Source organism: Sinohyriopsis cumingii, chromosome 9 (genome assembly GCF_028554795.1).
Source record: "Sinohyriopsis cumingii isolate HCF-2022 chromosome 9, ASM2855479v2, whole genome shotgun sequence".
Lineage (NCBI taxonomy): Eukaryota > Metazoa > Mollusca > Bivalvia > Unionida > Unionidae > Sinohyriopsis > Sinohyriopsis cumingii.
In genome coordinates, this window is record NC_142969.1 from 71,566,204 (window position 1) to 71,688,443 (window position 122,240).

The 122,240-nt window shown below is 34.5% G+C and overlaps 1 protein-coding gene across 4 annotated transcripts; it reads left to right on the forward strand.

Moving 5' to 3' along the window:
* The first annotated feature begins 8,447 nt into the window (after window positions 1-8,447).
* On the forward strand, window positions 8,448-113,857 carry LOC149792003 (uncharacterized). 4 transcript variants are annotated; one of them, XM_089970497.1, is made up of 24 exons: window positions 8,448-8,506; window positions 19,430-19,641; window positions 24,913-25,032; window positions 36,316-36,428; window positions 38,433-38,539; window positions 40,915-41,058; window positions 42,387-42,471; window positions 49,153-49,403; window positions 51,611-51,842; window positions 53,854-54,111; window positions 59,488-63,999; window positions 65,620-65,757; window positions 67,621-67,662; window positions 69,018-69,089; window positions 73,082-73,129; window positions 74,600-74,718; window positions 79,265-79,403; window positions 86,689-86,762; window positions 93,316-93,506; window positions 96,333-96,453; window positions 100,199-100,318; window positions 100,953-101,112; window positions 105,363-105,532; window positions 106,933-113,857. In XM_089970497.1, exons 2-24 carry the CDS (start codon window positions 19,458-19,460, stop codon window positions 106,982-106,984), a joined length of 7,452 nt encoding a protein of 2,483 aa, XP_089826623.1. In that variant the 5' UTR covers window positions 8,448-8,506; window positions 19,430-19,457; the 3' UTR covers window positions 106,985-113,857. The 4 variants fall into 4 exon arrangements, with proteins under 4 accessions (XP_089826623.1, XP_089826625.1, XP_089826626.1 ...); XM_089970498.1 differs by lacking the exon at window positions 8,448-8,506 and adding an exon at window positions 8,520-8,646; XM_089970499.1 differs by lacking the exon at window positions 67,621-67,662.
* The last annotated feature ends 8,383 nt before the right edge of the window (window positions 113,858-122,240 follow it).

Consider the following 122,240-nt stretch of genomic DNA (forward strand, 5'->3'; position numbering starts at 1 on the left):
CGAAGCCCATTGGGAAGTGGCTTTGGTAGAAATGATTCACCCTACACAAATCCAAAACATCACCGAAAAGCAAAACACTTTTGAGGTCGAAATCCTGAACCAACAATTACAAGAAGTCATGAATGACATCGGGTTTTCAGGGGACACAAGACCATCCAACAATTCACCCTTCAATACCTACACCTTGAAAATTCCGGCAGGGTTTTATTTTAGTGGTCAACATTTGGTGGACACCATTACTTCCAGGTTCGAGTTAGCCTTTGGCAAAGCCCTGAACAGAGTCAAAAAAAGTGTCACCCTGGAGTACCATCGTCGCTTACTGATGAAATTTCAGGATACCCAAACGTTGTCCATCAGTTTTAATCGTGACTTGTTTGATATTTTAGGTGGAGACACAAAAATGGCTCCAAATTTTAAACCGAAGATCAACAGCAATACGGAATTTTACAAGTTTTTTCGATTCCCTGTAGAACTGAACCAAGGACTGAATTTGATGTTCGTGTACTCCGATGTGGTGGAGTATAACGTGGTGGGACACACCTCTGTGCCGTTACTGCGTGTCATTCCTTTCAAAGTGGATAGTACCACAACCAGTGACCAGGAAGGTGGAAACACTTACCACGTCCACCGGGAATTTGTACATCCTCATTATTTGCCTGTCAGCAAGTCGTATTTGGACACGGTCAACATTGCTATAAAAGGAGATTTGGGACAAAATATTCCATTCACCAAAGGAAAAGTCACGGTGAAACTCCATTTTCGAAAACGGTTCTCTCACGACTCGTAAGTCATGTATCCAGTGTATCGAGGGGTTGCTCGACATCGAGGACACGGTTTAGGAGATATGTTAAAATCGGCCTTTCGTTCGGTGGCCCCAATGTTGAAACCGATGGTGACACGCGGATTGCACGCCTTGAAAGATGCGGCACTGACGCAAGGCAAAGAATTTCTCCAAAATGTCATCATCGACAAACAAAACCCTAAAGAAGCCTTCATGAGGGCAGGCAAAAATGTCTTGCTGCAAACAGGCAAAGACCTTTTGGGCCGACGCGAAACACCTATAAATGCCCTGCACGCTACCGAGTCAGGCATTCAGCAAGGACAAGGCAGAAAGAGACGACGAAGAAAACCCCCTTTCACCAGACTTCAATCTAGAAAGGCAAAGAAAAGAAGAACCGTTCGAGACTTAAACGTTTTCGATTATTGAGACACAGCAACAAAAAAAAATGATGCACCGAGAGTCTTGCGCCTGTTCCAAGACGGAACTGGATCTGTTTGCCATGCCACCCACCATGATGACCATGCAAGAATCCCAATGGGTGGAATTTCATCCCGTCTCCTCATTGACCGATTCCGCTCCCATCGAGTTTGAAATCAATGGACAGCCCGAAGATTACATCGATTTGAATAGCAGTTACTTGTACTTGAAAGTCAAAGTTCAAGATAAGGATGGAAATACTATAGACACTGAGCCAGTAGCTCCCGTCAACAATTTCATGCATTCCTTGTTTAGCGGAGTGGACTTGTACTTGAATAACAAACTAGTCAGTAGCAGCATGGATACTTACCCTTATCGAGCGTACCTGGAAAATCACTTGACGTACGGAATAGACGTCAAGAACACTCATCTCAATGCCTGTGTGGTATGGGAAGCTGACGATGCAGGCGAATTTGAAACATTCTAAACTGATACAGCCAAAGACCACAATGCGGGATTTGTAGAACGAAGAGACAGAATCAAAGACGGACACAGTTTAGAACTGATGGATCGTTTGCATTTGGACATGTGGTTGCAAGAAAAATATTTACTGAACGGGGTGGATGTCCGCCTGAGACTGAATCGGAGCAGTGCCGCTTTCCATTTAATAGCTGATAGTGACGATAATTACAAAACCAAAATCCAAGAAGCCAGACTCTACGTACACCGTGTGGAAGTGTTACCTAAAGTGGGAAACGACATCAGTCAGACGTTGAGCAGAACGACCGCCAAGTATCCGATCCGACGCGTAGAAGTGAAAACCTTCACCATTCCTAGGGGACAGCGATCCATGATTGAAGATCATCTGTTCCAAGGACAGTTACCCAAACGTTTGATTGTTGGTATGGTCGAGAATACAGCCTTCAACGGAGCTATCGCTAAAAATCCTTTCTACTTTCAACACTTTGACGTGTCCAAGATCGAAGTCAGTCGCGATGGCAAGACCTTGTGTACCCGACCTTTGGAACCTAACTTTGACAAGAAGAATTACTTGAGGTCGTACTTGTCGCTGTACGAAGCCACGGGACAGTTAGGAACCAACACCAGTCACGGCATTACGTACGAGGATTATGCAGGAGGCTACGCTTTGTGGGCTTTCGATTTCACTCCAGACCAAGGCAGCGACGAGGGACATTTCCACCCTATAAAATCTGGCCAGATTCGTGTGGAACTTCAGTTTGCAAAGCCACTGGACGAGACAGTGAACGTCATCCTGTATGCAGAATTCGATAATACCATAGAAATCAACAGTTTGAGAGAAGTCATTCTAGATTACTAGAAGCTATGGAAGACTGTTATCCCTCTTTACCTAGTGGAGAAGCTTTGAAGATGGAATGTGAGGAGACCGTGGAAGGAGAATCCCAACACAAAGACGAAAAGGACATCGTGATCAAGTCGAGATGTCCAGAGCAAGAACAGCAATTGGTCTCCTACTGTGCTACATACCTGGCAGACACAATTACGACATGGATGAAGCATGATTACTATGGATGTCAAAACATCAGTCAAGAAGAAAAATTCAACGAATATCTGGACGAAGCTTGGAGTCTGTTTAAAAAAGACGTGTTACGTTGGTGGTATAAAGACTTGCGTGAACATTTCTGTCCTCCATTAACGACTCGAGTTATCCATTACATCAAAACCCTCTTTGACAAATTCAAAGAGAAAGTCGAGATCGAAATTGATCACTTATTATCAGCAAAAGAACATTTAGTGACTTATTTTGATCGTGATTTTTCTAGAAACGATGAGAAAGTAAATCGTTGATTTTGTGACTAGTATGCTTATTTTGTTGTCTTAAGCTAGGAAACGTAGTGTCCATCCATGACTCAATGACTTGCAACAGTGGAAATCACAATTTCATTCACAACGTTGCCAACCCTGTTTACAGTAGAGTGTAAATTGAAAAAAATGTTTGATGTTATATTGTTGGATTATTGTTAAAAAATGTTAGAGTTGTTGGTTAGTGTTAAGTGATTTTTTAATAAAAAATGATGTGTTTTGAAAAAAATGCCTTTGTGATTTGTTTGGCTATAAGAATGTTTGATTCATGCTCTTTGACTTCTTACTATCCCTCTCATGACACTCATTGAACATTGCGGCTCGAAAACCGTGGAGGGATGTTTTCCTTCACGTCCGCGCTTTGACTTTAAGAACCGGGTTGTTTCCAGTCTAACCATCCATTGTCGACTCATCCTCCTACGAAGATGTGCTCCAAACTAGCTAAGTTAAACGAAGCCTACGTGAATTTGCATAGGGTCAGACGCAGTCTGATACCGAAGCCAGAAGAGATAGAGAATGTGAGAATGCTAAAAGTCAATGAAGACTTGATAGAAGAACTCTTCAGAGAAGAAGTGAACAGGGAGAAAGAAGAATGGACAGAGAAGTACAGACTTCAGAGACAGCAGCAACAACAACAACAACAGCAGCAGCAACAGCAGCAGGAACCTGAACCTGAGAGAGGCTTTGTCGATTGTCGTATCGACACCAAAGAGTTCTTCTTCTCTTTCCGAAGAAGCAGACCTATCGCCAGAAAGTCTATCCTCAGAGGACATCGCATTCTTAGAAACTAAAAGATTGCCATAGCAAACAAAAAAAAAACAGCCCTTTTCAGGGCTACCCCAATACTCTAGAAAATAAATAACAATCAATTTGCCAATGTGTGTAGGTAGAGTAGTGTGAATATAAACACTAACTCTTTTTTATAGTGTGAGGGTATGTGTTTGTGTGTTTGTGTTTGTAACATCTCACGTACGTTGGTGTGGATAGTAGATTAAGATCATGTTTTTTTGGCTGTTTGAGGTGTGGAGAGAGTAGATTTGGGGGGGGGGTTTGATTGGATTTCTTTGCGTATGTGAATAGTATATTGGAGTGATTAATGAAAAATTTTTTTAGAATAGGAATGGGTAGTATAAAAAAGTGAGTGAGTGTTTCTTTTAGGTCCGCGCGTTGTTTTTTGGTCATGATCTAGGTAAGATCAATTTTATGTTTTTTAGGGGGATGTTTTCCTTCACGTCCGCAGTTTTAGTATAAATTGAAACTCGTTCGGCAGTCCAGCTACCCTTGTTGATTGATCAACACCAGAATGAACACGAGACTGGCGAAACTGTTGGAACTTCATGTGCATCTGGAATATGCCAGGCGCCTGTTGAACGAACTGGCCGCGGAGGCCATTGTGGAAGAAGGAAGGATGAGAGAGGAGGAGGAAAGAAGAAATAAAGAAGAGGAGGAGAGAAGATACAAAGAAATAAAGAAGAGGAGGAGAGAAGATACAAAGAAGAGGAGGAAAGAAGATACAAAGAAGAGGAGAGAAGTTACAAAGAAGAAGAGGAGAGAAGATACAAAGAAGAGGAGGAGGAAAAGGAGAAAAGAAGAAGAAATTTCAGAATCCCAGAAACCGAAAACTGGGATTCTGAAGCCACATATCCTGCCTCTGCTCTCTCCCCCAAAAAAGTAAAAAGCAACTGGGGAACAAGATGTGTATGTGGCGCCAGGCCTGGAAGGTGCCACCATTAACCAGGTGTCCATGAAGTTCCAAAAAAAACAGCCCTTTTCAGGGCTACCCAATACTCTAGAAAAGAAATAACCATCAATTTGCCAATGTGTGTGTGTGTGTGTGTGTGTGTGTGTGTGTGTAGGTAGAGTAGTGTGAATATAAACACTGACTCTTTTTTCATAGTGCGAGTGTATGTGTTTGTGTGTTTGTGTTTGTACCTGCTCACGTAAGTTTGTGTGAATGGTAGATTATGGGTTTCTTTATTGTTTCTTAGCGTATGTGAAGAGTATAGTTTGGGTTTTGTAACCGCTCACGTACGATTGTGTGGATAGTAGATTATGGATTTTGTTTATTGTTTCTTAGCGTATGTGGAGAGTATAGTTTGGGTTTTGTAACCGCTCACGTACGATTGTGTGGATAGTAGATTATGGATTTTGTTTATTGTTTCTTAGCGTATGTGGAGAGCATAGTTTGGGTTTTGTAACCGCTCACGTACGATTGTGTGGATAGTAGATTATGGATTTTGTTTATTGTTTCTTAGCGTATGTGGAGAGTATAGTTTGGGTTTTGTAACCGCTCACGTACGATTGTGTGGATAGTAGATTATGGATTTTGTTTTAATGATTTGCGTGTGTAAATAGTAGATTTGGGGTTTGTTTATTGTTGCTTCACTTATGTGGATAGTATATTATATGAAATGAGAAAAGTAGGGGATGTTTTCCTTCACGTTCGCGCGTTGTTTGGTCATGACCTAGGTAAGATCAATTTTATGTCTTGGGGGATGTTTTCCTTCACGTCCGCGCTTTTCGTATAAGAACCCACATTATTCGTCGTTCAAACCATTCTACAAAGAGGATGGCTTCGAACCACATTGACAAAATGCAAAAGTTACAAGACGTTTTAGACAATTTAGGAATAATGGAGCAGATGTTAGTGAGACTCAATGAAGACCACTATTCCTATAGTCCCCATCGACTAAAGATGGAAATTAATAACTTAAGAAAAGTAAAGGACATAATAAGTGGTGTCATGAAAGAGATAAAGGAGGAGAAGGAGGATGAAGACGAAAGGATAAGAATACGAAAATGGAATGAAAAAATTGAAAAAGAAGAAGAAAATGAGAAGAGGAAGAAAGAAGAGGAGGAAGAGAAGAAGAAAGAAGAGGAGGAGAAAAAAAAGAAGAAAAAGAGTGTAGGAGAGAAAATAAGAAGTTGGTGGAGAAAAAGAAGAAATTAGAAGCAGAAGAAGAAGAAAAACCAAAGGCCCTTTTCAGGGCCACCCATATTTCTCGAAAAGAGAATGACTTTTCAATTGCCTACCCCTTTTTTAAATTTAAATTTAAATTTAAATTTAAAAAAAATTTAAAAAAAAAAATCCCATGTTCAATTCCCCTTGTCCCTAAAGTAGTTTTTTTTTTCTAACATGTTCAATTCCCCTTTGTCCCTAGACAAACCCAAACTCTATTCCCATGTTCAATTCCCCTTGTCCCTAGACAGACCCAAACTCTATTCCCCATGTTCAATTGCCTTTGTCCCTAGAATCGATATTTTTTTTTCCATTGTTCGAATGCCTTTGTCGCTAATCTCAATATTTCCTTTTTTTTCCTTTCTCCAATGTTAAATTCCATTGTCGCTAATCTTACCCAGGGTTTTTGCCCATGTTAAATTTCCATTGTCGCTAATCTTACCCAGGGTGGTTAATGTTAAATTTCCATTGTCGCTAATCTTACCCAGGGGGTGTTTTTAATGCTAATTCCCATTGTCGCTAATCTCACCCCTTATACTACTAATGATGCTATAAATAGCTATAATCAAGGAAAAGACCAACGATAAAATGGATGTGATTAAAAGTAACGCTAAAATTACGAAATTGTCCCAGAATTTAACTGAGACTAAATATATCATTGAACATTAGGTTACATTGGTTTAGTCTAAATGGATAAACCTAGTAACTATTTATAGTCTCAGCTTGTGTGACGATCCTATTAAAAAAAAACAACTAGCATCTAATTACAGCTACAACCTGTGAAAATTCCTATAAAAAATCCCAAGTCTATATTTATAGCCTCAAAATTTCTAGCTTCAATAACGTTACTATACTAGACACTAGGGGAAAAATGGCAGCTGTGTTGCAAGTGGCTGACATGAATACGGTCTACTGTAGGTAGGTGAAATGAATTGTTAGGGACAAATACAGTTTTACAGGGACAAACAAAGACCAACACACACACACACACACACACCAAACGTTATGTGTTAGCTTAGAATGTAGACGAAGAAGATGAAATCTCACAAAATAGACTATCCCTAACACCACAAAAAATACTATCCATCACATTAACTATACCACCCCATAACTACACTATCCCAAAAGTCTTGTGTTTTATCTCAGAATGTAAACACAGAAGATGAAATCTTGCAGAAAAGGCTATCCCGTACATCACAAAAATATTATCCATCACTCCAACATGCTATCCAACATATACTCAGTATCCAAAATGTGACGTGTTCGCTCAGAATGTAAACGAAAAAGATGAAATCTCACAAAATAGACTATCCCTTCCACCACAAAAAGTGCCATTCATCACATTAACTATACCATTTAATACCCCCCTAAACACACTATCCCAAAAGTCTTGTTTTTATCTCAGAATGTAAGCGAAGATGATCCAATCTCACACAAAAATCTACCCCTTGCACCACAAAAATAGTATCTATCACACCAGTATGCTATCCAACATATCATACTCACTATCCAAAATAACATGTGTTTGCTCAGAATGTAAACGAAGAAGACGAAATCTCACAAAAAAGACTATTCCATCCACTACAAAAATACTACCCATCCTATTAACTATACCATTTAACACCTCCATTGACAAAAGCTGGTCCAATCAGAACGTTACTGTTGAAATTTTAATGTCATATGTCCAGAATTCCAATTTCACGTGTTGTATCAAAAATGCTTGTCCTTAAAGTTCTATTTTCTAGGTCCAGATTTTAGATTGTATCTGTTGAATTAAACGGTAGTGGTTGAAAGTTATATTTGCTATGTCGAGGTTTTAGATTGTGTCGTTTGAATTACACGGAAGTGGTTGAAATTTCAATGAAAAGATGGTCGTTATTTCCTGATACAAAATGGATTTTTGACCAAAAATAACACGTGATCCAGTGTTTACAGAAATGACGTGTCGTTGCGAAGAATTACCTGACGCGCAGAATTGGCCGACATGGAGGGTATGTGCCATCGTACAGATATTTTTTCTTCTTCTCGGTATTACGGAGATATCAGACTAACTCCACTTGCATAACCTGGATCCTTCATGACACTGGTCTATCGATCGTTTCCCGCAATAATCTGATTTAAACTGGAAATTATGAAACATTAATAAAACGAAGAGAACAACAAGGGCTCTTTGATGTCTTTAATTATTGGCCGATCGCTTATATTAAGACAGCGATATCACATCACTCCGGGCTAACAATAAAACTGTTTGTGCGCAGATCTATTTATATGGAGCAATAAAAAATTACAAACATAAGAGATAAATATGGAATTTTACGATTTTTCCCATAACATGATAAATAGATAAATGAGGATAGTTTTCTTCTTTTTTGGAGCGCGTCGGAAATAATCATGGTCCGGAGCGGTTATCGCCCTTAAGTACGTCTTCATTTTGAAAATACATTTAGTGTTTGTTATGAACATTGATCAGAGCAGACGCAAAGATCGTACGATATTCAGCTTTTAAAGTATGGATTTGTTTGTTTTAACCAAGTCCATTTACGGATCACGATGCTTTACCAATCTTTTACACACCTATTTATGCAATATATATGCCTGAATATGTGTATGTTATTTGTGTACGTGACACATTGTTCACCATATTCAGGTATGATCATGTGAACATCGATGTTACAGTTGAGTTACTCAATAGTCCTACAAAAGTAAGACTATCACATGATATTTTTGTTTGGGAATTCCAAAACATAAATAATATGTGATACGTCTTACAATGTAGGACTAATGTTACAATAAAGTCAGTAATAGTTAACTTGCCCATTTTTATTCTTTTTGTGCCTGGTTTCAAAAGAAGAATCTTAAGTCAAAACCAGGACGTACATGTATAATATGGAAGATTTGCATTGTACATTGATGAACTAAGGTCACGTAATTCGTGTTTAATTCTTTTTATTTTATTGTTGAAAAAGTATTTCTTTACCCATGCATTGGGGTACATGCTTGTTCATACCAGGTTTAGTTGGACAATATTACGGGCTGATTCAGAATTTGTGAGATATTATTAAGTTTCGTCTTAGATTTAAGTGTAACATTTGTAAATGTTTCAAATTAGTCCTACATGTAAGATCTTGACGCTGCTATTTATGTTGTGGGCATCAAGGTCTTACAGCCTAACTAATGTCGCTGTGTAGCGTGTTTTGATGTCAACTAACATTGTTACGAAAGTCAAATTTTCACGAATATTTCATACAACTGACAATTAAAATAATGACGCTTTTCTACAAAGTAAAGTCGTAATGTTTTATTCAGACTTTACTTACTCTGATGTAATTTCTCTAAAAAATTCAAATTCTCACAAGATAAATGGACTTGTTTTCAAGTATCGTTGCCTTCATTTCAGTTGGCTGGAAAGTGATGAAAGCTGGGAATGCTTAAATCTGGTTAGGTTAGGTTGAAATATTATTCTTTAAAGAAACGAAAAAAATATATTATGCCTGTTGGAACTGTAAGCACCGGTTCGTCTTGTTCAAGAAATATATCCCCAACATGAACCTACTTTAATTTCGGCATACCTCGACTGCCGTCCTGAAACTTTGATTACTCATTCTGATGTCAATGACATCAGAACATGCTATACAAAGCCGTTATTTGGATAGTAAGACATAGCACTAAAACAAAAACAACATGTGCTATTGTCGACATTTAGGACTTGTTTCAAATAAGATATTGCTCATTATTTCCAGGTATATTGAGTAATTCAAAACTGCATTTAAGGAAAAATTCATGTCAGTATCATACATATATATTCTGTTAACATTGTGGACCTCATATCAATTATAATAAATAAAATAATAATGAAAATGTTGGCATTATCTCTTTGGAAAGATGAAATATATTTTGCTTATCTTTGTTTATGCTATTTGTTTTTCGTTTAATTCCTAATCTGTAGTTTAATTTTATGCGAATTACTATAACTAGGAAAAGAATCCAATAATAAAAGAATAAAGCCAATGCAATAATTGTTTGTTCATCTGTATATACTGGCCTGAGCATGTATGTTAAGGCTTTTGTTATATTCTGCAGAGTTAATCTTTATAATGAATATTGTACTATATATTACTAAATAAAACTTGTATACTACAAAAAGTGAAAGTGGGGTTCAGTGGCAGCATGAGAGGTTAATTGCCATTGGATGCCAGGTGAAGAGGTGCCATCTAGTGGCAATTCTTGCAAAAAGTTATATTTTGGATAGGAGGGGCAATGTTAGCCACTGACATGAAAACTATTCTCAATAGCTTAGTAGGGGCTCCACTAAAGAACTTTACCCCTGGGTGCTCAGAACCCTCACCTCATCTTTGATGGGGTCATGTTAGATCAGTGTAATATCAATGTCAGTATCATTCATTTTTATTCTTTTAATCTCTTTATAATTATGAAAAAGAAAATGATAACAAAAGAAAATGTTAGCATTATCTTGTTAGAAAGATAAAATAGACTTTACTAATCTTTGAGTAAAAAGCAGTAGGTTATTTCACCCCCCCCCCATAACTCATAATATGTCCAGTGTAAGAAATCAGATAATCTGATGCCCTGGGCAATTAAAATGTTAGATCAGGCATCTAGTGTATTCTAAGTGAGGTGCCCATTGGGCTTGTAGAATAAAAAAAATCAAATTTGCCTGAGAAAACTTTGATTGCTTTGATGAAATGCATTTATTTATTTTCAAGATGTTTTTGAAGATTATTAATATTTATCCCCTTATCCTTATGAAGATTTTTAATTATCATACTTCTATCGAAAGTTCTAAACATTGTGTACAAAGCAAAGCATGTGACCTTTGAATAGGAACATATCACCTGAATTACTATAACTAGTGCTCACATACATGTACACATGATTTTAAAATACCATTTTGGATATGTATATACCAGAAACCAGCCACAACCAGTCTAGTGGGTACCTGAACTGTCTCATCAGTTTTTGGAACTGCTACAATGATGCGTGGCTGCATAATAGGATTTAAGACCAGTGTGTAAACCTGACAAGCTGTTAATTGGTTACTTTATTGTTGTAATCTGGATATTTTTTGCCAAATGCAGGATGTTTTTTGGAGGCATTGTAAGTAGTAAAGGGATCAGATGTGGTTGTTTTGGCTTTTGTATTTGATTATAAAAATTGGCTGACCTTTGGAGTAGTTGAGCTCAGCAAAAGCACTTGCATAAGTACTTTGATTTTTTTTTAATGGTCTTGTTTAATTGCTGTTGTGTTGTTTGAAGTTGAATTAATAATAATTCAGCTGTCCCATCCTCACACTTGCTTTGGTGTAATGAAATATTGGTTAAACAAATTAATTAGCACCTATGATAAATGTTAAAAGTATAAACATAAACTTCATAAATTTAGGCGTGCTTCCGATGCCAATGAACACTGTTGATCTACTGAGTAAGAAGGACATCATTAGAGGAATTAGGCATAGGCTAACCTTGGGGCATGGAGCAAAACATTATAATTTTTTGTGATCCAAATAACCACACAAGTCAATTTAATATGATTTTGTTTCTAATTTTGAGCATTTGGAAACTGCAGGGGCTTGTGATATTTGTTAAGTCACAAGCCATGTGTCTGTGTCTAAAAATTTTTTATTTGAGCTCTGATGTCATTTAATTCTATGCAAATGGCTAACACTGAATTGATTCATACCGCTATAATTAAACATCATATTATTGCCATCACTTTAATACTTTGTGTGATATACATGTCCTTAAATTAATTGCAAATAATACAAGTGGGAACATTTGACCGTCAATTTGCAAAACCTGTTTGATAAATTCAAGTACTTTTGATGCCACTTTCCAATTTACTAAATCTAATGCCATCAAGAATACAGAATAAATAGCTCATTTTAAAAAAAACATTGATCTTTTCTTGAATGGAAGTGCTATTATAAATGTGGTAAAATGTATAATAAAATCTCTTTTCTGAATGTAACATTAATAGATTTAATATGCATTTTAAATGAAATATTTGTAATCAGAGGTTGGAATGAAAATAGAATAAGTTGGTTTACTTGCGCAAGATTTTAATTGCATGATAAAATTTCAACAACAGTACCAAAGTTCATTTAAATGTTATGGTAATGATCAATGTTGCTTTATTCAATATTTATTTGGTAAACATAATACAGTGCAACTTTTATTTGCATGAAATATCAGTAAAAATCATGGTTCACTTTATAACATTACTGTTTGATAGTCTCAGAATTTGACAATGTTGGCCATATTTTCAATCAGTTTTGTATTTCCTTTATTAGATACATTGAAAGATTTAGGGAGCATTTAAAAAGTTTAAATATGATACTTCATATCTATTTTATTTGACTTCACTAGATATTTACAAAGACTAAATCAGCCTCTTACAATCACTTACTATGCTTGCAAAAGCAGTAATAACTAGTACAAAAAAAACGTGTTACATTGTTTTATAACATGGTCTGATACAGCCTATAATGTATTCCGAATCAGCCTGTAATTTGGTCATTCATACATCATTCCTTGTTTTAAATGGAAAAAAATGAAATCAAATGATCTTACATGTCTATGAATGTCAAATGTGGGTCAAATGCTCCAGGGCTTGGAGGTCCTGCAGGGGTGTGGGTTTCACAATTTCAAATTAATGATTTATTTTTGGAATTGGTAGGTATATCTGTGACCAAGGCTACCTTCAGTAGATAATGTATATTTTTGTTAATGAATATGTACGGAACATTTTTGCCAAATCTTCTCAGAAATATTCGTGTTGTTAAAGAATAGTAAATTGTAAGTTAACTGATGTCACCATTGTTCAGCTACCATTGCTCTTCATCCTAAAGAAATGGTGCTTTGACAGAGTTTGAAAAATTCACTTGGTTGTGCTTTGATATAAATCGGTAAGGAAAAGAGACACTACAGTAAGTCTAGTGTCGCTAAAGTCAATAGTCTTCAATCTATGCAAGAGTGTCAATATGGGTTGCTAAAGTAATTAGTCTTAAATATATGCAAGAGTGTCAGTATGGGTTGTAAAGTAATTAGTCTTTAATCTATGCAAGAGTGTCAATATGGGTTGCCAACTATGTGACATGTTCGTTGTGGCCATGGTTGACTGACCCCAGAATATTGTACATGGCATCGCTTATTCAAGTAGTAGGATATCAACCTGGACACACCCCACCCTCCATGCATACCAGGGTCAATGCCTTATTTGGTATTATTGTCTAATGAGATTAACTTTTTTTTTTTAAATTGAGCATTCTTTAGCAGTTCCCTTCATTGGTTCCAAATCTTTTGCCACCCAGTGTTGTAATGGGTTGATTTTAAGGTCAGTTTTGAAAATCCTAATACACAATTAGCCAAAGACCATGTTAATACTCATGTCTGTGGGAAAAGAAAAATATTCATTTTACGGGATAAAAATGTTGCTCTGATATAACGTTAAGAATGTCTATCACTTATACAGACTTCATGATGATGTTTTCTTTGATTTGGGAAAGGATGGTTTGAACATATGCAGAAGATTCAAAGAGACTACAAGTGTTTCCAACAGAAGTGTAAAAGGCATTTTAACCATCCCCTCCAGAGGGCTCCTTCTGTAGACAGAGGGCACCTTTAGTACACAGAAGGCACTGTTAATACACAGAAGACACCTTTATTACACATAAGGCACCTTCAATACACTGAAGGCATCTTCAGTACACAGAAGGCACCTTTAATACACAGAAGGCACCTTTGGTACAAAGAGGGCACCTTTAATACACAGAAGGCACCTTCAATACACAGAAGGCATCTTCAGTACACAGAAGGCACCTTTAATACACATAAGGCACCTTTAATACACATAAGGCACCTTCAATACACAGAAGGCACCTTTAATACACAGAGGGCACCTTTAATACACAGAAGCCACCTTCAGTACACAGAAGGCATCTTCAATACACAGAAGGCACCTTTAGTACAGAAGGCACCTTCAGCACGCTTTTAGCATTTTGAAGGAAAGCCATGTCTAATCGCAATGTACCATTCAGTTTATAATAATAACCATAAAATATTGATAACATTTATGTTTATGTATCATGTAGTTGGTACAATTTTCATATAGTTTGTCCCGTTCAGTAATTTGATATGTGATTCTAATAGGTTCAAATAAAGCCCACAAAATTCTTGTGCAGTGTTATCTTTTACTGATTGGCGATGATCGTAAGGAATTTTTATTACCCCAGCTTTTTTATTTACTATGACTAGTAACATTTGATCAGCTATCTTTGAATTGATTGCCCAAAGTTTATTGTTAAAGGTCATATCTATCTAAATATACCCAATTTACCCCAAAGGGTCTTGTTACAAATACAACTAAGGGTATCGGTCAGTGAAAAGAAGGTTGGTGGTGGAACAGTAACATCAAATTTGGTTTAAACCATATTTATTTTAGAAGCTTTGTGAAATGCAAGTACAATTATGGGCTTGTTGGTTTTGAGTAGAAAGCACAAGCTTTGTTACAGTTTTGTCTCTCAAACAATAACTAAATGTATTAGTGAGTCAAGATGCTGGTACAAGTTGTTTCAAAGAAAAAGTACAAACAGGAAATATATATACAAGTATACATGAAATACTTAAATTAATAGCGTTTGTTACCAGATAAAAGCAAAACAGTAGTACAACAAATTTGATTTGTGTTAATTACTTAAATCAGCCATCTCCATTGCAACTTTTGAATAGACAAGATTATTTTCATGTTATTGTCTGTATAATTAATCTGGTTGCCCAAACATAAAGTTTTTGAGAACCAAAAAGATTACCATTTTGTTTCAATGCATTATTTTTCTGCATGAACTGATCAAAGCTACTGGGAAGCAAAGAATGTAGTGTTTTAATATTATACAGTAACAACCCAAGACTCCCAAGTATACCCATAATAGAAGTGTCTTAACAATATACAGTAAATACCCAGGACTAAAATCCAAATCCAAGATAGTGTTTGAATATTGTACAGTAACAACCCAAGACTCCAAGTACACCCTAAGAGTAGTGTTTTTATATTATACAGTAAACACCCAAGACTCGGTGCACACCCAAGATTGTAGTGTTTTCATATGATACATTAAGAAACCAGGACTCCAAGCACACCCATAATAGTAGTGTTGTAATATTATACAGTAACAAACCAGGACTCCTAGAACACCCATTATAGTATGTATTGTTGTAATGTTATACAGTAACAACCCAGGACTCCTAGAACACCCATTATAGTAGTGTTGTAATGTTATACAGTAACAACTCAGGACTCTTAGAATACCCATTATAGTATGTAGTGTTCATGCTTATGTAGAGATGAATCATGTGAAAACCATGAGGTTTTAAAGTATTTAATTAATTTAGCAAATTTGTATCATTGTCATACTAATAAATTATTAGCTTTAACAGTGTGTACATGTTTCCAGTTATCTTGGCTAATAGATTGTTATTTAAAGCCACCACCCCTTCCGATAACTTTTGGTAGATAACTTTGTAGTTATCACAAAGTTGGTTAGAAATAAAATGTGGGCTTTGAACATTCAAAGCTGGGACCCACATGACCCTCCAATCAGTCATCTGCAATTAGACCAGTTTAAAGCTGGACCCATGTGACCCTCCTATCAATCATGGACAATTAGTCCAATTTAATGCTGGACCCACGTGACCCTCCTATCAATCATGGCCAGTTAGTCCAGTTTAAAGCTGGACCCATGTGACCCTCCTATCAGTCATCTGCAATTAGTCCAGTTTAAAGCTGGACCCATGTGACCACCCTATCAATCATGGCCAGTTAGTCCAGTTTAAAGCTGGACCCATGTGACCCTCCTATCAATCATCTGCAATTAGTTCAGTTTTAAAGCTGGACCCATATAACCCTCATATCAGTCATCTGCAATTAGTCCAGTTTAAAGCTGGACCCATGTGACCCGCCTATCAATCATGGACAATTAGTCCAATTTAAAGCTGGGACCCATGTGACCCTCCTATCATCGGCAATTAGTCCAATTTAAAGCTGTTCCCTTGTGACCCTCCTATCAATCATGGACAGTTAGTCCAGTTTAAAGCTGGACCCATATGACCCTCCTATCAAGCATCTTCATTTAGACCAATTTAAAGCTGTACTGAAATATTTAACTACCAGCTCAGCTAATTACATGCTTACCACTGCATCATCGGAGTTGTTTTAAGAGGCATGTCCACTTGAAAAAGCAGGATTAACTTAGTTGATTAGTAATGACTTAATTGCTTCAGTGTAACAGTTGTGTGTGTGTGTGTTGGATTTTTAACGTAGCTTTTAAAAAATTTCAGTCATATCGCTATGATTTCAGCATTGTGACAGTTTATAGTGATGTCTAGCACTGGGGTATCATGCCGCAGACATGTAGCATAATGTCCCACCCAGTCACATTGTCCTGACACCAGGCCAACCCATCCTAATGCTAACCTCTTAATGCTGAGTGATAGGCAAGGCAGCTCTAGTACCTTTTTAGTCTTCGGTATGACTCGACTTGGATTTGAATCCATGACCTCATGCACCCGAGGCAGATGCTCTAACCGCTAAGGTGGCGCTCACCAGATAATATGTACTTTTGAGAGAGTGACGTATGTAAGGTGAAGTAGTTCGCATTTAAAACATGCACAGTGGAGAGAATGTTTGCATACCTCTATGCTACATTAATGTAATGTGGATGATATTTCTTTTGGATATTGTACTTTTGGAAATTTTACATGATTTAAGCACACTGCTAACTAAAATGACTGCTCCCTTGTGTTAAAAAATCAGTCTGAATTAGTCTAAAGTACACTATACATAGCAGCTATTAAAATAGGGAAAATGAATTTTGCCAGACTAGACAATACCAGCTTCTGAAAGTGCAATGAATGAATTACCAAATATATAAAATGTAAAAAAAGTTATCGGCTCTTTTTTATACAATTGATCTCTGAAGTTCAGGAAGTGAAAATGACCAAGTAGAGCTAGCACTTTTTTGAAAGGTGCACATTTGAAGTAAGGCCAAGCTGTATACTCTATAACCCATAGTACACCCATCAATCATACACCAAAATAAAGGGAATTAAAGGTTCTTTGCAATATACCTAAGATATACAAGGTCTTTTTTAAATAGCCAGTATAACCAGTGAGGAAAGCCGGGGACATTCTTTTTCTTTAAATTCCTAACCCTATGCAAAATGCGAAACTGTATAGCGCCACCTTAAAGAAAATAAAAAAATGTTTGCAATTATTTTTTTTTATTTTCATATAATTATGTATGATGTTCTGAATAAAATGGTACATTCATATTGCATTTAAGCATGAAAATAAGATAATTATGATCATTTTTCTCTTGCTTACATAATTTGCCATGAGGTATGTTTGTGTGAGTAGTGACCTTAATTATGGGGAAATTAGAAGACTTAGAATATAGGAATAGAGTCAACTTAAATTTAAAACTGTTGCAATAAGTGACAGAAATATATGGTGAAAATGTTTCTTTTCATTTATTTGCAATGAAATAAAAAAATAAATGAAGAGAAAGTGAATTCGCCTCTTCCATATTAAACAATAGGCAAATATTTTACACTTTGACCTTTGACCTTTATGAAGCTGATGAGTTACCTCCCTTTTCTAATTGTAAAATTCATTGTTGATATCTCAGAAATAATTCTGGCTAGTTTCATGTTCCTGTCATTCAGCATAACATTGGTTGCTATGTTTACAAAATGTAATGTGCATTCTTAAAATAGCTCACTTTTATCATGGGGGGGGGGTAGGCTGGACTTGTTAGAGACTCTGACACTCATAAATACTGTTCTGTGGGGAAAAAGGCAGGAGAATTATTCATAAGGATTGTTTTGATGCTTGCGACTTAAATGTTTCAGCCATATAAACAAATTAAATCATAAAAAAATAATACCTACATCTTCTTTATGGTGGCGCTCACCAGATAATATGTACTTTTGAGAGAGTGACGTATGTAAGGTGAAGTAGTTCGCATTTAAAACATGCACAGTGGAGAGAATGTTTGCATACCTCTATGCTACATTAATGTAATGTGGATGATATTTCTTTTGGATATTGTACTTTTGGAAATTTTACATGATTTAAGCACACTGCTAACTAAAATGACTGCTCCCTTGTGTTAAAAAATCAGTCTGAATTAGTCTAAAGTACACTATACATAGCAGCTGTTAAAATAGGGAAAATGAATTTTGCCAGACTAGACAATACCAGCTTCTGAAAGTGCAATGAATGAATTACCAAATATATAAAATGTAAAAAAAGTTATCGGCTCTTTTTTATACAATTGACCTCTGAAGTTCAGGAAGTGAAAATGACCAAGTAGAGCTAGCACTTTTTTGAAAGGTGCACATTTGAAGTAAGGCCAAGCTGTATACTCTATAACCCATAGTACACCCATCAATCATACACCAAAATAAAGGGAATTAAAGGTTCTTTGCAATATACCTAAGATATACAAGGTCTTTTTTAAATAGCCAGTATAACCAGTGAGGAAAGCCGGGGACATTCTTTTTCTTTAAATTCCTAACCCTATGCAAAATGCGAAACTGTATAGCGCCACCTAAACCACCGGATATGTTAGTGTAACAGTCAAGGTATTGAAATACCAACAGTATTGTCCAGACATGTGCAAAGCTGTCTGTAGAGTAAAATCAAATGTATTTCATAAAGGAAAACTTAATTTCTTGCTTACAAATAAACAATGTTAACAATTTTTACAAATAAACAACTGCCAAAAATAAATTAACATTTATTTTGCAACGATCTTGTGAAATTTTTGTCTTCTTAAATTCTTCATATATGTTGATATTGCTTTGATTTTCTGTTCTTCACCTTTGTGATAAACATGTCTCTTTACTTCCTCTGGTGGTCTAGTGGTTAGAGCATCTGCCTTGGATGTGGGAGGTCGGTGGTTTGAACCCCAGTTGAGTCATACCGAAGACTTATAAAAATAGTATTAGCAGCTGTCATGCTAGGTGCTTAGCATTAAGAGGTTAGTGTTATGACTGCTCAGTCTGGTGTCAGGATAATGTATCTGGGTAGTTCACGGTGCTACATACCTGTAGCATGATGTCCCAGTGCTAGATGTCACTATAAAAACTGTCACATTGTTTTTATACAATTCTTCATAAATGCAAACGATTTAGAAAAACCTCTGTAGCTCTTTGGAAATTTGTTACCCCAAGAACTTAATACATAGAGGCATTTCTTACTGTCTTTCCAAGTCTAACCTACTCATCCATATTTTTGTCTCTATCCCCATTTTCACTGTCTCAGTATCTCATTAACCTCTCCATCTCTCTGCGTTTATGCCCTTAATTAATGTATGTTGATGTATGTTTATGTATGAATTTATTATTAATTTGCAGTTTATTGAGAATGTGACAAAAGCAAGAGATGTCTTTTCCTGTGGTTCCACATGTAAACATAGTGGGCTCTGCCCAGAACAGTCCTACTAGGAGTTCACTTCAGGGAAGTCCACTGCCAGGTTCACCATTGACCTCAGGAGTGATGGCAGGGTCATCTTCTCTACAACTAGCTACCTCCCCACAGCAGTCTAAAATAATGCAAGATATTGAGGGTATGTTATATGTAAATCCATATAGTGCAAGCATTAAAATTTTCAAATAATTTAAATATTGTTAATTACTTTCATACCATGAGCATAGCTGTAGAACAGCCTGTTTTCATGTAGCAAGCTGGAATGGTGAAGAATTTTGAGGATAGGTTATAAAGTTGTATTGGTTGAAAATATTTGAATTACATGAAGTAAATGTTTAAGGGATTCTTCCTTGACCTTGAAGGGGTTCTTCCTTGACCTTAAGAGTCATCCAGTTGGTGTGGGTCACCTTCTACTAGTTTTCTGTATAGAAAAGAAAGCTAAATCATGATTTACTTGCATCAAATTTCTTTGTTGAGAGTTTAATAAGAAAAGCTTTGCATTGAGGGAGATGTGTAAATATTAATTTAAAATAATTGATTTAATTAAATTTCCAAATAAAACATTGCAAGAAAGTCTGCTAGGTTACAATACAGAGTTGTGATATTGATTGCAAATTAATTTCTCTTCTAAAAGCCTTTCTTGCCAGGGGCATGAATTGGTCTCTGTATACTAAATATTAAAAAATGGAGATGAAATTGTGCCACATATATTTTAAGCCATGAAGAATTTCAAACTTTCCCTGTAGATTTTTTTTATAGATATTGTCTAAATTTTCAGCACTCACACTGAACTTTTCTTGAATGATATACTAAAAATTGATCAGTATAGTAAAATGTGTTTTTGAAGCATATAATAAATATAACCATTGGTATTTTGTTGTACATTCCAAAAGGTGTCCATTAGATTACCAAACTACTGTAGACATAGGAAAAGCCTACACAGGAAGCACATGCTTATGTGTGGCATGCTGTAAGTAGTTTGCATGTATCAGACTTACAGGCTTTTGCTATTGGATGACTGAAAGTATTATGTTTATTTGTATTTTACTGCAGTGCTACCTCTTTGTAATACCATGTGAGTCGTAACAAGTGAGGGACATGTTATACTAAGTTATGTTCCCATGAGGCTGTGTCATAATAGTATGTATCTATACAAACTGTAGGGCATTTAATGAATTTTTGAAATCACACTATGATTGGTTCTTAACATGCAGAAACCAAAGCAAGTGAAATAAATTAATTAGTAATAAAAAACCCAGCCAGAAACCAAAACAAATGAAATGAATTAAGGAGTAATAAAATAATAAAGCTTAGCCACATATTGTGAGACTCCATGATCATATCAGCATAATACAATGGAAAGGGATATAGTTTTGCCCATAGTTGTAATGAGCATCATTTTGCAGTCAGTGGTATCCTCAGATGAACCCCATCTTTAGATCGAAAGCCACTAAGAGCATGTGTCCCATTTAAAGGGATTGATTTTGATTTATCAAACAATTGTTATCTCAGTTGATGAGAAGCAGTTATAATATAGTTTCATATTATTAAGAAACATATTTATGTGTAAATTTTTGTACAGCATTCTTCATTATGACAGCCTCTTATGTATAATATCTTATGAAAATCTCTTTTATGTAACATACCGCATCATGACATAGTTTTTTATGTATAATACTTAATCCTAACAGTCTTTTCTATAGCTTACCTTGTCATGAGAGTCTTTTATGTACAATACCTCATCATGACAGTCTTTTATATAACATACCTCATCATGACAGTCTTTAATGTAAAATATCTCATTACGACACATCTTTTTATGTACAATACCTCATCATGACAGTCTTTTATATAACATACCTCATCATGACAGTCTTTAATGTAAAATACCTCATTACGACACATCTTTTTATGTACAATACCTCATCATGACAGTCTTTTATATAACATACCTCATCATGAGAGTCTTTAATGTAAAATACCTCATTACGACACATCTTTTTATGTACAACACCTCATCATGACAGTCTTTTATATAACATACCTCATCATGAGAGTCTTTAATGTAAAATACCTCATTACGACACATCTTTTTATGTACAACGCCTCATCATGAGTCTTTTATATAACATACCTCATCATGAGAGTCTTTAATGTAAAATACCTCATTACGACACATCTTTTTATGTACAATACCTCATCATGACAGTCTTTTATATAACATACCTCATCATGAGAGTCTTTAATGTAAAATACCTCATTACAACACATCATTTTATGTACAATACCTCATCATGACGGTCTTTTATGTACAATACCTCATCATGGCAGTCTTTTATGTACAATACCTCATCATGACACATCTTTTTATGTACAATACCTCATCATGACAGTCTTTTATGTACAATACCTCATCATGGCAGTCTTTTATGTACAATGCCTCATCCTGATAGTTTATCTATAGCTTACCTAATCATGACAGTCTTTTATACAACATACCTCATCATGACAATCTTTTATAATACCTCATCCTGACAGTCATTTTTATAACTTACCTCATCCTGTCAGTCTTTTCTATAACTTACCTCCTCATGACAGTCTTTTGTGTTTAATACCTCATTATGACACATCCTTTTATGTTAAAAAAACCCTCATGAAAACACAATCTTATATGTATACATGTACCTTATTATGACAGAACCAAACGACCCATAACTAGCTAAATAAATTTAGAATCCACCACATAAAAGCCCATAAATCCATGAATCCTTAAAAGCCTGGGGGAGGTGGCACCATCCCCTTCCCCAGGGACAACTAGCAGGCTGCGGTGCAGTCAGAAAAAAGTGGCACATGCACAATTGTGCGCATGCCACTATAATTAAACTCAACAACAAATATTATGACAGGGTCTTTTATGTTTATCTCATAATAATGGTCTTTTTATATAACTTACCTCATCATGACAGCCTTTTATATAACTTACCTCATCATGACAGCCTTTTTATATAACTTACCTCATCATGACAGCCTTTTTATATAACTTACCTCATCATTTTGTTTAACTTGTCTCATTGGCCTTTTATTAATAATACCTCATCATGACCCTGCCTTTTTTAATAACACCTCATCATGACCCCGCCTTTTATGTATAATACCTCATTATGACACAGCCTTTTTTAATAATACCTCATCATGACCCTGCCTTTTATGTATAATACCTCATCATGACACTGCCTTGTATGTATAATACCTCATCATGAAACAGCCTTGTATGTATAATACTTCATTATGATGATGCAGCCTTTAATTTATAATACTTCATCAGTAAACAGCCTTTTATTTATAATACTTCATTCAGTAAACAGCCTTTTATTTATAATACTTCATTCAGTAAACAGCCTTTTATTTAGAATACTTCATCAGTAAACAGCCTTTTATTTAGAATACTTCATCAGTAAACAGCCTTTTATTTAGAATACTTCATCAGTAAACAGCCTTTTATGTATAATGCCTCATCATGCAACAGCCTTGTATGTATAATACTTTATTATGAAAGATGCAGCCTGTTATTTATAATACCTCATTATGACACCTTTATGATACCTCCATATAACACATCCTTTTGTATAACACTTCAATATGATACAGCTTTTTATACAGCATACCTCATTATTATATGCACATTTGTTTCTCCATTAACTTTACATTGTAAGAATCTTTCAGTATTTTACGATATTGCACTCATGCGCACTTCATATTGAACTCATGTTTGCCCAGTAGTGTATACTCACATAATAGGCGCTTTATGTTTTGGTTGATTAAATTTGTTTATGAATGAATTAAATAGATGTTACCTGGACTGCCATATAGCAGCTGCTTTGCCACATTCCATGTTAACTTTTTTGATACAGTGTTTCAGATTCAGTCTAGCTATAGACATCAGACAATGTCCTTACAAATAAAATTAAAATGACAAGGCATACGCTGTCTTCTTTAGCTGGTAATAAGAATGGCAAAAAGTATACTTAAAGTTTTGCATCCTGAATTTCCTCAACATGTACTCTCTTAGTTCTCCAAATCTGAATTATATGAGCCATGTCATGAGTACTCAAGCTTGATTACACATTTCTAAAGTGCACTGTAATTTCAACTATATGCCAAGGGCAATTACGTCCTCCTTACTGCACTCAAAATGAAACATTATATTCCATTGTGTCTTTTTGATAATTGCAATTGAAAGACTTCATATTCTTCCCACATTATGATTTCAAACATTCAATGACATAACAGAAACACAGTTGCAGATGTAAACATGCTGCTGAAATCCGATGTACTTCATGTAGATTTGGCACAGATAAATCCACTCCATAATCAAAAATTTCGTAGAATCAACAATAATACCAAAATCTATTCATTCCAGATCAAATGGAAAAGTTGTTGCAATGTGCATTCATTCACATTGTGACTCCAACTTTCAATTTTAAGTAGACCAAATTGCCATTTTCTTGTGAAAGTTATGTGCGCATTAATAATGTTGTTGTTGTGTAATGATAAATCTGCGGCTTTGTATTTAATTTGGAATACGGCATACATTCATCTACATTGTTTCTTGTAGTGTATTTTTGTTTATATAATTAAGCTTTAGGTAGAATAAGAAAATGAGCATATAATAAAAAGGTTACTGTGTTTGTATGGGAAAATATGAACACGTTTTGTCAGATGGATATACTGCACTCCCAAGGTCATGCATTATTTCCATCCGAAAAACCCGTTCATATTTTCCCATACAAATGCAGTAACCTATAATTATGACACAGTTACATAACATACCTCAGTATGACATTGCCTTTTATGTATCAAATCTCATGACACTGCCTTTCATGCAGATTACCCCATGATAACACAGCCTTTGATGTTGTTGTTGTTGTTCTAGGGTTTAACGCCATTTTTCAGCACAAGATAGGCTATACATGGTGGCCAGTATAACTAGTGGAGGAAGAACCCTGGAAAACCCAGGGAAGAACCACCGACCCAGGAGAAGCTACTGACAGGCTTACCCACATATCCACACTAGCTAAACCTTGGACTCGAACCGCTGCAGACAGAGGTGAGATGGCAGTGATCCGGAATGGTGAGCACTTTAGACCACTCAGCCACTCAGGGCCCCCCAGCCTTTGATGTAACATACCCCATAAAGACATTACTTCATTGTAAGGTTTATAGTACAGTTTTTATGGGTCCAATAAACCACATTATACAAGATAGTGTAATTGTACATATCCACCTTTACCATCTCCTCCTCCTCATGAGTGTCCATGCCTCTGATAAGACAACTTTTTCTTGGCAGAAGGATGGTTTCATAAGAGAGGGACCATATTATCCTATTTTAGCTTCAGCTATTGTCTTTCAGACTGCGTGCGTGAAATGAAGAGTAGTTTTCAAGCTGACGGCATACCTGTCAATGATGATAATCAGATGCTACACAGATTCTGCGCCAAACTAGAGTACATACTCCAGGCAGACATGAAAGGTTAGCATTATATATATATATATATATATATATATATATATATATATATATATATATATATATATATATATATATATATATATATTATACTATAATACGGTTTTGATTTGATGTTGCTTTGGTAGTATATAAAATTGATTTGTATTTATTCCTATTTCCTTTTTAAATAGACCTATTGAAACCAAACTTGGACATGTTGTTGTTGTTCTAGGGATTAACGCCATTTTTCAGCACAAGATAGGCTATCCATGGCGGCCAGTATAACTGGTGGAGGAAGAACCCTGGAAAACACAGGGAAGAACCACTGACCCACGAGAAGCTAAAGGGCAGGCTTTCCCACGTACCAATGTTAGCCGAGTCTTGGACTCGAACCAACGCAGACAGAGGTGAGATGACATTGATCTGTAACGGAGAGCGCTTTAGACCACTTGGCCACTCGGGGCCCCAAGCTTGGACATCAAAGCTTGATAACTGTAATCTATCATTGTACAACACAGAAAAAATTGCATAAAAATAGATTCTAATTTCATTACCTTTTCATCTCTTGCAACTAAAGATCTAATGTGAATACAGCTTGTGATGAATTCGTGATGTGATATATATATATATATATATATATATATATATATATATATATATATATATATATATATATATATATATATATATATCACAAGCAAAATAGGTTGTATGATGGTATGATGGTGCAACTTACAAAACAGATTATACTTTCTCATTTTTTACAGCAGAAACCTATCTACATAGCTCTATAGTTAACTGTCAGGCATTGTTGCAAGCCATCTGCTAAGCTCCTTTATCTCCTTTCATTTGTTTGAAAGAGGGACTTTGCTTGGTTCATTTGGACAGCATAAAAGTCATGTTGGGTCACACTGGTGAACTTTTACTTGCACTCTCAGTACCAGTTATCTCATTGTCTGGTTAAGGAATTTATGCACGTCATGAGAAATGAGGAAATCTCTGCACAGGCAGGTGATACAGGAGCATAGTGAGTTATCTCCTCCTGTGGATTATGATGATGACTTTTACTGAGTTGTAATCCAAATAATTGAAACATAAAAGTAGAAAGTGATATGTCATGAACACTGAACATTTCAATTATATATGAGTCTGTGGTTCGGAAGAAATGATTATATAAAGTCTTTAATCACTGAATATTCATAAGATTTGTATGCTGCAAAAGGTACATATATTTTTTCCTGAGATTTTCATTTCCATTAGAGAAAACAATTCAGAATGTATGCTTTCTCACATTATTTTTCTTTGTCCTTTTGAAAATATGTGTGCTTACACCAGCATCTAAAGGGCAGTTAAAGATTTGTTAAAACCAACATAAAGAAAACAAATCATCCACTAAACCAGACCTTGTTATCACAAAATTTGAACTTGTACTCAAACTTTGAAAATTTTGATCTTTTGCGGCTTTACTCTTATTACAAACATTTGGGATCTTCTAGTTGCTTGAATTTTTACATACATGCCATGTCTCCACATAATGAAAATAAATCATCCACTAAACCAGACCCTGTTGTCACAAAATTTGAACATCATGCTCAAATATTTATAAAATTTGGATCTTTTGCAGCTTTACTCTTAGAAAGTTTAAAATCACACACATTTGGGATCTTTTAGCTGCTTTAATTTTTAGATGCCAAGTCTCCACATAATTGAGTAAATGTATGTATTTACTTTTTTGTTATTGAGTTTTTAGGCAGAATTCCAGTGTTTGTGCTCAAATAGTTTTATACCTACAAGCCCCATTGTCTAGCAGTCAGGTGGCCGGGTCACATAGTCAAGGGCTCTGTTATCCATTAGTCATGTGACCTGGTCACATAGTCAAGGGCTCTGTTATCCAGTAGTCATGTGACCAGGTCACATAGTCAAGGGACCAGTTGTCCATTAGTCATGAGACCAGGTCAGTGATTCAGGTGGTTTGTTATCCACTAGTCATGTGACCAGGTCACATAGTCAAGGGGCATGTTGTCCAGCAGTCATGAGACCAGGTCAGTGATTCAAGTGGTCTGTTGTCCAGTAGTTATGGGGCCAGGTCACATAGTCAAGGACTCCGTTATCCATTAGTCATGTGACCGGGTCAATGATTCAAGTCGTCTTTTGTCCAGTAGTTATGGGGCCAGGTCACATAGTCAAGGGCTCTGTTATCCATTAGTTATGTGACCAGGTCAATGATTCAAGTGGTCTGTTCTCCAGTAGTTATGGATCCAGGTCACATAGTCAAGGGACCTGTTATCCATTAGTCATGTGACCAGGTCACATAGTCAAGGGACCTGTTATCCATTAGTCATGTGACCAGGTCACATAGTCAAGGGACCTGTTTAATTGTATCTAATGTATTCTGAATATAATTGCTTTTAAAGATATTTCTTATGAATAAAGATGTTGAAAAGTTTGACTAAAATTTCTCATTTTGTCCCAAAGGAAAAACTATTTGTTTTCAACGTGGTGATGATGGTAAATGTCCTCTTCTCAGATACTTGAAAAGTTAGTTTTTAGTTTACTTTTATTATCTGATATGCTTGTCTGATACACTTTATTTCTGTTCTTCTGTGAATTCATTTTGGGGACTGTTAGGAAATTTAGAAAGACACCACCCACCCCTATCAAGTGATTTATGCATAAGCAGCTTCAGATATCACCGTAAGAAAAAGTGTCCATTTTGAATAAATTTGGACAGCTGGTTTGTAAACATTTGAACAGTCTTTACATATGGATTGGTTAAAAAACATTTTATTGCATCAAGAATAACTTCCAAGTTTTTCTCCATTATAATAATAATTGGAACTACAAAATGGCAAGGATTATACGTATTAAAAAAGTATAGTCTCAATAAGAAATACAGAAAGAAGCGGTGGGGGCAATAGCTGTATATCAGTGACAAGATTAGAACATAAAACAATTTTAATTTTTTTGTATATATCTACCTTATTTATAGAGTAATTGGCCCATGCTTGAAGATCAGTTCACTTCCATTTGTAACAGAAAAGCATTTGGACAAATATTTTAATTGAGATAACTTCATGGGACAATATTCACACACCCTGATTATGAAAACGATAGCTACCTTTGACAATAATTAAATCCCCTGCTGTTTTGATTGAACTGACAATAATCACATCTCTGCCTTATGACACCATCTTAGACTTACTCTGATAATGACCACATTCCCTGCTTTATGACGCTGTCTTAGACTTTTGGATCTTGTCATGGGAGAAATAGTATGTGTTTCAGTTAGAATAGATTTATCTGCTGCTGATGTTATTGTTTAACAACAGCAGAATAGAATTTGCAATGTTTCTTCTATCACTGTAAACCTTAGAGTAAGTTTAAATATTAGATTATGATACAGAAAGGAAAAAGGAATAATATTTATGGGACAATTGCAGAATCAAGAGTTGTTACATTTATTTGACTGTATGTTATTATGTGTGCAGAGCAAATCTGAGTTACAGTCACCATATACAGCTTGATTTCCAAGGTGTTGATACTAGTAGAGGAAGAATGCCACAGATTGCTTGGTGGGCTCTAGTTACCAGGTATTGTTATAGATTACTTAGGGTATTTGGTGTTCTGTTGTAACTTGGTGTTGGTTACTAAGGGCATTTGGTGTTCTGTTGTAACTTGGTATTGGTTACAGATTACTAGGGTCATTTGGTGGTCTATAGTCACATGGTATTGGTTATAGATTACCTTTTTTTGGATGACTATTAACAAAAGCATAAAGACATTTTCAGTCTCATTTCTTGTGTGTGAAAATCGCAAATGACTGGTTCTTGCAAAAAAACTGAATAACATCAAGACAGACCTGCCAACTCTTGCGATTTTGCCATAAGTCTTAGAAAATTACCCTTAAAATATGGACTTACGGCATACTAGCAAAAACTATGGAAAGATGATCACGCCAAAAAAATTGGGATAATTGGTTTATCTGTGTTTTATTTGGATCTGGGTTTCATCTTAGAATTAGTGAAATCAGTCACGGAACCAGACTAACTTTACAGAAGCACCCCATGCGCTTTAAACTGCACCTATTTGTTCATGCGAAGCGTCTGCATGATCAAACTGTTGATTATAGAATTTTTAAAAATGGCGCTGAGAAAGCAATGCATGTTTAAGACGAAAGGGAAAATAAGCTTCTAGAAAAGTGTTAATAATCAACACAGAAGAATAAAAAGGAGTATTCAGATACTTGTGAATAAAAGCTTGAAAGGACACAATTACGTTTATTGGACATCACATGCTAATTTGAGTATGTCTCGTGGGTGGAGATGTGATTGCCGTTGTCATGTGAAATGGAAAAGAATTTCCAAGAATTATGTCAAGTTGAGAGATAGCAACAAGCCATTGAGCTGCATAGGGTTTGGAACTAGAGTTTTTGCAACTGTATTAGTGGTAAGTAAAGTCTATGCGTACATAATGTTTATCGTCGATGTGTCAAACTTTTAATTACATTTTTCAGCTTTGCAAAAGCAGTTATTGATATTATTTTTACACCTTACTGAAAACTGGTCACTCTTACAGAAAAAAATCAGCTGCCCTTACAGAGACAGATTCGTCGGGGTTGGCAGCTCTGTCAAGATGAAAGTCTTCAGTGTATACCTATAGGAATATTGACATACTTTTTTGAGCTCATGAGTGAAAGCTGATACTTTTTTCATGATTATAAAGTGTAATGTCCCCATTTCATTTATCTGCTGGTCCAGAACTTGACTGAATCATGTTCTTTATATATATAAAAAAAAAGTACTCAGTGCTGTCCATAACACATGCAACTACTAAACTACTGATCTGTTAAAAATCATTTTTTTTTAGAGATTTGCAGCATTGCTTGTGGAAAAATAGGTTCTTTGCTGTCCAAAACACATGTAGCAACTGTACTGTTGGGCAAAAAAAACTTGACAGATTCACACTTAAAAAAAAAAAATGGGGCATTGTTGTCCAAAACACATGTATCAATTATACTGATTTTTAAAGAACTAAAGAGGTACTCATTCTTGTGAAAAATGGATGGTGTGCTGTCCAGAACCCATGCAACTTGTAGCTACTGTACTGAGATATACATTTTGTGAAAAATGGACTTATTTCTGTCCCAATACCCTTGTAATTTGTAAGTTCTGGTCTGTAAAGAACTTGACATATTTGCACTTTTTACAAAATATTGGGGCATGGCTGTCCAAAAAGTATGTACCTACTGCATTGATATATAAAGAACTTGACAGATTTGCACTCCAAAATACAGATTGTCCAGTAATAACCAGAGATTGACAATCGCACAGCAATGGTAAATGTAATTTTGTGAAAAATATGTAAAATTGACTGTTGTAGTGGGAATGGTGAACTTTGGGTCAATAATTACACCAGAGAGCTCAGGTGGATATAATGAAGACTGTTCAAATGCATAGTTGTAAAATCTAACAAAATGTTATGTATCCCACCCACCTTGTCAAAGATTAATTTACAAGAATATCCTACTGGAACAGCATGGGCTAAAGAATGCGGGTCACCAGTAAGTGAGGTTTTTGGGGTGCCTCATTCCAGAAATTATTTAAAGTTGAAGATTATCAGATTAACCATGAGGTATGGGGGTTGGGTGTGGGGTGGTGGTGATACATAGAGTTTACATGAATTTATAGAGAGCAAAATCTTACTGCTTAATTCACAGGGTCTGTTCTGTTCAAATACTATTCTTTATTATCTCTCATTATTTTAAGTTGAATATGATTTTAAATTGATTGAAATAGAGAGTATCAGCCTTGCCTGCATATATATAAATTGTCTGATAGCAAATATTGTAAAGCAGGTTATTTTAGTGGTGCAAAATTGTACAAATTTAGTGGTCTCAGATTCGAACTTGTCAAAACATTTTTTACACTAAACTAATTGAAGCTAAAAATGTTTATTATATGAAAGTTTAAAAATAAAGCACAACTAAACCATTTGTCATTTTCTTTGATAAGATGACCTTGTAAAGTCTTTATTTTCAGCACAGACAATAATAAATTACGGTATTTGACATGACATTCAAAGTTCGCACTTAAAACTATGAATTGGGTAAATTCTCTGTCATTAAATCTCATAATAAATGCACAATGATGATGTTATAATCTGGGTCCACATTACCTCTTCATACTACAAAACTAAGATCCTCTTTGTCTAGGACTGGAAATCTCCACTCTGGCTATTGAATCTCCGAGTATAGTCACCCCAGTAAAGGCATGTAAAATCTGTTTTAGAGACTAGGTGGTAATAATATGCCAGACATGAATGTTGGTACATAAAATCATGATGTTATATGCCAGCTTAAGCAGCAATTTCTTTCCACGTTGGGATTGATATGTGTGCATTTAATACTGGCTATTGTAAAGCAAGTTTTGATCAGAAATAGGGGGTTATGCTTTTCAAGTAAAAGCCAGTATTGTGTAGGATACAGTGTATTTGGTTTTTAAGACAAAACACTATTATGTAGAATACTGTTCATTTGGTTTTTAAGGCAAAAGCTTGTTTTATGCAGGATATGTTTGCATTTAGCAACTGAAATAATTATTACTTACATCCTAGTGGCACCCAGTCATTGGTACTGGTACATAAATTTAATTATACATAAAATGTCTTTATGATCAGTAATTAGGATTCATTGATTGCTGTCATTTGTGTTAAAGAATTCAAGGGAATACAATCTTTACTGCTGTTAAGAATATTACGAAAAGTTTTTTTCTGTGTGCCTGAACTGGCAGTCGTGCACATGCAGGCTGACATTAAAAGGGGCAGTAAATATTCCCTGTCAATAATTCAAATTAATCTGACACCATTCTGCTATCCCTGTCAATAATTTAAATTAATCTGACACCATTCCGCTATCTTTTTTATAACTTTAAAGCAAACATGCTGGCATGTCAGTTATATAACATACAAGTAACATAATTTTACTTGTTGATAACATCTAATTTTTCCTTGTTAAACAATAATAGCTTATTTTGTCATGTCCTCATTTAGATTATTGTGTAGTTGTGAATATTGTGTGTTACACAAAAAAAAAAACAGCTTCTGTTGGGGTAGAACTCCATGTTGCTTGTGTCAATTAAAATAAAAAGTTATCTATATATCTCCAGTCATGAAAATATAAGAATTCAATTTTTGGATAAAATCAGAAAATTTTCTGCCTACAGAATGAACCTGCTATACAGTATTTGATTTTGTTGGCATTTCTCAGAGAAGTCTCTAAATAATATGAATATCCCAACACACTGGCTTGTGTTGATTACAGTATTTTTGCCATTATATGACTGATACACCAATCTTATATTTTGGAATGTAATGGCTTGGCTTGTTATTGGAAAATGCTTTTGTACTGAAAAGTTTGCCCCGGTTTTGGCAAAATATGGAATAGGCTTTTGAGGGAATAATTTACATATTAATACATTTACTAATTAACAGTTATTAGCAAAGACACCAAATAAATACCATCACAATAAAATGCTTAATTAATATGCCATGATATCTGATATAACACAGTCCCTGATATAACACAGTCCCTGATTAACATGGATATGACAGGTGTTTTTCTTGTCAGCCAGGAGAAGGGTGATTTACCTGTTTACTTTTATTTCACACATAGCTACTTTTAAAAAACGTGTGTCCCAGTTGGAGGAGGTCACCCACCTCCCTCCGCCTACTTTGGCAACTCACCCTCCAACTTGAAATCTAATGGAAGACCCTGATATTGTCAAGAAATCCAATATATTGGATGAATTTGATTCTTCAGTATAATGTGTGCAGTATAAGATGACCTCATGTGTAACTCATGTTCACTTTTTAACCCCCATAATAGCATCGCAGTGGGGGACCACCGAATTGACTTTATATTCCCACACCATTGAAGTTGGGAAGGATTACACAATTTTTTTGTTTATCATGTGTTTTGTTCATTAATAAATTTGTGTACTTATTTGTTTTGTTTTTTCATTATAACCTTGATATGTAAGATTATTTCACCTACATCCATAAAACTTGTATATCTATGCATCTCAAGAAGAGTAACTAAACCGTTCCAGGACTAGGTGACTGTGACCCACTCTGGAGTTAATTTTCTTGCTTAAATCACTTTTTTGTTTTCAGCTGTTGGTTTGTTAGATTTTCGTATATTGGACAAACTTTCAAGGCACACTCATGAAAATTGGCATGTTGATGCATTTATGAGATTAACTCAACCATACCAAGACTAGGTCATTGTGACCCAATTTTGACATCAGACTTGTATTTTCTGCTATTTGTTCCTTATCTGCTCAATATCTTTGATCCTGTTTAAATTGGTATTTTGACATGTCTCAAGGGGAGTAACAGAACTGCAAACAATAGGTCACTGTCACCCAGTTTTTATGCTTGAGTGACTTGGTTATTTTCTGATATTCTGTGTGGATGCATGGCAGTGAGAGTTACTATTCAATAGTGACCATTGTTACATCTTCACATGCAATGACTTATATCTAATCAAACTTGTTCTGACCTTACACTGATAAAACTTTATATGTTCATGCATCCTAAGGAGTAGCATATTTCTGTAATGTTTCCTCTACTTAGTGGCTTCTTTGTTAGCTTATGTTCACATCCAATGGGAAATTTGAATCCAGTTCAGGGATGGCTGTAAAGGCATATTTCCATACAAAACTCCCAATGCCTTGGCATCCACTTTCCTTACTAGTCTTATATTGTTGGCTATTCAGAATGTGTATAAATTAGATTACAATTTCATGAATTATTATGCTCCCAAAAATGTTTATAGGGTTTTGGGGGATTTTGGATTAAGTTTATTCTGATAAATTTCTTGATTAAATTATGGATATTAGTATTTTTTGGAGACATCAAGAGATTGATTTTGAATGTTTTTTATTTTTTTATTTTCACTATTCCTTCTAATTGATTTACTGTTTTTGTTTAACTATTTTAAGCTGTTTTGGAAGATAGAGAAACTGAAATGATGATTAATATCTCAGGTATAATCATCAGTGCATATTCTGAAATACATTTTGGGTCATCAGGTTGTATCAGAATGATTGATGTCATCAGTGCTTATTCTGAAATACATTTTGGGTCATCAGGTTTATCAGAATGATTGGCATCATCAGTGCATATTCTGAAATACATCTTGGGTCATCAGGTTGTATCACAATGATTGATGTCATCAGTGCATATTCTGAAATACATTTTGGGTCATCAAGTTTATCAGGATGATTGGCATCATCAGTGCATAATCTGAAATATATTTAGGGTCATCAGGTTGTATCAATGATTGGAGTCATCAGTGCAGATTCTGAAATACATTTTGGGTCATCAGGTTTATGAAAATGATTGATGTCATCAGTTCATTTTCTGAAATATATTTAGGGTCATCAGGTTGTATCAGAATGTTTGGAGTCATCAGTGCAGATTCTGAAATACATTTTGGTTCATCAGGTTTATCAGAATGATTGGAGTCATCTCTGCAGATTCTGATGTATATTTTAAGTTATCAGGTTGTATCAGAATGATGTCATCAGTGCATATTCTGAAATACATTTTGGGTCATCAGGTTTATCAGATAGATTGATGTCATCAGTGCATTTTCTGAAATACATTTTGGATCATCAGGTTTATCAGAATGATTGGCATCATCAGTGCATAATCTGAAATATATTTAGGGTCATCAGGTTGTATCAGAATGATTGGAGTCATCAGTGCATATTCTGAAATACATTTTTGGTCATCATGTTTATCAGAATGATTGATGTCATCAGTGCATTTTCTGAAATATATTTAGGGTCATTAGGTTGTATCAGAATGATTGGAGTCATCAGTGCAGATTCTGAAATACATTTTGGGTCATTGGGTTTATCAGAATGATTGGAGTCATCTGTGCAGATTCTGATGTATATTTTAAGTCATCAGGTTGTATCAGAATGATGTCATCAGTGCATATTCTGAAATACATTTTGGGTCATCAGGTGTATCAGAATGATTGATGTCATCATTGCATTTTCTGAAATATATTTAGGGTCATCAAGTTTATAAGAATGATTGATGTCATCAGTGCAGATTCTGAAATACATTTTGGGTCATTAGGTTGTATCAGAATAATTGATGTCATCAGTGAATATTCTGAAATACATTTTGGGTCATCAGGTTGTATCAGAATGATTGATGTCATCAGTGAATATTCTGAAATACATTTTGGGTCATCAGGTTTATCAGAATGATTGGCATCATCAGTGCATATTCTGAAATACATTTTGGGTCATCAGGTTGTATCAGAATGATTGGCATCATCAGTGCAGATTCTGAAATACATTTTGGGTCATCAGGTTGTATCAGAATGATTGATGTCATCAGTGAATATTCTGAAATGTGTGTTGGGTCATCAGGCTGAATCAGTATAATTGACATTGTAGATTGCAGCTCCTAAAACCCTAAATCTAACATTGCCTTTTAAAAATTGCCTTTTTATAATTTATTTCAAAATCTTATTGCTGCTATCATTCAGAATAAAAAGATCTAAAGTGTTGTTCCTACAGTATTTAAGGAGGGCATTGTACCCAGCCTTCTCAAAGTAGTGCCCTTACTGCTTTGGGATGTTCCCTGCCATTTTTGGGGGCTGCTTGTCAAAACCTCCAGTAGATATCAATAGATGGCACATAGTAACATTGTATATGTCCTTTTCTGGACCTTATTTGTCTCTAACAGTGTGAATATTATCTTAAATTCACCAGTGGTATGCATAAAATGCCCTCTGTCATAGAGTCCCTGCCCAGATTAGAGACTTTATTGGATGTAAAATGTCGTGACACACAACCATCACCTTGCCATGACTAAGAGTCGGGGAACAACACTTACTGACATAAATTTAAATATTAAAAAATTATCTTAAGGTTTCAATCTGTGTAACTGATTTTGTATCTGACCATAGTAAGTAATTTCCATCTTCCTATAACAATATAAATATTTTATTTTTGAAGACAGGAGTAATATCTTTTTTGTTAACTTGCATTTGAGAAAATGGTTTGTCATGTTTTAAAAGAAATGCGTGACAAGCAATACATTACAGTAATTTGCAATTAATAAAACATATTCAGATGATGAAGAATAAGTTTATAAACTTATATTTTTAGCTTTCTTTAAATAGTTTACTAGCATGCTATTTTGGATTTTTCATAATTTTTCTCCAAAAAAAGAAAAGGAAATCAATGACTTTAAATTTTAAGTCACTGCTTTTTGTTTCAGATCGTCTGACATTACTGGGGCGACGTAAAGACTACTGGGATTATTTCTGTGACTGCCTTGGGTCCCTCAAAGGGATTAATGATGGCATTAAATATGTTAGAAGCATTGGAGAGGTATTATCACACTTGAGTAACATGTCAGTTAAAAGATCTTATGTGATTGTTTTAAAGGTTGGTTCAGTATTCCACATTCATAAATAAGGATTCCATTGTGTTTATTCAGCAGTTTACATTTATAAATTTACATTTATAAATAAGGATTCCATTGTGTTTATTCAGCAGTTTACATTTATAAATAAGGATTCCATTGTGTTTATTTAGCAGTTTACATTTATAAATAAGGATTCCTTTGTGTTTATTTAGTATTCCACATTCATAAATAAGGATTCCATTGTGTTTATTCAGCAGTTTACATTTATAAATAAGGATTCCATTGTGTTTATTCAGCAGTTTACATTTATAAATAAGGATTCCATTGTGTTTATTTAGTAGTGCACAATCATAAATAAGGATTCCATTGTGTTTATTCAGCAGTTTACATTTATAAATAAGGATTCCATTGTGTTTATTTAGTAGTGCACAATCATAAATAAGGATACCATTGTCTCTATTCAGTATTCCACAATCATAAATAAGGATTCCATTGTGTTTATTCAGCAGTTTACATTTATAAATAAGGATTCCATTGTGTTTATTCAGCAGTTTACATTTATAAATAAGGATCATTCCATTGTGTTTATTTAGTAGTGCACAATCATAAATAAGGATTCCATTGTGTTTATTCAGCAGTTTACATTTATAAATAAGGATTCCATTGTGTTTATTTAGTAGTGCACAATCATAAATAAGGATTCCATTGTCTCTATTCAGTATTCCACAGTCATAAATAAGGATTCCATTGTGTTTATTCAGCAGTTTACATTTATAAATAAGGATTCCATTGTGTTTATTTAGTAGTGCACAATCATAAATAAGGATTCCATTGTGTTTATTCAGCAGTTTACATTTATAAATAAGGATTCCATTGTGTTTATTTAGTAGTGCACAATCATAAACAAGGATTCCATTGTGTTTATTCAGTGGTGCACATTTCTAAATAAGGATTCCATTGTGTCTATTTAGTATTGCACATTTGTAATTAGGAATACCATAGTGTTTATTCAGTAGTCAACATTCATAAATAAGGACTCCATTGTGTCTATTCAGTAGTCCATATTCATAAACAAGGATTCCATTGTGTCTATTCTGTAGTCCATATTCATAAACAAGGATTCAATTGCATCTATTGAGTAGTGCAAGTCATTAGATTTTCCTCAGAGATGAGACCAGATTATTTTTACAGGTGAATTCAAGGCTGTATTTGAACCTTGGGATATTTAGTGAAACTGTTCAGAATACTGTATTATTGTCTGTGTTAGATCGGTCTAAACTCTAATCTGTTCAGAATACTATATTATTGTCTGCATTAGATCAGTCTAAACCCTAAACTTTTCAGAATACTGTATTATTGTCTGTGTTAGATTGGTCTAAACCCTAATCTGTTCAGAATACTATATTATTGTCTGCATTAGATCAGTCTAAACCCTAAACTTTTCAGAATACTGTATTATTGTCTGTGTTAGATTGGTCTAAACCCTAATCTGTTCAGAATACTATATTATTGTCTGTGTTAGATCGGTCTAAACCCTAAACTTTTCAGAATACTTTATTATTGTCTGTGTTAGATTGGTCTAAACCCTAATCTGTTCAGAATACTATATTATTGTCTACGTTAGATCGGTCTAAACCCTAAACTGTTCAGAATACTCTATTATTGTCTGTGTTAGATCGGTCTAAACCCTGATCTTTTCATAATACTGTATTATTGTCTGCATTAGATCGGTTCAAACCCTAAACTGTTCAGAATACTGTATTATTGTCTGTGTTAGATCGACCTAAACCTTAGGAAAAGAGAATTTGCTTAAGCCATAGGAAAAGTCATTCCACAGGGTACACAGAATATATTCATTCTAGCATGTATGCACAAAAACGCTAGTGTGACCCCCAGATATAATTTATTTGTGATAATTTTAAAAGTTGTTAAAATGTTTTGCATGTTTTGAATTTTTTTGTTTTCAGTATAAAACATCATTGGGGAAAGGTAGAGCTTTCCTGAGGTTTTGCCTCATGCATCATAGATTGGCAGACAGCATCCAACAATGTGTCACTAATGGCAAAGCTACCAGGTATTTGAATAAACACAGGTCTGCTAGATATCATGATATTTTATGTAAATTCCTATATTTTTATCTTCACATTTTTTTGCCGTACTTTAAAAGTAAATCCTTACAATTATATTTTTGTGGGAGAAAAGCCTTTCTTCAGAAGACGGAGAGCTAGGCAAGAGAATGATCCATCATGATGGGTGTTTTCAACACAGCAGAGATAAGTAGTAGTTTTACTGTAATGGATGGCATAATATTTTCATTTTTTAAAAATGAATTACTTTATCAGTAAATGCATAAGTATGGTGCAGCTTAGTGTAGTTAAGTACTATGCAGCTTAGTGTAGTTAAGTACTATACAGCTTAGTGTAGTTAAGTACTATGCAGCTTAGTGTAGTTAAGTACTATGCAGCTTAGTGTAGTTAAGTACTATGCAGCTTAGTGTAGTTAAGTACTATGCAGCTTAGTGTAGTTAAGTATTATGCAGCTTAGTGTAGTTAAGTACTATGCAGCTTAGTGTAGTTAAGTACTATGCAGCTTAGTGTAGTTAAGTACTATACTGATGTTTATTCTGGCTCTGACTGTGACTGTACTACTAGGTATAAATAACACCTGCCATCACAGGTACAATTGGGATCCACAGCATACACCGAACTTATCGACGATTTTCCACTAATGTCAGTATATTGTCCATTGAAGTACTGTCCACTACACAGGGAAAGTTGTCAGGGTTTACGTGGTGTTGGGCCTGACCTACATTGTTCTTTTGTGTATTTGATTTAGGACCAGTGATGTTACCACCAGCTGTAAGTCGTATTCCACAAATTGGACCAGGTAGAATCCACTTTTCAAATGGATTTGAGTGAAAGTTACACCAAGTGAGATAGAGACAGATTTTACTGACACAGTTCACTGAACTACACTCGGAAACATTCTCTACAAGCAAGCATGAATGAAATATTGCCAGTCTAATTTGCACATATTGTACCTGGCCAATTTGTAGAACTTACAGCAGGTGGTAACACCATGGGGATGTAAATCAGTTAAAGTGTAATATACCCACAGCACATGATAGCTCAAGTCATACTCTGCCTGTTATATCTGGATTGTATACAGTGTAGTAGGGTGTAAGTCAGTGATAGCTTCACATGCATAAATTGACAATAGTCAATATACTTTATGATTTCTCTAATTGATAATATCAGTGCATTCTTATTGCTTTAATTATTTATATCTTTATGAAATTGCAATATTTTTTTAGACCAGATATCTTTTAAAATCCAATGATGGCTGCTGGTCTGTAAAATTTCAACATGTCTCTACTGCTTTGTGGTTATTTTTAAGGTCATAACATTTTACCACAATCCTTATAAAGTAGTTAACAGTATTCTTGTTTATGTATATCAATATTTTGTATGGTTTCATTATGTCTCTTATTTACCATATTTTCATCTTGTAAGTCAGTACTTCTTGTCTTTAGAATTGACTGTGAACTTTTAGTGCATGTTAACTTTATGATAGAAAACATGGTATTGACTGATATATGTTAAGTGTAAGTAAGTCTGAGTGTACAGTCATTAATACTAGTTAGAACTATATTGTATACTTCACTTATATATAGATTAATATGTATATATATATATATTAAAGAGTCTGAACTATGTCTCATGCTCCACTTCAACTTGTATATTGTTAAAAAATTAGGAACTATGTCTCATATTTTTCTTCAGATTATATATGGATTAAGGACTAGGAACTATATTCTCATATTTCACTTAAACTTTTATTAAGGATTAGAAACTACATCACATGCTATATAGGTAACAGAATAGAAGTTTTGTCTCATACTTCATACTTCACCTCAGCATGTGTGTGTATGTATGTGTGTGTGTATATATATATATATATATATATATATATATATATATATATATATATATATATATATATAATTCCTCTTGACTTAATATTAAACATCAACAGATTTCCCAAATAAATTGGTACCTAAATGCATGCTTAGATTTAGCAGACTGCAACCAACACAATTTAATTTTCCAAAATTTAAACTTTATATAAATGTATTCATGATATAAAATGTCATGCATCTTTTTACCCCCTATGAAAATTTTGCTGCGCTTAGACTCTATGTTATATGTGTTTACAAATATATTTAAGTTATTCCTGAAATAAAAGTCATGCATTTGCTAAGAACATATACTGTAATGTCTTCGTTTTTTCAATAGTCCTACAAAAGTTAATTAAGCTTACAATTTTGCCATTAGAAATGGAAGAAACTACAGATCTTGTGTAGTTTGAATCCATAGTTGCTTTTCACTGAGCATTGGTCCCTTTGCCGACTTCAAGTCATACACACAGACACAATGATCTCTATTTCAGTATGTGGTTCCATCCTAAAGCAGTCTGGCTTCAGCATGAGAAGAGTTCAAAACTCCTGAGCTGTCTGTATGACCTCAATGACATTCAGTTTGACCTTGCACCCAGGGGTTATGACCTTGACAATGCATGGCCATCATTTGCAAGGTAGGGCAGTTTTAGATAACTTGGCTGTAAGGTCATGTGAGCTTATGTTGTGGTCCCAGTCTCAGTCATCCATCTGTCAGCATATAATTTTTCCACTCTGGATATCACGTTTTTTTTAAACATGATTTTGATCAGATGTGGAATACAGGTTCATATCTTCATGATCTCAGATAAGATTAAATATGAGCAAGGTATACAAAGAATAATGAGGTTATCTTGCATCCGATTGGGGTCCATATTTCTGATATGAATGGGTAAAAAATTTAATATATGGGCTTATGTCATAAAAATCTTGGACAAAATTGTCAATGAGCTAGGTAATCACATATTAACCAGGTGATCTTGTATTTAGTTGTATGGGCTCATTACCAGTCTGGAAGCCACATCTCCAATTTGATTTTGATCATACTTGAAATATGGACTATTGTTATGAAATTCTTGGATTACTCTGATTATATAGTGAGATTATTGCATATTGTTAAGGTGAAATTTCATCTGATTTGCTGAACTTGATGACTCTGGAAGCCATATTTTTGTCTGATTTTGATCAAATATTTAATATAGACTTAAAACTCAAAATCTAGCAGGAGTTTGATAATGTATGGGACCCATGTATATTTATGAGGTGATCTTGTGTGTGATTGGTTCAGTTTGCTAGCACTCCAGAGACATTTTTGATCCAGTTTTGATTAAATTTGGTAAATAGGCTTAAATCATCAGGGTGTGGATGAGCATGATACAGTGATGAGGTCCATGTATATTAGTGAGATTTATAGCTACCCTATTTCTGATCAGATTTGTATCACACTTGATCCAGAAATACTAATGTGTTTTACTTTGAGTGAGTTCTATGCATAGTTTGGAAGATAGTTTACATAGTTTGTGTTCTTACAAGACTACACAGGCCTGCTTTTTGAATTGGACAACTGTTAAATTATTTTGAAAACCATTTACATGATATCAGACCCACATTGGATTCATATGGGCTAAAAGGGTTTTAAATCTAGTTTTCATATTGAATTAGTGTCCCTTAATCTAAATGTATAAATCCTGCCTTACATACCTTTTCGGCTCTCCACCTGTCTCTACACTTGCCTGTCAGATTCTTGTTTTGATTAGATTCTAGACAGGTGGGGAAATGTATGAAACATGCAATGGCAAATTCTGTTTGCAATATAGGTTTTTTGGAAGAAGTAAATTGCCAGAACTAATGACAATAAAGAATTCAGCTAGCTGTTGATTTTTATTGAAAATTCTACACTTTAGCTGTATCAGTTTGACAGATTTTCACCTCATGTTTATTTTTGTATTCTTATTTGTCACTTTAGAAAGAACTTGGATCGTCAGTATTCTTGGAATGTGTCCATCCGGTCCAGGACAAATAGTGTGAGCAGCTTAGCTAGCACCGGAATGGTAAGATTAAATACATTCCTAAGTACCTACTGAGTGTTTTCCTCTTTCATTGAAACAATAAGCATAAATTCAGTTGTCTTCATTGCCAGAAGATAAATGACTTTTTATATGTAGGACGTTGATGTAGATACAGTACATAGCATTTAACTGACATACAAATGGAAATTTACTTTTATTTGTGAGACATACATTTTTGCAGATTTCATGGTTGATAAAAGCTACAATTTCAGTAGATGCCATGAGGAATGATGTATCTCAATACAATAAGAATGGTGTCAGGGCTACCTCCTGCAGGCTTAAGGATGTAGAATAAACTGATACACTCACCTGCAGGAACTGTCGTGGCTTAGTGGTTATCATGCTTGATTTGAGTCCAAAATTGTACAAGTTTGAGTCCTAGCATCAGATCTGGTATGGGATGGCTACCATGGTGGGTAAGGCATTTTATGTCCATTTGTCTCAGTACTAAATAACCTACTTGTGTTGCTGTGTCAAAAAACACCAGATTAGTTCATCACAGGCATATGTTGAATTTGATATACCATTAAAATAAAATGTTTAGCAAACCATGAAAATTCATTCACACAAATGTAAATTTGGAGTATTTCATATCATAATTGTCTCCATACTTTTCAATGATATTTAAAGCACTTATGATAGTTTGCCAGTTTATAGTACTAATATTAGTATGCCTGTTTACAGTACTAATAATAGTATTCCTGTTTGCAGTACTAATGATAGTTTGCCTGTTTATAATACTAATAATAGTATAATACTAATAATAGTATTCCTGTTTATAGTCCTAATAACAGTATGCCTGTTTATAGTACTAATGTTGTTGTTGTTGTGGGGTTTAATGACATATTTCAGCACACGATAGGATATACATGGCGGCCAGTAATAATGGTGGAGGAAGAACACGGGGAAAACCCCATAAAGAACCACCGACCCACAAGAAGCTACTGGCAAGGTTTCTCACATACCTTCATTGGCTGAATCCGAGACTTGAACCGCCGCAGACAGCGGTGAGATGGCAGTGATCCGTAATGGAGAGCGCTTTAGACCACTTGGCCACTCGGGGCCCCCTATAGTACTAACAATAGTAGGCCTATTTATAGTACTAGTAATATTGTGCCTGTTTATAGTGCTAATAATAATATGCCTGTTTATAGTACTAGTAATAATAGGTCTATTTATAGTACTAATAATATTGTGCTTGTTTATTGTGCTAATAATAATATTCCTGTTTATAGTACTATTTATAATAGGCCTATTTATAGTACTAATAATAATATTCCTGTTTATAGTGCTAATAATAATATTCCTGTTTATAGTACTAATAATAATATGCCTGTTTATAGTACTGATAATGGTATGCCTGTTTATAGTACTAATGATAGTATGTCTGTTTATAGTACTAATAATAGTATGCCTGTTTATAGTACTAATAATAATATGCCTATTTATAGTACTACTAATAATATGCCTATTTATAGTACTAATAATAATACGCCTGTTTATAGTACTAATAATAATATGCCTGTTTATAGTACTGATAATAGTATGCCTGTTTATAGTACTAATAATAGTATGTCTGTTTATAGTACTAATAATAGTATGTCTGTTTATAGTACTGATAATAGTATGCCTGTTTATAGTACTAATGATAGTATGTCTGTTTATAGTACTATTAATAATATGCCTGTTTATAGTACTAATAATAGTATGCCTATTTATAGTATTAATAATAATATGCCTGTTTATAGTACTAATAATAATATGCCTATTTATAGTACTACATTACTATTAATAGTATGCCTGTTTATAGCAATAACGATAGTATGCCTATTTTAATAATAGTACAGTGGAACCCCGCTATAACGCGATGATCGGGGTCCATAAAATCGGATCGCGTTAAAAGTGGGGTCGCGTTAATGCGGGGTTTTACAATATTTAACTTTTTTTCCGAGAACATATACGTGTATACATGTACAATGATCAAAAGTCGGCTTATCATCAGATGAATATTAACTGGAATGCATTAATTAAGATATATTCAAAATAATCGATGGCTAATATATTTATAGGTTATTACTGTGCATTAAAAACATTTACTGATTTTTATTTGTTTGAACGATAATACAGATTGACCGATAATACCAGACTATCGCTATATCGTGAAAAGTGTATCAACACCGTATGCTACCGTGCCGTCGTGGCATGCAGTTCATCCATAATGGATGTAATTTCATTGAAAATCGTACAGATTTAAAATATTCAATAATTTTGTAATAGTCTGAATTCGTCGTGTAAAATATAGGATGAACAAAATATTGAAACCATTTACTTGCCATCTGATATCGTACGGTCATTGCATGCAGCTATTCCCGGGTCTACATACGGTGTCTGTACAAATTTCATACCGCTAAAATTTTATCATATGCGACAACTGCAAGAATAATTAACAATCAACGCATGATTTCAGCGTGCAAATAACTTTTATTTCAGATTTTGTAAACCTCAAAAGAAACATGTGAAAACTGCTAAATTAATCGTTGCGCAAAGTGCAAAGTCAGTGTGGTTCCAAATTTAAATTTCATCATTTCTTGAAAAATATATCCAATGACGTTTGCTTCTTTGCCGCGAACTGTTGGGTTCTAGCAAAGTCAAGAATGTTTCTTAATTGAAGGACTTTGACGCTGTCAACATCTTGTGTTTCCAGCCACCTTAAACTTGCTTCTAAATGTACTACTGCTTCAGACACTTTTGGTGGGGGAGTTGGGGTGCCATCGTCATCGTTATCATTATCGTCACTGGTTTCAGGTTCTGATTGTGCAGCTTCATTCTTCCTGCTGACATTTGTAACAATTTCGTCATCTGATATGTGTTCGTATATAGGGCAGATGTCATCTACTGAATACCAGTTAAGGATATCATGATGACTGTGCTCGTATTTTTTGAGTGCTTCTTCTGCTAAACGTACGTCGTCTTCAGTGAATCCTGTAAATTCAAGCTCATCGTCACTATCATTTTGTGTCGAGGGCGTAAAAGCTGGCCCAAGACCCTTTATCCAGCATCGTTCAATACAGCGTGCAGTGATAGCATCCCAGGCTTTACCTCCAAGGTGACATACTTCTTTTAAGTTGAGTAATGCCAATGATGTGTCGACGGATGCGTTATTATCTGCTACCATTCCCTTTATCATTTCACGGCGATAATTTTGTTTAAATACAGAAATTATGCCTTGGTCAAGTGACTGGATTTCTGACGTAGTGTTTTTCGGGAGGTACGAAACTTTGATCTTGCCATCACTGCTGACAAGATTTTCCGCTGGGGGGTGGGCAGGGCAATTATCCAGCAGGAGGAGAGCTTTTTCCTCCAGCTTGAGTTTTTGTAAATGAGCCCGAACATCTGGAACGAATGTTTTGTGAAACCAGTCGTCAAATATGGAGCTATTCATCCAAGCATTCTTGCTGTTAGTGTACTGAAATGGAAGTGCCTTCATATTTACATGATGAAAACATCTGGGAGCTTTCGATTTTCCAATCATCAGAGGTCTGACTTTGTGGCTGCCAGACTTGTTAACACAAAATAAGAGAGTCACTCTGTCCTTCCTCTTCTTGAAATCTTCTCGTTTGTGACTGTCAGTCTTGGTTGCAAGGGTGCGATCGGGTAACATTTTATAACATAAACCAGTCTCATCGCAGTTGTAAACTTGGTCGGCTGTGTAGCAACCGTCCTCCAGCAACTTTTTAAGCCCAATCGGGTAGGAATTGGCAGCCTCTTTGTCAGCGGAGCGGATTTCCCCAGACACAAGAACTTGGCTGATAGCGTGCCTTTTCTTGAATCTGTCTAGCCAGCCATTACTCGCCTTAAATTTGGAATCATCTCCATTGATACGGCGATCAAATTTCTCTGCTTGGGCTTTCAGAATTGGGCCAGAAATTGGAACACCTTCTGAGCGAGCTTGTACAAACCATTGGTACAAAGCTGAATCTAGGACATTGTCATTAGCTAACTTAACCCTTTTACGCTGTAAACCAGTTTCCTCTTCAAGAATGTTGGGTAGACTACGGAGCTTTCCTTCATCTGTTTTCCACCCTCGCAAAGTGGACTTGCTGATTCCTAGATCTCTGGCAAGCTGAGTTTGTTGTTTGCCCTTCTTTAGTTGATCTAGGGCATACAGTTTCTCTTTAGCAGAAAACGACTTGCATTTTTGAACTTGCTTTTCCATAACAGTAAAATATTTTTTTATATAAGCAAACAAGGTACACAGATAAAGCTCGATAACTAAGTAATGAAGGCCTGCAATGGTTACGAATCACTTTTTATATAAAACAAAATTAAGCTGAACGGATGTACAATTTCGTACCCTTTTAATTTACAGATAATAAAGTGGATATTATTTACTTTCAACTGTTTGTTGTTTGATCACACCGCCAAGCACAGCATACATGTTGGCGGCTTTCGTCCTTTGATGTTTATTAAATTGTGCGACTCTTGTATCAACCACAGCTTTGTCTGCTGCTTGGCTGTGATTGCAGTTAAATAAGAAGCCCATGTCAGCTATTGTTTGAGCAATGACTGTATACAGAATTCATGGAAGACAATCACAAAGACGATTTACTGGCTTTATTCATGGATCCGTAATAAGTAACACTTCCAATAATGTTTACTTCGGCTTAACAATTCAAAAACCTAATGAAACCAGTTTTCTCTTCTAGAGTAGAATACGGAGCTTCACCACAACCTGTTCAAATTGATAAATTTCAGAAGCCAAGCGTTGTACACACTATTTCTCGTACGTTATATATATCATATTATTTTAGAATTCATACACGATCACTTCTCCAAAATCACTTAAAGAACCTGGATAAATTGTTAAGTTCCGATCGTTTATTATTAAAAGTCATACGCGAATTCTTCCACCAAATTATAATAAACGTTTTACACACTATTTCTCGTACGTTAAACAAATATTTTCACGGTCCGATAAAAATACACGTAAATGAATTTCAAATTTCAGGAACCATGCCACGATCATATTATTTTAAAAGTCACAACTAATCTCATGCCCAAAATGAAGTTAATTTCTTGTTTTGTTTTTTTTTACTTTTCTCCAAAATTTTTTTCTCCATGTGTGAATGAATATACGAAATTTCGGGAGCCATGCTACGACCGCGTTATATCCGAATTCGCGTTATGGCGGGGCGCGTTATAGCGGGGTTCCACTGTATGCCCATTTTTAGTACTAATAATAGTATGCCTGTTTTTAGTGCTAATAATAGTATGCCTGTTTTTAGTTGTTATTGTTGTTGTGGGTTTAACGCCATTTTTCAGCACACGATAGGCTGTGTATGGCGGCCAGTATTACTGGTGGAGGAAGAACCCGGCAAAACCCTGGGAAGAACCACCGACCCACAAGAAGCTACTGGCTTGCTTTCTCACATATCCACATTTGCCGAATCCTGGACTTGAACCCACACAGACAGAGGTGAGATGGCAGTGATCCATAACGGAGAGCGCTTTAGACCACTCGGCCACTCGGGGCCCTGTTTTTAGTAGTAATGATAATAAGCCTATTTATAGAACGAACAGAGAAGACTCTTTCTCTATACAGTGTTTCTGGATTTAAATAGAGTAGATGATGTGGGCCTGTCAAATGTACTGCTTTATAAATGAGGTCACTATACAGTGTATTTGGAGTAAAATGCAGTTAACACTTCCATCATGTACAACATGCATTTAATTCTATGAGCTTTTAACTGCACAAAGAGGCCTCGAGTGGCCGAGTGGTCTAAAGTGCTCGCCGTTACAGTACACTGCCATCTAAACCCTGTCTGCGTGGGTTTGAATCTTGGATTTGTCTAATGTGCCAGTAGCTTCTTGTGGGTCGGTAGTTGTTTCTGGGGTTTTCCCAGGTTCTTCCTCCACCATTTATACTGGCTGCCATGTATTGCCTATTCTGTGCTGAAAAATGGCATTAAATCCTACAATAACAACAACAACCTCACAAAATTGTCAAATTTATTTGTTCGAATGCACAATTCAGATATTATACTGAATACATTAGTTTTCCTGGTAACAGGATCTTCCCTGAAGGTTGCTTATGAATTAATGTCTGAATCAGAATGTCCTTTGTTCCTGATATATGCGGGCTCTCATCCGATACTGTCACATTTCTACCCTACACTAGAATACAGTTCTGTACATCTAACAAAACCTGCCATTTTTCCAAATGATCTATATCCATCTCTGAATATTTAGAGTGTAGGTGGAGTTACATAGTAGTGTGTATAGTTTAAGCTATGCATTCCAAGTTTGTTGAAAGGATATGTAAGAAGGGCAGCTCCTTTGGGAGCAGAGTTAATTTTTTAACTTGAGTGGACTTGCCATCGATTTGTATACCCATACTTGGAAAATGATCTGGGCAGCCATGAACATTTGGTCAGCATGGTTCTATTGCCCTTGCATCCAACCATGCATGTCGACAGTCATACACAAATGGGCAGGGTAATTTAGTTCCTGTTTTGTTCCATAAGTATTGAGACACTGAATAATTGAATTATTGGTTTTATAATAACCTACTCTGATGGTGTAGATTCTATTCCAAGAAAATGGAAGAGCTTGCTACATAAATTACTCAAAGATACAAAGTTCTCTAAATATACAATTTTTCAGGAGAGCACTACAGGATCATATATGAATGAAATAGATCAACTGTCCATGGATCTTTCCAATGTGGAAATTACAAAAGCTGACCTTGAGGATAAGATTGACTCACTTGAGATTCAGAAAATATCATTCCAGCAGTCTGTGGCTGAGATGCGAGGGGAAATGCGAGGAGAAATGCACATGTGGGAAAACCAATATCATGAAGTTCAGAGGCAATACAAAGAATTACAGGCTGAATTTCGAGATCTGGAGAAAAGGTATTTACCTCAGGTCATAGATAATGGAAAAGATAAACCAAAGTTAAGTTATGCTCAAGTGTGGTTTTATGAGGAGAATTATTTTTGTTGGTGATTATCATTGTGGTTGAAAGCAAAGCATAGTGACAGTTTTATATGAATAGCAATTGAGAAAATTTATCATTGCCCTGTTATTGTTGAAACAGATGTTGTGTTCCCAAGAACCTTTGTTCTAATGATCTTATTTTCAAATAGTCTTGTATAGGGAATACAGGTTGAATTGCACTAAATGCTGTGTTGAAGTGAGATCTTACACTGAAATGGGAAATTTTATCTTTGGAAAGAAAATGGAATGAAGAATGATTGGAAAATTAACACAAAACAAATGTAATTATAAAGCAAATGCAAAAGAAATGATCAATTGAAACAGAGAAAACAAAACAATATAAATAAAAATATAAATGCAAACTGAGAAAACAAGTGCAAAACACATATTGATGGATGATAAATGAAATCAGCATTTTAAAAATAGGAATAGCTTTCCAGAATGGCTTTCAATCAATACAACAATTCCATGCCAGTATGGATACACTTAAAATGGGCTCATTCTTATTCCAGAAACAAATGATAGAAGGGTTGTTTCCCTTTTTATCATACTACATTGTAATATAGCTGTAGTTGTATTTCAGTTTGCCTTAGTTTAAATGGGATTTCCCAAAGAAATAAAACTGTTAACCAGTCTTGCCTTAATTTAATGGGATTTCCCAAATAAATAAATAAACCAGTTTTGTCTTTAGACAGAACAATAATTACATTTGTGACTTTTGACACTCATAATGTGCTGAAACACTTCATGTTTTAATCTTTAAATGGACAAATATTTATAAAAAAAGAATGAAATAAACTAAGTCACCAGAAGGTGGAAAATTGTCAATTTTAGAAATTGGAAGTGCCTGATGAAAAAGAATGAATAATGTTTTATAAGTGTAGTTCAAAATTTTTTGATAGGAGGCAAAAGTATGTGTATGTATACGTATGCATGTTGTATGTGTGTCTATGTGTATATGACAGAAAGAGTCACTATAAACAGTGCTAAACACATAAACAGTATTATTTAAATAAATAAATAAATAAATAAATAAATACAGTGATATAAAGGAATTACATAGCAAGAGACACAGAAGGTAAATTAAGTCTCCAGGAAATAGTACACTGTGACTAACTTGCACAAAAACAGAGTAAGACATAACCACAGTTACTGTAGTAAATCACATCACCTGGACAGTAAATGAAGTGAATTTTGTGTGTGAGAAATGAAAATTACTTTGCGTCAGCTGCAACAGAATGTATTATGTATGTAGTTCCAAAAATGTTCAACAGATTTGAAATGTACTTCATATGTGTTGTTTGTATGATGGAGTCACCGTAAGCTGTACAGAATACATGAACATTAATATTGAATTAAACCTCCAGGAGATGGTATACAGTGAGATGTATTTGATGTAATATGGAAAGTAGCATAAAACAGTGAAGAAAGAGAATAATTGTTCAGCAAAAAGAACTCTACAGTTGAAGATAACCAGTGATTAGTACTGATTTGTCCAGTGTATGTGGTTTTATTATAGTAGTCAGAAACTTAAAATTCAATAGTTATTGCTGTGTTCATCCATTTGTATGTGTTTGAAATTTGTATTATTATTATTATTATTATTATTTTAACCTGTATGTTTGAGAGACTGCAATAACACAGAACTTGAGTCTTGACAAATTTGCAAGCTTTTTTCTTAACTAGAATATCTGATGTAAAATGAAGAAGAAAGTAAATTTGCAGTTGCTACCAACCATAAAATGTAAATTATCATACTATATTTCTTTATTAGATTTCAAAAAAATCTTTCCTTTAATGTAGTTAAAAGAACTTTTATGTGAGTTTTTATGTATAAGCTGCATATGTTGAATACTTATATTGGAACGAATATTGTAGCAGAATAATTAGGTTTTATTAAAACAAAGCTTTTAAATCGGGATTACAAAATTTCAGTTCCGATGCAACCTATTTCTGCTTTCTTTACTCAGGCTAAGAATGCACATTTGCTGAGGCGTGAAAGATCATTATAGTGTCCCACATTGTTAACATGTACTTGATGTTTTGAGAATCAGCTGTGCTCAGTTTCAAATCTCTGCCTATTCCATCATTTTACTGACGTTTAGATCCACAATATTGACAGATACAACAAAGAGACAGTTGAGGCGGAGGCTAGACAGAAAGAGTGGACCAGTCAGAAAAGTCAGTATGAAAGCATGATAACAGAGCACCAGTCTCATTTTACAGAAGCACAGTCCACAATCTCCAGTCTGCAAACCAGTCTGAGTGAGACCGAAGCAAAACTTAAAACACTGTCCACAGAATATGACCAGACCCAGGCTGAAATAACACATATGAGGGAAAGATTGGACCAGGTATTGAAAAATTGAAAATATGATGTATCATGGGTGATAATACTTAATCTTAATAACTGGTTTATAAATGTTCTGAATTATTATGTTAATATAGATTGTTTTGTTATTTTAATAACTTTTACATATTTAAATGATACCATTTGTAAATACATTATTGTTACTATACACTTATGTTAATATTTTGGTTGCTTTAATTACAAGCTGTTAAGGTACCATACATCAGTACCATGAACCTAAACTGGCCACTGCTGGAACTGTAAAGTTAGGCCACTGCACAGATGTGTTAATGTAGAGAGGTTTGATCGTTATTATATTGGTCATTTTAAGACAAAACTAATGGGTCAGTTTGGGACGAAACTAATGGTCTGAATTGGGACATAACTATTGGGCCAGTTTGGGACAAACCTAGTAGGCAAGTTTGGGACATAACTAGTGGGCCAATTTGGGACAAAACTAATGGGCCGAATTTGGACAAAACTAATAGCCAGTTTGGGACAAAACTAATGAGCCAGTTTGGGATAAAACTAAAGAACCCCAAAAATGGGACAAAACTAATGGGTCAGTTTAAGACAAAACTAATTGGCCAAATTGGGACAAAACTAATGGGCCAGTTTGAGACAAAAATGATGGGCCAGTCTACAGAAGATGCAAATTTAAGATAGTGCTAAAACATTTGTTAGGGCTGTGGATGAATCCTCTTACCTTTCAAGTAACCTGCTATAAAACTCATCAACATGTATTCATTCTCAAATTCATCAGAGAATTGAGACACTGAATCAGTAAAAATATTTGCAATGATTTACTTATCTTTTGCTGTGATTACTACTTTTAGTTACCTCCTCCTCCTTCCAACCCTGCACCCTGGCAACACATGAAGATCCCTAAAACTTGCAATTTTCAACATTATAAATAATTTTTGCTAAACCAAACTATATAATTTTGACCCAGATACATCACTGTTCTCCGTAGGCTTTTTCAAGTTTTTGGTGAACATGGTTTAGATATTAATCTAAGCAAGCAACAAAAGTTGCAAAGTCCACTACTTAAAGGAATACACTGAAGAATTTACATGTATTTAATCCATTTTGAAAGAGGATACATACAGTGTCATTCCGCACTTCAAAACCATCCTGTGAAACCCTGTCCCAGATTCAGTTTTCATTTAGTTAGCAGGTCTGAATTATAAACATACTTTCTTCCCTTGAAAGTTCTTAATGCAGTCATAATAGAAATATCAATCAATTTCAGGAATGAAATTAAACTCAGAAAAAGGAATCCCACATATGCTAATTAAGGTAGCACTAAGGTTTTGGCTACAGCTAGGGTTAAGGATTTACCTGTTAATTTTGAAGACACCTGCTATCAAAATAAAACTCCTTAACCATTAACATTAATTTTTAAACTTGTCAAGGAATGGAGACTTGGCTGAGAAAACAGATTCTTCATTCATAAAGTTACACCAATCCCTTCATCAACACATGAAAAACCCTAAAACTCAAAAATGTTTGCCACATAAAGAACCTGTACTGAACTAAATTGGAGATAATTCACATATAAGGCAGTGACAAATGTGCTGCAGGTATTTTTTGATAAAGATGAGAGTGGACAATTAATATGGTAGATTTATTTCACACCAGTCACTCAGTATGAAAAATAGATCTTTGAGAAAATGGACTGCAAATGACGTTCATTGAATCTCAAAACTTGTAATCTTGAACCCATTTATTACAAAATAATGTGTTTCTGTACTGAAATTGTCTCATTGAGTATACAATATTAAATCATGCATTCTTGGCCCCACTGTAAATAGCAGGGGAGACAGTGGAGATGAAGTATGGATATATTTCAGTCAGACATTGAACACATGCCAATCATACCACCTAAAGAAAGCCTTTTCTGTGAGGTTTCATCATTGTGTGGGACTTTTATAGAATATTAAGTTTACATATTATATTTAGAGGTATAATAATAATCTTGTGCCATTCAGCTCTATTCTTACTAACTCTTCCAGGTTCTGGAAGGGAAGACAGGGGAAATGGCACAGCTTCAGAGGAGTGTAGTTGAGTTAGAGCAACAAAAGTCACAGCTAGCATCAGAGCTTAGATGTGTACAAGAAGAACTAAGCCTTAAAAATGAAAGGGAGAGAACTCTTAATGAAGACTTAAAGAAAAGAGAGGCTACTCAAGCTGTTCTGGAGGGCAAAGTTCAACAGATGTCAGAGGGCATGAAGTGGCTTGGAAGCATTAGAGATGGAGAGGAAGTTGAAAAGGTATCAAACAATGTTTGAATTAATATGTTATCCCATCATTACATATATTTCATTTAACGTGTTCATTGAAGACTTCCAAATGGTGTTAAACCCACAATAACACAGATTTCACTTATGTGTGCAGTGAAGACCTCCAGTTTTTTCAAGATAAAATAATGTCAGTTTGGAAGTTAGTTCTTCAGTTAAACAATAAAGCAAAGCAGAATTTTAGGTATGTTAGGACTATCAGAAATGTTACATCATCAGTTATTCTCAAATCATTTTTTAAAATATATACTCGATTTTCATATTTCTATTTAGATATGGCCTTTATCCACAATTTCGACCTTTCATGAAGTATTTATATGTCTAGGTTATTATTGAAATTCTTCTTATTGCTACTCCTTTATGGTTGGTCATATCGTGTGGTAGGTCATATCTTGTGGTTGGTCATATCGTGTGGTTGGTCATGTGGTTGGTCATATGGTGTAGTTATCATGTCTAGCTGGTTCTAAATAAAACGATCATGATCTAATGTTGCCATCACTGTGGCCATTTTGAAAACCTTGTTATTGTTCCTCTTCCTGAATGGATCGTCATATCAGCATGGGTTTTTTAATTCCTATTATGTCTAGTGCTGATTTAATGTGCAACATACCCACCATGGCAGCCATCTTCAAAATATGATAATTGTTACTCCTCGTGAATGGATGGTCATATCAGTATGACGTTTTTAGTGAAAGAATTCCTATTATGTCTAGTTAGTCCTAAATGAAAATAGTACTGATTTAATGTGCAGTATGGCCTCCATGGCAGCCATCTTGAAAATATTAGGTTATTACTAATCCTATTGAATGGATGGTGTTATCAATAAGGGGTTTTCACTAGCAGACTTCTTGTAATTTTTGGCTGGTCCTAAATAATAATGTGGTAAATCTGACAACTACAATGACAGCATGTTAAAAATCTTTGTATCACAACTCTGTTTGAAAGGAGTAATATTGGAAAGAAGAGCTTTAACCAGATGACCTACCATACAGCCATCTTGAAAACATTGTTATTGCTACTCCATCTGAATGGAAAGTCATATTTTGAAATTATTGTTACCTCCACTCATCTCATCTGTATGGTTATATCAACATTGATTTTTAGCAATAGCTCTCTTGTGATGTCTTGATGGTCCTAATTGAAATAGTATCAGTCATTGCCAATTTTAACTTTTTGGACTTGGACTCTGTTGACAAAACCTTGGCACAGTTAAGCAAGAACCGCTCAAGTTAGACAAACAAAACTGGGGATCAGCTATTGTGGTGTGTCCTTGGGCAAGGCACTTAACTCCAATGGACTTGGGACTACATAACCTACGTGTGTTGCTGTGCCATAAAGCACCAAAAACCAAACCATCCAGACAATGTGACTGGCATACTTGATGATGTGCTTGGATTTTCTGGGTTTTGTATCAGTTTATCAGATATTAGTGATGTACATCTTAAGATGGTTGTTTGGTTTTAATAGCATTTCTAGATTTTCATGTCAGTACAACAGTTGTCTGTCTATATATAACTTTTGGATATAAACCTTAGACCACTCAGCCACTCAAGGCCCCAACAAGGTGAAGAAAAAACCCACAAAGACCTGGAATCTCTCTCTCATATATCAGGCCATATTCTATTTTGATCATGAGTGCAAAAAAAATGTGAGGAATAAATATGCGTCTCTCTCTGTATCTCCCCCCCACCAAATGTGGAAAAAGCATTTTAGCATAAATGATACAATTTCCCTATTGTTGGTAACCTGAAATAGCATACAGTGATGCTTTTAATATTTATGAAACTGGAGGTTATTATAGTTTAATTCTACATGGCATCACAAATTTTATCCTATCTGCAACTTGATAAATTTTCATGTCAGTGTCATTATATGTAGCTAACAGTATATAACACATTTAAAATACTTCTTGTGAAACAGAATATGTTCTTTTAGTTACATTTATTGATCCAGACCAGAGAGGATGCTCTGTTACAGAAGGGCCCCGAGTGGCCGAGTGGTCTAAAGCGCTCTCCATCATGGATCACTGCCATCTCACCTCTGTTTGCATGGGTTCGAGTTTCGGGCTCGGACAATGTGGTTATGTGAGAAAGCTTGCCAGTAGCTTCTCGTGGGTTGGTGGTTTATTTCGGGGTTTTCCCAGATTCTTCCTCCACCATTAATACTGGCCGCTATGTATAGCCTATCTTGCGCTGAAAAATGGCGTTAAACCCTATAACAACAACAACAATTGTTACAGAAAAGGGTAAAATTTGCGATGCTGTGAGGAACAAAGTAAAACTTATGAAGCCAAGGTATTGATCTGGCCTCCTTGTCTTATACTCAACATCAACTTTATATGGATGAAGGATGGAAAATTTGCCAAATTCGCTCATTCAACTTAAACTCTGTAATGACTTATAGGCAGGCAAATATGGTGCATGGAGGAAAAAATGAACATTGGGTCATGGATTTAATAAATTCTGTGATAAATATTCACTTCTGCATTATATACATTGAATCAGTCCTCACTGAGTCAAAATATATGACAGTTTGTGAGATTTTCATTGTCAATTTTTAAAAAAAACCTGACCTCAACAGCGAACATTGTTACTTTAGTGGCGAAGGAAATTGTACCTCTAGAATTAAATTTTCCAAGATTATTTTAAAAAGTGAATATTTATTGCAGAAATGAATAAGTCACTATTGAGTGCCTGTGATAATGATATGTGTGACCCCAGTTTGTTGACCTGGTATAGGCCATGGGACTGCACTGTTTCCATTTCTGGAATGAACACTTAGTGTCTTATGTTGGTTAGTTGGTGTTAATGGCACTTTCATCATATTATTGGCTGTATCATGCATAGGAATGGAGATCAAAGTGTCATCCCCATGACACACAGAGTTAGCCTACCCCAGATGTCCTGAGTGGGTATTGAACCCACAACACTTGTATGTTAAGACCAATGCTCTACCAACAGAGTGCTGCAGCTAATCCCAAGTCTAGGGTGTTGTCAGGCCATCCATCCATTATCATATTGATTTCTGGGCCATAACTTCTATGGCTGAAAAAACTTTTTTTACAAACTTTTGTCCAAGTATATATTATGGCTAGTTGGCATGCCATGCACCCCAGCCACAGGACTGAGGTCATGGCAAGGAAAATGTGATTTTATGACTCGTATCCATATTTGGATTTGAGACCCAGAAAATATTTTATTTCAACTTTGCCCAAGCATATATCATAAATATACAATGTGTTGCTTATCATAACCACACCGCCTGTTATAAAGTCAAGGTCTCAGTAGGGGAAAATGTGATATTTTATTTCTGTTCTTCTCTGGAATATAATTTTGAACCTCTGAAAGTATTTTAATCAAACTTTAATTATATATCATGTATAGATCATGTTTTATAACACAGCCATGAGATTGCCTCAAGGTGAGTGTCATGGATATGGAAAATATAACCTGTATCCTTGTCCAGAGAAAAACTTTTGAACTCCTTTTAGATATTTTAATGTAACTTTGACCAGTTGTACTTCATGCCCAGACATTGTGTTAGAGGCTATAGCCACACCACATGCCTCAAGGTAAAGAACCATGGCAACGGAGAAAAAAAGTGACACCTGTTCATGCGTAGGTATATATTTGAATCAAGGAAGATATCCAAATGAAACTTTAACATGCTATATATTATGACTTGACAATGCTTTTTATATTCAGTGACCTATTCCCTACCTCAAGGTCACAGTCACAACAAGGAATAATGCATGCCAGTGTACTGTTTCCTTATCCAGGCTGTCATTTTGTAACCTGTACATATATTTTAATGAAATGTTATCCTTGGCCACACCTTATCATGCTGTAGTCAAGTCTCATGTTCAGAGTTCAAGATCATTAGTAGGGGAAAAGTCATGAGACGTGTATCATTGATATAAAACTAATCACAGTCAGATGGGGACTAAGTTCTGAATGTGATGACTTGTTTTGTATGCAAGGAAACTAATCATACACAGATATTGAGACATGTTGATTGAATATGAGGACTTGCTCAGTATGCTAGAAAACTATTCAGACACAGATGTAGAGACATGTTGAATATGAGGACTTGTTTAAACTGCTAGGAAACTAATCTGATATAAAGAGAGAGAGACATGTTGATGGTGAGCACTTGCTTAATATGCTAGAAAACTAGTCTGACATATAGAGACATGTTGAATGTGAGGACTTTGTTTCATATGCCAGAAAATTAATCAGTCACAGATATGAGGACTTGTTTAAAATGCTAGAAAACTAATCAGATTGGTGTTTTGAGCAGTGATTTACTGTTATGTCAGATTATGAGATCCAGACTTGGAGGACTTCAGACAGAGCAATATGCAAAAAGAAGTAAAATGTCAGTAAATTTAAGAAAACATCTAAATCTGTTTTACTCAAATAAAATTATGAAATAAAGTGCCTGTTTGGGTAGATGATATATGTCAGATAGGTCCCACCTGGTTGTTGGGGTGATTTACCTCCTCCCAGCATGTTGGGGGAGGTAGAATAGACCTGATATGGTCCCCTGCATGTTGGGGTGATTTATCTCCTCCCAGCATGTTGGGGGAGGTAGAATAGGCCTGATATGGCCCCCTGCATGTTGGGGTGATTTATCTCCTCCCCAGCATGAAGAGGGAGATAAAATTGGTCTGATATGTCCCCCTGCATGCTTTAAGAGGTGGTCAGTGTAGGTAGCTTTTTGCTTTGTGATACATTACATGGTGACATTCCAACCAAGATCTTAGACTTCTGACTGCTCCGGCAGCCTAGTGGTTAGAGCATTCACCTCAGATGCGGGAGGTCATGGGTTCGATCACCGGCTGAGTCATACCAAAGACTAAAAATGTTACTAACAGCTGCCTTCTTTGGTGCACAGCATTAAGAGGTTAGTGTTAGGACTGGTCGGCCTGGTGTCAGGATAATGTGACTGGGTGGGACATCATGCTTCATGTCTGTGGCATGATGCCCCATTGCTAGACATCACTATAAACTGCCACACTGCAGACATCATAGCAATATGACTGAATCTTTTTTAAAGCTATGTTAAAAATCCAAATCACACAAACATCTTAGAGTTCTTGAGGGAGTATAGTTCAGGTACAAAATTTGAGTTTTTATTTTTATCCTAGTTTTTATTCTATTTTGCCTTTATCTTCGTTTTCACTATTGTATATCTTAGTTTGTGATGCCTAAACCGACTTCTTCACTCTGTTTTCACGATTGTGTTTATATACCATTACACCTTATGCATATAAATATATTAACTTGACACTTCAAATTTATCTTGGTAGTAAAACTATTTCATAATTAGTTGGTCTTTTTTTAATAGGCTCCACACATAGATGGCAGTTTTGAAGATAGACTGAATGAAATGCATAAATATTTTAAAGATATCAAGAAGACACTTGATGATGTGAAGTCCAATAAAGATAAACTACAAGAAGAGAAACAGTGTCTTGATGAGAAATATTCTGAACTGAAAACGGAATTCAGTGTTGTGAAGGAAAAATGTGTTGCAACAGAAATTGCGGTTGCTAGGCTACAAGATCACGAACAGGAATTGAAATCAAAGGTCAGTGACCTTGAAAGTCAGCTCAAGGTCGAGACACTGAAAGTAGCAGAGTTCAGAGAAAGTTTGGCTGAGAAGGAGAAAATCATAATAGAGAGAACAGCTGAGTTGAGCAATCAAAGATCACACAGTGAAAGACTTTTTGAGGAACTGCAAACTAAAAGAAACGAGTTATTAGAAATGAAAGAGAACATTCAGAAATCTCAGGGAGAACTTCAGAAAACTAGTGAATTTTACAACATTGCTACAAAAAGTCAATCTGATCTCATGATTAAATTGAGTTCTTTAGAAGAAGAATTGAGAAAAAGAGAAAGGGATATTGCAGACTCAGAGGAAAGAGAACAGGCATTATTGGAAGAAAAGAACTTCCTTGAGCAAGAGAAGGAAGATATTGGAAAGAAGTGTTCAGTTATGGAGCAAGAGATAGTAAATATGCAGGAAATGATTAGAGAGAAAGTAAAGAAGATTGAGAATATAAGCTCAACTCAAGAGAAAATTGTATCTCATATGGATGAAATGAGACAGAAGGATAAAGATAATCATAATACCATCTCAGAACTCCAGCAACAGTTATCACAGATTACAGACAGTAAAAAAAGGTCAGAGAAGGAATATCAGGAATCTGTGAGAGATTTAGAGAGGATCAGGAATGAATTGTTAGAAAAAGTGGCCAGTACATCTGCAGAAAATGAGAAACTTCAAAGAGATAAAGATTCTTTTTCAAAACAAATTATTACATTACAAAGTGATTTCACAATCGCCATGGAGAAAAATGTTGAATTGGAAACAATTGTTGCTAAGCTACAAGAATGTGAAAGTAATCTCTTAACAAAGGTTGAATTCTTAGAAAATTCTGTTAAAGTGGAAACTGAAAAGTTGAAATCTTTGTCCAAAAATTTCCAAGACAAAAATGAGGAAGTAAGTAGTTTACAAGACATTAAAATAGAACTGGAATCAGACAGAGAAAAATTAAGATTGGAAGTTTCAGAAAATGAGAATGAAATATCAAAACTCAAATGGAAACTTAGTCGAGCAGAAGAAGATGTTCAGCGTACAAAGGAATTCTATGATCTCACTAGTAAAAATCAGTCCGAAATTGTGCAGAAATTAGGAAACCTTGAGGAAACAGTGAGACAGAAGGATGAGAAAATTTATGACCTTATGGAAAAGGAGAGAAAAGTCAGTGAAAAATTAGGAACTTTAACTAGTGAAAAGGAGAAGTTGATAGAAAATGTAACTAAAATGACTTTGCGTGTGGAGGAGCTGAATAAAAAGGACAATGAAAACAAAGTTGTAATTGAACAGTTGAAGAATGAGATTATGAAATCAGAGAAGGAGAAAACTGTTCTGAAAGAAAAATTTGAAGAAGAGAAAGAGGAAATGGAAGAGAGACTAGAAACTCTTAGTCAAGAAAAAGATGAAGTGGTCTCTAGTTTTGATTTGTTGCAAGAAGATCTCAATAAAGCTTGCGAACAGGAGAAGAGCCTGAGCTTAGAGGTGCAAAACTTGATGAACGACAGAGCTAAATTAGATGGCCAAATTACTGCTCTCAGCGAAGAATTAGAAAAGAAAGTGCAGAGTGAGCATGAATCATCTTTGATAAATGATCGTCTTCAAAATGAGAAGAAAACTTTACAAGAACAAGTGAATGAATTGGAGGGAAGCTTAGAAAGGATGATTCAGGAGGGTAAAATAAAGGATGAAAAAATTGACAAATTAGAAGAAGAAAAGAACAGCTTAGATAAGGAGATTGCAACATTGAAAGCAGAGGTAGGATTAAAATCTAATGAGATAGAGGAACTTGATCAGAAATGCAGTGATGTCACAAAACAGAAGGAAGAACTTGAAAGTAAAATGTCTATATTGCAAGAGGATTTGAATCAGAAAGTTCAGAATGAAAACGAAAGTGACATTTTAATTGAGGAATTGAGAACTGAGAACGTGCAGTTGGAAGATAGAATATCTTCATTAGTCGAGGAGGTAAAAGCCAAAGTTGCTGAAATTAGTGAAAAAGAAAGTAAACTGAAAGGTGTTGAAAATGACATGGAAACCCTGTATACTTCAGTTGAAGAAATGAAAGCAGAAATTAAAAATAGGCTTCAGCAACTTTCAGATGCTGAAAAGAATTGTGAGAATATTGTGAAAGAAAAAGGAGACTTGGAAGGTCAGGTGACGTCTTTAAAGTCAGAACTGGAGAAAAGGATAGAGGTGGCACAGTCGCTTGAAAAAGAAATGAAGTCATTGAATTCTGAAAAAGAAGAATTAATTGATAAGTTGAATCTTGTACAACTTGATCTTGAGACCGCTTCTCAAGAAAAGAAGGAATATGATGTAAACCTTGCTGCAATGCAAGAAGAAAATGAAATGCTAAAGCAAAATATACAAACATTTCAAAAAGACATTGAAAGAAGAGATCAGGTTGAAAGTGATCTTCAGACAAGTATTGATGCTTTGAGCAGTGAGAGAGATGATTTGCAAAGTAAAATCATTGTTCTAGAAAAGGAAATTGAACATAAGCAAGCCTTAGAGAAAGATGAGAATATGAATAGAGATAATTTAATTAAGGAAAAAAATGAACTTGATTGTAAATTGAACGAATTGCAAAAAGAAATGAACCTAAAGATGAAATTGGAAAAAGACCTAATTTCAAAGTTAGATGGGATGGAGAAGGAGAAGATGGACTTGGAAGAGAAATTTATTCTTCTTGTACAGGATCATTCAGAATTGCAAATTCAGCTTAGAGACAAAGAAAATGTGGAGGTAGAGATGAAACAAAAGAATGGTTCCCTATGCAGTACTATTGATGAACTGGAGAAGAGTAAAGAAGAATTGAAATCAGAGTTACTCAACAGATGTACAGATCTGGAGAAAAAAATAATTATCTTGATGAGAGAAAAGGAAGATGTTGAAAATACTCTGAGGGAAGAAGGTCAGAGTCATAAAGATGCTTATGAAAAAATTTATTGTGAAAAGGAAGAATTATTGTTACAACAGGAACTACTGCAGTCAAAAATAGACAAATTGCAGGATGAGAAGACCACATTGCATTCTAGTTTTGATCAACTGAGAGTTGATTTGTCAAATATTCAAACAGAAAAATGTGATTTGGAAGAAGAGCTTGGTGAAAAAATCAAGTCTATTGCTGAGCTAAGAGAGGAAGTATTAGATCTTAAGAAAGGTAGAGAACAGGTAGAAAATGAACTGAAGCTAATGTTGTCAGAAGTTGAAGAGAAAAGGGATGAACTTACTCAGAGTCTTGAGGAGGCTTGCAATGATCTGGTCTCTATCAGAGAACAGCTTGGTCAAACATCCTCTGAATTAGAAAGGGTTTATGAAGAAAAAAGTATTCTGGAAGCAGAAAAGAGAGAATTAGCATCAAAGCATCACTGCTTGAAAGAGGAAATGGCAAGAGTATCAGAGAGTTTAAAAACTATGACTAATGACAGAGAATCACTGGAAGAAAAATTTAATTTAACTCTGGATTCCTTGTCAAAATTACAAGAGGAAAAAGAAGGGATTTCAGGTGCACTCTCTGCAGTAAGCACAGAATTTGACAATCTTAAAATCTTGGCTGAAAATGTTGAAAGAGAGAAAGATGAAGAAATAGACAAATTAAAGTCTGAGGCTGAAAATAGAAAATGTCTGGTTAGCAATTTTGAAATGGAGGTTAATGAACTTAGAATTGCAAATGAAAAGAAAGATCAAGACTTGAAGAATTCATATAAAAGAATAACAGAACTTGATGAATATTTGGGTGAGTTAAAGGAGAACTTAGATGCTAAGGTCAGAGAATTGACTGATTTTGAAAAGATCAAACTTGAGATGACAGGGAAGATGGAAGAAATGGAAAATAATCTCAAACAACTAACAGAGGAGAAAGTTGATGTTGAGGAGAAGTTTAACTTGCTGACCAGAAATCTTGAAGAACAAAAAGAAATGAAGAGTAAGGAAATTAAAGATGCTGAGGAGACAATTGCTTCATTAGAAAACAAATTTTTACAAACCAAGATTGACTTTGAAAATATTGTTAGAGAGAATGAGAAAATTCAACAGGAAAAGGAAGTCCTGATAAAAGAAATGTCAGGGAAAGAGGCAAAGCTTGAAGAATTGCAAAGTGAGTTGGACAGGATGATATCTAACAGTGAGAGACTTGTCGAGGAGAAAGAGAGGTTGGAAGAAGGAGAGATGGAGATGGACACATTAAGACAAGAAATAATGGCATTACAATTTCAGCTGAGTACAGAACAGTTAGAGCACGAGCAAGCTTTGAAGGTAGTTTCAGTTTTAGTTCTATTTTAAGTTTCTCACTGTAATACCTGTAGCCTGTATTAAATAACCTCATTGGTGCATGGAGTTATCTAGTATGAGACAAAGGATGATAAATCCCGTTAGAGAATTAAGCTATTTCTACAAGTCCATATGAGAATAAAGCTAGTTCTACAAGCCCATTAGAAAATTAAACTAGATCTACAGCCCATATGGAGAATAAAGCAATTTCTACAAGCCCATATGAGAATTAAGCTAGTTCTACAAGCCCATTTGAGAATTGAGCTAATTCTACAAGTCCATATGAGAATTAAGCTAGTTCTACAAGCCCATTTGAGAATTAAGCTAATTCTACAAGTCTGTATGAGAATTAGGCTAGTTCTATAAGCCCATTAGAGAATTAAGCTAGTTCTACAAGTCCGTATGAGAATTTGGCCAGTTCTATAAGCCCATTAGAGAATTAAGCTAGTTCTACAAGCCCATATGAAAATTAAGCTTTAGCCTAGTTCTACAAGCCCTTATGAGAATTAACTAGATCTACAAGTCCATATGAGAATTAATCAATTTCTTTAAGTTCATATGAGAATTAAGCTACATAGTTCTACAAGCTTATATAAGGATTAAGTTAGTTCTGTAAACCCCTGTTTTCTATTTCTTCAACTCATATGTTCTTTACCAGAAAAATCCTTAAAGAAGAAACTGCAGTGCTTCTTTCTAACAGTATTTTGGGAATCATGAGTGACATGATATAAATGGCGTCACCTTATATTTCAGTATGTTCAGACAATTCTGGGTCATATAAGGGTATCTGATTATTTGAAAGCACAGTAAATGTGATTCTCAGAAACTGCAATCAAGTAAGAAAACCAGATAACATGTAACCATACAATTACAATTTAATCAAATGGGATCCATTACCATACTCTGTTATAGGATTTGCAGCAGTATATAGGGTGGTTTTATGGCAAGGGATCACTATATGGGATCCATGGCCATATTATAAGAGGACTAACAGTATACAGAGTGGTTTTATTGTGAGTGCTCAATCTGTTTGGGATAAATGACCATTCCCATGTTATAAGATGGACAACAATATGCAGGACTTTATAATGAGGGATGACTGTCTGGGCTACATGTCCATGTCATAGGAATAATGGTAACAGTATATAGAGGGGTTTTATTGTGAGTGGTCAGTGTATATGGGATCAATGCCCATACCCATGTTTTAAGATGGGCAGCAATACACAAATGACTTTATAATGAGGGATCACTATATGGGACCATGCTCATTTTATGGTAAGGACAGCAAGACACAGATGACTTTATAATGAGGGATACTATATGGGACCATGGTCATGTTATCGTAAGAGCAGCAATACACAGATGACTTTATAATGAGGGATCACTGTATATGGGACCATGCTTATGTTATAATAGTGGCAGCAATACACAGAGGACTTTATAATGAGGGATTATTGTATATGGGATCCATGACCAAATCCAAACTATATGAGGGGCAGCAGTATACATAGGGCTTTATAGTGAGAGATCACCATAAGAATGAAACACTAAAATTAAGACTGCTGTAAAAATTAATTTAAAGTGGTTTATCATAAACCATTGCAGAGTTCCGAGACAGATGAGACTGTTCTTACAGAAATGAAGACAAGAACAATGGAGCAGGAAGTAATGATTGAGGAGCTGAAACAAGAAATGCAGGAATTGAGGGCAGTTAGGGAGGAGGCTAGAGTTAAGAATGGACAGGTAGCTACTAGAGAAGGGTTGTCTGTCTTCACAAAAAGGCATTTAGTGCTGGTGACTAGTTCATATCAGGCTGAACCATGGACTTGAATAAAGATTTATGCATATTATATATGATTGCCATAAGAGGGGGCTTTTCATGCCATGATGGTGTCTGCCCTTTCATCTGTCTCTCTGTTACCTATGCCATTTCTGCTGATTGGGTGTCACTAGAATTTTGATATTGTGATACATCCAATACATGACAGTGTATTTGAACATATATTGTGAAAAGAGAAATATAATATTAAAGAGTGAACAAGAATTCAAAGTTCCCTGTGACTTTGATTTCTGTTAAATCTCTTTCACTGGACAAACATGCTTACTTGTGGGCAAGTCCAAGCATCTTCTCAAGTTGGACTGCATTGGCAGCTTGGATGGGATGATGTCGGTGTTACGAGAGTGTGATCTTAAATTAAGTAACATAAAAGAGTGAAAAGCAACAAACTTAGTAAAATTCAACAAGTAACTTATTTCCTTAGAATACAAAGTGAAAATGAAAAAAAACTAAGAACTTATGGTATTGTGAATTAAATCACAAAATAATCATAGAATTATAGACACAAGTCTTAAATATGAAAGTTCTGAATAAACTGTAGTTGAAATCCAAATTGAATCCAGTGATGAAAGTGTTGGTGTGTCTGTGATAACCTGTATAATGCAGATGAGCTATTGATCTTTTGTTGGATCACAATATCACAATCTGAGAATATATCCTATATCACAATCTGAGAATATATCCTGTTGTATTATATTTCACTATAAATCCAAGTCTCAATTTCCAAGAATGTTATGAGAGCACTTTTGTATTTCCAGAGAAGAAATATTTTGAATAATTCCAAATCTAATACTGTAGACAACAATAACTTGATTCACTCGGATGTCAAAGTACGAATGAATAATCTTTCCAGTGACAAGTATCTAAAGTCCTCTACTTGACCTCACATCACAATTAACATTTTCTAAAGAAACACTTAACCTAATGGAAAATAACCTTCTAGAAAGTTCTTAATGTTTACAAAACAAAATGTTAGTTATTATTAGTAAGTATGTTACTAAGATGTTATAACCTGGACAATGTCAGGTACACCAGGTAAATTGTATGGGAATCCCAATAACCTAGACCAAGACCCAAATAAACACATTTACTTCAAAAATAATTATCCTGATTATAAACCCATACACATAGAGAATATTTTAGCTATGTGTTAGTTGTTTATAGAATAATTTTTTTAATTTAAAAAAATCAATATTTCAGGTCAGGTAAAAAATGAACTTGATTTTGGCTAAGGTTAAGTCCAACATACAATGTTATATTACAACAGCTTATAAAGAAATGAAGAAGAAAGAACTAACAAGCAGTGCAAATGAAAACATGTTGCATATGCAGATTAGTACCTTAATAACATCACCACATATTCAGCACACTTTGAGCAATTCTAACACTCAAAATAACAGAAGTAATAAAATAATAACCATACATGCATGTAATTCATTTAAAATTCAGTTATGTCCAAAACAAACACATCTGTTAACAAATTAATGTACTAATCCAAACAGAATGAGCACTATTCATTCACCAGGTGTGTTTTCCCGTAAGTAATTTGTGATTTATATTGTTTGGGACCTGATCGTTCTTGTTTTATTAGCAGTCTATGATATTTCTGACCTGCATAACCTTAAAGGACTCAGTGTGCTGGCTTTTGAGTCATATCAGTCCTTTCTCAAATGAAAATATGGCTTCAGAAGCAGCAGGGTGTACTCCTCCTTATCACTGTTAATATTAGATGCTGACAGGGATCTATGTTTTCTCTTTTGGCACCTCAGAAAAACTGGATGAAAGAACCAAGTTTACACGGTACTGTCCAGGTATGTCTCATTTGCTAATCTTCATTTTTGACCAGCATCTAAACCAGTCAGCATATTGTTAATTTTTTATATCTTTCTTACAGCTGCACAAAGTTGACTCAGGCACACCTAACTCCATTGCAACTTTGGATTGCATTTTGCCAGCAAGAGGTTTCTTTAAAATATATATCTTAAAAGAATAAGCTTTTCTTTTACTCTATGTCTGCATAGAAACATTATATGTCTTACTTCGCTGTTTATCCGTATTATTTAAATAAACTTTGTTCTGCATTAATCACTCATAAATACTGATAATACTGAACTTGACTTTAAATATAACTAATTTCACAAATAATTGATGCTTATTTGCTTTAATGGACCTTATTTTCAGCTGCATACATAATGCAAATGAATATTTATCAGTGACTGTCAATTTTTTTTGTAATTGGATAGTGCATTCTGGGCTACACTGCAACACAGAAAATGGCATTAAGTACAAGGCACTTGATGCCATTAATCCTTTCTGTGATTTGCTGCTGTCAGGTGTCTATAAGCCATGATGATCAGTATTATGTTCTTCTATACGACTGGCAAGGAAAATTTGATAATTTTATTGTAATCAAATGGAATAGTTGGCATGGACCAATTACAGCTGTGGCTTATTAGGGACATGGGTCATTTTGGGTGTGTTAGGAATACAGTATCTGATGTTGCCTAAATACAGTAATGGACAATTAGAATCAAGCATTGACAGTTAAAACATGTTCTGTTAATGTCCAAATCAAATCAAACACAGTAGTTTCACTGTACAGTTTTCAAATGATAAATGTTGTAAAGTAACTTTTAAAAATTAATATTTTTATTATTTTTTGGTCTTAGGGTTCATAGCATTACTGCATTATATCCGAAATCACATTATAGCAAAGTGCACTATAATGGGGGAGAGCTGTATATTGGAAATGGACCACAGTATATGTAATTACAGGATCCATGCCACAGTATACTTGTATTTTGGTCAAACTGCATATCTCTGGTTTCCATATTTAGAATTTTGGGTTCTAAAGGTTGAGGGTCAGGACCAAAGAAACCACATATGTACCAAGATGCAACTTTTCTAGCCATGCCTAAGCTTACAGCCTTCCCATTGGTGATAGGTAGTTAGATACATGTGTGCTAAGCACGGAAAAAATTAAAGTTTCATGTCCCAAGATTTACAGCCATTACAGTAGTCAACAAAAGATCTAAAAACTGTAAAGTTTAGACATTGGCCCTTGGATTAGCCCCCCCCCCACTTCCAGGCCTTTAAATTTTTCCTACATTTTTGGGTTTATACACAAGTATATAAGGTATGTTAAATTACATTTTATGTATTTCAGATCCAGGAATTACTTGAGAAACTTGAAGACCAAAATGTTGAGATCCAGCAGCTAAGACATCAAGTCAGCCAGGTACTGTATTCATTGCTCAGCTGGGGATTTCTTATGGAAGTGATGTCGAGAGAGTACCTTGAGCAATCCTGGCAGTTTTGCTTATTTTGGAATTTCTTATGGAGGGTACCTTTAGCAACAGTGGCAGTTTTGTTTTGTTTGTGAATTTCTTACGGATGGGACGTCAGTAGGGTAACTTTAGTAATGGGGCAGTTTTGTTTTGTTTGGGAATTACTTATGGATGGGACGTCAATCAAGTAACTTTAGCAATAGGGGCAGTTTTTTAAATTTTGGAATTATTTATGGATGGGATGTCAGTAGGGTAACTTTGGCAATAGTGACAGATTTTTAATTTTGGAATTACTTATGGATGGGACGTCAATAGAATAATTTTAGTAATAGGGGCAGTTTTTTAATTTTGGAATTACTTATGGATGGGACGTCAGTAGAGTAACTTTAGCAATGGGGCAGTTTTTTAATTTTGGAAAAAAGGGCATTATTTTGTGGCAGATGTGATGCTGTTGATAAAATGTGGAGTTTCTTTTTTTTAAAGGAGCAACCTGGCAAAAGCTCATATATTTGTCCTACCATTAAATAAAGAAAACAATAGGTAGAAAAAAGGAAGACAAACAGTTTAAGGAGTTTCTCTATTGATCTAGAGAGATCTTTGAAGGAGCAGCTGGGGCTAGAAGGGCACTGGGGGCAAATGGGGCTGGTAGGACACTGGGGAGGGCAATGGGGGCAGATGGTGCTGGAAGGGCACTGTGGGCAGATGGGGCTGGAAGAGCAATAGGGACATATGGGGCTGGAAGAGCATTGGGGGCAGATGGGGCTGGAAGAGCAATGGGGGAATATGGGGCTGGAAGAGCAATGGGGGCATATGGGGCTGGAAGAGCAGTGGAATGAGGCTGGAAGGACAGTGGGGGCAGATGGGGGTGGAATGGCACTGGAGGCAGAGGAAAGGCACTGAGGACTGATGGGGTAGCTCTTCTGTTTTTGTCTTGTTGGAGGACTGATGTTGAAAGACAGCATGCAGTTTATTGATATAACTGATTTATTTAGTGAAGAGGCTTTATCTTGTTGCTTGCCCTCAGTCACATTAGTTATATTGTTGCTGTCCACCAGTCACATTAGCTATATTGTTGATCTCCATCAGTCACATTAGTTATATTGTTGCTGTCCATCAGTCACATTAGTTATATTGTTGCTCCCCATCAGTCATATTAGTTATATCATTGCTGTCCATCAATCACATTAGTTATATCATTGCTGTCATCAGTCACATTAGTTATATTGTTGCTGTCCATCAGTCATATTAGTTATATCATTGCTGTCCATCAATCATTAGTTATATCATTGCTGTCCATCAGTCACATTAGTTATATTGTTGCTGTCCATCAGTCACATTAGTTATATTGTTGCTCTTCATCAGTCACATTAGTTATATTGTTGCTCTCCATCAGTCACATTAGTTATATTGTTGCTGTCCATCAGTCACATTAGTTATATTGTTGATTTCCATCAGTTTCATTGGTTATATTGTTGATTTCCATCAGTTTCATTAGTTATTTTGTTGATTTCCATCAGTCTCATTAGTTATATTGCTGCTGTCCATCAGTCACATTAGTTATTTTGGAATGGCACTGGAGGCAGAGCACAGGACACTGAGGACTGATGGGGTAGCTCTTCTGTTTTTGTCTTGTTGGAGGACTGATGTTGAAAGACAGCATGCAGTTTATTGATATAACTGATTTATTTAGTGAAGAGGCTTTATCTTGTTGCTTGCCCTCAGTCACATTAGTTATATTGTTGCTGTCCACCAGTCACATTAGTTATATTGTTGATCTTCATCAGTCACATTAGCTATATTGTAGATGTCCATCAGTCACATTAGTTATATTGTTGATATTCATCAGTCACATTAGTTATATTGTTGATATTCATCAGTCACATTAGTTATATTGTTGATATTCATCAGTCACATTAGTTATATTGTTGATATTCATCAGTCACATTAGTTATATTGTTGATCTTCATCAGTCACATTAGCTATATTGTAGATGTCCATCAGTCACATTAGTTATATTGTAGATGTCCATCAGTCACATTAGTTATATTGTTGATATTCATCAGTCACATTAGTTATATTGTTGATATCCATCTGTCATATTAGTTATATTGTTGATATTCATCAGTCACATTAGCTATATTGTTGATATTCATCAGTCACATTAGTTATATTGTTGATATTCATCAGTCTCATTAGTTATATTGGTGATGTCCATCAGTCTCATTAGTTATGTTGTTGATATCAATCAGTCACATTAGTTATGTTGTTGATATCAATCAATCTCATTAGTTATGTTGTTGATATCAATCAGTCTCATTAGTTATATCGTTGCTGTCCATCAGTCTCATTAGTTATATTGTTGCTGTCCATCAGTCACATTAGCTATATTGTTGCTGTCCATCAGTCACATTAGCTATATTGTAGATGTCCATCAGTCACATTAGTTATATTGCTGCTGTCCATCAGTCACATTAGTTATATTGCTGCTGTCCACCAGTCACATTAGTTATATTGTTGATCTTCATCAGTCACATTAGCTATATTGTAGATGTCCATCAGTCACATTAGTTATATTGTTGATATTCATCAGTCACATTAGTTATATTGGTGATGTCCATCAGTCTCATTAGTTATATTGTTGATATTCATCAGTCACATTAGTTATGTTGTTGATATCAATCAATCTCATTAGTTATGTTGTTGATATCAATCAGTCTCATTAGTTATATCGTTGCTGTCCATCAGTCTCATTAGTTATATTGTTGCTGTCCATCAGTCACATTAGCTATATTGTTGCTGTCCATCAGTCACATTAGCTATATTGTTGCTGTCCATCAGTCACATTAGCTATATTGTAGATGTCCATCAGTCTCATTAGTTATATTGCTGTTGTCCATCAGTCACATTAGCTATATTGTAGATGTCCGTCACTCTCATTAGTTATTTTGCTGCTGTCCATCAGTCTCATTAGTTATATTGTTGCTGTCCATCAGTCACATTAGCTATATTGTTGCTGTCCATCAGTCACATTAGCTATATTGTTGCTGTCCATCAGTCACATTAGCTATATTGTAGATGTCCATCAGTCTCATTAGTTATATTGCTGCTGTCCATCAGTCACATTAGCTATATTGTAGATGTCCATCAGTCTCATTAGTTATTTTGCTGCTGTCCATCAGTCTCATTAGTTATTTTGCTGCTGTCCATCAGTCACATTAGTTATTTTGCTGCTGTCCAAGCTTGATGTTCTTGTAATTTTGAAGTAGAAAACAAGTGACATAATGTGTGATGACATCACCAGTGGTTTTATCTGTACAATCAATATTTGAACAAATGAAATGAGAAATGAAATCAATTGATGTATACTATACAGCTATAATTCTACCCTTATTACCTTTAGGATTAAAATTATCATTTTAGATAAAATTAACCGTTTCCTTTGCATTTTATGCACTTTCTATTTCATTCATCCACACATTTAATTAGGCCAGATACGACAGCTTAAGTTATCTCCCTCTACCACTCAGACATGGAATGGTCATTTCCTTTTAGTTCCAAACTAGAAAAAATTATAGGTAATCATAGATGGAAGCAATGAACTAAATTCTGATTGCATTTCTTATACCATATATAAAAATGACGAGACATGAAAAGCAGACGTGAATGGAATGCAAACAACATACAGACAGAATACACATAGATATCAAATTAAATGCAGATGAAGTCTAGATTTGATCAGATTAGCTGTTTCATGGGCTTTGTAAGCTTAATATGAAGAATTACTTGGTCAGTTTCATTTTTAATATTTTATTATGTTAACATTTTAGTCGAATCCCTTAAAATATGCTAGAATCTTATGAAAAATGTAATATCTTTTTCATACTTTATACAGTGATACACATCAATATATTTACTTATAGTTGCTTTTTTAATTTTTTTTTAGCAAACTGACAAATTGAAAGAAACTTTGCAGTCATCTTTGGTGGTCCAGGTAAACAGGAATTAAATTTTTGTATTGTGTTTTGACTTTTTCATTTCTTGAGGTTTACATTATATTAAATTGTTATTCAGTACCCATGGAAAATGTTATGTAGTCATGTATTCACCTTTATGTCATGTTTCACATGTGGCAACATTTAACCTTTTTGTACCAATTAGATTATTCTAATTACTGGATGGCTTTTAGTTGCAGAATGATGATAGTAAAGTTGAGAAAATCAGAAAATTCATGCATGAGTAACCATCCTTTCATGGACTTCAGAAATGTTCAGGGTCTGAAAATTATCCTGGTCTGAGATCCTGATTCAATGTTATTTGGCTTTGGATCTGTCATATTGCCTGCAATAGACTGTCAAACCCTTATGGTTACTTATTTGTTACTGTAAACTGGATAAAATGTTCTGTTTAAACCTTAAAACAAGGATTTGCACTGAAGCAACCAGAAGTTGATCATTTGATAGCCAAAGATTGGTATTGTAAGACAGTATGGGAAATCAACAGTTTTATTATTCAGTACATAAAACACCAATGTAAGCTTGATCTAAGTCGATCAGAATTTTGCCTTTCCTCAAGCTCAGCTTAAATCAAATATCTACTCCTTGGGTTTACCAAAGTTTGCATGTCAGACATATCTTTTGGAACAAAGATTGACTTATGTGAACCTTGATGATCTAGGACCCTATTGGTCTCAGACCATTGAGTGAGAACCATAATTTTCAGGCCCTGATTTTGTGAAAAGTATCTTTCACTCTCATATTAATAGTTAAATCTTTAATGAAAGATTCTTGTTTAGATATGAAACTTGCATGAAGAACATCTGTTGTAATATGGTAATAAAATGAAATACTATTACTACAACATGATTTATATTTTTTGACATATGGCCCCTCCCCACCTCCTCAGGTGTTGTAATTCTGCTTCTGTTTTTTATAATGTTGTTTCCTTCCGGTATGAGTGCATGTATAGAATTTGGTGACATATTTTAAAAAGTTACTGTAATTGCGATTCTTTCTTTTTACCTTTCACAACCACCTCATTGTGGAGAGATCCAAACTTTTTTGACAAACAGACAGAGGGTGCTGATAATAATACACTTCAAAGAATACTGTAGCTTAAACCATTTGCTGCTAATTTTGACTATTGTGAGGCAGAGATGGTTCCCTTGTTTCTGAGGCTGTGACTTCATTATGTTTTCTGACAATTCTACATGTATGGCATGAAAAGAAAGATCATGGAAATGAAATCAGGAATAATTTACAAAGCTGTAGCAGAAAATAAACAAAACTTTAGTATGCTGTTTCATAATAGCAAAAATACTGGCTGAAGGTTTTGAAAATCTGCTCAGGAATTTACATATGAGTGAAATACTCATTACTGTAGTAGCAAGTTTATACAGGATTTTTTTTTACTTTGCCATTTTCCATGAAGTAAATTGTTTTTTGAAAATCTTTTTACATTTCAGAATAACCTTGTTGAAGAGAAAGAAAAGACCTCAGATATACTCCATCAGAAAGAAGAGGAAAACAACCAGTTGAAGGAGGACAACATACAGCTCAAAAAGAAACTTCTCAGACTCATCAAGTAAATATACTCTCCAATTTTCATTAGATCAGTTGATTAATTTTCTTTAATTAAATATACAGTAGTCCCCCTCTTATATGGCCACCCCTTCTGCACCAGAAAAGTGGCCTTATAAGACATGTGGCCTTTCCAGAGGGGGACTAAATTCTTTTTGTGAAGTATATGTAATGTACGTAGTAAGAAAGCTACATACTTCAAAGCATTTAATATCTTCATTTAAAAATAACATTAATTATTAAAAGGTTCTTGTTATAGAAATAGACTTATTTCAACTGAATATACATTAATAGTTCTTATTCTTGGCATAAGCATGATATGCAAGCGGGTATTGTTGTCATGCAGATTGCAAACCCATTCAAAAACGTCATTTAAATCTTGGTACATACATAATTCTCTTTCCATTTGCTTCATTTTCCCACGGCTGCTGAATAACCTCCTTATCTGTTACGACATTGTTTATTCGATTCTTTTCAACATAAAATTGTATTATTCGAGTCTTTTCTACATAAAATTGTTCTGCAAGTCACCCCTCCCCACCTCACCCAATTTTGTTGAGTAGAATATCCGAATTTCTTCTTAAAGAAATATGTCTCTGTTTACGTGATGACGTTTTATTGATTGGTAATGATTTATTTGGATATTGCTAACTGTGTGTGATTTAATTTTGTAGACGAAACTTTTGTCAAGTGGACGAAATGCCTTCGCAAAGGAAGCAATAATTAGTGGTCACGTGATTTTTCAGTCTTTGTCTGGTTTTATTCAAGGTCAAGGTTAATATCTTTGTGTGTGTGTGTGTGTTAATGCACAAAATCGAGTTTTAGCCAATGCTGACACTATTATTATCTTGACAATTATGTCCAGTTGTAATCATCAAAGGGAAGAACTTGACAGATGTGTGTAGACCAAAACTCTGTCATAACATTATTAAGCCCATTTCCTGTAAACTTCAACTTTTATAAACAATGATATAATATCAGTCTTATTGTTAGACGTAGTGTAGTCAACACTTCTTTAAGTAATGGAAACAAGAAATTGGGAGACATGTATTGACGATAGAGATAATCTGATTACTTACCTTACATTACGATATGAATTAATTATTGGTTCTGGATACATTTGAAAGAAAGTCCGCTCTTGAGGGGAATATTTTCATACATGCCAACCATTACGCTTTTGGCATAATCATTATGCTTTTTTCCCCACTAAATTATGCTTTATGCGTAATTGTATATAGCTTATGCGTTTTCGGTATATCTCCCTCCCAGAAAAATTAATAATTGTTTTTCAAAGTTTTATTAATATCCCATTAATCCCACAGACCGTATTCTAGAAAATACAGCATCTATGTAACTAGGACATAAGAGTACGCTAGTCCGAAGACTTGAATGCACTTTCCACACAGTATTATGTTCTATTTATAGCAGTTACCCTATTTCCAAGAAACATGCTGGTTTCTACTTTTGACTTCGGTTTCTATTTATAGCAGCTGTTTGGCTTAGTTAGGAGAGAATAGACTGGTTTTCTAACTTTTAATCTTTGCCCGCAGATTCTCTGTTTTAATTCATATCTGATACAGAATCAATCTGTAGGTATTTGGCGCTAAAAGTCAAGTCAGATTTATTCTAGTCAGTATGTATGTTACAGCACAAATATATTTCAGATAATTTCACAGATGGATTATGAAAAGACGAATAACCGATTCTAAGATGAATACATGAATTACACAATACAGCATTCCATTCTAGGGCAGCTTCATGCTCCTTGCAGGCTGCGTGGAAAGGATTTCAATATTGGTCATGGTGGTAAAACAAAGAAACCTTGAATTAGCTCATTTTACTAACTCCAATACTAAGGTGACATTCTTTTTTACAGAATAGCTTAATTGTGGACACGTTTTTATAAATGCAGAGGTATTATCTACAGAGTTCTGAATAGAACACGGACTACACCTAGCAGTAGAAGATTACATTAGTCCTTTGTTCAAACTGATGTTTCCCCGATTCCAAAATTGCAGAAAATATGCAAGTGCAAGAACAAAATCATCTAAATATTGTTAGGTGTTTAGCAGAAGATACTTCACTTAAAATTGCAGAAGCCATGAAAATTGGGCTGTTTAATATTGCAGCAGACACAAGTGGTGATTATAACAAAAAGTTGTACCCAGTCTGTATAAGAGGCTTTGATAATGAAAAAGGCAAAGTCAGAGTGCTCTTCTTTCATTACTAGAGTTAACAGTAGATTCCACTGGAGAAAACATTTTTTTTATTTGCTTTATAATGCTCTGAATAAACATAAGTTTGCAGAACTGTATGGGGTTTTCAGCTGATACTGCATCAGTGATGACTGAAATTCATAAAGGAGTTGCTTTCTATATTTTGAAAAATGTCTCCGTCATTGTACATATCAGGTTGTCTCTGTCTTATGATGCACTATGCTGCAGGAAAGGATGCTGATAAATTAGAAGGTGAACTCTTGAAGTATCAAGTTGGCACTCTACCTGACAATGTACTTCATGCAGACAGAGTTGATTTTTTTCTTCTTATTTCCCAGCTAAAAGACCCAATAAGTGTAAGATATAAATTTCCTCTTCTTTGTCAGGTTATGAAAGGAATGTTGGTTCTTTACCATTCTAATGGTGACTGTGAGAGATTGTTCAGTATTGTTAACAAAAATAAAACTGAATTCAGATCCAGGCTCTGTAACCCAGCACTTAGTGCTCTACAGGTGTGCAAATGATAAATAGTCTCAGCTGGTACAAAGTGTTTGAAATGCAATATGAGAGTCTGTTGCTTTATAAAGCTCAAAGCATTATATACCAAAACTTGAAGCAGTAATTGCTGTTAAAAGTCCAGAGGGATAAATAAATCATTTTGTACATATGCTTATTGAATTTTTATCATGTTATATGTGGGTTACTCTTTTTCTGCTTGGATTACTCTTTTTGTCCACTTGGATTACACTTTTTCCTTGCCAGGGGTTGGCATGTATGCATTTTCCATTTTTGTACTAATTTTATGGCCGCTGGTCGCGTTAGAGGGGTGGCCATTCTTAAGGGTACTTTTTGAATACAAACTCGCTGGTGCCAAGGGATTCTGGCTGTAAGAAGCAGGTGGCCGCTGCTCAGGGGGTTTGTTCAAGAGGGGGGCTACTGTTCTCACCAATTTTCATCAGATCAGTTGATTAATTTACTGTATTCATTAAAAGATAATAAGATATAAGTGTTCGGTTTTGGTGGTGATGACAACAATGTTAACATTAATAGTTTGTGTTAAAGTTTTGTATTAAAGTACTGTGTCATAGTAAAGCCATACTTAAAAGACCATTGCAATGGGAAACGGATTGGATAAATTATATTATGTAATATACTGACTTCATATGGGAAGATCATACTTTTTTTGCCAAAGGGATGAATGGTTTCACAAAGTAGGTTTTTATACATCATACAACAGTTCAAGGTTGAAACATAGAGGCGGGTTTCAAGCTAACATTTTGAAACTCAAGGTTCTAAATAATTCATTTTGTGTCCATTTTAAAAACTTGTATTTATCATTCTTTTCAATGCTGTTGGTACCTTCCATATCCTTGAATTGTAACTCACCATTTTTTAATGTGCTAAATTCTTTGATTTTCTTTGGTTTTTTTCGGTTCATTTACATAACCTGACTCTGTATTCATAAAATGCCTCAACTTGTGTGTACACTTAAACTCAGATATTTTGATATTTGTTGCATTACATGAGTCTTGTTTTATTTTCACTCAATTCAACTTCTCTTCATGTACTTTAACAACATTATTTTGCAGTGAATAAATCACAACTTTCAGTTGTCTTATAAGTTTCATTATAATATAGTTCAATTGCTCACTTTAGTGGAGAGTCAAAATTGAGTTTGATAGCTCACTTTTGTGAGAAGTTGGATGGAACCAGAAATCATAAAACCAGTCATAAAATGATCTTACTCTTGAAAGATAGTTTATAATTGGAAAATTAATAGCAAGCTCAAACTCATGCATGAAGTTTTGTGATCTCCATGGCAGATTTGGCCTGGTAGTTTCAGGGTCTGCCATCTCAAGTCTTTTTGAGCCAAAAACTAATGTTCATGATAAAAAAAAAAATCAGATATGATATGTAGGATAAACCCAATTAATGGAAATTTGGACATATAAAAGAGGGACCCAGGTTAAGAACATTTTTAAAGTTTTTGTAATTCCAGCTTGATTTTAATTAAAGTCATTGACTCGGGATGTTTTTGTGATTCAAATTTGATTCTTGTTGATGTCATACACAGTGAAACTTCTCGAATATGAGCTTGAGATTAAGTTTGTTCCTCAGAATATTATTATAATATGGGGCCTTGTTGTCTGTTGTTTTCAGTTTTGACCTGCCTTATGTGCAAACAAATGCAGTAGTGCACATTATTTTGTTTAGCTGATATTTGACTTCATTTCCATCCTTTTTTGAATGACAGGGAGAAAGACAAATGCAGTAGTGCACATTATTTTGTTTAGCTGATATTTGATTTCATTTCTGTCCTTTTTTGAATGACAGGGAGAAAGACAAATTATGGAAGAAGACTGATCATCTGGCATTTGAACAGAAACTCCAAAAGTCAGAGAAATGGCAGGATGACAGCACTGTCACAAATTGCTCAGGTTGTAAAACTGAGTTTTCATTTACCCTCAGGAAGGTGAGCAGTATGTGGCATATATTATGACAACAAATCAGTACCTGTACAGCTCAGACATTAGTGTGACATAAAATCAGCACGTGTACAGCTCAGACATTAGTGTGATATAAAATCAGTACCTGTACAGCTCAGACATTAGTGTGACATAAAATCAGCACGTGTACAGCTCAGACATTAGTATGATATAAAATCAATATGTGTACAGCTCAGACATTAGTGATGTAAAATCAGTACCTGAGTGTACAGCTCAGACATTAATGTAACATAAAATCAACCCATGTACAGCTCAGACATTAGTGATATAAAATCAATACCTGTACAGCTCAGACATTAATGTGACATAAAATCAATACCTGTACAGCTTAGACAAGACATTAGAATGACATAAAATCAATACGTGTACAGCTCAGACATTAGTGTGACGTAAAATCATTACCTGTACAGCTCGGACAAACCCATCTATACTAGTAGGCATGTGACTGATCTTATTGAGAGCCCTATTAATTCTTTCTTACTCCGTGAATCTCATAGATCATGGAAAGTACATTGAAGGTAGAAAATGCAGTCAAGCCTAGTCAGACAGCCACTTGTGCAAAACAGCTACCTTTATTATACAGCCAGATTTGTCAGAACCATATATAATATATTCCATATTTCAGTCACCTCTTTATAATACTGCACTATCATTTATCTTTGATGCATTATATAAAAAAAAATGACATTTTTGTGGGTACTTAAAATCATTGTTTTGTCTATCAAAGTTTTCATATAGTTGGTATTTAATTTTATGGTTTAACCTCTATAGATACCAAAAATAAAGAATATGAAGGAATGAAAATATTCAGACACAAAAGGAGTTCACTTGAATGTTTAAAACAATGCTACCACTTTTATGAGCACAAATCACGACCTAAGAATACTTGTACCATGTCTTTGTCTGAGTGAATAATGTCGGTGGAAACTGATGTAACCAACAACACTATAACAGCACTACCACCTCTGTGACCACAAATAAAACACCTGTCAAGTTCAGTCACTTTCATCATTTTTTCATCTGATTGCTCAACATCAAAGGAAGCTGATGCCATCAAAGTGTGGAGATGCTATGTAAATTGAAAGAAAATGAAATCATTCCTTCGTTTGTGCCAGCCCTATGTATAGACCATCTTCAACCCCTAGACTTGACAATAATAAGGAGAGCAAAGAATTAAAATCACACTTTCATAACTGGTATGCTAAACAGGTCTTGGAAATCATAGAAAAGGAAGATGTACTGGTGATGATAACTGCACTGTATTAGTGAACCTAGCAACCTCATTAATCAAGTCAATTCATGCAGAATGGATAATTAGAGTTCAGGCAACAATGATTGAAAGATCAGATCTATGTGTCAGTGGTTTTGAGAAAGCCTTGAGTTGTTTAATTTTGCAGTTTGGGGGCTATTTACCTGACAAACAATCATGCGTGCCATGAAACTTAATATTGATACAATGGCTTTGTCTAAAAATTGCTTAAGTGTGATATTTAATAATCTGTTGTAATTAGTGTACACACACAGTGTTTCATTAATAATAGTGCTTCAGGCAGTAGTTCTAGTATCTTACAGACAGGTGTTCTTTTGGATTAAAAATGCATGGATAAAATTAAATGTGCTTTCAAGAGGATTTGCATTTTTCAAAATACAGTTGAACTCAAATGAAGGATTGAGTTGAATAAGTAAAAATTTAATTTTCATATACTGGTACACTAGTGTGTAAATAAATTATTCTTTTTCTCATTTCTCTGTCCATATCAATATAACATATCAATTTAAAGCAGTGAGTAGGAATTACTGCTGCTGTACACCTTATCAATATGTGTGCTTTGAAACAATATAAAATGCTTTATAATTCTTTTTTGAAAGGGTTAAAGTGAAAGTGTAACAGTTAATACTTTATTACCAGATTACAGTATTGATATTGATTTATCAAACACTAGTAGCTTTGTTAATCTCAAGGAATGAAACACATTAAGACAATAGGTGTGGTGTCGACATCATACACCACTCCCTCGATAGCTTGCATCCTGATAACTCGCGAACCTGCTTATAACACGAGGTCAGGCATGGATCCCAATTTTTAAACCAGAAAATACCCCCAAAAATTGATCCCTACTTGTTGAACTTGAAGAAAATCCTGATCAAAATTGGTAATGGAAACTTTGATCTATCGCTCGTTTTATCGTCGAAAATGGTAGATAGGACCTGGAAATTTTAATCAGCACTTTGAAATGTCAAATTTAAAAGTAGGTCATACAATTTTCTACATTTTCTTTCCAAATGACATTCCTAGTACACCGCAGTTAACTATATGTAAGGAAATTTCGATATGTCACGCCAAGTGGAGGCAGTACTTTCATAAATAAATACAAATTAAATAATTTTTTTATCTATTGAAATTTGTGTTCTAGTTCTATCTTTTAGTACTTTTAAGTGTAATCATCGCAAATGCAGTGTGTCCTCTTGTAAATAAACGTAAAATGCATCAATCTACTGTAAAAGCTATGTCCGCGAGCATTTTTCTGAGAACCTAATTAAGTGCAGACCATGTTTTGATAACTGACTTACAGGAGTATTTGTGATATTGTACTGAATTAAAAGCTGAAATCCTTTGTATTATCACGTTAATTATGTCTTTTGAATGAAATAAAGAAGGTGGAATAAAAGAAAAGTTGAAAGACACAAAAATCCTATAAACTTAAAGTCTAGTGGCCCCTGTCATGTGTTGGGTGAACTCACTTCTTTTGATCAATTGAACACTTATAAATGTTATTGTGTATGTAACATAAACTACGTTAAATTAACCAACTCTTTCATAACTATGATCAAAGATAACAAGGCAGCCAAGCGAAATGAATACTTCGTAAAGTAAAGTGCTTGATTTCACAGACACAGACCATGGTGGGTAAGCGAGTTTCAGAGAATTCTTGAACTGGCACTTAGAGATATCCTCAAGGATGATAAGAAGTATTATTATTACTTCCAATGAAATCACTACATCAGTATTGTACTAATTGAACAATACAAAAATTGAGCTTTGACATAGATGACTGTCTCACGAAAAAAAATTTGTTTTTGAAAAAAAGGAATCTTGTTTGGTGGCATGTCAACAGTTAGTCTAGTTCCCTGCTCTGTGGACTCTCGATTTGGCAGGATAATATTAAACACCACTATGGGAACCAGACTCATCAAGAAAACAAAAAGCATTGACGTAATACCCACATTTTCTTTTGTCTACATGTGATGTTTGTTGAAACCAGTTGGAACGATCTTTCGTATGTTCGACATTTTGAAAATAAATGTTATTTAAACAGAATAATGAACAACTTCATTAGAAAAAGAGCGTTATTAACAATTTTTATTGACGAGATTGTAAAATGAGGATTCATTCAATATACAGCCCAGATCCCTAATGCCGCTCCCCCCTCATGGTTTTCTCGATGTCAAAGTCTTGATTTTTTTTGAGGTCCCTCTCTAACTCGCGCCTTGCTTATAGTGCAGTCTATGTTTGTGGACCCTATTGTGCGTGAGTTATTGAGGGAGAGGTGTACATGGGTAATTTTTGTTGGGTTGTTAAATTTATGGCTCAAGGCAACAATGAAAACCACAACAATTGGTCCCTCACTAAAATTTGTGATACTATAGTATTCCTTTTTATCGAGTCCCAAGTGTAGCTCACTTACACAGGTTTCACTATGGAATGCAATTTCTTAGTGATTATTTGGCTCTATATTGAGTTAGGAAGTTTTTTATTTGTGGTGTGCAATTCCTAGTAAATATTTTACTTTAGTTTGATTCATTTGCATCACTTACAGCAGGAAATAGTCAAAGGCTGTTGTATTGTAAGAAACAAATTAAATAATAGCTTTTGGAGGACGGTAATTCTAATACACCTCCTAAACATAATTTTTTCTTCTAGATTTTGTAAAATTCCATTTGTTGACATATTATACAACCATTGATAATTTATTGTTGTTCTGTTTTGATGTCATGTACTTTAATGTGATGTTTTAATATGGGGGGAGTATAACTAGAATGAAACCAGCAAGATGTACACATTTTGCACTAAATCATAATACAAAACTTGTTGACCCTTGTATTGGTGAATATAAAAACACTTTATGAAGCTGATATTGACCTCATCTTTGCATCAGTTCAACATTTCTGTCCATTATCTTGTCACGGGATCAGCAAGACGCACTTGCTAAAAGTAGGGTTGAGCTTTTTATCAAAGTAAGGGGTGGGATTTTATCAGAAAAAGTAGATAGTGGGCTTTTTATTAGACAAAGTAGAAGGTGGGCTTTTTATCCAATAAAGTAGGTGGTGTTTTTTATCAAAGATACCCTTTGTCAATAACATTAGGGGTGAAACATTTCATCAATATATTGATACATCAATACTTTTCCTGTAATGATACATATGTCAGTACAAGAGATGGAGAATCAATACAGAACAATAGTTACTGTACGTAAGTTATTTTAATTTTCAGCAGTGATAAATAATTATTAGTTTGCCTTGTTATTTTTTAAATTTTGAGTTCATCTCAAACATCAGTCACAGACACTCATTTTATTAGTAAAAACGAAAAAGACTATTGGGTATAACCGCTTGCCATCTACAAATGAACACAGTGACATGGTTTGTAATGTTCCTCCAGTCCTTCCATGATGCTTATATTAAGCTAGCAGCAAGTTCAGCATGTATAATACATTCCAAATATGATACATTCCAAATATGTATGATACATTCCAAATATGTTCCACACATGTAATGAAGTACTTTATTCATCATTTAATAGCTACTTTTACATGAAGTTTCCATGTTGAATTGTATCTAGACTTCTTTGGTTGATTTGAAAGCTACACTACCAGTGTGTCACACGGTCAGAAGTGTTACATTGAACTCCCATTGGTGGTTGTTGCTTGTTCTGGTCCAGGTTAAACAATAACTACCAATCCAAAGTAAATTTAGCTTATTCACTGCATGACAAACAGGAAGTATTGGCAAAGCACAGAGAAACTTTGCACCAAAGTCATTAATTGATATTTACAGTACTTAAATATATATAGGTGTGCAATTATGTGAATTGTGCGAAATTTGTACAAATTCATGCACTTGGAAATTAGTGATGAATGAGAAATCCAGCAAATTAGTTGAAAAAACCTGCATATAAAATTATGCTTGGTGAAAGTATACAATTTTTATTTAACCATTCTTGTAGGCAACTGTTTGGGTAGACAACTGTTCACACATCTTGGTTCTTCAAACATGACAGAATGGCTGTTTAACTAAATTTGATTGGCTGACTGTACCCTGGAATAAGACTTATGGCATAGTGTGAACCTTCCATCAAGGATAGTGATGATGACAATAATTTTCAAATTATGAAGTATATCAGATTATTGGAGCTGGGAAAGTGTTAATGGAGATACCAGTGAGTGATTTTGAGCCCAAACAATGTGTTAAATACGAGTTAGATGTACATGTTGGATGGATAATAATAGATGTCATGACAGTCAGTCTTCAAAAAATATTTTGAAATTAAATGTAGAAAGGGCAGAATACTGAGCCTTATTAAAATACAGACAATTTAAAAGAAGAATGCAGTTTGCATATTTTTTTCAACAGTCAGTTTAGCTCTGCAGATCATATGCAACAAAACCATATATTCATATCGAGGTGAAGATAAACTGCATAAATAAGGATGAAAAAAGGAAATTAGGAAGTAAAGATAATTATTTGAATACATCGTCCGTACAAGCAGGCTATGGCATTGTTGAGCTAAAAACCCTAATACAGCTTTATGGAACATATTGGGAATCTGGCATGGTGGTCAGTAAACAACTGATTCAAGAAACTTAGTAAGTTTATGTTAGTAAAATATCCCATTGTGGAGCAGATGTATTTTAAGATAATATCTGTGAGTGCTGGAAAATTTTACATAACAGCCATAAAGATAAGTTTCTGAACATATTCAAGCTGACAAAGCTAGCTATGTATATGCCCCTTTAGAAGGAACTGCAGAACAATGTTCATACACAGATAAGGAATAGAGTATGCTCAGAAATAATTAACAAATTAATGTTTATAAAACTAGAGGTGACATCTTTTAAAGACTTTGATTTTAGTGTAGCTCTGAAAAAGTGGAACAGGAAGAACAAGAGATATTGACATTGTAGGTAAATATTAATATATGGCCATTTCCTCCTCCCTCTTCTTTCTACTCCCACATTATTTCGGTGACAAAGGGGGAGGTCCCTCTTAAAATAAAAATCCTAGCAGCATCCATCCTTAAATTGTAGATGAGGAACAAATATGGAATTTATTATTTTAAGCAGAGATATTTAAGCAGTGAATGAAGGTGCCAATTGAATAATTAAAATTAGCACAGAATCAGCAAGGGGGAAGATTTCAAACCACTCACGTTTATTACCCTGTGTACATTTTTAAAAATAGAATAGGATTGGGTATTGTTAGTAGTTTTCCTTGGTCAATAACTAGTACAAGTACCTGTGCTTGCAGCAGTCTTCTGCATTTGCATGAAGTGCAGTGTGGTAGATTTTGTTGGTATTCTTCATCATTCCAGTGCCTGGATTTGTTGTAGATCAGATTTTCTTTTCACAAGGAAATTAACATTATTTCTTCTCTTTCAAAGATAATATGGTAATGTCTTCCAATTTTAAGTTAGACATGAAATTGGTAATTAGATGTTTTCAAAGCATTCATGCAGTGCAAAACAAAGGACCTGGTGGCTGAAGTGAGTTAAATTGAGCCACCATTAAATGGCCTATACTGTTGAAAAAGCTCACTGAAGGCCAACAGGTAGTCTGTTTATATTTTTGTTATCTTGTCATCATTGAGAATTGCATATAAATGTATGATAACTATATTTCTATCTGTAATGTGCATACTGGAAATGCATCTAGTATGTCAACATGCATAAAAGGGCACCACATTCCTTCCCGACATGGAAAGACCATCAAGTTCATATGTGTATTGATATATGTTGTATCGCAGGCAGTGTATTTTGAACTGTATCAATATGCTACACAGGTGTATCATTTCACCCCTAGCTAAGAATGTTTTTAAATGGGATTGGACTTGTAATTAAGCATGAGCTTATCATTTCGTAATTCATAACACTTCAATTTGCAGTTGTCTTATCTGGTATATTATTGAGATGCTGGCACAGCTAAATAGCATGTGATATTTTCCGAAATGTTTAATTTAATATGAAATCTATTTCAGCATCACTGTAGGCTCTGTGGAAGAATATTTTGCTACAACTGCAGCAACAACTGGATTCTTACAACTAGCAGCAGGTGATTTTATCATTTTAGAACTTTAATAAGACGTTTTATTCCACCCCTTAATTTGATCAGGTTAATCCATCCATCCATCCTTTCAGGTTAATCCATCCATCCATCCATCCTTTCAGGTTAATCCATCCATCCATCCTTTCAGAGAAGGGTGTTAACAAAATCACTTCATAGACTGATGAAGTTTACTTGCTTATTTGTATCCCAATGTAGACCACATGTTTAGGTTTTCAGGCCATTACATCAATATTCAATATTATGTGCTTTTGAACTTCTGAGACGGCATTTGCTTGACAGAAACCTTATATTAAATATAATTGCTGGACAAAAAAGACATTTGAGGTAGATAAATTTAGTAGCACATTCGTATTCATAATTTTGTGGATGACCTGATTAATTTTTCATGCAGTGATAGCAATTGTTAAAATCCTTTTAAGTATTCTGGACCTTTTTGGACATTACATGGTCACAGACAATTTTAGCAATGTTATGCAGAACTACTTGAGGTTTTAGAAATGAAATTTAATATTTTTGTAAGCATGTAAAGATTATAATTTTAATTTTTTTTATTGGTTATTATTGAAACACTTTTTCCCAAATGTAAAAAAAAAATGAACTTTTTAGACTGGAAAGATTTTTCTTTTACAAACACTGATCTAGTTATTTGTACTACTGTTCCCTTAATCAATATTTGCTTATGATATATGATTAAATGTGAAAAGTGTGTCACCATGATTTGTATTTTTGTAACATTTGTACAAGAAATTCAGACTCTGTCTTGTAATCTTTTAACTTTACGTAACTTTGTTTGGAACAAAGCTAGAATCATGACTGAACTTTCAGATCTTTTTTAACTTTAATACTGTCCCCAAACTGTCAAATTTCAATAATGTATGTGTACCCTAAATATTGCATCAGATTTTTAGGTTCACTGGTCATAGAATAGAAGAGCTTATAGGATGGTTTATTGTTTCATGACCTCATGTGTGTCATCCATCATCCATCCGTCTGTTAGCATGAGTTGGATATTGTTACTCCGCCATGAAGTTTTATACACAAATCCATTCCATGGTCTGGTTGGTTATAGGTGATAATGGTACTGCTTGCATATCCAGTATGGCAACCACAGTGGCCATCTTAAAAAACTTGCTTTACCTACCCTGGATGGATGGTCATATCAGCATGGGGTTTTTACTAAAAGACTTCTTATGATGGCTGGTAGGTCCAAAATGAAAATGGTGCCAAAGCTAAAGCCCAATATGGCCACCATATTTGCCATCTTGATAATCTTATCGTTACTCCTCCTACATGGATGGTCCTATTAACATCGAGTTTCACAACAAGACTTCTTAGGATATCTTTTTGGACCTAAATAAAATGGTGCTCATCTGTAGTCCAATATAGCCACCATGGGAGCCATGTTGAATATCTTCTTATCATAACATCTCCAGAACAGAAAGTTAAATTGAGTTTTCACTAGAAGACTTATTGTGGTGTCCAGTTGATAAAGTTGGTGCTGATCTGACAGCCAATATGGCTGTCACAAAGCAGTCATCTTGAAAATCATGTTATTGCTGCTCCTCTGAATGAATGGTCATTTAAACATAAGGCTTTCACTAAAAGAACCTACCGTATATACTCGCGTATAAGCCGAAAAATTTAGGAAACAAATAAGGCCTGGAAGAATGGGGGTCGGCTTATCTGCGGGTCAAGGTCCAAGTCTGAAATTTTTAACGCTTTTTTCCCTCGATTTTTAGTATTTATTGTTTCTGTTGATTGCCGAAGATGAGATCACATTCCTAATGATGCCACATGGCTCATAAGATTTGTGCTGTCGTGAAGTGAAACAAATATTTTATTTCTAACTTAAGTGGTAGGATAATGAATGAAAAACATGTTTTAACGTATTGACGTCTATTTGACAGATGTCCATCCACCAGAAAATGCAGCCATATGTGTTATTTGAACCACGGTGGTGGCGTGTATTTTCCAAAAGAACCGCCATATTAGTAATCTCCAGTCAAGTATTTAACCCTCAGCTAATCAGTAATCATTAAACTCTATGGTATCGTACAAATGAACACTAGCTTACTTCAGTGTAAATATGAAAAGAATCTACATAAAAAAATAAAAGAATTGCGACACTGAAGGTATATACGACAAACATTTTGATCGAGAGTAGAAATACATGTACGATAGTCTTAAAGGAACAATATCGAGAGGCTCCATAGGGGTTTGTTGCACGCACGCTTAGAAAGGGTAAATAACAGGGCAATATACGAGTCAGCGTGAATAATTGTAAAGCAATATAATTTGTGGAATTTCTTTGACAGGTGTTTTAGAAGTAACCGGCAGCCACAGTTTATATACTACTGTTGTTTGGTTATTAGTAAAGCAAAGTGGTTTGTTAGCGGTTGAGTGTTGTATAATAGCTACCATATGCTTAATCTGTGGTAAATTCCTCGGGGATAATATGCAGAGATCTCGCTAGGATTTTAAAACTAGGAGTCCATGACTTCCATTTTGGTAAAAATAGGAATCCCACCATCAAAAGTTGCAGTCCCTTCTTTTCTACAGAATCAACATAAACGTACGTGCATCTATTTTTAGAAGGAGAGGTTTTCATAATGTAATCACTCACTATAATATAGCTTCATTACAAATGGTCCATTGAGATGATCGCAATTTTTTGGGTTTATTTATTTGTCTACGTCCTTGTAGTAATTTTAGGCAATTATTAAATAGTATCTTATTTGCTGTTTTTTTTCCCCCGTATTTTCGCAAATACGTGTCAGGTCGGAAAACAGATTAGACCTTAAAGCGCATCTCGCGAATTCAACAACATAGCATTGTCCCATACGTTTTCTGACCTACATAATTTTCAATTTAAAGTTAAATCTTTAATAAAATAATACCTTGGCTTTGCTTTCAATGATCTGTATATTTTTCTGAAGATAGTTGCCCGATGGTTTAGAAAACAGACAATCTAATAAACTGGTACATCCCAGACATAGCGAAGTCCGCCATTATTTCCCTTTAGGCCTAATGGTTCACTTAGAGTTTCAAACTAATTTTATGACGAAATAGTGTACATGAGGCGGTTAATAATCACCGATTCTGATCTTAAAACACAAGTTTGTATGTTTTATCATTAAAGGGTATCATGCAGGAAATTGATAGTTTGCTACTTTGCTCGGAAAAGGGTTAATGGTCAATCAGCTATCAAAACATATGCTTGTGAATGGGTAAGAATTTGTTAACGTAATTGATATCAAAACTAGGCCTAGCTACTGATGGTATTGATGAATACATTTTGCTACAACACTAGAACTAACCTGGCTAAGGCGAGCTGCATTTTTAAAAAAAAGTATGGTCAGTCAGTGTACCTCTTAAATAGCTCTTGTTCGTCCATCAGTGATACTGAATTTTGTCAATCCAAGTCAGGACTTATTCCAAACACTAAGCTAGGCAGCACACACTTTCTTACAATTGGCTACTGTCCTATCCAAACTATCAATGCTAGCAGCTTTAGCACTCTTCTGAATCTCGTTACAGTCTTCGTAAGTTTGCCATTTAACCCTAAAATACTTATCCAAATTACGAATGGCATTTTGTCAAGGTCTCAACATGTCTTGATTCTCGTGCACTACTTATTCCGATACATTTGGAAATGAACACAGTAACGAAAGCTAAAGTTTTTTATTTGATGTACTTTTATAAATAACCACATGTACATCTCTGGGTCTTTCTGACTCTGAATTCAATGACTGTAATTATCAGTACATTTTCGCATCCGGCTGCCAGTCAAACAAAGCCTTTGATCTTGCCGCACGGCTATTGCATCATGTTCTTTTTGATGTACACTTATAATGGCAACATGTATGTACATCAAGGGGTCTTTCAGTCACTGAATTCTGTCATTGTAAATATCCACATAGCTAATTAATCATCACATTTTCCCACAAAGCAGGTGGCTGAAGCAGGACTGGCAAGTCTTTGAAATTTGCCGCACACCTATAACATGCGTACGGAGGACTCCCGCCTCAGGGATTTTCTGGGTCCCAGATCAAAAATTGGCATCCAAATACGCGTAATTAAGCGTTTCCGAGATCTCTGATACGTTTGTTTTGTTGCGCAATGCCAGTGACTTTACTAATCAGATGTATTGTTTAATGAGATATGGTTGTAGACATGGTTTCTGCTCAAAGTTATAAACTGTCACAATGCTTGAATAATGTCCACGCTGAAACCAATCATATTTTGATTGATTGAATCACACTATCGGATGATCATGATGACAATGACGACGTATATGATGAAAGCACGCCCATAACAGAAGCCGAGTTTCGTGAACTGTTTGGCGAGTCTGATACAGAGCCTGATTTTGAAGGATTCTAAAAGTAATAGAACTTTTATAATTCATGATTTTAGAATGAGGATTAATTAAATTTCCATTAAGACTTAACACTTTAGAATTGTTTTTATTTCAACATATAAATTAGCTTTCTTACTTTCATTTTATTTAATAATGTGATTTGCCGAAATAAACGTATTCAGAACTCACTTTGTGCATCTTGTGATGTACCGGTAGTCTAGAAATTATGGGTCGGCTTATACGCGGGTCATGCACTTTATAACAGTTTTACCACTTCAGTTTGAGGGGTCGGCTTATACGCGAACGGGCTTATACGCAAGTATATATGGTAACTAAAACCTGTTTGGTCCTAAATTATGGCTGCCACAAAGCAGTCAGTTTGAAAATCTTGTTATAGCTACTCCTCCTGAATGGATAGTTGTATCAACATGAGGTTTTCACAAAAGTAAATTCTGCTTGGTCCTAAATGGAATGGTGCTAATCTTAGGTTCAGTATGTCTGTCACATTTTTGTTTCTGGAGCATATTAACTTACTTCTCTATGTAGTTATTGTTCTTGTTGTTGTAGGGTTTAATGCCATTTTTCAGCACAAGATAGGCTATAGATGGTGGCCAGTATAACTGGTGGAGGAAGAACCCTGGAAAACCCTGGGAAGAACCACCGACCCATGACAGCTACTGGCAGGCTTTCTCACATACCCACATTAGCTGAACCTGAGACTCAAACACACATAGATAGAAGTGAGATGGCAGTGATCTGTAACAGTGAGCTCTTTAGACCACTCGGGGCCCCACTTCGATATGTAAAAAAAGCTATGACTTAAACCAGTCTTTAATAGTTTTGGGGGCCCCACTTCTATATGTAAAAAAAGCTATGACTTTAACCAGTCTTTAATAGTTTTCGGGGCCCCACTTCTATATGTAAAATAAGCTATGACTTTAACCAGTCTTTAATAGTTTTCGGGGCCCCACTTCGATATGTAAAATAAGCTATGACTTTAACCAGTCTTTAATAGTTTTCGGGGCCCCACTTTGATATGTAAAATAAGCTATGACTTTAACCAGTCTTTAATAGTTTTCGGGGCCCCACTTTGATGTGTAAAAAAAGCTATGACTTAAACCAGTCTTTAATAGTTTGCTGTTTTAGTAATGGTCTTCGTCCTACTGAACCAGTTCACATAATCCAACTTCATTTCAGTGATCTTACTTATTTGAATAAACACATTATCTTTTGCACTGTTATATCTATTATATTTGTAGAGTATTTCAAGATGCACAAATTTATATTTTGTTATGACTCTATGATCTTAAACTAAGCAACAGAAAAGTTTGAAAACCAGCTTTAAAAGTTAAATATAATTTATTTCGTGAAAATGGAAAATGAAAAATTCAAAAAAACATATAGTATGTTGAATGAAATCCTAAATAGTCCTAAAAGTTCTGTCACAAGTCCAAAAGTATCAAATAATCGAAATGAGTTCCCGCAGTATTCCAGATTAAGTTTACACTATTGTGATAATGTGGAAACAGTCTTTATGTATCGGAATGATATAATTCAATATGTCTTTAAATGAATTCACGATAATTCAAGACAACTACTAAATCTGAGAACTTTTTTTAAATTCCAGTGAATAATTGAAATCAATAAATCCACTCCAAAGATCACAATGAGGACTGATGATAATGCTAGGAATAAATAATTTTTGCAGTCAATTGTACTTTTATGAAAGACTAAGATGCATTACAGAAAGCAGGATTAATCATTTTGAAATCACTGTCAACAAGATCAAGTACTTTAGCAGCTATCCACTCAGGAATTAGGTCAGCCTTGTTTTACCAGAAAACCCGAACTGAACTCATCATCATGTTTACATCCATAAAAGTACATTTCACTATCTTTGAAACAATGAATGTGTTTACAAGTGTGTCTTAAATTGCAAATCCACAACTATAATGAATTAGCCAGCCAATATGTTGTTTAGTAATGACTCGTTCAGCTTATAATCATGAAAATTACAATACATAATAGTATATATGTTATGACATGCATCAGTGACTGTCTAAATTACATCAAGAAACAAGATCAAGCAAAATGTAGATATAAACATGAAAGAAAAGACAATGAGGAAAACATAAAATGAGAATTTCCATTTTGTGCTTATCATTTTTAATATGATTACAGCAAGAAAGCCCGAGTGTGCAATGGATGCTTCTCAAAGTATCACCAACAGCAAGATGAAACTTCAGGGACTGGAATTGATAGTGATGAAGACAATGACATGGAACAGAGTGTGGAACTACCAACCTGTCATGTCCTTGGAACTCCCTCACAATCTCTTCTGGGTTCTAGTTCCCCATCCTCTGTGTCATCAGGTATAATTTTTCAAGCATCCTAAATTTTTGGAAAAAAGTTCTGCCTGTTTTTCTTGCCCTGTTATAAAGTGTGTTTGAGTCCTCTGTTCTGAAACTTGTAACTTGAACTGTTGTCATCTTATTTTCATTGACTTTTTCATTACAGATATCTACTTATTAGTTAGATAGAGAAATAAAGATTATTATTTCAGTTTTAATTTTCACATTATGATGATGAAAATTAAAAAAATTGCATCATGAAAATTCTGTAAAACTAATGTGATTCATATGTGTTAGCTCTTTGGGCTTTTCCATTTAAATATACATGGTACCATGTATAAAGGCAGTTAAAAAAAATATATATTGCCTTTGATTGCACAGAGTTCATATTAAAATGAAAAGAAAATTCTAAATTGCATTTATAGGTAAGTACCTCAGATTAGAAGTGCCTTCTGTAGGTCCCAGGTATGTTTTACTAGAACAGCCCTATACAAAATTTTAAGAATTTGAAGATTATTGAATGTGAGATAATGGTTGCCTGAGCTCAGTTACTTTCTGTGAATCCAGTGGGTGATGCCAACACTAAATCGAACAGAAAGATAAATAAACTTTTGGCCTTTGTTATATTAAACATTACATTTTCTTTACACTTACATATTGTTGCTATAACACTTTTGCGGAGGAAATATCTTTTTACTCAGAAGTGAACTACTGAAGCCTTTATTTATCAGTTTAGTATGCATCATTTACAAATAGATGTGGATTTTAAATGACTCCATGATTAAATTCTTCCCTTTGTATTAAAATTGTGATATAAAAGTAGTTAATACTGGTAAAATTTAGTATCTCAAATCACATTATTGATGAAAGAATTTTTTTACTTTAATCAGAATTTTGATAACACAATGTTACATAAAACTACAGGCAGTGTTAAAACACATGAAGATGATATTCAGAATTTCAAACTTACTTAATAGTAGGATTAGAGATAATCCAAAAGATAATGGCTTGAAAATCCAAATCATTGTGGCTTCTTTACTTCGAGGAAAATTCTGTCTGCAATGGAATTCCTTATACTGCTAGTGTTGCTCATTGCAGCAGCGGACCTCATTGTCCTAGGTCACCTTCATATGTGCCCATTGCAAATGATTCTTCTGTCCCAATGGAGGTCAAAATTTTGTCCATTGGACCAACCCCTCACCATCTGCCCACAACTGTCACAATCTACAGAAATGGGGCAACCTAACTTGGCTCATGGCAGGTTTACCTCAGTTTGAAGATCTACTGATGGAAGAATGAAGGACTGGGAAGCCCACCTGCTACCATCGTTTCAGAAGCCAGCAGTGCATGGTCTCCCCAGGAATGACATCTGCATATCAATATTCTGGAGATGAAGGCCATTGTGATACCTTTTGCTGGTGGTAGGAATGTTTAAATGGCCAGGGAGTCCTCATTCTATCTGACAACTCTACCGTGGTGACTTATCTCAAGCGACAAGGAGCAACCAAGTCCCCAGACTTCGTGTCCTGGTGTGGGACTTTCTAAAGTGGTGTTGTCATGTACATGTTCATCGTATCCTGGGACACCTAAAGATACTAGCAGATTCTTTGTCCCAGAACAATCAACTAATAAAGATGAAGTGGTCTCTCCATTCCTCTGTTTTCACTCTGATAGGTACCCAGTAGGACCAACTGTTGGTGGACCTGCTTGTTACAAGGTGGAATACCAAACTCCCAACCTTTGTCTCTCCAGTCCTAGACCCTAAAGCCTTTGCAATCAATGCTCTGTCAATAGATTGAAATGGTCTAGATGCATACATCTACCCTCATTTTTCATGACTTAATAATTCATAAAAATAAAAACCTTTTTTAATACTAAATACTTATATTTGTCACAGATTAATTTAGAATATTTCAAATATATTTATCAGCCTTTAATCACATGTTTGCCACATCATGTACGCTAAGATGGTGGCTGAGTAGTATATTGTGAAAGATAATTGGGCTGAGACAAACTTTTGGATTAAAATCAGATTACAAAAGAAGACAAAAGATCTAATTTTGTTTGTATATTTGTTTACTAGCATATCTGAATGTGTTAGGTACATTGTGTTTTTTTGTAAGACCAAGATTCATTATAAGATTCTCAGGACAGCAATTGTTTTCTTTCGGAATTTTATGTAATTTACCTACTCCACTATTTTCTCATTTGTTGACCAAGTGTGTTTTATGTTTACTGACTAATAAATATATGCGTGGGTGTTGATAGGCCACTCAAAGGTTCCCTGCCTATTATTCCAATAAAGTAGCTAGTAAATTGTAAGCTTCTGTGTCAAGACTTTCAATTTTCATCAGCAAGCTCTCTAATGTCAGTACAGGGTCTTTTACAGAGGTCAGCTGTAGTGTAGACTTAGCATTCCCACATCAGTTACAGTTTTTAGATGGTAACCTGTACAACAATTAACATAGCAAATTCATCAAGAAAAGGTATTTTCCATTAAATTAGAGAAGGGTGGCAGCTGTGATGTTTTTTATGAGCTGAGATATTTTCATTTCTTTTATCTCAAGGTTATGAATTTTATTTTCAAATATGTATTTTTGCTATAATTCAGAGTTATATATTTTTTTCAGTTAAAATAGTTCCCATATCCACATATGGTGTCTGTTTGAATATTCAGTATGCTGCAAAACTACAATTTTTGTTGGAACTTTGGTAGTTTTTAGTCTATTGAGATAACATTCAAATTAATGCAGTGACTGGGTGAATCAGTTCACTATGGACAGGTAATCATATGATTCATGTCGGAGTTTTCTACACATTTAAGTTTTTATAAAACAATTTGTTCAGATCTGGATAGTGGTGCGATGTCGGACACATTGTTAGTTGCAGATGTTGATATAGCTGTGCTGGGACAAGATGAAAATGTGACAGATGAAGCTAAACTCATGGAAGCAGCATCAGACCAAGGGTAAGCACTATATGGTTTATTAGGGCGGGGTATGCGGTGTATGGTTTATTTGGCAGGGGTGTGCAATGTATGGTTTATTAGGGCAGGAGTATGCAGTGTATGGTTTATTTGGCAAGGGTATGCAATGTATGGTTTATTTGGCAGGGGTATGCAGTGTATGGTTTATTTGGCAGGGGTATGCAATGTATGGTTCATTAGGGCAGGGGTGTGCAGTGTATGGTTTATTTGGCAGGAGTATGCATTATATGATTTATTAGGGCAGGAGTATGCACTTTATGGTTTATTGGGGCAGGGATACACATTTTCTGATTTATTTTGGTTGGGTTATGCACTTTATGGTTTATTAGGGCAGGGGTATGCAGTGTAGGGTTTAGTTTGGCAGTGGTATGCACTATATGGTTTATTAGGACAGGAGTATGCACCATATGGTTAAATAGGGCAGGGGTATGCTCTTTATGGTTAATTAGGACAGGCTATGCACTTTATGTTTTTTTGGGGCAGGGATACACACTTTCTGGTTTATTAGGGCAGGGGTATGCATTTTGTGGTTTATTGGGGTAGGGGTATGCAATGTAGGGTATGTTTTGGCAGTGGTATGCACTATATGGTTTATTAGGGTAGGAGTATGCACCAGATGGTTAAATAGGACAGGGGTATGCACTTTATGGTTTATTGGGGCAGGGATACACACTTTCTGGTTTATTAGGGGACGGTTTTGCACTTTATGCTTTATTAAGGCAGGGGTATGCACTGTATGCTTTATTAGGCAGGGGTATGCAATGTATGGTTAATTTAGCACAGGGATATGCACTTTATGGTTAATTAGGGCAGGGGTATGGGTTTTATGGTTTATTAGGGCAGGGATATGCACTTTATGGTTTATCAGAACAAGGGTGAGCACTGTATAGTCTGTTGTTCTTAGTTTATGCACTGTATGGTCTATGACAGTAAGAGCAAGTGCTGAATGGTATGTGAGACTAAGTTTATGTAATATATGGTCTAAAGAGAGCAAGGGTAATCTTTGTATGGTTATTGAGACAAAGTGTGTGCACTGTATGGTATGTGAGAGCAAGGGAAAGTACTGTATGGTCTGTGAGAGCAAGGGAAAGCACTGTATGGTCTTTGATAGCAAAGGAAAGCACTGTATGGTCTGTGAGAGCAAGGGAAAGTACTGCATGGTCTGTGAGAGCAAGAGAATGCACTGTATGGTCTATGAGAGCAAGGGAAAGTACTGTATGGTCTGTGAGAGCAAGGGAAAGTACTGTATGGTCTGTGAGAGCAAGGAAAAGTACTGTATGGTCTGTGAGAGTAAGGGAAAGTACTGTATGGTCTGTGAGAGTAAGGGAAAGTACTGTATGGTCTTTGAGAGTAAGGGAAAGTACTGCATGGTCTGTGAGAGTAAGGGAAAGTACTGTATGGTCTTTGATAGCAAGGGAATGCACTGTATGGTCTGTGAGAGCAAGAGAATGCACTGTATGATCTGTGAGAGTAAGGGAAAGTACTGTATGATCTGTGAGAGTAAGGGAAAGTACTGTATGGTCTGTGAGAGAAAGGGAAAGCACTGTGTAGTCTGTGAGAGCAAGAGAATGCACTGTATGGTCTGTGAGAGCAAGAGAATGCACTGTATGGTGTGTGAGAGCGAGGGAGAGTACTGTATGGTCTAAGAGAGCAAGATAATGCACTGTATAGTCTGTGAGAGCAAGAGAATGCACTGTATAGTCTGTGAGAGTGAGAATGCACTGTTTGGTCTGTGAGAGCAAGGCAAAGCACTGTATGGTTTGTGAGAGCAAGAGAATGCGCTATATGGTCCAATAGAGTAAGGGTATATACTGTTTGAACTATGGGATCACATGCACTACATACATGGCAGATGTAGGAAATCCAGATTTCCATAATGGAAATTAATCCATCCACAATTTTGTCAGTCTATGATCGGATGTAATGGTCATCGTGGCTGTATACCTCATGGTTCTTAGTGGATAGATTAAGTTTTAAGTTTCATTGCTTCAGTTTGAAAGTCACACCACTTATATTAAGTAATATTGATATTGGCATTATTGTGTGGAACTTACCTGTTGGCTGAACTACAATAAACTGTATAATGTTGTTTTTTTTTAAGATGTACACATTGCCATTTAATATTCAAAGACTCACCTACCAAAATGGATTAATGTACATGTATTATGAAACATACATTTCTGACTAAAACATTCCATGGAAATATTTAGATTTTTACAAATATAAAAGGTTTAATGATAAAGGGTTTTAATTCATGTGACTGTGGGAGAGAGACTGAGATAATATTATGCTTTCAGACAAAGAAAAAGAAATTACACCTAAGATTTATTCATTTTGTGTGGGTTTGTATTGTTTAAATTTTACTGTATTACATATAATGTAAAACACACAATGCCTGTCAATAATTGCTTGTATATTGCCTGAAATTTCCAAGCCTGGTGTTTACCAAGGGTTATAAAGTCCATCTCTAATTGTACTTGCATCAATTGCACTAAATATGTGGCTTCATATCTCGTGATGCCTTTAACAGGTATTCCTGGTAAAACTTCTTTATATGCTCCAAACAGGAGGTGAAAGAGGTTGTGGTATGAAAAGTTGTAAATCCAAATTATTTCCTATTGGTTGTTAACCAAGCATCATCACAAATGTTGTCAGTGTATTCATTTTGATTATGAAAGTGGCAAACAAAGTAACCTTTCCTCATGAAAATCTCTTCATTTTAATGAACTGAATGGTCATTGTGGGAACATAGCTGTCAATGGAGTATACACAATTCCATGCACTTAAAAGAAATTTCATACTCAAATAATTAAGTTTACAAATAAAGCTACCAAAGAACATTTTATATCGTAGCTTGCATATCTTTATTATTTTAATATATGATTCCTAATGAGAAAAGTTTAATCATGGTACTTGTATGTTACATTTGTTCATCTGTGTGTATGCCTAGTTAGGGTACTGCTAGATACCATAAGAAAAGCTACTACTGTATATTTTGTACAGGTAAAGGTATGGAATTGACACCTTCCATGGTCAGGATTATGGCATAGGGGTTTGTCTTATCTGTGTCTATTTAAGTGTTTTGTCTCTTTGAATGAAAACAATAAAATTAGCAAGGGATGTAATAATATCCATAAGGGAATTCCACTAGATTAAGTGGATGTCCACTTAGCATAGTGGACATCCATCAGACATAGTGAACGTCTACCATCCATAGTGGACACTTAGTCCCTTGCCCACTTTGTCCACATAAGATATTGTTTGGGCAGTCTGAAATACATGTGTGTTCTTTATGACATTAATTCCATCATCTTTAAATTATACATTTCGTTTTTATTCAACAATTTTTGAATGATTAATTGAATGACTTGTTGTATTGAGGCCTTATTTATTGAATGATTAATTGAACTACTTATTGCATTGATGCTATATTTAGCATGAGGCTTTATAATAATATGTAGGACAAGTTCGATCTTCATGCTTTCTCATCAAAATTGGACTTATGTCCCCTGCATGTTTTATAATTTTTGATTTAGCTAAATAACTTATGAAGGATTAATGAATTTAAACCAAATTTGGTATAAGGTTTAATATTAAACAACCCAGGTCCAACATCTATCTAAGAATCGATTTGGATCATTGATGCTTAACAGGTAATTATTAGAATGTATTCTACTTGTATTTATACCCTTCCAAACATAACCCAGTATTTGTTCATCCTTTTCAGACCTGTTGCAGTGGTGGACAAGACACTCGGAGATGACACTTTCCATGTCATTAGTGAGGAAGAGATTCAGAGGTCCATATCTCCAGAGCAGGAAAGTCGGCTAAACATCCTCAGTCCAAAGTTTGTTGAATTTTTTTGTTCCCTTAGAATTAAACTTAAATGTTTTATGATTGTCATAAAATACTTAGCAACCCTTCCTGCTACTCTTGTTAGTCATTTATTTCACTTGAATTAGATTTTTTGTCATGAAATATTGCAATGGATGTTAAAATTACAGTTGTAGAACTAATTTTGTTTCATATTTCATTTTGTTTAAATAAATGTTATATGAGAAACAAGTACCGGTCTGGTCTGTGACTACCGTTAAAATTGTTATTAGAATAATTTTATCATGTGTAAGTAGTGAAAATTGGGAGTATGAAAAATGTGATTCTTGATTGTCATGCAAAGTGGTTTTTGAAAACAGTAGCTGTCAAGAAATACATATAGATAGGATTTCAAATCCATTCAAATGCATTGTATTTAATTTTCTTAGCATTCATTATTCTGGCTTCAGCATTTTACCTCTTTGTTCATGGCTTTATTACATTCATTCTGCATTTCATTTGTGTGCATTCTCCAGTTTGTTGCATTCTTTCTGCATTAATTTCCATTTGCATTCCATTTTCAAATCTCTGGTGAAATTATTAATTTCTGGGTCTGTAATGTAGACAGAGATGGCAGTTATTGATATAATGATGATTTATTAATTCAGTATGGAGAGCAGCATGTGTGTTTGGGTAGAGGAGCTACAAAGAGGTGAAGTCAACACACACAGTGAAGTCAGTATCAAACCAGGGAAGAGCTTTGCCATTCCTGTACTGATAAGTAATCCAAGGACTGTTTTTGGCTGGGAGTTCACTTCATACCCCAAGGTATTGTATACAGATCGTCAAATCAGACAATTTCATTTGGAGTTATTATAGATATTAAATAGAAACTTGAAGAAATGTGCCAAGCATACTTATCATTCAGGTTTTTTTTTTTTCTTTTTTCTCTTTTTTCTTCTATGAATGTTCTGCAAGTCAAAATTTGTTTAAAAAGTTCCACTATAATTTATATTCAATACTTCACTGGGTATGATGTATTTTAGTCGTTCACTGTGTATGATGTATCTTATATACAGTCATTTTACTGTGCATGATACAGTTTGTATAAAGTCGTTTACTGTGTATGATGTATTTTGGATACAGTTGTTTACTGTGTATGATATATTTTATATACAGTCGTTTACGGTGTATGATTTATTTTAGATACAGTCGTTTACAGTGTATGATATATTTTATATGCAGTCTTATACTATGTATGATGTATGTTAGATACAGTACTTTACAGGGTATGATATATTTTGTATACTGTATTTTATTGGGTATGATGCATCTTATATACAGTATTTTACTGGGTATAATATATTTTATAGACAGTATTTTATTCTGTATGATGCATTTCATATACAATATTTAACTGGGTATGAGTATTTATTATGTTGTTTACGAAAGCAGATATGATATACTTTGCTTTAGTGGCTTTATGGCCAGATTTATTTTCAGCATGAATGTCTGATTGATTTTATTAAAAAATTCACTATAGTGTGGTTGGACACAATTGTGTTTACTAGCTCTACAGGTATTAAACCAGAGGGTCTTGTGTGCTAGCATTTTGTCCATCATCCATATTTCATCCATTGGCACAATTTTTTTTATATCACTAATACTAAAATGCTTTGAGGATTGCCACAGTGCTTTGAGGATTGCCACAATGCACAAACATTCATCCCAAAGTGCGTGCAGGTCCCTAATGATAACAGTAACACATAGACAGCCATATCTTGTAATCACTGCTCCTTCTGAACTCAAATTGTGATGGCATTTGGTATTGAATGGTAATACTGACATGGGGTTTCCACTAAAATACTTGATGCTGTGTCTAGTTTGTCCTACAAGAAATTGGTACTAATTCAACATCCATTATAGCTGTCAGATCTGGTTTCTAGAAAATCGTGCTGTGGATGCTTCTGTAGTACAGTAAGTGATATTGATGTGAGGCTTTTCACTGAAAGACTTATGATGGTTAGATGGTTCAAAACGAGAATGGTGCTGATTTGGCATCCAGTGTTGTCACTATGGTAATCATTTTCAAACTCTTGTTATGACTACTTCATTTGAATGATGGTGTAAGCAGCATGGGGGATTTTAAATACTTCCTGTGATATCCATTTGTGATATCCATTTGCACCCAAATTGATAATAATGCCTCTTGGACATCTAGTCTGGCTGCTGTCTTGAAAATCTTGTTAATGCCTTGATTTTTTTCGAAGAAACTTTATGTCCTGAATGAAAATGTAACTGATTAAATTTGCAGTGTGCCTACCTGAAAATTGTATTCTCCCTTTTAAAATGCAAATTGAATGAAGACAAAAATGGAAAATTCAATTGTAAATGATTGATGAAGGATATATTCATTTCAGTTAGGATGTCTTTTTCTATGTAAGCATTTAGTTTGAGCTTCATTGAAGAAGTTGGTTTTAATTAATGTTTCTTTCACATGTTTTATTTACTAGACCAGAAACTCAACATTTTACAATACAGAGAGAGAGATTGTCTCCATCTTCAAATCAAATTGCCCTGTTTTTTTATGTTTCAAGAACTACGTTTTATCTTGATCTGTTCCTATTACTTGTTTGTTTTGTGAATGATTTAGGAATTGATTGCTTGAATTGAAGAGGGCTTTTTCTGTCAATTCACTTTATGCTGTTTTGTTATATGGATAATCTAGGAATTAGTGGCCTAAACCACAGAGGGATTCTTTACAGACTAGTCAAATAAAGTGATCTTTTCAAGGTGTCAGGAAACATGTGATATTACACTTTTGGTAGACAGTAACACTGCAGAAAAACAATTATATGGGAGAAGTTTAAGCACTGAACCAGTTCAAAGTCTTAACAGAATGATCCGTCCTGTTTGGAATTTTGTCAGTTTGGATGATTTTAGCATAATGTTGCAGCAGTCACAGGATGAAATGATGGTCATCCACAGCTGTTTAGGAATTTCTTTGCACACCTAACCAAATTTGAAAATTCCTGAATTATGATAGGTGTGTAGAATGTACTTCTCAGCTATGATGCAGACACTGTTGTTGGCACAGGAAAAAAACAGAAAAATCAAACAAGAACTCTTTGATGATATACATGCATTGCTGGAAGATTTTGGTTGTATAGAAGTGGAGAGTGTCAGGGAAATTTGGCACAAAAATGGTATAGATGGATGTTGGATTGGTCCTTTAATAAACATGCTAAGCAGGTGGTATTTTTTTCGTATCCTTTGACCTTCAGACATTCCTTGACAACTCTGATAATGATAATTGTTTTAACAGTTCTTTCTATTTTCTTCTTATGTAATTGTGCTTATTGCTTGTTGTGGATCATGTTCCTGTTTCTTAAATTAAATCTACACTACTTGCACATGGATCAAGTTTCTTAAGCTAAATCTTCACTACTTGCACATGGATTAAGTTTCTTAAGTTAAATCTACACTACTTGCACATGGACCAAGTTCGTGTTTCTTAAGTTAAATCTACACTACTTGCATTTGGATCAAGTTCTTGTTTCTTAAGTTAAATCTACACTACTTGCACATGGATCAAGTTCCTGTTTCTTAAGTTAAATCTACACTACTTGCACATGGACCAAGTTCCTGTTTCTTAAGTTAAATCTACACTACTTGCATTCAGATCAATTTCCTGTTTCTTATGTTAAATCTACACTACTTGCACATGGATCAATTTCCTGTTTCTTAAGTTAAATCTACACCACTTGCATATGGATCAATTTCCTGTTTCTTATGTTAAATCTACACTACTTGCACATGGATCAAGTTTCTGTTTCTTAAGTTAAATCTACACTACTTGCACATGGATCAAGTTCCTGTTTCTTAAGTTAAATCTACACCACTTGCATTTGGATCAAGTTCCTGTTTCTTATGTTAAATCCACACCACTTGATGTGACAGTGGAAGCAGTGCCTATTGTGAAGACAGATAATGAACTGTGTTTTGAATTTCATTGAAATAATATAAGGCTTGATTGTAAAGACAGTATGAACTGTGTTTTGAATTTCATTGAAATAATATATGGCTTGATTGTAAAGACAGTGTATGAACTGTGTTTTGAATTTTATTGAAATAATATAAGGATTGTAAAGACACTGTATGAACTGTGTTTTGAATTTCATTGAAATAATATAAGGCTTGATAAGTAATTAAATGACTTGTTTGGCTTTGACAAATGTATAAACTGAGTCCTGATAAAATGCATGACAAGCAGTGCATAAACAAAGAGTCTTGGAACAATGTATGACAAGTAGTGCATAAACTGATTTAGTTTTAGATCATCAGGTAGTAGCTTACCAGTAATCAGGGTACTCGCATGTCATCTCTCAGTGACTCTTGTATTACTTTATCTTTAAGTAATGTGTGTAAAATAAAAGAGTTTACAACTGATGATTTAAATACATGAGATGTTCAACATGCTAAGTGCCGCAAACTTGTTTGTTAAATATTATTTTCGTTTCAAGATTAAGGGAAAGGTAAAGTCATGCACCAGATCAGCTATTTGAGTGATGTTAAGCTTTAAGTTACGTTCTAGATTTTGAGTGGGCTTTACTACAACAGAGCATAAAAAAAATGCACAAATCCACACTAGTCTGATTTGCACTAGTTTCTAGGTACTGAGTAAAATTTTGTTGCAGAAATTTATAAAACCTTACATCTTTAGATAATGCTTATGTCTAGTTCATGTCCAAACACTTGTGTGTTTGTTTTCATGGATCTCATTGGCATGACGGTAGGCATCTGGGTAACAGATCAACATAAATATCATAATTGGTAATTCATGGTCTCTGGTAACAAACCAGATCACTGTCATTCTTTTTACCACAAAATGTATGTTGCAGTAGTTTGATAAAAAATGTATTATAAAAAATTCAAATTGTAATTTTAGTAAGACTATTTCAACAGCTGTTTAAATTGTATCATGCTTCTACCATGCTCCGCCCAAGGGATGGGGATGATCAGATATTCAATAACCATGTTTATAATACAAAAATAAATGTATTTCAAATTTATTTCAGGATGTTGTATTTAGTGTGGTTCACAGAAAGAAAGAGACTACTCCATTCTCTGAGGCAGAAGTATTGGTGCCACAATGTAAATGTAACTCCCACAAACAGGCAATTAAAGGGGAGTTAACTGCCAAACAACCAGGAATCTACACACTGATATTTGACAATACATACTCTAAGTGAGTTTTCTTTTGTCTGTGTTTTCACATGGCTCTAAGCCAAGTGAGCTTATGGTATGGTCTTGTGTCCCACATATATCATGTTTGTCATCAGTCAACTTGTGTCTGTCAGCAACTACCATTTTCATCATGTTCTTCAAAACCACTGTATTAATATCAGTTGAATTGGCTGACATCATCCTAGCATGAAGGGGTTTCAGTGTTTTTTTATAAATGATGTCAATCTGCCATTAGAGATGGCCACAAATGGTAAAAATTGAAAAATCTCTGAATTACCACTTTGTGAACACAATTGAAAAGAATTTGTTTAAATTTGATATAAATATCGTGGAATGGAAGGTCTTTCAAATCCACTATCAGATATGGCTGCCTTAACTAAAAATGGAAAACCATTGAGTGATGACTCATGCAAAACCTCTTAACAGAACTCAACCAGATTTGGCTGAAAGTATTATGGCATAAATGCATTTCCATTATTGTACTAATGATGCCAATCTACCGCCAGATATGGCAGCTGTTACTCAGAATACAAAACTGTCAGCTTCTTAAAAATGAAGACAAAATTTGACCAAATTTGACAAAATGTACCCTTGCTTCAGGGCCTTTAATATATTTTAATTGATGCAGATTTACTGTCAGATATGGCTAACAAACCTTTGGACAACTACTAGAGTGCTTAACAGACTTTAAGCAAATTAATACACATTATGACATGAAGGCCTTTCAGGTTTCTTTAATTGAGGCTCTGACTTCAAATATGGTAACATTTACTTGAAACAGTAAAACCTTTAAAAGACATCTCGACAACTGCTAGATGGAATTTGACTGAATTTGGCAGAGAGATCCTGCCTTAAAATCCATTTAATTTTATGCAGACTAGGTTGATCAGTCATCATTTATGGGAACTGTTATTAAAGTTAGAAAAAACTTAGTGTGATGAGTTCTGAGCAACCAATAAAAAATTAGACCTAATACGACAGAAAGCATCATATCATGATAGCCTGTAAATTTGTGTTTAAGTGATGACATTAAAACATTATGCAACACAGATTTCAATCCACAGTGTGTGAAGAGGTTATATGGATGATGATGTGGAAAAAAGACATAATAGGAAAGAATAAATAACAGAAATGAATACAGTAATGATTTTCATCAAAATTATATATATATATATATATATATATATATATATATATATATATATATATATATATATATATATATATAAAAGAATACATTCAAGTAGAAGTGAAAAGCAAATGAATTGGGTTTTGGGGGTCTTTTTTTTATCAGAATAAACATTTTTGTTAGAATAGATTATTTGGATGACAACTTATAGGACATTATAAACATCAGAAGCAGCTTAGTTGAAGATTGTACATTTTACCTTTATCTTTCAGATTAACATCTAAAAGAGTGTCATACAGTTTGTGGTCCAGTCAAGTTGGTTAAATTCAAGCGTAGCAGTGGCAAAATCCTTCCACCTCTTCCTTCCTTCCTTTCTTGGAGAATACTCAGTGTGTTGATGTAGACAAGCATTCACATTATCCACAGTAACTGTGAAAACACTTTTATCTGCGGAGTGCTAATTTTCCTGGATCTTTAATTGCGAAATTAAAATATAAATGCAACAAAAAAGGATTGATTTATAAAGATAATTGGATTTCTGCTTCAGTCACAAATTTCAATACCAACACATAATAGTTTTAGCAAAAACAAAAAAGTAATTTCTACAAAAATACATGAATTCATACTGCTGTAAATGCTCCATGTTGTCATAGGGATAATGTTATCAGGAGGAACATGTTAGTAGTGAGGGTCATGTGGTTCATGTCAGCAATGAGGATCATGTTAGCAGTGAAGTTTGTGTAGTGCATCACACCAATGAGGATCATGTTGGCAGTGATGTTCATGGAGTTCATCTCACCAATGAGGATCTTATTAGCGGTGAAGTTTGTGTAGTGCATCTGACCAATGAGGATCATGTTGGCAGTGATGTTCATGGAGTTCATCTCACCAATGACAATCTTGTTAGCGGTGAAGTTTGTGTAGTTCATCTCACCAGTGAGGATCTTGTTGGCAGTGAAGTTTGTGTAGTGCATCTCAGCAATGAAGATCATGTTGGCAGTGAAGTTCATGGAGTTCATCTCACCAATGAGGATCATGTTGGCAATGAAATTTGTGGAGTTCATCTCAGCCATGAGGATCATGTTAGCAGTGGAATTGCTCATGATGCTTTTTTATTACCTCAGTTTTTGAAGTTTATGATATAAAAACAGGCTGAATAAAGCAGAGTCAAAATGGCAAAATTTTTTGTAAGCACTAATATGTACATTTTTTAGTTAAGTTCAACTGTAAATTAGTATCAGTTGACGATACGTGACATTATGTTGACCATAGACTCAGTTATATGCCAAACAGTTAGCAGTAAATGAGCAAAGTACTGGACAAAAAAAAGTGAATTTTTAAAGAGAGAGAGAGAGAGAATACTTCTGTTGAATGAACTTCATACAGGCAGCAACCGTTTTTATATATGTGTCATCTCAGAGTTTTATTTGAATGATGTGACCTAACACTATGGGCATGTTTTCCGATACATCGGTCCCCCTCTTACAGGGCCACCCTTCTGCAACAGCATAACGTGGCCTTCTGATAGGTGTGACCATTCTCAAGTTGTATGACAGAAATTTGATTAATCATTACAGATAAGTATGAAAAGTGTAACTGAGTTTGAATTATTTTATATTTTCATTTTTAAAAGCAATGTAATATTATCAGGTTATGGACTAAATAAGATTCAAATGTTGTTAAAATTGTTTTATGAATAATTGTCAATCATGGTGCAAAAATATCTGGATGTAATTATCCCTGACCATCAATCCGTTTTCATATTCACTGCAATATAATGTTTATTGAAAATGTCTATTTGAATCTTTCTGATGTCAGGTTTCTCAGTAGTGATTAATGGACTCTCCCTCTTTTGTTTAATCGTGTTGTTAGGTCAGTTTTTAATTCTTAACTGAGCATGTCTGATGACACTTTGCACTCCTTGGAACAACTTATTCCATCATCATCAGTTTGTAGTTAGTTTGCACAAGATGCTTACGATTTGTGGAGAAAGTAAGTTTTCATTTTTTTGTGTGTCTTGTACCCATTCAAATACATTTCATAATCAGTGAGAGATAGCAGTGGCTGGCATACCATTTTATTATCTGGGACTGGAAGTCATGCGGTGGCTAGCATCCCATTTTACTATCTGGGAACTGGAAGTCATGCCGATTTGAACTGAACCATACTGTGCTTCCCCATTGTTACCTTTTATCACCTTTATAATTATTGGTGGTAAAAATAGCCAGTAATTATCAAAGTGACAAGCTCTTACGTTTAAGGAAAACATAACAGTAGGTATATTTTGGATTACTTATCTCTTTTTATGGATTCAAATTTCTATGTGAAAATGTGGAAGAAATGTCAAAGTGTTGAACATAGAAATCAACCAATATTAATGAAATTTCTATGTGGAAATGTGGAACAAATGTCAATGTATTGAACATGGAAAGCAACAAATATTAATTAAATTTCTGTTTGGAAATGTGGAACAATTGTCGTTTTGTTGAACATTGAAATCAACCAATCTTAATGAAATTTCTATGTGGAAATGTGGAACAAATGTCAATGTGTTGAACATAGAAATCAACAAATGTTAATGAAATTTCTATTAGTGAGTACCATTATGTGGCTGCTCATGAGTGGTAAATTTGACGGATTTTGCCATAATATACTAGTGACTGGCTTTGTTAGAGGGGTACTTTTGAACACAAACTTGTTGGTACCATGGAATTCTGGCCATGTAAAGGGCAGTGGTTGGGGCATTCAACACTACATCCACTATAATAATATACAATACAAGTTTGTACATTATAAGGTAATACAAGGTGCTGTGTAATACAGAGTACTGTACAGTGCTTTTTTTCTGTACAGTACAATTTACTGTACAACAAAAGGTGATTTTTTAAAAAGTTGAGTTGTGATATATTGTAGATAAGTGTTCATTTCCAACTTTCTTTTGGGGCCCGGAGTGGCCGAGTGGTCTAAAGCATTCTCCGTTACAGATCACTGCCATCTCACCTCTGTCTGTGTGGGTTCGAGTCTTGGATTCGGCCGATGTGGGTATGTGAGAAAGCTTGCCAGTAGCTTCTCGAGGGTCAGTGGTTCTTTCCGGGATTTCCCGGGTTCTTCCTCCACATTAATACTGGCCACCATGTATAGCCTATCGTGTGCTGAAAAATGGCGTTAAACCCAACAACAACAACAACCAACTTTCTTTTAGATATTTTTCCAGCGTGTATATATACATATTTGTCTTTTGTTAAGGAAGAAGACATTTTTTTGTGAATTAAATTTTCCCTTAGTCACAAAGACACAGTGATCCCATTCAAGAGTGCTCTTAAAACTCACCTATTTCGGCTGAAAGAACAAACTTAAAGACCTAATGATGTTTCCTACTTTAAATATTTTCAGGATGTTTTAATGTTTTCTAATTTCAAGGTGTTTGTTTTTTGTAATCATATCATTATATGTTTTTCTAAAGATTAGGTGCTATACAAAGTCCTCATTGTTATTTTTATTTCCAGTGTTATATATGCATGCTCAGTAATAAATGTATGATATGTAAACGTGTTAATGTATTGCCTGGAATAATACTTCAGCATGTAAATCTGATTCTCTATTCAGAGCATGCATGAATGTACTGATTGTAAAATTTTCTGTAGAAACATAATATTACAATTCAGAAAATTATACTATTTTAGGACATTTGTTCTGTATCTTTGCATTTCTGGTTGATGTGTTGCTTATTTGTAATGATTTGTAATGAATTGGTGAGGACAATTGAAAAATAAGCATGACTGTGTGTATGTGTGTGTGCAGTTTCTTATATATTTATATATATATATATATATATATATATATATATATATATATATATATATATATATATATATATATATATATATATAGTGTTTTGTACAGAAATAAAAAGTAGAATTCAACCTAGTCTTTAAGCTTTAGACTCATCTACTAAGTCTTGGTCACCCCAGTAAGATTCAGTCTTTCCGACAGTTTTATAGAAAATTTAACTGCAATGAAAAATTAATCATTATCTGCCCAAAACAAGTAAGTTATTGCATGAATTTTCAAGGGATTTACCTATCAGTTTAACTGTTTAGCAGACAAAATCCAATATTTACAATGTCGTCATAGTTATATTAGCAAGTTGATTAGTAAGTTGATTGGTTGCTACATGGAATATGTTGGTCCTGACATTTTTTGCGTCAAGAGTCTAATAAAGGAAGAAGAGCCAGTTAGAATACAACAACAGAATTTGTATAGTATTGATGTTAATGATGGACAGTTTTGTGAGTTGTGTACATGAAGTGACTTTAGTGATGAATATCACTATCTTTTGAATTATCCATATTTTAACAATGCAGATATTAGGTATAGTTGTTTACACTCAAGTACATACAAGCTAAAATATTTGCAATACGAAATAAAGACTTTTTTCAGATTAAGTCAAATTCGCTTCTTAATCATACCTACAGCTAAAATGTTTGCAATATGAAATAAAGACCTTTTTCAAATTAAGTCAAATTAGCTTGTTATTTGTATTGAAAATATTTTGCACATAATTTTATATTTAGTATTTTGTATAGGTATTATGTTACAATTACTTTGTCTTTCTATAAATTAGTTCTTCAGCATGATTTGTTGTATATAAAGTTTTATTCAACTGATAGATTGTATATGATGCTCACATACAATGTAAAAGATCACTTAGTTTTGTAAGTAGATCTTTAAAAATCATGTAAATTTGGAATATCGACAAAGATATCCCAGGGTTGGGATTTTAAGGAACAGAACTAAGTGGAAATTAGAAATTTTCATCTGTTGAAGTTCATGAGGCATGATACATAATGAGTCATTTTTAGAACCAAAAAAATGCTGGGAAGGCAGAATTTTGATATGGTGACCAACGCTTTACCAATAACATGTTGTAAACCTTACATTGTTTGTACTTAGCATGCTATTTACTGTTTTATAAAATCATGTGACAAATTTTTACCTTGTGTCTAAATATTCCCTTATGCCATATTTTTTATGTGAAGTTTTGATTCCAAAGATGGAATTTACCTATTCTACACCGAAGCATAATGAAGGTTTCTTTTTCTTGACATTTTTAAATGAAAAATGAGTGTGAAAGTCAGAATAGCTTATTTTGAATACAGATTTGATTTTAAAACAGCAAAACATCCACTGAAAATTTCCTTACCTTAAGAAAGAACATAAAATGTTTTATATATAAAAATTCAGTGCAAACTTAAAATGATGTTTAAACACATTTTAGCTTTCAAAGAACAGTGCTTGAAATTGCTACAATAATGGTAATACACAGAGTCTAAATTGGATGCTGCAGATTTCCTTGCACAATGATACAGTTGCAAACAGTTCCAAAAATGAATTCATCACTTCCACAAGGTTTTTTTGAGACCAAAAGAAATAGTAAAATAGTACTCAGTTGAGATAGAATAGATTTACAGGTTAGAAATATTAATGAAAATATCAATGAAAAAAAGAATAACAATGACTCAGAATTGGTCTGAAGAAGCTGTGCATATAGGTCAATCAATTGGTGGAAAATTTGCCTGATTGCTATGTACTTAACTTCAACCACTGCTTGTTTTAGTATGTAAACGTTTCAGTTCATGTTTTATATTATGGTGAATGTTCAAGTGTTGACAGAAATTAGGACATTTTTGCTACATTATGTGCATTAGAATCACCATAGGTCAAATTGTCCATGAGCCAAGGTTAAAGGTCATGTGTTAGGTACAAGAGAGATACCCTGCACTCATGTTCTTTGCTGGAAAACATGATCATACACATATAGAAATGTCAGAAAAAGATTTTCTTTGTAAGAGTAATTTATATTCCAAGTTCAGTCTGTACTGAGGGATGTTCCAGCAAAACATACTTTGAATCAGGGAAGGCAGGCCATAGATGGAATTTGTAATTTCTGTAGCACTCACAGTATGAGCTCTTTGAGTGTTCAGAGAATGCTGGCATATATCTTTTGTTAGATTGCCTTCGATGGATATCATAAATGTAATGTACAGATATGGCAAATATAAATTACTCTTTAATTAAAATGCAAATGATATGGGTTATTTTAATGTACAAAATTAATAGTTTGCAGTTAGATGTACTTCAGATTGATGGTTATTTTTATATCTTCCACTGCTTCACAAGGTCTGTTTTATTTTTATTTTTGAGATGATTGTCTAATGTGTCATTACACTTGAATCTTGTTTGCATATTGGTATGTTTCTTGTTGTAGTGATAAAATCATGCTTCTTGATTTCTGGAATTATTATGATAATGCATCAGCACTTTCATCATGAAAGATCAGTGAATGGGAAATTGCAAAGCATGAGTTAATTGCAATCAGGTGAGAAGTAGACAGTGATTGGCTGTGCTGCATTAAAATACGCAGTGAGAAAGGGGAAATAAGGCAAAAAATTAACTGATCATATATAGTGATTGACTGATACTTATTGATCTGCAAAGATGAATTAATGCTAATACATCTATTACCGGCTAAATACTCTATTTAGTTGTGTCAGTTTAACTTTGTATTTTGATTTTACTGTCTCATGACAATAAGTAGTATCAAAGTGTGACAATTCTTGGGGATGGAGCCCAGATGTTACCATAATATTTGGTTAGTAAGTTGGTTTTAGGTAGTCTAAGATATAGGTTGTAAGATAGCATTTTGTTTTTCAAATCAAAGCCGCATATATAGGACAGAAAACCACTGATGGCTGACAACAAGTATGAATTGAAATTTTGAAGCTGTTTCATATTAAAGCACCTTTCCTGGGCCATTACATTTTTGCTGGGCTGCCAGATTTGTTTCTGATAACCTGCTGGGCTACCATCGATTTTGCAATTCTTCTTGCCATATAGTTCATGTTTGCTGGAATGTTTCAAAATATTAAAATCATTGTTGACATTTTGCTGTGGTTTTTATTAAACTTTTAAATTAAAATTTGGGTCAGTTAAAGTAATTCAGTAATGCCAATCATGTATATTAGTCCTAAGTGAATTTTGTCAATTATAGTTTTTACCTATTCATTTTGCCTTGGAAACATAAACTATGCTTTCTTGTTTTAAGTAGTTTATAATTTGAATATTCACAAGAAGACATTTATGCAAAGGTTTTGGTTGTATGTGCAGTTTTGTTAATTAAAAGAATGTAAAATATGATTGAAATGTGTGGACATTATATTTAATCCAGAATGCATTTGAGTGATATATTTCTACAGGAAAGTTCTGCAATATGATACTCAAAATTCAGTGTTCAATAATCTGGTGCTATATCATTTGTACAACTTTAAGAATGTTAAACCTTTTGTAATACTGAAGTCATTGAGTCTGTAGAAAGACATTGACTTAATTACAGTCTGATGTGAAATATAAATTTGTCTCACACTATAGATATCTTCATTATCTGACTGCTATATAACATGGGTATGAATATAATCCTATTATATTGCCCTAATTTAGTTTTGCCATCGCTTTGCTTGTATCTGTACTATTTATTTCATTTAAATTTAGTTCATGGCTGAAGAGAACTATAACTGTGGTTTTAATAGGTTCTTGTTTTGTTTTGTCATTCTGTCCTGTTTGGTTTTTTCATTGCTTTGTCTTGTTTAGTTTTTTCATTGCTCTGTCCTGTTTAGTTTTTTCACTGCTTTGTCTTGTTTAGTTTTTTCATTGCTCTGTCCTGTTGAGTTTTTTCACTGCTTTGTCTTGTTTAGTGTTTTCATTGCTCTGTCCTGTTTAGTTTTTTAATTGTTCTGTCTTATTTAGTTTTTTCATTCCTTTGTCTTGTTTAGTGTTTTCATTGCTCTGTCCTGTTTAGTTTTTTAATTGTTCTGTCTTATTTAGTTTTTTCATTCCTTTGTCTTGTTTAATGTTTTCATTGCTCTGTCCTGTTTAGTTTTTTCATTGCCCTGTCTTATTTAGTTTTTTCATTGTTCTGTCTTATTTAGTTTTTTCATTCCTTTGTCTTGTTTAGTGTTTTCATTGCTCTGTCCTGTTTAGTTTTTTCATTGCCCTGTCTTATTTAGTTTTTTCATTGCCCTGTCTTATTTATTTTTTTTCATTGCTTTGTCCTGTTTAGTTTTTTCATTGTTCTGTCTTACTTAGTTTTTTTTCATTCCTTTGTCTTGTTTAATGTTTTCATTGCTCTGTCCTGTTTAGTTTTTTCATTGTTCTGTCTTATTTAGTTTTTTCATTCCTTTGTCTTGTTTAGTGTTTTCATTGCTCTGTCCTGTTTAGTTTTTTAATTGTTCTGTCTTATTTAGTTTTTTCATTCCTTTGTCTTGTTTAATGTTTTCATTGCTCTGTCCTGTTTAGTTTTTTCATTGTTCTGTCTTATTTAGTTTTTTCATTCCTTTGTCTTGTTTAGTGTTTTCATTGCTCTGTCCTGTTTAGTTTTTTCATTGCCCTGTCTTATTTAGTTTTTTCATTGCCCAGTCTTATTTATTTTTTTCATTGCTTTGTCCTGTTTAGTTTTTTCATTGTTCTGCCTTACTTAGTTTTTTTCATTCCCCTGTCTTATTTAGTTTTTTCATTACCCTGTCTTATTTAGTTTTTTATTTGCTCTGTCCTGTTTAGTTTTTTCATTGCTTTGTCCTGTTTAGTTTTTTCATTGTTCTGTCTTATTTAGTTTTTTCATTGCTCTGTCTTATTTAGTTTTTTCATTGCCCTGTCTTATTTAGTTTTTTCATTGCTCTCTCCTGTTTAGTTTTTTCATTGCTCTGTCTTATTTATTTTCATAGCTCAGTCTTGTTTAGTTTTTTCATTGCTCTGTCTTATTTATTTTCATTGCTTAGTCTTGTTTAGTTTTTTCATTGCTCTGTCCTGTTTAGTTTTTCATTGCTTTGTCTTGTTTAGTGTTTTCATAGCTCTGTCCTGTTTAGTTTTTTCATTGTTCTGTCTTATTTAGTTTTTTCATTGCTCTGTCTTATTTAGTTTTTTCATTGCCCTGTCTTATTTATTTTCATAGCTCAGTCTTGTTTAGTTTTTTCATTGCTCTGTCCTGTTTAGTTTTTTCATTGCTTTGTCTTGTTTAGTTATGTGTACAGCACAGTCTTTTCTGTAAAATATCACAGTTCTAGGTGACTTCACTTATACTACAATACTATTTACAAAGATTAATACTAAAAAATGTTACTGTCATTTCCTCAAAGTAGGTTGATGATATTGATGTCTGTATTCTGTATCACCATACTCTCAACTTAAGCCAGAACTATATGCACTTCATTCATAAAACTGAGACATTTCATGTACACATCAGCTATGCAATTCAGTTTATGAGTTTAGATTAAGTTCGTATTAAAAAAATGAAACATTATGCAGTTTTATTTTGTTTTTCATTTAGGGATTTTATTAAATTACCTGAAAAGTGATAGGTGTATAACACTAATATCATTCTCATAGATTGATCATTGAGCTTGATTGCTAAGGCAGCCTGTTTGTATGGGCTACTGTCTTGATTGCTAATGCAGCCTGTTTGTATGGGTTACTATCTTGATTGCTGAGGCAGCCTGTTTGTATGGGCTACTATCTTGATTGCTAAGGCAGCCTGTTTGTATGGGCTACTGTCTTGATTGCTAATGCAGCATGTTTGTTTGGGTTACTATCTTGATTGCTAAGGCAGCCTGTTTGTATGGGCTACTATCTTGATTGCTAAGGCAGCCTGTTTGTATGGGTTACTGTCTTGATTGCTAAGGCAGCCTGTTTGTATGGGCTACTGTCTTGATTGGGAAGGCAGCCTGTTTGTATGGGTTACTATCTTGATATCTTGATTGCTAAGGCATCCTGTTTATATGGGTTACTGTCTTGATTGCTAAGGCAGTCTGTTTGTATGGGTTACTATCTTGATTGCTAAGGCAGCCTCTTTGCTATTGTAGGGTTGTTGTTGTAGGGTATAATGCCATTTTTCAGCACATGATAGGCTATACATGGCAGCCAGTATTAATAGTGGAGGAGGAACCCGGGAAATCCCCAGAAAGAACCACCAACCCTTGAGAAGCTACTGGCAAGCTTTCTCACATACCCACATTGGTCGAATCCAAGTCTCCAACCCACGCAGACAGAGGTGATATGGTAGTGATCCGTTTGTATGGGTTTCATTAAATGTGTTATACTGAGGAATTACTGCTGACATTTATTTGAAATTACATGTATTATTGCATGCTTGTATATAAAGAGGCGAAAATATGTTCCATATACTTCATCAAAATATATGTTGTAAATGTCAGAGGTAAAGTTTATCCTGCATTGTGCATGTAGTGGATTTGATTGCATTTTCTATGTTTACATTTATTGTTTGGCATGTTGCACTCTATAACAGTCCTTCATAAGCTTACTCCAGCTGAACTCATAGCATGGCCCAGCTTCATACTGCATCATGTGCGCATGTATCAAAAATTGATTTTACCACACTAGGTTCCATATTTTTTTTATCTCTTTAAAATAAAACTTGGAATATTAGTTTATGTCATCAAAATCTTGGACAGTTTGATAATGAATGAGGTCCATGCATATTATTGAGCTGAGAAAAATACACCATGAAGGTCTGGAATGAGTTTGATAATGAATGAGGTCCATGCATGTTATTGAACTGAGGAAAATACACCATGAAGGTCTGGAATGAGTTTGATAATGAATGAGATCCATGCATGTTATTGAACTGAGGAAAATACACCATGAAGGTCTGGAATGAGTTTGATAATGAATGAGGTCCATGCATATTACTGAGCTGAGAAAAATACACCATGAAGGTCTGGAATGAGTTTGATAATGAATGAGGTCCATGCATATTACTGAGCTGAGGAAAATACACCATGAAGGTCTGGAATGAGTTTGATAATGAATGAGGTCCATGCATATTACTGAGCTGAGGAAAATACACCATGAAGGTCTGGAATGAGTTTGATAATGAATGAGGTCCATGCATATTATTGAGCTGAGGAAAATACACCATGAAGGTCTGGAATGAGTTTGATAATGAATGAGATCCATGCATATTATTAAGCTGAGAAAAATACACCATGAAGGTCTGGAATGAGTTTGATAATGAATGAGGTCCATGCATATTATTGAGCTGAGATAAATACACCATGAAGGTCTGGAATGAGTTTGATAATGAATGAGATCCATGCATATTACTGAGCTGAGAAAAATACACCATGAAGGTCTGGTATGAGTTTGATAATGAATGAGGTCCGTGCATATTATTGAGCTGAGGAAAATACACCATGAAGGTCTGGAATGAGTTTGATAATGAATGAGATCCATGCATATTATTGAGCTGAGAAAAATACACCATGAAGGTCTGGAATGAGTTTGATAATGAATGAGGTCCATGCATATTATTGAGCTGAGAAAAATACACCATGAAGGTCTGGAATGAGTTTGATAATGAATGAGATCCATGCATATTACTGAGCTGAGAAAAATACACCATGAAGGTCTGGTATGAGTTTGATAATGAATGAGGTCCGTGCATATTATTGAGCTGAGGAAAATACACCATGAAGGTCTGGAATGAGTTTGATAATGAATGAGATCCATGCATATTATTGAGCTGAGAAAAATACACCATGAAGGTCTGGAATGAGTTTGATAATGAATGAGATCCATGCATATAATTGAGCTGAGAAAAATACACCATGAAGGTCTGGAATGAGTTTGATAATGAATGAGATCCTTTCATACGTATGAGAATTTGTATTCCTGTTTGAACAAACAAATGATTACAATAGTAGGGATATGGAATTTGAATGAAAATAGTGTTATTAACTGCTCTCAATGAATATTGTCCCTCTTTCATGACGAATTGATTTCGCTTTACAAATTTCTTTTCATGATAGAAAAGAAAGGAAATGGACTGTGAGGGCTTGAAAAAAGTTTGCATTAGCATTCTCTAGAACTTTCTCTGGCCAAATATGAATCATTTCCTGCATGCTATATTCAACGGAAGCAATATAATGAATCGACCAAAAGTGACCAAAGTGTTCTCAGTGCTCAAAAATGGTCAAAAATGCTCAAGTTAATCAATCAGCACTTTGTTCTGCTTTCAAGTAAAGAAACGGTTTCTTAAAAGACTTTACAGTAAATCGGTCTTAGATGATACACAAAGGACTGACAGAGTCGTTCTATTTTTAATGGCTGTCATTGTATCCGCTTGTAAGCAGTCAGTAATTTTCAATAGTCTGTACCATATTAAGCAATACCACTGCCTCTTGGCTTGTCCTTTTCGTGCCAGAAATGTACGAGTCTAATTCATGACATACGTTAATAGGACGATAACATGTAATATTTTAGAATATCTAAAACATTGAAATAATAAATCTTCAAACAGTCTTGGCTTAAACAGATTAGATCTTTAGAAATTATAATTAGCTTATATCATGCCCGTGTATTCACATGTGCTCTCTATCTCTCTCACTGATCCCCAAAAAGGACCAATCTCCATGTCATCATTTACGCTCTTCACTTGTACATTTATCCTTATCTTGTTTCATTAGGATCACACACACACACACACACAAGCAAGCGTGCTTGGTCATAAAAACACATTGTGAATATTTATTGTCAATGCATGGAAAGAATTTCACTATATCACGTCACTTTCTATTTTCTGATTTTCTTCTTATGAATCTGATCATTTTTTGTACAGTATTACAATACATGGATAATAAATAAATAGATAATAAATACATAGATAATAAATAAATAGATAATAAATAAATAAATAGATAATAAATAGATATTAAATACATGGATAATAAATAGATAATAAATACATAGATAATAAATAAAGATAATAAATAAATAGATAATAAATAAATAGATAATAAATACATAGATAATAAATAAATAGATAATAAATACATAGATAATAAATAAATAGATAAAAAATAATGCCACTAAACTTGCTTTCTAAAATAGGAAATCGGCATGGATTTTCAATAAATGATTGTGTACCATTTCGATGAGACTACAATCCTTATCAACTCTGTTAAATGCTAATGGTGTGTCTGGCGGGTACTTGCATGATAAAGGACAGGTTTTATACTGACACATCTAATATTCCCCTCTTTTCGAATATAATAGAATCGATGTACTTGTCAATGGTACAATAACCTACTCATGGAAATCATGATATGTCTTGAACAACATTTGCACTGTTCATATTTTCAAGAAATAGTGAGAATTCGTCAGACGTTCTATGTACTGAAAAATGTTCAGTCCTTTATCGGATGATTTCCCTGGCATTTCTTTAACATTCCTATTAACATTTTGACACACCCTCTGATTTGTCATTAGATCGGCGTAGTCTTCTGTAACACAACCACGATATATATATAATGAGTAATACGTATAAACATTTTCTCTTATCAAACATGACAATTATAATTACCAAACAATTTTATATCCACATGGTTTAGCACATATCAAATGGATATGTACTAGCTTATAATTTTATATCCACATGGTTTAGCACATATCAAATATATATGTACTAGTTTATAATTTTATATCCACATGGTTTAGCACATATCAAATATATATGTACTAGTTTATAATTTTATATCCACATGGTTTAGCACATATCAAATATATATGTACTAGTTTATAATTTTATATCCACATGGTTTAGCACATATCAAATGGATATGTACTAGCTTATAATTTTATATCCACATGGTTTAGCACATATCAAATGGATATGTACTAGTTTATAATTTTATATCCACATGGTTTAGCACATATCAAATGGATATGTACTAGTTTATAATTTTATATCCACATGGTTTAGCACATATCAAATGGATATGTACTAGCTTATAATTTTATATCCACATGGTTTAGCACATATCAGATGGATATGTACTAGTTTATAATTTTATATCCACATGGTTTAGCACATATCAAATGGATATGTACTAGTTTATAATTTTATATCCACATGGTTTAGCACATATCAAATGGATATGTACTAGTTTATAATTTTATATCCACATGGTTTAGCACCTATCAAATGGATATGTACTAGTTTATAATTTTATATCCACATGGTTTAGCACATATCAAATGGATATGTACTAGTTTATAATTTTATATCCACATGGTTTAGCACATATCAAATGGATATGTGCTAGTTTATAATTTTATATCCACATGGTTTAGCACATATCAAATGGATATGTACTAGTTTATAATTTTATATCCACATGGTTTAGCACCTATCAAATGGATATGTACTAGTTTATCATTTTATATCCACATGGTTTATCATATATCAAATGGATATGTACTAGTTTATAAATGAGGTTATGATCGTGGATCCCATTAAATGTGGACGCTTTCCTTTAACATTTCCTCTCGACTTCTGATCAGTGAGTTTCGGAACTATATCACTTAATAATATGTATGTTTTAAGTGACATGGCAATGCACTAATTTGCCTTAATTGTCTGCACATTTGAACTTCTACCATATCAATTTTGGTCACGAGTAATTTGGAATCAATAAATGCTATAAATACTATATTGTCATGCTTACATTTGGTTTGCGCTTTTTGATGGTCGGAATACCTTGGCGACATCATTGTGATATTTTGGTCTGCTTGAAGCTGTTTTGAATATGGTTAACTACACCATTCTCACTGTTTATAATGGTTATTTGCGTTATCAAGATTTATGTACGAGCCATCGTCACTGATTTTAGATGTGTCTCTTTGCTATATATTATTTGCATATATTTACAAGAAAAATCATACTTTGAGGGTCACATGTTTCCATATATACATTTTTACTTTAACACTAATTATTTTACTATCATTTCAGAGCATCTAGATATATGACTCTTTCTAACCAAATACTTTTCCTAATTTACTGATAGTGGTAAAAATGATAATAAATACAAAATAAGACCTTTCTCTTGTAAATAAATGTTATTTGTCCTTGATTATTTGCAGAAAAATTGGTTATGAAGAAAGTTCGAAAGTTGCAAAACAGTACATTCAAGAGTCTGGTTTCTGCATACCCACTTAGTCGATTAATATTGTAAGAAAACGTTCATGAATTCAATATAACAATGTTCGCTTACAAGTAAACAAATTATAATAATACTATCCTGATTGTTCTCCCAAATTAAATATATCATAAATAATATGAACTCTTTAAGAATGCTAAATTAAATTTCTTTCTGCAATTTTGCCCATAAACTTGCAATTTCTCTTTGCTGTTATATTCCTCTGCGACATATCTTTTTTTACCGGCGCGTCCGTACAACTCCGTCACGAATTAGGTAGGTAGAGGGTTCATCATCATCCTGTTATATAGGAATATATAGAGGACTGTGACATATCTTTTTTTACCGTGGCGTCCTTACAACTCCGTCACGAATGAGGGAGGTAGAGGGTTCGAAACCCGGCCGAGTCATACCAAAGACTTACATATATTTTTACTAACAGCTGCCTCGGTAGGTGCTCAGCATTAAGAGGTTCGTGTTATGACTGGTCGGCCTGGTGTCAGGATAATGTGACTGGGTGGAACATCATGCTATAT

What these genes read in the sequence shown, in the direction of transcription:
- LOC149792003 (XM_089970497.1), top strand. Translation starts at nt 19,458, where the DNA reads ATGTCTTTTCCTGTGGTTCCACATGTAAACATAGTGGGCTCTGCCCAG. An exon ending in TGAGGGAAAGATTGGACCAG is followed by an intron (nt 51,843 to 53,853) that starts GTATTGAAAAAT and finishes TAACTCTTCCAG; the next exon opens with GTTCTGGAAGGGAAGACAGG. An exon ending in AGTTCACTTCATACCCCAAG is followed by an intron (nt 101,113 to 105,362) that starts GTATTGTATACA and finishes AATTTATTTCAG; the next exon opens with GATGTTGTATTTAGTGTGGT.